The sequence below is a fragment of the Stegodyphus dumicola genome, chromosome 9, assembly GCF_044657685.1.
Source record: "Stegodyphus dumicola isolate Sdum_Otavi_A_Nest chromosome 9, ASM4465768v1".
Taxonomy (NCBI): domain Eukaryota; kingdom Metazoa; phylum Arthropoda; class Arachnida; order Araneae; family Eresidae; genus Stegodyphus; species Stegodyphus dumicola.
The window spans coordinates 22,108,663-22,252,841 of NC_140776.1; the positions used below are offsets into that span (position 1 = coordinate 22,108,663).

The 144,179-nt window shown below is 34.8% G+C and overlaps 1 protein-coding gene across 2 annotated transcripts; it reads right to left on the minus strand.

The window, feature by feature from the left end:
• Positions 1 to 6,970: 6,970 nt before the first annotated feature.
• Flo1 (flotillin-1) lies at positions 6,971 to 70,156 on the minus strand. 2 transcript variants are annotated; one of them, XM_035350340.2, is made up of 13 exons: positions 70,002 to 70,156; positions 62,031 to 62,106; positions 57,660 to 57,750; positions 48,967 to 49,110; positions 44,091 to 44,210; positions 42,047 to 42,142; positions 41,833 to 41,952; positions 41,537 to 41,751; positions 36,440 to 36,485; positions 33,721 to 33,858; positions 26,636 to 26,800; positions 26,336 to 26,387; positions 6,971 to 12,886 (listed from the first exon to the last, which is right to left on the minus strand). In XM_035350340.2, the coding sequence occupies exons 1-12, from the start codon at positions 70,048 to 70,050 to the stop codon at positions 26,370 to 26,372; spliced, it is 1,278 nt and encodes a 425-aa protein (XP_035206231.1). In that variant the 5' UTR covers positions 70,051 to 70,156; the 3' UTR covers positions 6,971 to 12,886; positions 26,336 to 26,369. The 2 variants fall into 2 exon arrangements, with proteins under 2 accessions (XP_035206231.1, XP_035206230.1); XM_035350339.2 differs by lacking the exon at positions 26,336 to 26,387.
• Positions 70,157 to 144,179: the final 74,023 nt, after the last annotated feature.

A 144,179-nucleotide genomic window follows, 5' to 3' on the forward strand; every position in this document is an offset into this window, starting at 1 on the left:
ATTTCCCACAAATTAAACAGTTCCCTATAACTTTCTTTACCAACTGACGGCCTTTAGGAATCCAAAATTTCTGTCTCAGTTTGGCTAAAGTTGCTGCAACCTCCGCATGCAGAACGTTATTATGTTCCCTTTTTACAATTAATTCAGTAAATTTGGAATCTTTAGGAAGAAGAACTGGATGCTTCTCGTCAACTGTATATTCGGTTTCTTCTAATCTTCCCTTAATTCGAAGAATTTTATTTTCATCAAGAAACGGTGCCAAGCTGAATATATCAGAGCTTGGAGAAATTGACTTGTTAGATTGAAGAGCCTTAATTTCAGGTGTAAAGAAATCCATCTGGGATTTACGAACACAAAATATTTATAGTCTATACGTTTGTCCTGAATTTCAGAAGCACTTAGTGTTCCACTATTAGCAGGCAGTTTTCTTGTCTTAGCAACGAAACGTCTAACCCATGCCATAATTCTGAGATATTTCAGCACATTACTGAATTTTGTTATATCCAATAGTTGATCATCTCTTTTCACAACAACGTTATAAACAGATATCTTACTACGGAGTTCTAGTTGCTTATCGTTTCCCACGTCAAACTTCGGTTGAACTGGCCAGTCTATACGTTTGTTTTGCAACCATTCTGGTCCAAACCACCAAAGTGAACAATTTCTTAAATTAGAAACAGTAGTTCCTCGTGATATGAGGTCGGAGGGGTTATCTTTCCCACGGCAATAATGCCAATTATTGCTTTCAGTTAGTTTCTGAATTTCATAAACTCTGTTTTTGATGAAAGATTTAAATTTTTCGGGAGATCCCTGAATCCAAAAATACGTTATTTGAGAATCAGTCCAGTGGAAGGGGATTACTTCGTATTTTAAACATTTTGCGATTTTATCACTCAATCTAGCGGATAAAAGCGCACCCAAAAGCTCCAATCTAGGAAGTGTAAGGGATTTCAGAGGTGCAACTCTACTCTTGGAAGCAACAAAAACTGTTTGAAAAGTTCCATTGTTCAAAACTATTCTCAGATATACCACGCATCCATAAGCTTTCAAACTAGCATCAGAAAAGCTATGGAGTTCTATTTGTTTCACATCTGCATCTAATATTCCTTCTAAATAGTAGCAGGGAATTCTGAGGTGGTTCAGTTCTTCAATTTCTTCGTACCAGGCTTTCCATTTACAACTAAGATCAGGTGGCAGTTCATCGTCCCAATCAATTTTGGCAGACCAGATTTCCTGAATCAGACACTTTATTCTTATAGTGAAAGGGCCATAAAATCCGACAGGATCAAAATACGGCCTGCGGTTTGCAATAGAAAACGTTTTGAGTTGATTGACGAGGAAATGAAATTTGTCAAGTGCTGAGTGTCAAAATAAAAATTATCATTATCCGTATCCCAGTTAATTCCTAACACTTTGATCGGAACAACTTCAGGAGATTCTTGCATCGAAAATTCTTTGCGATGCCAAATATCTTTGAGTTCTTTGGAATTAGTATGCCACTTATGTAGTGACATGCTAGCTTCATTAAAAATGTTCATAATTTCTAAACTTGTTTTCAGGGCTTGTTCTAAATTTTGGTGACCACCAATAATGTCATCAACATACAGGTAGTTGTTTAAGAGTTCTACTGTTTCAGGATATATTTCTGAATATTTTTGAAGGTGATGCTTAATAGTAGCAGCTAGGAGAAAGGGACTAGATTTTACTCCAAACAAAATTCTTGTAAATCTAAAGGTTTTCAAACTTTCATTGTTATCATTAGGATCATCTTTCCAAAAGAATCGTGTAACGTCCCTGTCTTCTTCATTTAACTCTATCTGTAAGAATGCTTGTGTAATGTCCGCTATAAAGGCTATCGAATTTTGTCTAAATTTTATCAATAAATCAAAAATATCAGGATATAGGTTCGGACCAGTATATAAACAGTCATTTAGAGAGAGTGTTTTTGGTTTATGGGCTGAAGCATCATAAACTATTCTTAGTTTGCTTGTTGCTCTATCATTTCTGATGACTGCTCTATGAGGTAAATAAAATAGGGTTTTATCATTTTGATTGTCTTCTTGAACTGGTTCAATAATATGTTTTAACTCGTAATCCTTTAAAACCTCTGTGTATCGAACAAACAGTTATCAATTTTAAATTTGTTACTCAATTTCTTAAGTCTTTCAAGTGCTATATCCCTATTACCTTCCATTAAATGTTTTGAATTCGGTTTCGAAGGTAATTTTACTTGGTATCTGCAGTTCTTATACCTGATATCAGATTCGAAAGATTTCATAATTTCTAAATCAACAGTTTTGTCGTTTTGAGTATCACTTTCCAAACCCAAGTTTTCTAGCTTCCAAAACTGTTGTAACTGATCTGATATCAAGTTTTCATTTACAATTACTTTCATAGTTAATAATTCACTATGCTCATTATTTACTTTACCCTGCAAACACCACTCAAATAAAGATTCAGTGGCTACTACATTTCTTGAAATTCTTTTAATTTTACCAGTAATTATAGAATAGTAGAAATCTACCCCTATGAGAATATCAATTTTGTCACTTTTCCTACAACAATCTGCTAATTGTAAATTTTGTAAAATTTTATTCTTCTTAGCAAAGTTCAAATCTGGAGGAGAGATAACAGTATTGGATATATTTTCGGTTTCAAGAAGCTCAATATATATATTAAGATTAGGATCGTTTACATTTTCTAGTTTTGCTCTAACAACATTAAAGGTTTTTTGTAACGCACTTTTATCACCAAAGGAATAAACAGAAAGTGATTCTTTTCTAACAATCGGAAGTTCCATTTTAGTAGATACATCTTTAGTTATGAAAGATCTCATTGAGCCATTATCAAAAAGAATTCTGACATTTTCAGATTTATCATTATTTCGGATCAATGCAGAAGCCGTTTGTAATAATATTTTATTAGATCTATTTTCATCGGAATTATATGACGAAACAGCGGAAATAGCGCTCGAATCCGACGTTTTCTTTTCAGGTTTTTCATTATCTTTTTTCTGATGGAATGAATAACAAATGGCTTTCGAGTGTTTATTAAAGCAGAAGGCACAGTTTACTTTTTGTTTACAATTTTGAATCCGGTGAAACCGACCTAAACATAAAAAACACCGCGATTCACTTTTTAAGATCTCCTTTTTCTTTTCTACACTTAAAATTTCGCAATCCGCAGATTTATGATTTGTGTTCCCGCAGAACAGACACTGCGATTCGGATGACGCCGCTAATAACTGTAGACGGCTTGCTCGTTATGGCTGGAGAATGTTTATGTTTGAAGGGCAAATGCTTTTCCAATCGCGAATATTTTTCTCTAGAATTATAATTAACAGAAGCCGCGCGTTCTCTACTGAATACTTCGTTCCTCAAAAAGGCTAACAAACATTTTAAATCCCAATTTTCGTCTTTAATTTTTCGGCTATAATCAAGAACGAATTCATTAGGAATTTCAAAATTAAAGGCGTTAAGAGATTTCCGTAGGTATCAGAGTCTATTTTCAATGCTTCAAGATTTCTTATCTGTACTTCAACGTGATTTAGAAGTTTTCTTAATCCGTTTATATCATTAGGATTTCTAACAGGAGAAGTACTTAAGAGTTGTCCTAAATGCGAATTAATTAAGATGTTCTTTTGACCAAATCTGGAACGTAACAGTTCAAGAGCAGCTTCGTAATTATTTTCGATGAGAGCGAAACCAGAAATAGCTTTGGCGGCTGAGCCACCAAGAAAGCTTTTTAAGTAAATTAATTTTTCTATTTTTGATAAATTCGGATTTTTATCAATCGCATTTTCGAACTGACCTATGAATTCTAACCAATCCGAAGAATCGCCATAAAATTTATAGATCGTTAATTTTGGAAGACGAGTGAATTTGTTACTTTCGTTTTGGGATTCTGTAACGGTTTCATTAGAAATGTCTCTATTTGCATTGTCCGAATTTTCCAACTTATTCAACTCTTTCTTTCCTCTAAACTGCCACACTTGAATTTTCTCTTCATATTCCAAAGCGGATGAGATTTCAAGTTCAAATTCGTCTTCTTCGACTTTTAATTCTCGTTCTATTTCAGCGTCTAAATTGCTCAAGGATTTTGATTTTTCGTTTAACTGGTCTAAAATTTCTTCCAATACATTTACATTTATACTACTATCATCTTTATTTAGTTCGGTTTCAATTTTCTTTAATATCTTGGACACTCCGGTCCTCAATACCTTTCGTTTCGATTTCAGGTTAGCAATAAGATCTTCCATATTATATAAAAATAGAAAATACAGGCTTACCTTGGCTGTTTTCGCGTAAAATGATATCCAAAATTAAAAAACACAAACTTCTAAATTGGCCAAAGGTTCCCGGCCGATGCGCCATATTGCGAAAGGTGGTTCTAATTCTAAATGAACTGAAATACTTCAACAATCTACAAAAATAATAATTTTATTTACAAAGCAACTTTGATTGCATCGAAGGTTCACTGCTAACTAACTACGTCGCAAACTAAAAACTAACATTCCTTTTCAGAAGCGAAGCGCCCTCTAACGGCGATATATAAATCATTTGGGGGATTTTCCACACACTCAAAATGGCAGTCGTAAAAACACACAGAAATTTCAGATGATTAAAATTAAGGAACTTCTGCTGACTTTGGCCAAAATTAAGGACTTTTAAGGACCAAAAATAGATTCCAAAAAATTTAGGGACTTTTAAGGACTCTTAAGGACCGTACGAACCCTGTTCCTCCATGACAAGTAAAATGCTTCTGCGCTAACAATATCTATTTAAGTAAAGAGACTACCTTTTTTTGGACGCTTTCACAACTGTGTGCAGTTACCCCTTGGAACAGGAATGGAACTTTGGGCATCAATAGCTGAACATCAGTAAACAAATGAAAAAAAAAGGTGCACTAAAATACTTTCAGTCACTTCAAAAGAATGATTGGCATGTCCTTTAACAACGCCTGAATACAATGAGCAATCCACTAAAATGCATGGAGGTAAGAAGTAAGAAGAGAAGCTCTAACCTGTTTTCCCCGTACACTGCTTTCAAGCACAGGTGATCCCTTCGTGGTGACCAAAACATTCAGTGACTTACCATCTTACCATTAAGATCAATGGGTTTTGACATGATGAAATGCAAATGTTTTATAATTGAATCTTAAATATACATATGAATGCATGTATTTTATCTACAATATTTCAGAGTACTAAAGTATATGAAAAGAATATACTTTTAAAGAACATTTCATTCTCAATGGAGTTAACTGCTATACTTTTCACAGAACAGTTAAATTTGAATGAACCATTTTCAAAAGTTTTCATTAATTACATTAGGTAAAAAATTTTAAGGTAATTCAATTTTATTCGGTTAAGGATTACAAAAATTACGATCAAATTTTATTGTATTAATATTAAAATTATGCTTTTTTTCTCTTTTTTTTCTCCTATTTATAGGGCTTTTTCCTAAAATACTTCCTCAAATATGACAAGATTTTATAGCTTCTGAGGCATCTTTTAAATTGAAAAACTAAAGTGAATTTATAATTAATGATCCATTTCAGAGTTTCTTAAACTGTGGGTTGCGGGATCTTCAGTGTGTGTGTGTGTGGGGGGGGCACCAAAAATTTTAGCAATTTTGATATTTCTTATAAATTTTTACAGAATGTATCTGAAAATTGATAAAGATAAGACAATACAGATAAAAAAAGTTTAGAAGCATTTTTTAAAAAGTTGAAATGTTCATTTTACTTTAAAAATTAAAGTTAATGACCTAAAAACTACAATGGTATATTACAGTACAAGTGAAGAAACTGATAGTTTCACTCGCATGTGTCGGACTTGCACAATGCCACAAAATTTATGGGGTCCCCATCCTAAAAAGTTTAAGAAACCCTGCTTTATTTGGTCCATTTCAAATTAGAGCACCTTTTATTTTAATAGTGAAATACGTTAAGTATTGGTGCTCATTTTCCTGTAATATGTAAATATTTCTGAAAGGGAATTTTTTAAATACTATTTAAAACTTTTAACTGGGTTATTATAAAATGTAAGGGAATAATTCTTTTAATTATATTTCAGATTTTTTTTTTTTTTTTTTTACCCTCAATTTCAATGCTACACATTCCAGAGCTCTTTATTACTTCCTTAAGTATGCATCTCACAGAATGTGCTTTACAGTACCTTTTAACAGATTGCTTTCCAGTACGAAGAATTCTCGCTTAAATAGTTTTATAAATGTATTTGTTCACAGGATTTCAATTTATGTTCACAATTTAATATTAAGGTTATTATATATTTAGATAATATTTATAAATTAAATACATTTAATAATTAGATTTTTTCACTTCATTAAAGGCAGATACATGCTTTTTTTCCAAGCATATGCATAAATACCCATACATATTTTTCTTTTTTGACATGTGCAAATCTAATTCCCGTGCATTCACTATATTTTTAAACTAATTTACAATAATTTAGCATATACCCAAATTTAGCCGAGCCGAGTGCCGAGCGAAGTCTTGACTCTCGAGAAAGGAAGAGGAGGAGTTGGCGCCAAAGCTTTGAAGCAGTGCTTTCACTCAGTGCAGTATAGTGGGAGGTTGGACCCTCCTTTCTTACCTCCATGATTAACATGATGGGGGAAAGCAGGTAGGGTTATAATAATTATTATTCATTCTATATTTTACAACTTTTGTTTTTGCTTTATATATATATATCCCATTTGTTTAACTTGTCATAACAAATTAAATGCTTTAGTACATTGCATATTAAACGTAAGAAATTCAAGCACCTAAAGCATCAGTAGCTAACTAAACTAAGATTTTTGGCAAAATTCACATATGTGTCTTCTATGCATTCAGCATATATTGTTTTACGTACTGACTATGGCAATGCAAATTTATATCACAGAATAAAATATCACTCACTAACACACATTTAAACATACACTTAAAAAAACTCAAGCCTCATTAATACAGTCAAAGTTTTTATTAAATTCAAATGACATCAAATACATACTTTTCTTATGATACTACAGTTTTATATCTATACATTACCTATTGCTACATTACACTTTCCCTTAAACTGACTCTGCTTTTGAATAATTCAAAATACATTTGTACTTTTTGAGTTTCCTTTATACTCTTTATTAATATTTTCATAATACTTCAAAAAAAGCAAACAGCACATAAATGCATTTCAGTTAAGCAAATATATACACTTCATTGTGCCAACCACAAAAGCAATACTTATTTATATAATTTTAGATAGATATACAAAAATACACACTAGTTAATACTCAAAAACACAGTAACAATCTATGAAACAATCATTTATGAATCAAATTTTTCCCATAAAATGCTTAATAGATATTAATTTGAGTAAATAAAGAACAGCATTTAATTTCATGGTATTAAATTTAGTGAATAATTGACATTTAAATATATTTAAAAAATTTGAAATATCAATTATGTTTATTTTATATAAAATAGAATATTTGAATTCATTTAGAGTTATATTCTGCCACTTTATTTGTTCACTTAAAGAAATATTTATGCTTGTTTCTATCAGATTTAATAGGTAAGTTTATCACATATTTCATCATAGTGTAAATCAATAATTAAGTTTATACTAGAAAAGTTAATCAAGTTATAAACTAAAAAAAAAAGTACAAAATAATAATGGAAATCTTTTAATAGTTGAACCCCTAAAATTTCCTACAGTCTTGTATGCAGAAACATTGCAGAAATTTTTGTCAAACACTGACACAATTATTTAAACTACACTAATTATTAGTCAATTTTAACACGTAGTATAATAAAAATATTCTATTTACATTTTACAGCCTTACAGAAGAATATTTATATAAATAAATGTAGTTTAATATGCTACATTTTCTCACAAATAATGGGAAAAAGACAAAATACATAGTTCAAATTTCCCCATTTCATTCACATCAGCTTCAAATAATTTTAATACTTATAACATCTTATTTTTAATGCTATCACTAATTCTTATAAAATTCTTTATAAAGAAAATCTACAATCATTATATTCCAGTTCATTTTAAAATAAAAAGTATATGATAAAGTTCGATATTTTATATTCAATGCTTGAAAAAATTGACATAAGTAGTAAACCAATAAATTTTCAGATTGGAAGTGGGGCGTGACAAAATGACTGGCTACCAGCACCTGAAATGTAAATTTTATACACACACACATGCACAGATATATATATATATATATATATATATATATATATATATATATATAAATTACTTGTTTCTTACTCTGAAACTGCCTATCCTCACAATAAACCTTTTATCTCATTGGGGGGGGATTTATCATAAAAATAGCAATTTTTTATCAGTTCTTATTTATACGCAATCAGTGAAAAATGTTCAGAATTTCAATGAACTCTAAAAATAATGCATTAAAAAGAATACGAAGAAATTATAGTCATTATGGCTCCTAGATTATTTCATGAAATAAAAATTACTCTTAATACAATGAGATTACTAATATGAGGCATATAAAAGCAGCTGAGGATGTAAAAAATGAACAAAAGGAGTATTTTCGTTAAAGTACTTTATACGCATGTGATCTCAGTAATAAAAAAAAAGACAGTACATTTTTATAATAATGGCACAAAAGTTATAAAACTATTTCCTTTACTTGCATAATTAAAAAGATCCAATTTAATATGACCGGAAATATTTTACAATAGTAAATAAGGAAATATTCTACTTATTTACATGAAATATTTACGAGTTATGTTATACTCTTAGCCAGAGGCAAAAAAACAAATACACTTACATCACAAAATTCAAGAATTCAATTAAACTGATTCAAAAGATCATATCTACCGATATTATAGATTTTCTTTCTAAACAAAAGGAAGACAAATCTTCAGACATCTTTTCTTCAGACAAAAGGAAGGAAGGAATAAGCGTAGTAAGCTTACTTTTTTCGGGGATGCAATTTTCTTTGTGTAAAGATAACAGCTATATTAAGAGCCGATAGCATATTTTTAAATAGTAGCTTTTATAACTTTTAAGACTAGATCATTAAAAAATTAGGACTTATAATTTTTTTAAAATTCATTTCCAGCTGATTCCCGAACACAGGAAGATTCACATATAAAGACATCTTACAATGCCATTAACACAAGAATCTTATTAAATAAAGCAAACTAATTAAAAGGCTAAAAATAAATTTATCACAATTTAATCAAAAAAGCAGATTAACAAAAGTATTATAATACACAATATGATTAAATACACTGAACATGGCACAAAGAAAAGAAATATTTGAAAAAAAAGCAGGTCAATTGCTACTCACATGACTAGATTTCAGGCATGGTGCATCAGATAAACTCAAAATGAAAATTCATGGCAAAATAAATTTTGCCTTTTAGTATTTCATCTAACAACAATGACATAAAATAACACAACATAATTTTAATGTAGATCAATTCTATACGAAAAATTATTTTCCAAGATTTAATACTTGTGCAAAATTTCATTATTTTAAAATTAAACATGAAATGCTGGTCATTATAACGTTTAAGGGTCAAATAATTTAAAATTGCCTTTAAATTTTATATGCAAAAATATAAAAAATAAAAGGATGATGAGTGCATACAAGTATTTAGCATGCTTTAGTGTATGAAATTCCTCCATTTCCTCCCATACATTTATATGATTTTAGAAACAAATTAATGATGGTAAGGATTTGCCTTGTATATATTATTACATATACCAAGGAAGAAATTCATATAATAAAATTATAAAAATAGCTCCTTGACAAGTGATTATTTTAAGACAAGATAAAGCACATAAAAAAAAAAAAAAAAAAAGAACAAAATATCACAATACACTGATTAAAATAAACACAAATAGTTTGAATTGAATTATAATGAAAAATAAGCTCGTAACATAGAACATATTTTGCTACTCTTTGATGACATACAAACAAAGATAAGGACATCACATAACACAATCAAGTTTTACTGTTTCAGCAGCTTGAAAACATTGGAATTAATTTTCTTTGTCCCTTTATTTCACAAAACAGGGGGGGAGGGAGTTCAGTTGTCTAAAAGATAATAAAAACTATAAACTATTTACTCACTGTTCTAGATGAAAGTGCTTAAAAACTGTCAATAATGCTAAAATCAAAGTATGATATGACAACTTGCCTTACTTCGTCATTACAGTCCCCATACATCAAATTGCATAGAAAGTTGAATAAAAATGCTACACTTGAAAAATATGGCGGTGCTGTGTTTTTTGTATCAAAGATATATATTGATACTCAAAATCATCAAATACTTAAATCAAATCCTTTGAAACAAATCCTTTAGTAGCCTTTGAAATTAATATCAGAATCTTCTAGGATTACTTTCTGAACCTATCAGATGCTTCATTCAATATTAAAATCTAAATACATCAAATTTGCAATCAAGTTTATCTATATTTGATAAAATATATTATAAAATAGCATATAATATTCAGTTATAGTTATGAAACATTTTCAGTTACTGTATTCTCTCATGCATAAACCCCAGCTTTTTTTCCATAAAAAAATTTAAATCAAGGTGTAACTTATACATAAGCATGATTAGAAATAGGTATATACAAAGAAGCAGCAATGAAGCATTATGTAGTGTATTTAATGATGGAGTATAAAACCCATTGTTGCTGACTACCGATAGAAACGACACTAAGAGGTACTAAACACAGAAACATGTTTCTGTTATGTGATAAAAATTTTCTCTTATTGTATAAGTGCTTTTTTCATTTTAGCTGTTTTCACACCTGCAAACGAAATATTATAGATGCTAAACAGGCTATCTGTGGTTTAACCTTGGAGAATTTTTTTTTTTTTTTTTCTTAAAATTTGAGGAAAAATTAGGGTGACTTATACACATGGAAATACAGTATTTTAATACATTCAATTTTAGATATATATGTGCCATAATACTAGTTTCAAGTAGAAAGTAATTTTCCACCCCCAAAATAGCATAATTACTCCTTTAAATAGCAGATTTGTAAAATGAAGCAAAGAAATAAATATTAAAAAATACAAAAAACCAAAAAGCTTTATATTGTACTGTTTTTAACAATCAGATCTGCATTATCAGATTTATAAAATATTTTTGCTAAATAAAAATTCAAAAACTGAACATGAAACAAAATACTAATTCTACATTATCAAGATACACAACAAATTTCAGAGGTTCAGCTTTAAAAGTTTTGCTTACATTCCATTAGAAGATAAAATACATTAACAAAATTTCAAATTATTAAAAGCATTTTAAAATGTGTTTTGAACTATGAAAACTTAATTATCTGTTAAGTACAAAAGGTAATCAGACATATCCAAATATATCACTACAAGGCAATTTTCAGATTCTGAGTACTAGACTCTCAGTGCCACTAGATTTTTGCATTAAAGAAAGATTTTTAAAATTTTGTGACTATATCAAATATTTATGCTAGATGGATGAATTTTATTCACCGTTCAGACTTCTGCTTCAAGCTATAAAACTAAAAAAATGTGCAATATCACTATAATAATGAACAATTTTTATTGAATAAAATATAAAATTAAGTACCTATAATTTTATTTTCCCATAATCAGATTCCCCAATTTTCAACAAATAGCAGAAAACTCCCACAGAAAACAAGAGCAATAACAGCTTCATATATAAGTCCACATCAGTGAATAACCAAATGAATTTAATAACGGAAGGTCTACATAACATGCTAACAAGCCAAAACAATTTTCTCAAAAAAAAAAAAAAAAAAAAAAAAGGGGGGGTACCCAAATTTAGCTGCCAGGAAAAATTACAAGACACTTTAATAGAAGAATAGACACAAAAATCTTGTCCCATAAATACTCTAAAGCATACTGTTCTTTATAACTACAAATAATCAAACGGAATGATATGCTAACGTTGCTTTAAAGCAGTTCACTTTTGCCTTAATATATGACTTGTAAAAAAAAAGGTATATTATTCTTTTGCATTATTAATTTAAATTTTTTTTTCATAATTCATAAGTACATATAAAACTAATGTACCAAAAACTTAAAGGTAAAAAATTAGACTATCAGAAAACTAAAATTTGCTACTCTTTTCACCTTAACATGAGGAAGAGGGAAGTTGATCACTGTTATAAAATAGACAGTGTTTAAAAAAGTCTATGGTCTTTTTACAAAAACAAAAATATGTCGCACAATAGCTGTTTGACAACGTTTTAAGTACACTTTTAGATGACACAAGATCAATAAAATAATTTACTTAAAAATCCAACAAGAAAGCTTGAATTGTGAAAATTTTAGACCATTACAGAATTGAATGTAACTATGAATGGGTTTTGGAAAATAAACTTTCCAAATCCTTAACTTTCTAACATGCTATTTATTACAAATATTACATTAAAATACATATAATATACAAATATATAAAGGTTCAACATTATATTACAACCAGTAAACAGTGTGCATATATGGAAAGTGAGAAAATATTTCGTAATATTAAAAAATGTTTAAGAAATATATAAAAAATAAGTTGCATGAAAAAGCAAAAATAGTTTTAAAAATGTAGCTCCTTAATATACTTGAGTTTACTATTTATAAGATGCAACAGCAAGTCAAAATTCTTTACAGGAATGGGAAAGAACAAATTTCAAAAATGCTTTTACATGAAAATAAAAGAAAACAACTGATACATTTAACTCTAAGATATTCTCCTTTTGCTTCACTGTCACAAAGCGTTACGAATTAGCACACAGCTTTCAAGCTAGGCTGAGTTCAAAATTTAAATAAAAGTAATTGAATTTTTAGTCACAAGGCATTCACATAGATGCTTGAGCAAGCTTCAATGACTGGAAAAAAAAAAAAAAAAAAAGGCCTTGAGAAAACGTGATATACACAAAGCACACACATACAATATTATATAATAATATATTACTATTATACTATTTACGATCTTAAAATTTAAAAAGATGAAAAAAAAAATGTGTGGCACTCAGATGATCAATATGTATTAATGTTTAACAATGTTTTTATAAGAAAAATTATGCACAGTGAAGTTTGATTATTTTTTCAGTGATTTATGTGCAAAATTTGAATTATGTTGCAAAATAAAACAAAATAATCGATCCACCTTCATTTAATTCTTAATATAATTTATTTACTTCATTTCATTTAATCTTATCCCCAAGTCTCAAAACACAAATGCAACTTTTAAGTGAGATTCGTTATCTACCTTTTATTCTCCCATTCCCATGCAATTCATATTGTAGTGAGGTTCATGCATTTGCTTATTTGATTTGTAAGAGAATCAGGAGTGGGGTTACTACTATGATTCTAGAGTAAAATATATCAATATTTATCTAAATTTGAAGTTTTTGGCTAATTTTATTTTGTAATTTTCTGCTTTTATAGAAAAAGAAAACATTTTCTATGAAAGTACTTATAAATATAATGAAAATAAAATTAGTAACCAATGAACATACTACTGTGTGAATAAGTTTTGTAATATACCATAGGAAGATGTAAAATAAAATTATACATAAATATTGGTGAAGACAATTTAGAAAAAAAAAAGTGCCCTAAAATCAGTAGGGATGGAATTAGCACAATTTAAGTTTCATTAATTCAATATTGGCCTAATTAAGGTGGTTGGTGCATTTTTAAGGTCTCTTAACAAAACGACTGAAGCTGGAATATTAATAGGCAGAGCCTGTAATAGAAAACAGAGCCGCAAAAACCAAAAGCTCTGAAACATTCAAAACCTTTGCTTTAAATTCTTCAGTCTAATTTGCATTCTGATGAGAGCTAACAAAAAGGAAACCTTATAGTAAAGGTCCAAATCATAAAAATTGTTTAACACGTTGACTGCCATGTCACCTGTATTTGGGCGACGGCAAAAACTCTGATCAGGCTGCTTCATCGGAATCTCATTTGAGTAGTTAAGAAGTTAGTAGGTATTTGGAAAGGTATTTCCCAGCTCATAAAAAGACTACTAAATTTTTATAAAAGTAATGTAGAAAAATGATCTATTACAAAAATTATTTACAATTTAATGCTCCGAAAAATTCTATACAAAGTTCTGGTTGGCCATGGCAATTTGTACAAAACATTGTCTTTTTTTACATATTTTAAGCATTTGAGTATCATCATGAAGTCTTTGAGTAATATAATCTACAAGCACGTTTAATGCTTCATCCAGAAGTTTTTCAGATGGTAATAATATGCCGACTTCAATGAACTACAGTATTACACTGACTATATTTTAAAATAAAATACTCTTCATACTTGGCATGGCCTGTTATTACCATGAAACTAACTTGTTTAGTTAGGTGGGTCGAGCCGCACCCCCTACCGATACCCTTCATACTTATTTTACATACAGTCCCCACTTTTTTTGGAGGGGGAGATTTGGTTTATCAATTAAAATTGTTGGAGTGATTTTCTGAAGGTCAGGGGCAATGTTATCAGTTAGCTCTTTGTTTTTTCACTACAGCAGTTCTCTTTCGCTTTCATTTAAAAGTTTTGTTAGCACTGCCTTTCGAGTTCTAGACATCTGTTTAATTTTATTTTATAGTTTATATTTTCTTAATTGTAGATATAATATTAGTTTTTTTTTTTTTTTTCTGATTTTTAATTATTTTGCAAATGGATCAGAGAGGGCTGACCATTTCTGAAGCACTGAAAGTGTGAATTACCTTCAGATAGTGAATCTGATATGGTTTATAGTTTGGTTTATTTATGGCAAAGCACACTAGGGCTATCTGCCTAAGGGAAGGGATGACTTTCTAAGGGAAACTGACTCGTATACACATTACACGTGGGGAAAACCATGAAAACACCCATGCAGCCAGCCCGTTCGTGGGGTTCGAAACTCAGATCGAACTACCAGTGTTCAGCGACTTGACCGCTCGGCCACTGGTGAGCTGAATCTGACACGGATCCCGCTACATGTTCAAAACATGTAGTGTTGGGTTGTGTTTTTTCAAAGATAGTGTCACTTTTTTTTAAAGTAACACCCTGGAAAAAAATAGCCGCAAGTGTAAATATGAAATGCGAATAATGTAAATATCATATACCCAAGTTACTTTCTTTTATTTATGCACGTGTAATCATCATATATAACCAAAAAGAGCTTTTTTGGGGGAAAGTGTAGAGTAGTAGGCCTCCCCGTGGCACACCCTGGGTAATGCTAAATCTGCTCCAGTATTCAGAATCTAGTGTTTTTTAAATCATAGCAAAATCTTTTACTCTATTATGCGCTTCCCAGCAATGCTCGCTTCAGCACTCTTTTCCAAGCTCCATTCATTCAGTGAGCCCACTTCAGGCACACCCACAGAATTAAAACGCTAGGTGCATAACAAACATTAACAAAATTTTACCTGTGTACTCTTCTGGGCCTCATTAGGCTGCCTACCATTCCCCCCCCCCCCGAAATTCCAACTTTAAAAGATAGAGTGCCGGAAAGGGTTAAAAGGCCTGCAGGAAGTGCTGTTGTTAAAATAGTTACCTGAGAAAAATAAACAAACAATATAATCTCCGACATTCTCCTAAACATCGCTTAATGAAAATACGCTGCATGGCTAAAGGCACCAACCCTGTATCAAATCAATTCCGATAAAAGTCCTAATGTTTTAACCTTTAACTGCTGTGAGCGGTCTCTCAGACCGTGCAACATTTTCCATTCAATGCTTCCACCTCTTAGAGTAATTAATAGGTACTGCCACTCTTAGTAGCTTCCTAAATCAGTTGTCCAAGGTCACATACCAAGTTGCATTTGGCTAGCTCTATTTTTTCTTTTATTTAAAAAAAAATTTCCCCCCCCCTCCCTCAGTGGTCTGTGGGACCGATCACAGCAGATACGATCCAAATTTTAGCTGATAAAGTTCACTTTGCGTTGTTGTTACATATTTCACTTTTTTATAAATGTTCTTGAAATGGCTTCAAATGTGTGCAGGAAACGTTCTATATATCTTACCCAAGACCAAATTGAATAAATAGTTCGAAACTGGTCTAATTTACAGTTCTCTGATGAAAATTCTCATGATGAAATTATGAAGAGCGACCACGACACAACTTCAGAGATATCTGCCGATGAAAATGAAAATCCATGCTCTCCTTCTACAAGAGATTTTTTTTATTGGAAAAAATGAATTCAAATGGTCTATTCAAGAAACCAACAAGGGTGTTCGAACTTGTAGCCACAATATTATTCTTCATTCAATCTATTCAACTGCTCGTCGAACCGGACGTTGGCCTATGGCAATATTCTTCAGAAACTTGGATATCTATGCAATAAATGCATTTGTATTATTTCAATCTTATCCCATTGGCTTCGAAAATGAAAAGAAAAGATTTCATTAGCAATTTAGTTGGTACAGTCTCATGTAAAACGGAGGATAACTTCATCATTTTTACCTAAAGATCTCAATAAAGAGCAATAAGAAGAGTTTTTGGAATAAATGATGATGAAGGAAACATTGCGATCAAAGACAAAAAAAAAATTTAGATAAAAAGAAGAATGTACTATATTTGTCCACCGAGCAAAAAAAGGAAAACAGCTTACAAATGTATAGTATCCAAAGAACCAGTGTGTCTACACTGCAGTAGAAAAGTATGTATAAAATGCAGCTCGAATTATAATTTTTAAAATAAAAATAAATTTTTTATATTCTCATTAAAGCATCCTTATCGCAAATATAAAATAAAAAGGTTGAATTTTAAAATTTACTTCTTCCATCCAGATACGTAAGCAAAGGAATTATTATCATAGTGTATATTTTATTTTAATGAACTGATTTAAGTACAAAAATTGCTTTATATCTTCATGAAAAAGTTAAATATATGAAATTAAATAACACTTATTCAAATAAGAAAAATAAAACAATATCTTATTTTGTTTTTAGCAGAAGCAGTCTGAGAGACCGCCGTAGTTATGCGACAATTTAAGTCACAGAAGTTAAAGGTTAAACCTCAAAACATTTTTTTTTTAACCTTTTACTTAACAGTTGCTGTGTTTTTGCTTGCAATAAAATAGCAACCATCAAAAACAGATTGTACTAATTCAGAAGTCAAACAACAACAATCAGCATTATATTTTTTAAATTTTCACAAGACTAGTTTCGATGGTTTTACCGAACAACCATCCTCAGCTGCAAAATCGCAAATGAACAAGATAGAAAATGATGATTAAGACAGATTGTACTGTCATTTGACAATGCATAAGATCTTCACTTACTTTCTATGTTATAAAGGTAATAACTCATTAACATATTAATCATTTAACATGAACATTTTAGCAGCATTTTGATACTTATTTCATATCATAATAGGATAAATAGGTTTATAACAGCTTGCAATAGTTCAGTAGTAAAATTTTCAACTTTTCTTCTAGTCTACACTGAAACATCTAATTAATGTCTTAATACTATTTTGACATTTTTGGTTCAATCCATAAAACCTACAATAAAGATATGCAGAAACTATATAATTTTTTATACCTGAATTTCTTTTTGAGTTGAGCTTTTAAACTTTTTCAAATTAAAGATGTTTTGTGAGTTGGCAACAGTAACAATTATATTTTATTTAAGAAGAGCTGTTAAGTAATTTTAATATTTTCTTTAAAAGAAATGTTAATAGCTTGGATGTGCTAGATTAATCTACCATTTTCAGATCAAATTTTAATTTTTAAAATTGCTAGATTTACTAAAATTTAATTAAAGTACTAATTCATTCATACATTTCTTAGAAGTATTTATTAACTAGTAAATTATTTTTCCTCAATTCTTTTTTGGACATTGTGTATATTATAAAAGTTCTTGCAAGGGGAGGAAACGAAATTTTGGATTATTTTTCGTTGAAGAAATGGTTAATGATATCTTGCAGTTACATTCTACAACAAAAAAAAAAAAAAAAAAAAAAAAAAAAAAAAAAAAAAAAAAAAATCGACGCACCAAGAAGGAATCATCAGATTCCTTTGAAATTACGTATGCATAAATGTTGTGACCAAATATGCAAATGATTAAAAGTTTCTGTCCAATGAATGAATAGTGTGATCTCCAGTGCATCCAGCAGATGTATACAAGCAGATGCTCTTGAACAGTTGTTAAAAATTTTTGTTGCATCGAGATTTAGGATACCTTTAAACGACTGAAAAAATGCCTCACCGCAGGATTCGAGCTCATTACGAGCAACTGTCAGAGTTTGAAAGAGGTCATATCATTGGACTGAAAGAGGAAAGTTGGGTAAATTGGAGAATCGCTTGTCATAAGAGTCAAAGCGATGTGCCGATTAGAAAATGTTGGCAAGAATGGGTGGACAAAGGCAGATTTCAGCATCATGATGGTAGTGGTTGACCTAGGGCCACAACAGATCAGGACAGAGTGATTGTCCAGCTGTCAGAGCGCCCGATTCATTGCTATCAATCATCAGATGTGCGACCCGCACACGAGTGTCCACCATGAACATTTACAGACGGCTGATAGAGTGAAATATACGCTCGTATCGACCATTACGCAACCTGCCACTCACATCTGCACACTGTTGAGCCAGATTACAATGGTGCTTGGCTTAATCAGGTTGGAATGATGCTGACTGGGAACATATAGTATTTAGCGACGAATCCCTCTTCCAAATGTGTCGGGACGATCATCGAAGACGTGTCTGGCAATGCCCAGAGTAGCTACTGCTTTCACTATTGCATTTTGTTCGTTCTTGGAGGCACACAGCACAACTGTACATCGACGACATTCCGAGACCTGTTTTGCTACCGTTCGTTTCGCAGTAGCCTGGCCTTATTTTTCAGCAAGATAATGCCAGTCCACTTACAGCATGTGTTCCTCTGAACTTTTTCTCTTACACCTTGTCAAAACCTTTTTTGCCAGCCAGATCCCTCTCCATCAAGCATGCTTGGGATATGATGGGAAGGCGACTGCATCTACCAGGAAATGTCTATGATCTAGTCTAACAATTGGAGTAAATTTGGCAAGAAATACGGCAGGAGACCATCCAGGTGCTTTATCAGTCTATACCACATCATGTGGCAACTTGCATCCAGGCTAGAGATCGGGCAATACCTTAATTAAGCTCATTACTTTGTAACTACATAACTCTGAAATAAATTATTCAATTGTTCTGAAATTTTAATCATTCTGTACATAATCTTCCTATCCACCAATTTTTGTCTGTTATAGAGTGTATTTTCAACTGCCTGAAGAATTCAGCACTCAGTTGAAGAATTTTAGCTAATTACGGGACCAAACACAAAACATAGATATTAAGTGGAGATAAAAATAGGAGACCCAAACCTCTTCTTCAACTGTCATTGTAATACTTACCAGAAAAGCCAGGAGGGGGGCTGAAATGCCTATTCCATGCCAAGAGACTATAAATACAGTACTTTTCCAATAAGCTTAAGATCAGTTTTTGGTATCTCAAAATAATAAATATGGTATTTTTATATTGATGCAGTTATACAAATTTCATAAAATATTACAAGCTTAATGTTTCAAACAATAAAAATTTACAATATTTCACTGCAAGCTACCAATTTTATAAAACACAGCAAATTTATATATTAAAAATACCATTTGCACACTCCTAAATAAATTAATAACCATGAATTACGAAATTGTTATTTATTGCCATCACTATATTGTAATATTTAATAATTTGTTAATGGCAACATTTAAAATTTAGTAACTTATAATGGGCAACACTTTGAATAGAGATATGAAATTAGAACTATGCTGGTATTGCAGTTCTCTGTTATGATTATAAATAGCATAGTTTCTAATAGTTATTCTAGTTAAATTAGTTTCTAAAAACTAAAAGTGCACCCTCAGTATTTTATACCGTGTCAGGAGTATTTTGCTTTCAAAATGGAAAGTTTAAAACCACCAGAGCCAATGAAATTTGATGGAAATCTTGCTTCAAATTGGCAAAGATTGCTGCAATTATTCGAAATATATGAATTAGCAAGTGGATTACATAATAATGAAGAGAAGGTAAGAGTTAATACTTTTCTTCGTGTAATAGGAATTTGAGGTCTTGAAATATATAATATATAATACATTTCTTGAAATATATAATACATTTCCTATAGAAGAAGGCAAAGAAATTAAGTGAAGTTAAAAGAAAATTTATGGAAAATTGTATTCATAAGAAAAATATTACATATGAAAGACATTTATTCTTTACTTGAAATCAAACCACGTCAGAAACCATAGATGAATATGTAACTGACCTTCGAAATAAAGCTCGAACATGTGAGTTTGCACAATTAACAGGGATAAAATTGTTTGTGATATTAAAGATGATATAGTGAGAGCAAGATTGTTACATGAAACAGAATTAACATTACAAAAAGCTCTTGATATATGCAGATCTGCTGAAATAAGTGCACATCAAATAAAAATCATGAAAGATGAGGAAACTGTTGTAAACTTGGTGAAAAAGAAACTAAGTAAACATAATAAGAATACCTACAAAGAGGTAAATACCGAGAAACAAAAGGCAAAAGTTTGTTCTAAATGTGGAACATCTCATGAGTATCGAAAGTATCTAGCATATGGAAAAATCTGTCATAAGTGTAAAAAGGCAAATCATTTTGTGAATCAGTGTAAAAGCTACATAATAAAAAATGAAGCAATAACACAAAATCAACAAAAACAAACAAAAAATATTAGCAAAAAAAGATAGACAAATTACATTAATAAATCACGACTCTGACGAAGAGTTAGAATTTTAGGTAGGCACATTAAACCTTAATTCAGATAACAAGGAAGAGAAGTGGTTTGTTGACATTAATGTAAATAAAAGTAAACTAAATTTGCAGTTAGATACTCGAGCAATGTGCAATGTTATTTCTAAAAACAAAGTGAAATTGCTATATGTTTCGATACAGAAGTCTGAAATTAAAAGATTAGTTACATTCTCTGAGAATAAAATGGATACTTTAGGGAAAATAGTACTTAACTGCCAATATGGAAAAAATAATTATGTTGTGGAATTCCAAGTTACTGACAAAAAAGTACCTTCTATTTCAAAATTTAAATCATGTCTGCAACTAGGTTTGATTGAAAAAGTAATGTCCATTTACACTGAAGAGTTACTGGAGGAATACAAAGATGTATTTGAAAGCTTGAGTTGTTTGAATGGAGAATATAAAATCTAGTTAAAACAAGATGCAACACCAGTAATTCATCCTCCAAGAACAATACCCATAGCCATATGAGATAAAGTGAAGAAAGAATTACAAAGAATGGAAAATTTAAATGTTATTGAGAGAGTGAGAAAACCAACTGAATGGGTAAATTCAATGGTCACAGTTGTCAAACCTAACCAAATAAGAATATGTTTAGATCCTAGAGATTTAAATAAAGCTATAAAATGAGAACATTATCCATTGATGAAGTTGTCACTAGAATGCCAAACACAAAAATATTTCCTGTTTTAGATGCTAATAGTGCTTTTTGGCAAATCCAGTTTGACAAAGAAAGTAGTTTGTGTACATTCAATACACCTTTAGGCAAATACAAATTTAAAAGATTACCATTTGAAATATGTTCAGCTCCAGAAATTTGCCAAAGAAAATAAAGCCAAATAATAGAAGGTCTAGAAGGCGTTGAATGTATTACAGATGATATCTTAATGTGGGGATCTAATGAAAAGGAGCATGAGCTACGACTTAAAAAGTACTCGAGAAAGCATGAAAAAATAATCTGAAGTTCAATAAGGCTAAATGTAAAATAAAAGTTAATCGTGTGAATTATATAGGGCATGAGTGAAGTGAAAATGGACTAAAACCTGATTTTTGCATTTGCTAACTATGCTGGTATTGTGGTTCTCTGTAATATAATACATTCTATGATTATATAAATAAATAGTTTATAAAAACTAAAAGTGCACCCTCATTATTTTATACTGGCAGTTGAAATTTTATTTAAAAAATAATATATTTACTCCTATTTGTTGAAATAATTCAAAGTATCACAAATAAAAAAATTTTAAAATCCAAAGTACATATAATCAAAAAAATCATGTAGTTAATTCAATTTAACAACCCAGCTCCATAATAAAATATTCTTTATAATACTTCCAGACTCTTAAGATAGGAAAACCTCAATATTTTATAGGTATGTACAATTTGTCCCATATAAAATAAGTTCTTGTACATTGCATCAAAATACACACCACCTCCCATTTCAAAAAGCAAATGAGCATTTATTAACTTCATATAACTGAAAAACATGAAAATCAATCCCAAGATGAGCAAAGAAATTGCAAGTTCCTCGTTGTAATATAGTTTATTCCCTCTAATGTTCTAAACTTTGTATCCCTAGCTGGCAAATTAGATATCAAAATTAAATTCAAATTTACTATTCAAAAATACAGAGAACTGCACTAACAGTTCAAAAACATATTTGAATTAGGAACAAAAAAAAAAAAAAAAAGCTACTTTTGTTGGATTATGGTAAAACATGCTGAGGCTATTTGCTATCAAATTCTATCACCGATAAGAATAAAATTCGATAAAAGAATTAGAAATCTCGTAACAAATTTTGCAGCTATAATACAAAAACTTGATTTCGCGATTCTATTCGGAACTGCATTTTACAATATTAAATGTGGGAAACGTAACACATGAGAAAGATTTTGCAACTAACACTCAACTTTTACAAATAACCAGTATTTTTCATTTATTCAGATCAAATAGTAAGCAACAAAAACAGTTTCTATGTATAGTGATGACAATAAGTTTTAAAGTAGATGAGCAGATTAATTTCTTTTTTGAAAGATCCACTATCAAGATTCTTTACACTTTTAATTTCAAAAATGTTTTTTCATAGTAATCATTTCATTTCATAAGTAATCATAAAAATCTACATTTTTATAATTTAAAAAAAGGAAAGTAACAATGAAACTAATTTTAGACATGAAAAAAAAGCATGGCAAGGGAAGAAACATCAAACTGTGTAATCAAAAGGCATTTTTATCCAACTTTTTGTGGAAAAGTAGGAAATCCTATGAAGAGATCCTACGAGGTTCATACACATTTTTGCATAAGTACTTTTGAGGACCATCAATAAAAAAAATTAAGGACCTATCATCAACTGGAAACAGGATATAAGTTAAGACAATTATCTATGCCAAAACTCAACTTTTGTAATGTCATTCTAGGAATAAATCAGATCTGTACGTAGGGTGTATTCTTTAAATACCCTAATAGTTAACATAAATATAAAACAAATTTGAGAATAAAATAAACTTTAAAATAAAATTTTAATTAAGATTAAAATTTTAAATAATAATAAAATTAAAACTTTTACTGCTAACAGAAATTTTAGATCCTGACATTTTTTCAAAGCTGTGAAAAATTTTTACCACTCTTACATTTATTGTTTCAGTTGAATGAATGTCCAAGCTCAAAATTACAAGCTTCACCTCCGAAGTCTGATTTAATTGATATTCAACATTTGAATCATACAACTGAATTAAACTTTTAATAAAAAAATTAAGGGGAAGGGAAAAAACTCACATAAATGAGCAGCAAAAAATAAAAATAAATAAAATTAAAAAAAAATAACTGAATAAAATTACTTAGTAATCAAATTAATCTTCGGCAAATAATAAAAAAAGGGAAGGGGGAATGGATAATTTCCAAGCTAATACAGTTTAAAAATTTTTGAAACAAAAATAAAAATCAACAGGGTTAGTAGATAGTAAATCTGCTTTTAGTCCATGCATATACTCTTTTAAAATAAGATTATTAATTTATATTACAGCCAGGGGCGTAGCCTAGAGGGGGGCAAGGAAGGCATCTGTCACCGTGCGCAGAATCCAAGGGGCGCCAAACTGATGTTACAACATTTTAGAATTAAATGTTTTCCATTCTTGGCAAGCAGTAGGGGGCGCGAAATCTTCAGTTGTCCCTGGGCACTGAAAACCCTAGCTACGACTCTGATTACAGCCCTGACCAATTAACTGTTGGCACATTTTCTTCAACACATAAATTCTATCCATAACACTTGTATTCTCTTCCATGCCTCAAACTAGGGGTGCAAAACCTTTTTAGCAAAAGGGCCACTCACGGAAATGACTTTGTTGACGAGGGCCAACAGCACATGCAAAAAAAAAAAAGGGGGGCAATGCAATAAGTTGCTTAATTTACAATTCTGTATTATATCAAATTTAAGCTGATTTGGAGACCATTACATATGAATGTAAGCAAGGAGGGCGAAGGGTTTTCCTTCCATGTGCTACTGGGACCAACACATCAATCAGTTTGAAAAAATTCGTAGTTTATGTTTGCACATTATTTAATATATAAATACTTTAATAAAAATGTGCACAAGTTAGCCATTGTGTGATGATTGAGACTGAATTTTATCAACGATTTTTAATGTACTTGGTTAAAAGCTAGTTGTTGATATTCTTAAAAGACATTGCAAGTACTGATTTGTCAGTTTATTTCTTAATTTTGACTTATTTAGATTCATTAGAGAAAACGTATGTTCACATATATAAGTACTACCAAACATGGTAGCACAACTGTTTGCATTATTTTTTAAGCACAAAAATTCAGCAGGTAGAGTTTTATAAAAGAATGTCTAAATCTGGGTTTGCATTAGTCAGAAGTTTGTAAATCAATAAGTTCCATTGGAACATCTGGAGTTTCTTCGACTACAACAGAAAACGGATTCAAAACAGTTTAAATTTAACTAACTCGTAATCTGTAATTAGAGTTTCAAATGAAGTAAGCAGCATCTTTATTTTATCTGATTTAGTTCTTTAAGAGTTTCTTCACACAAGGAAAATTGACAAAATTTTGACAACCAAGTTGCTTTGAGAACAGCTGGAGTTTTATTTTGAAGGCAGATACTGCACTAGCTAGTTGACTGATGAACTGGGTTTTCATATCAATTTTTTTATTTAGGTCATTCAGATAGGCTGTCACATCAACTAAAAATGCTAAGTCACATTTGAAAGACGATTCCTTTAACATTCTAGTTTGCTTGTCTTTTTCTTCAAGGAATAGTATTATTTCATCAATCAGCAAACCCTTTTCAAAGCCTTTAGATGGCTTAGCCACCATACTTCAATATAAGAGATCACTATGTGGCACATCTGTGTTTTCTAGGATTTCCTTAAATTGGCTGTGGTTTAACCACTTGCGCTAAAAAGACGTGCCACGCACGTCGAGATGCTTTGTCTCAATCCACGTGCAAAAATGAAAATAACAAGATGCACACGTCGCCTAACACTGAGATTGTTTATTTCTTGAGTTACAGCTCTGGAGTGCACTCTCAGACACAGAGCGGCGTAAATGAGACACTTTACCGCTTATTATATTATAGCGTACGGCACCGCAAAGTTTAGTCGTAGCGCAAGTGGTTAAACAACGTGAGCAAACAAAATTTATTGTATCTCTTACCACCTTCATTAGGAGGTCAAATCCATCAGCAAGCCACAGGTTGTGCATCCCTACTCAAACAATTCTATGTAATTTTCAAAGTTTAACTACTGTTCTAATTTAGACTCCATCAAACCTTCATTTTTCTCATTTTATACCCATTCTTTTAGACTTATATCACAGACGAAATTCGTTAGCTATTATAAAAGTCAAACTACTTCAAAGCAGATTACGAAAAAATAATTACCAACAAACTAGCAATAGCTGGTGTAAAATACCACTTCTTCCTTTGAAAACTGAAGCAGTGTACTGATTAATATTAAAAAGCACTGCACTTAACAAATAAAGCATCGGCTTTTGGTGGAACATTGCCATTACTTTACTGTTCAGTCACTGGCAATGAACATATTGAGCAGAAATAATACATTCTAATAAGTTTCTTGACCCCCTATTCTTATGGAAAGGAGGAAAAAAAGACATGTAGAATCTTCGGCCTTTTTAAATGAAATATATGATTTTCATGAGAAAATATGCACCGCTTAAGTTGCTAATTGCATACAATACTCCCCACCCCCACTTAATTTATCCAAGCATACTAATAAATGGCCACTGACCAATAAAGTAGATTTACTATTTTTAGTTTCAACTGACTGAAGCTGAAAATATTTTGATGCACAGAGTTTTGTCAATCGTTTTATAATATTAAATTATTTATACTTCGAAAAAGAGAGAAGGGAAAAAATATAAATATATTTATTACATTTGTTTAAATTGAGGGAATAATTTTTAAAAAAAATTTGCATTCAGGGCAAGAGCTGGGTGCACAAAGATTCAAGTGCTCATAACAAAACAGAAAAGAAATAAAATTGTGTGAAATTTTAAAACTTACTGATTTAAGTTAATGACACCATAATATTGAATTTCTAGAATTGATCTGCTTTCTGAAAAATAGATGATATTTTGCTTCAAAATAAATAAAAAAATGAACTTTTGACATCAAAATCAAAAGTTTCTTCATTTAGCACGATTTTTACGAGTTCATTTTGATAGGGAAAAAAATCTTATTTATAAAAAAACGAGGAAAATTAACTTATAGTTTTGCAATTATTATTAATGAAAATTATTAAGGCAAAATAGTGATAAAATATTAACTTATAACAGAAAATAAATACGTGTAAATTAGACTTACATGCGTAATATTCACTCCAGTCAACTGACTTACGACTTGTGGCACTTTGGCAATAATATCCAGTATTTCTCCAGTTAATTTACTCGCTCCTATTTCACTTTTGCCAGATGATACCATAGTAACTTTTCTACACTGAGAGAGAGGTGCTGAAACTTCGGCTGCCACCTAAAATGTTCAAATGAAAACAAAAAAACTTTTTCAAATTTCTAAGAAACAAATTTTAAATTCAAACTGAAACACCTCTAAATAAAAAAAGTTCTACAGGTATGTATATGTCAAAATATTTTGATATATACTGATACAAGCACACAAGATATGATGCTCATGAAAACCTACTTTTTCAGATTAAATCTTTATTAAATTTTAATAAAATTTTTAATTAAATTTCACTAAATTCTGAGTTTAGTACAATGCAATCTCTGAAATTCACAAAAGGATGAGAACATTTTTCTCTGAGAATTTCAAAGAAAAAATTATGTATTCAAAATTAGTTTTCAAAATTATTCAAAATCTACATTAAATATAACAGAAATGTACATAAATTTTACCAGGTACCAATTAAAAATGCAACAACTCACAATGGTATTAAAGCACCATTATTTTTTCCTTTATTTAGTCGACTATGGCAAAGCACTTAGTTAACTTATGGGAAGAATGCACTCACAGTCACATGTGGCCACATGCAGTCATGTAGTCGCATGCAGGCAAATGTGACTACATGCGGCCAGCACACATTCAACATACGGCCTACATAGTTGCTGAAAACCGAACCCAGATTTAACTATTAGTGTTCCACAATCTTACTTGGCCACTGGAAGTCTGTTCTAAATTAAGGTTATGTAGTCTTTCCTACATTCAATTTTAGCTACTTTTTAACAGTGTTGTGATCATGGAATAAAACTCGCTTTCAATACTTTAGATAGGACTAGAACTGCTTCCTTGTTTAACATATTTTCTCACTTGACATAATTCCTTCCTAAAAAGGACTCTTAATCCAATCCATTCTGCAAAAAAAAAAAAAATTGTCATTCTGAATTTAGCTGTTCAAAATGTATGAAAAAGCATCACAATTTGCTGCATTTCACCAAACAAGATATTCCACAATCGTCTGTTGCCTTTTCAGGTTGTGAGGAAGGAGAAACATCAGTTGATAATTCTAACTCTCCTTTGATTAAGAATTTAGAGCTCAATGAAGATGCAGGGTGTTTTGAACTGTTATCTCAGTGCAATCAAATAAACAAATCAGACTTTGTTAGTTTGCCTGTAAACTGGTTCACATATGATTTCAAGGGAAGCGTTATCTACTACAATTATTTATGTTAAAGATTCTTGTGGGAATTTTATCACTTGCAGAGCATTATTAGACAGTGGCAGTCAATGTTGCACATTTATCTGCAAGTTCACTTAAAGCTTGGAATAAAAAAAGAATAAGATTAACATCAACACTAACGAACACTGTCCTGGAAGAGAAAATAAATTGGCAGATACATTATCAAGATTTTAGTTAGATGAAACTGGGGATCAAGTAAAATGCAATATGTTAACATTTGTCATTTTAAAGTATCTTAAAAGTCAGATAAAATAAAGTAGATATAAAGTAAAAATCATAATAAAGTCAGATAAAATATAGTTATCCTAGAAGTCAGATAAAATAAAGAATGTTATATGTTAAGGGGTGTTGGAACCCCAAAATCTTCAAAAAATTGTGATTTCGGATTTTTGCATTTTCAAATTCTGTACACTTTTATCTTTCTAAAAATACCATTCTTTAATCCCTATGAAAATTAGAACTGTAAAAAAATCTAGTTTTAATTTGTCACTTACTGCTTTTATCAATGAGGATTTTTGCATAAAAACACGTTTTTCTCTAAACCTGATTTTTTTATACTCTGTGTACCTTTTCTCAGGAACTACTGCTCACAGGTATCTAAAATTTTTATGGCTTATTTATTAGGTTCCCTAATATTTACTGAAATGAGCTTTTTGTAATAAACTTAGAAATAATTTTTTAAAAATTTTTTTGTGTGAGAAAAGTGCTAAATTTTACGATGCCTAACAAAATATTCTGTAATTTACTCTAAAATTCAAAATGTTTCAAAAGCTCATTTCAGTATAATCAGATAGGTATACTTTAATTACAGAAAAAATTTCAAGCTTCTATCTACAGCAGATTTTGAGAAAAGGTACATCGAAAATGGCCAATTTAACATTGTTGGTATAGGGGTTTCTGATACCCCTTAAGGATTACTGATGATTTTCTAAATGGTGTGAATTAATACCATTATATCATCCTTCAACTAGTGTCTTATCAAATGAGCTTTAACCCATTCAGTACGGGCATGTCATATGTGCATCAGCAGCAAACATTATCTCACGGCCAGGTGTGTCATATTTGAATCACCATTTAATTCACTCTACCAGCCCGCCATACCACATTTGACTTTTTAGATAGAAAGTTTAATTAATATTTTTTGTTGCCGCTAGATGTAGCTGTATGCCTGTTATACGGAAATATATCGAAAGTTAAGTGTGTTTACCTTCATTCCTATGCAATGATTTTTATTTTTGGTAATTTGTTTCGGAATGAGAGTGAGATTTATGGGTAGGTGTTGAGCAATGTAATGTCTCTTTAACTACCTCATTTGATATAAAGAAATGCACGTACTCTCGCTCTCCCTGCATTGAGGTACTTTTTATTTTTATTTTTGAGACACAATCCCTAATTTGTTAGTGTTAAGTAATGTAATGGCTCTTACTGCCTCATTTTATATAAACAAACTCGGCTGGCTTTTAACTGTACTGGAAAAATGGCTGAAGGGAACACCAAACGTTAAATTTAAAAACTGCGTAGAATTTTACTCTGCAGAACAACTTCATCAAAAATGTTATTACATATAACAAAATTACAATGAAATAAGCAATATCCCTTAATACAAATATTAATTATCCTAATAAATTAACCAACTTCCTTTTGCAAAATCTTAAGAACTCAAATGGTATAAGGAGGTTAAGAACTTTGTTTCCTAAAAAAATCACTCAAAACTTTTAAATATCTTAAAGACAGTGAAATGAGCAATCAATAACATAAAAGAATACAAAAAATTCTGAAAAGCAAAGTATAATTAATGATATTTTATCTTATATTTTCAAGAGAAAAAAATTACAATGAAATAAGCTATATCCCTTAATACAAATATTAATTATCCTAATAAAAAATTAACCAACTTTTTGCTGAAGAAAAAAAATCATGCAAAACTTTTCAATATCTTACAAACAGTGAAATAAGCCAAAAAATAACATGAAAGAAACTCAAAAAACAAAAAATTCCATGCAGAATTTTACTCTGCAGAATAACTTTATCAAAAAAAATCAATGAAAAATGTATTATATATATAAAAAAATTATAATGAAATATGCCAATCTCTTAAAAACAGTGACATAAGAAATACGATGAAAAATTGCTGCCAAATCCATATCTCTAAAAGAATGAAACTATTCAAAATGATGCGATTTCATCAAAAATCTATCAACAACAAAAAGACAGGAAAATTGTTGCCAAAATCGCATTTTTAAAGAAGTGAAAAGTGTACTCGGAAGCTTCATTTAAAAATTGTTTAAAAAATACAAAATATTATTTTTCCAAAATTCTTTTAGTAAAAGCAGTCGCAAGGATGAAAGTTTAATGTGGCCAAAAATCAAAGAAAAATAAACTGCACATTTTAAAAAATAAACATTTTTAGAAAAAATCCCGCTGAAAAGGTGTTAAGCTCCCTTTGCTAAATAATTTCCTATTTAATAGATTTATTGAAACACGAAATTTATTTTAAGTTCGTAAAATAGCTAAGTGCCTATGTTTCATGATGATGTGAAAATGGAGTGTATAAAGTAAAATCTCACTTTCCTATAGCCCATTGTGTCTCAAAATGACGCAATTTCATCACAAAACATAAAATTTAAATAATTCCAATTCGAATTTCGAAAAAAATCGCTTCGAGGTGCACTGGCTCTTGTCTAGATGCACCTATGTACCAAACTTCATAGCCGTGGGTCTATTAACTTACGCACAGCACGAACGAAAGACACACACAGACAGACTTTCTTTTATTATATGTAGAGATGAGACTATGTTCTCCATACTCTGGAATACTTTTAATTTAATTATTAATTTTTCTTATTTTTATTTTATTTTATATCAGTTATAGTGGAGTAGATGTTCTATCATTAGAGACTTTATTACTCTGAGTTTTCTCACATTGAGACGAATATTTTGTATTGCTTAGCAAAAGTTTCTTTCTTTTTTTTTTTTTTTTTTTTTTTTTTTTATGGCAAAACAAAACACTATCTGTCTGTAGAATATATACAAATGCTAAATGAGTGAAATTTGCTGAGTAAAATAGCAGCAGATATTATATTCCTGTGACTAATGCAATGTTGGACTTTGCACACCTGTTGCCTGTTGCGAACGGGTTCAAAAATTATAATGGACAGCAATTTGTAAGTAACCTTGAAAAGCTGTGTACAGACCTGAATGTAAAACACATGAAAATGACCATTCATACATCAATTGAATATAAATGGATCATAAACAGAAATGCTATGCAGATAATTTGTTATTTGAGAAAATAACACAACAGCTGAGACTTGAATAGCATCAGTATATTCTTTGCAATCTGCTAAACAAGAAACAGAAAAGTCACTAGCAGACTAGTCTCTGGGCAGAAAGATAATGAAATAACACTCTTTAATAAGTTACTTTTCATGCAGGAAAGGAAAACCCTGTTTTAAAAGATGTTCAAAAGTAAATTTATGCCCAAAGTCAGGGACCTGACTAAGTCCAAAGAGTGATAGTGAACAACAGTGTGTGTATTTAATTATGGCAAAGCACACTAGGGCTATCTGCCTAAGAGGAAGGATGCCTTCGTGGAGGACTTTCTAAGGAAAACTGGCTCGTATACATGTTACACATGGGGAAAACCACGAAAACGTCCATGCAGCCAGCCCGTTCGAGGGATTCGAACCTCGGACAGAACTACCAGTGTTCAGCGACTTTACAGCTCGGCCGCTGGTGGGCCCTCGATAGTGAACATCAGAACGAGTGCAGTACTTTTTTAAAACAATACAGAACAGTCAAGTTCCACAAATGTTGATCACCTCAATTTTTACAATGGAAGGAATATGCCCATGTTGATAGAAATGGAAAGTCAGGCAGAGATATCCCCTAGTAGAAGGCAGGCAAAAGGTAGTAAACAAAGTTGTGGATTTTTTTTTTTTTTTTTTTTTTTAAATTGATCAGCCAGGAAGGAAAGAAAAGTATGCAGAAAAAGTCCATGAATAAATACCAAGGGCAAAGAGAATGCTAAATACTGAAAATAAGAATCAGAATTTTTGTACAAGTTATGCAAGAACAGTGGAAAAAAGGAAGTGCAATAAGAAAAGTGGCCTTGAATGGGCAGATGGGTAGACTCTCAAAAATATTGCAGACTAATAAAGAAAACAAGGAAGACTACAGCTGCTAAGAAGAAAAATTTTCCAGCCAGACAAAAGAGAAAAGCTGATTATGATTTTAAGTTACAGCAACCACACAGAGCAGAAAAACCACAACTGCTGAAAATAAACTCTACAGGTCAGCAGGAAGTTGAAAAAGAAAAAATGAAGAGAAGAAAGAAGGTCTACAACACTGCTGAGGGACACCACAGCACCAGACCTACATGGCCACAGTAGCATAGTTAAAGACCACTCAGTTGCTTTCTGTTTTATATTCTTTCCATTATGAACCTAAGTGCTCAGAACAATTTAATTCCTCCCTTCTTCAAACTACCATTCACATCATCCTCTGTTCTCCATCACCTGATGAATCTTCTGGGACCTATCATCACCTCTCCCCTTTCCATTATAAATTTACTATGGTTCTTTGCAAATATGGACAAGATGTCACCTGCATTGCAATAAAGAACCCGGATATAATCTCCTTCCAGCACAAATCGATTCTTCTTGGCATTCTGCCAGCTATAGATCCCATCAACTTTGGTATAGACTGTTCAGTACATACTTGTTGGATAGTTTTCAAGAAAGCAGCAATTTTTTTTTTTTTTTTTTTTTTTTTTTAAATGGCACCTAGACGGCATAGATGCTATGCTTTTAGTTTTAAGCTTAGCATAATTTCTCATGCCGAACAAACTGGATCCCCAGATAAAGAGACTAAAGTAAGAGGATAAAAATTATGATCTGGCAGACCTGGACTTATTTAGATCAAGATTTGCTAAATCTGTTTAACTCAGATAGTGAAGAAACAAATTTTGATAGCTTTATATGTTGTGCAGTTCGCCATTTGTATTTTTGTTAGCAAAAGTAAAATTTAAAAATTTTCTCTGGTCATTTCATTTAATTTTGCTTTGTTGCCATATTTTTTATTTTGTAATAAGAGTATAATGTATATAGACTTCTTTAGTGGGTAAATATAAGTACATTCACAAAAGTTTTAGTAAATCTTCAACATTTCTCAATATTTTTTATTGTGGTTTTATATTTCTGCCCAATTTTAGTTCTTGCACCAATTTTGAGTGCAGCATTTATAGTTATGTGGCTTTTCTTTCAGAAATTACGGTAGATTAAATTTGATTTACCATAAAATCTATTCAAATTTGTAGTAGCTGAAAGAAACTTATGTTTAAGTTCCACAAGATAGTAAATTTATAGCATTATTTTAACATTCACATAAGTGAGGTAGAATAAATTTAAAGTTATAATTCTCTGTATATATAATCATAAATCCTTGTGATGAAAACGTACTCCTAAGGGCTGTCAGACTGGAGTTTATCTGAGCCAAAGAAGTCAGTTCCATGTGTTGACTAGCTCCACAAGTCCAGATTTTTCAACTCAATGTGTTCTGGAGAAAAACTGGTTTTGGAGATGGATCAGCTTACTCAGTTGTCTCTGCTAGCTCAGATAAACCCATAAGAATCCATGTGACACATTTAGTTCATTGTAATTGAGCTAGCTTAGTTGAAATCAAGACAGGAGTTACAGAACAGGTTAATGATGGAAACAATTTACATATATTCTACATTTTAATCTGATGAACTCACCTTTGGCAGAGTTTCCAAGAACATATCAACCATAGCAGCATCTTTATACTCTTTAAAAGCATCAGCTTTCTTAGCCATTTGTTCAGCTTCAGCCTTTGCTTTAGCTTCAATTGCAAATGCTTCAGCTTCTCCTCTCAGCTAAATAAATAAGCAGAATTTCAGTTTTAATATATATATATATATATATATATATATAGAGAGAGAGAGAGAGAGATAAAGCAGTTAAGATAGAAATAAACACTTTTAATTCATCAAAATTAAAGTTCATGACTAAAGAAACATGACAGTAGTTTAACTAATATTTTATTTATTCAGCAACATATTTGAAGGATAAGTTCCCCGCAATATACTCAGGTTACTACATATTCTCTAATGTACACCAGTATAACAACACTGGCACATTTCATAAAAGCTATAAAATTCAATAATTTTATAATTACACTTAATTAGAAATTGTAGCATAACTGAACAAAAAAAATTAAAACAAACAAATATATACGTATATATATATTTATATGGTAAAATGTACATTCATTTAATTTTGCTATTAATTACAAATAAGAATTTTCTATGCAATCTAATACCTCATCTAAATGTTTTCATTTACATACTTTGATATTTTAAATTATCCTGCAATCAGAAGCAATGATTACAAATTGAAACTTAAGGCCTTAAGATCAGTAATAGGCAACAAGATAATATATAACAACAAGATAATATAATCCATATACCACAAATAATGAAAATGCTGCACGATTTTTTATTGCCTTCTACAGTACAAAACATACTACCCCCTCTAGATGATTTACACGATCTTGCTAATTAACAGCAACAATTGCATACTAAATCTCTTCCTTGAAATTGCAACATATGATATCCCACAAGGAAATAAATTTTTATATATCCTCTATCTGGCACATGTATCAAGTTTCAATGAATTATGAATGTTGCAATATAATGCATATATATATATATATATATATGTACTCCAATAGCACGACATATTTTCAGAAGTAAAAACAGAAGTGACTGCCAATTTTTCAGGTGGGTGAGTTACTTTTGCTAGCTACAAAAAGACATCAAATGAAGTAAATGCTGAAGAGAACAAAAAACCAGACACAGGAATTCACAATGAATACAGTTATTAATTAAAGGCTAACTATAACTTCCATTTATAATTGGCCTTTAAAGAAACTGATTTTAATAGCTTCAACTGAGAAACAATATTATGCATTTTGCTTGATATCACTTGGTCGAAATTTGCAGAGGTCTCAGAGTTCTCAAATAATCATGTTTATGTTCACCTTATTTTCACATTAGCAAATGAAGAAAACTTTTCCATTTAACCTTTGAAATTATAATGCAAAAAACTTTATTTACTTCCTACCAATTTCGATTGCTAGTTTTATTTTCTCCCGCATTTATTATTTATACTTGAATTGGTCTAAGTGTTATTATGACTTAATTTTTTCATGTAGTATAATACATATCAGTTATAAGCATATACCATTTAATATTAATTATTATAAGCTTGAACAACAGTCCTACTACTGCAGTAACCATCTTTCTTGACTGGAGAGAGGAATTAGTCAACTTCTGATTTACCGAGGTACACATAAACTAAATAAAGCCCCACTTAAAAAAAAAAAAAAAAAAAAAAAACACTCAGGTGAGAAAATTATCACAAGAATTAGCAGACACACCAGTGAGAGAGAGCAGACGTTGATATGAAACTTAAGTTGACTTTTCTGGCTTATTCCCTCCTGCCTTTGCCCTTTCCAAAAACTAACTAATTGTAACTACCTAACTGCAGTTCAATTCCCTTCCTATGTCCTGTCCCCCTCCTTACAGCTGATAATAGATATGCTCTTAATTTGGCAATACAGTAATTGAAAAGTTATAGTTCGCAAATAATTTTTGTACTTTCGCTGAAACTAAAATTGCTATTTTTAGAACTCCCTTGGATACTTCAAGTGAAAGCTTAGATTTTACTTTTTCATTGACAAATGGTTATGAATTATTGTAATCAGTACTGACCACAAAATGTCAGAAAAAAAAAAAAACAGAAACATGTTGTTCTTTCCATTCATAAGAAACTTGAAACAATATGTCAAGTAGAGAGTGGATCTAGCATTACATGAAATCTGTGTTTGGCAGTTAGCTCAACCATTTTCCTTATATCCCAAAGTATTATATGGAACTGCCTCACTCCAACTTGACAGAGAAACCAATGCTTGATAGCAGCCAGGACCTCTTCACACTTGCTTCAGAAGGTTCTTAATTGCTGTAGAATTTTACTTCTCATCAGAAAAAAACTTTTCCTTGAGCTTTTCCATATTTCAATTCAAAACCAACTCATGCTTCAAGGTTAATATAGCATCAAGAAATATGTTTACTTGACTACTTCTCTGCTCTTTGTCTATATTTATGCACAGTCAGATTTTCTGCACTTGCACATTTAAAAAAAAAAAAAAAAAAAAAAAAAAAAAATTAACACCATCTTCAATAAGTAAATTATAATACTCAAGCGTTGTTTGTAAAGCTTGACATTTTTAAATACATACATTCCTTATATGGGATGTTAATTATTCAAAGCATTTCTTACCTAAAGCACCATTACACATACTTTGTGAAACTAGACAGTTACAAATTTTTGTACATTATGGGCCACTAAGAGTAACAATCTTGAATATACAGGTTATTAAATGATAAATTTTACCCTTATAGCTTCTGCTTCAGCTTCAGCCTCCATGATCACACGATTTCTGAAAAAACACGCATAATGAGAATTTCAAAAATAAATAATCCAAATAACTACAGTTACATTACATACCACATTCAAAGTGAAAAACTACCAAATTTAACAAATGACTGAGACCAAATTTAAATATGCATACCTTAAAGTACATATATGCTATTTAAAAAATACACTATAATTAATGAAATGAATATATAATAAACATTAGAATTTTTATATTATCATAGCTGCCAATCTTAAAATAGGGAAAACCCAGACATCTAGGAAGTTTTTTAAACTACATGATGAGGCTATTTCAAAACAACTCTAAATAAGATTTAAATTCACTTCATAAAGCATAATTCAGGTTAATGAACTACATGATTCTGACTTAGAATACATTAATATTTTATTAAATATTTTACTTTTTTTTTTTTTTTTTTTTTTTTTTTTTTTTATATAATTTTGTCATTTTCTCATATGTTTATATTGAGGAAACCCTGAGAAGGGAAGAAATGCAGTACTTAACAAAGTACTTTTAAATATAATAAAAATAAAACCTTGATACACCAAATAATGTACTACATGAAATCCAAACATCATCATAAAAAAATCTACAAATGTCTGCAGTAGACTAAGATACTCTTAAGTAAAATTTAATAATATTTAACTGAAAATCACTATGTGATAGAGGAATAAAATTTGCACAATTAAAGTTTCATTAATTCAATCAATTTTATTTATTGCTTGGAAACATTTTACCAGCAAAGGCTAAAAATTTAAAACTGGAGATTTAGTAATCTATTAGGAGATCAGTTGTTGTTAGAAATGGGTTTCTCAATGGAGGTAAAAGTATTCATAAGTCAGCATTATTTCTGCTTATACAGAAGCAGTCGTGAAGGTGGGCCAAGTTTGAAAAAAGTGACAGATCAATTCCCAGAGGAGTTTAAAAGGACAGCACCAAATAATACAGTTATGTTATCTACTGTAGCAAAATTTTGCCATTTTGGTATGTACTGTGTCAACAGAAGGGGAAGTCTGATAACCAGTGACAGTTTTGACAAATGAGAATCATGCACATGTTCTCCAGCAGATGCTGCATTCGCCCTGGCGAAGTTTACAATGAATGGCCTTGAAATTGAATGCCATTGGTGCATCTGTTCGCCGATTGTTTAAGGGCATAGATTGATTTTCATACCAGCATACCTGCCAACCTCTAAAGATAAAAATTCAGAAGATTTCTCCAAAATTCAGAAGAACATGAAGAATTAATATCATGCTTTGATATTAAAAAAATAACAACTTATACAAATAGAAAAAAGAAAATTGTACTTACATTAGTAAATCTCTATTAAGTAGTAACTAAAAAATTTATTAGGAAACATAAAACACAAACTTAATGTTACACAAAAAAATTATTGCAATGAATTTAGAGTGCATTTTTTGGCTTTAGCCAAAAATTCTTTGGAAAATTTCCTGTCATAAAAATTAGTTTCCTCATAACATTTAAGAATTAAAATGTTTTCCAGAGTTTTTGGTGAAATTGAAGAACGAAACATAGTTTTGTTTTTCTTCACAACACTGAAGACTCTCTCGCACTCAGCATTACTGTGTGGAATTACGAGAATAGCACATAAAACTCTTGCTAGTCTATCATATTTTGGTATTCCATCAGCTCTTTTTATTCTTTTTAAGGTACCAACGAGGACACCAAGTCTATCTTCTCCAGAACTGACAAAGTTTTCAAACTGTGCAGCAGAAAATAGGTTCTGTAGTTCATCTAAAGCATCATTATGGCATTCATTTTCTTTAATTGTTAACAAAAATGGAAATTTATCAATAAAAAAACGAATCTTTCCAAAAGATGAATTTTCAATTTGTTTCAAATTTGCCACTTCAGCGTTTAAAAGAACTTCATTTTGCAAAGGAAACTTCCTTACAATGTAATCACAAGCTGAGTAAAAGTACTTTCTAACACGTTGAAAAAATTCTTTGTTCTTATGATCTTTCAAAGAAATTACAAGTTCCCTGGTTTGATTTCCAATTCTAACCACCGTGACTTATTATGAAGTCACACACACACACGTTGCAAAATGCATAGTTATTTCCTTTGAAGGATTCTTTAATTGTTGGAAATTCGACTTTGTAGGCAGGCCGAAAATGTTGAGAATACGGTTTTTTTTTAACTAATTTCGTAACAACGACGTATTAAGAAAATTCGTACCACGTGCAAAAAAAAAAAAAAAAAAAAAAAAAAAAAAAACAGAATGCAACAATCCACGCTCGCTGAGTAATTCCCTTGCTGCTGAAGCGAACGCGAAAAAAATAATCTGGCGCCCACAAAGTAAAGAGTGGGAGAAACAAGTTCAGCGCATTGGATTGGCTGGTTAAGCAGCGAGTTTGGAGAAACCGCAGGTTACTGGATTCGAAGTAATCAGTAGTTGGCGGTAAAACACAACGCAGTTGGCGAAAAATTCTAAAATTTTGACAAAAATCACTAAAAACAATTGAAAAAGGAAAAAAATCGTAAAAAATGGATTACAATCGTAAATACAAACGCATTTTCGTAAAAATTACGAAAAATTCGTAAAAGTTGGCAGGTATGTACCAGATATAAATTGGGCAACGCTTGACAGAGACTGACATGCGAACATTTTTGGCCATCGTGTACAAGGACCCAGATTTCTTCCGATGAAAGGCACATTCACTTGAACGGCTACATCAATCGTCAGTCAACTTGCTTCCTTGGTTTTGAGTGGCTATATGTTCTCGTTCAGAAACCATTACATAGTGCACGTGTAACGTTATGGTGTGCCATCTCAGTACACAGTTTATTAGGCCACTATTTTGTTGAAGATGAAGAAGACAATGCTCTTACCATCACCCAAGAATGCTACAGGGCTTTAGTGATCGAGCCATTTTTCTGGGATTTGAGAAGGTTCTGTCCTGCAAGGAACATTCAGATGAATACACATTGGTATCAACAGGACCGGGCGATCAGCCATACCGCTCGAGAATCTCTACCCACGCTGCTGGAAAACCTTCCAGGACGAATTATTTCACATGGTTGTGACTGACTTCTCACACTGTATCATTTCCCTGACCTTGCATCACCTAATGCCTACTTGCGGGAAGTGTTAAAGGTGAGTGTGTTCATTTGTGAAGATCCACCAAGAACTGTGCTTGCATTATGTGACCAAATCATTTCCTTTTGCAGAAGTCCGCAGTAACCTTTGTTCCAGGATATGTTTGAGAATCGGCATGAATGATATGAACACTGTCTACAACGAAGCAATGCACAATTTGAACACTTACATTACTCAACATGGTAAATCATACACTAATAGTGTGTGTATGTATATATATGTTAATATCTTTCAAGAGAAATAAATTCAGATGACAATAATCTAATTTTGTACAGAATGTACAATGTAATATCACACAGAGTATTTTGTGATGAGATAAGAATATGTTGTTGTATACGTATTTACTTATTTGACAATAAAAGAATTTTGTGCTGAGACACATCAACATGTCAAAGTTTCATTATCATTCGAAGGGTTCCCTAGAAGAATTGGTATCAATTAACAAGTCGCCTGAATAGAGTTGTTTGACGTTTTTGGCTCACTTGCACACTTTGGCATGAAGAAAAGTGAGAGATTGTTTTAAGTTTACCTGTTTTACTGCTTATGAAAAGAAAACAAGGAGACAGGTTATTTGCATTAATATTTACACTTGTTATCTTTTTACTTAAATATCACATTTTCGGTGATAATACAAGGTAAATTAATACTTGCCAAAATTAAAGAATAAAGAAATGCAGACCCAGTGACCCCACTCATCACAAATTCCAATGAGGAGATGCATATTCCCTATGCCAGGGCTAACCAGCTGTATATGGAATCTGAAGCCTCCCAGTTAACTTATTTCCAAGCCATTGCCTTTAAGGATGAAGGACCAATTGACTATCTTGGCAGGGACAGCGAGCTAGGTGCTTCCCATTTCAATTTGAAGCAGATACCAAAACAGTATATTAGGGACTGTACTTTAACCCTTAACTATCTAGACTACAATTTCCAGACTTAAAGGTCATAATGAATAGATGATTTTCTCCCTATGAGAAACTAAAAACAAAGGAATGTAACAGCATCTCACTTTGAGGCCCAACCTCCAAAAAGAGAAATCACAAGGGAAAGAAAAAAAAAAAAAAAAGGAAAAGCAACAAATTAAGCGATGAAATAGAAAGAAGGAAAAATCACTAGAGCTCCAAGATTGTGATCCTGGTCTCATCAACAGGGTGATTTCCTGAAGGGCTAGGATTCCTCCATAGGGTGGTATACAGTTAAACAGCTAAAAAGGAAAAGGTTCACTATAACCCTCACTGGTAATTTGCATTTTTCAGGAGGGGAGGCAAAACAAAATCAATCACTAGAGGACGAATCCATTTCAAGATTCAGAAAAGCTTGTTCTCCACATTTAGGCATTGTAAAAATATGGAAACTTTTTAATTTAAAAAAACTAACACAAAAAAGTTGGGGGGGAGGGGGTAATATGCAAAGTATATGGTAATTTGTTTGAATAGTTTAAAAGTTAATAGCTTAAAGAAAAAATAATTCAGAAAATTACAGAACTACATACAAGGGAACTATTAAATCTAAGTTTTAGAAACTTGAGAAATATTTGATATTTTCAGTTCTTAACAAGATTACTTATTTTTAGGGGTGAAGCCACCTTTCTTTAGATATGTAAGTAACAAAATTAAATATTAGCAATTCTGTGTATAAAATAATGTTTACAAATATAAATATAAAACCTTTTATACATGCAAAATTTATAAGTAGATTACTACAGCAATTAAGATTTTTTCAAATAAAATATTATAATCATACTGCATACCAAAAATTCTCAGGATAAAAGATAAAATGCATTTGTGCATGTATATTAACAAATGAGCTGTTTAAAGTTCAAACTTAAAAAAATATTACCTCTTTAAAAGCATAATAAAAAACAAATTTCAGTAATCAAAAATATAAATCACTGTCTCAAAAAAGAAAGAAAGGAAGCAGGGGTAAAGAGAACCTATTTGCTTCAGCCAGCTTTTCTAATTTATATTTCTCAGCTTCAGCTGGTCGTCTCACAGTTGCTTCAAGTTCTCTCTCTTTACGCAATATTTCTTGTTCCTGAACTTGAATATCTTGTGTTCTTTCAATCACCTGCACTTGCATTTGCTCTTCTTTTATACGCTGTCGGGTTTTAGCTGCTTGCAGGCTGTATGCAAGGTCCGATTCTGCTTTCTGGGAGAAAAAAAAAATACACATATAATCCTGACTAACAGAAATGTTTCAGTTTCAATAAATACACAAATTTTATATTACTTTTGTATTGACTTCCATATCATATGCGGCCTTTTTTAACTCAAAGTCTCTTTGGGCTTTAGCTATTTCTGTATCATTGAGATACCTGGCAGCCATTTTTTCTTCTTCTGCAATAGCTTCCTAAAATGCATAATACAGCAATGTTATAATAAATAAGACAAATATTATACAGTGTTAATACAGAACAACTAAATTTAAGTCAAAGTTACCAAACCTTAATTTGGGAGTCTCGCCGAGCTTCAGCTTCCCCTATTCGAGCGTCTCGCTTAACTTCAGCAGTTCTTGCCATGCCCAAAGCTTTTAGATAACCCTGGAAGTATTTCATTTAGTTAAGATAATATGAAAGGTGATGCAAAATTGAAACTGCTCACAAATAAATTTGCTTTTTTGTGAGGAAAAAGACAAGTATACAAATTTTTTAAAATAAAGTCTAAAAACTAAACTCTCTAGCTCTATATAATTATTTAAGTACAATAGTAGATTTCAAATGTAATCAATACTACAGATGCTGAAAATTTCCTGTTAGAAAGTTGCTCTGATTTTTAGTAATAGCTCTCATTTCATTACATTTTCTTGTCATTATTATTACTAAAACAAATATTAAAATAAAGGAAACTCAAAACGTAACACAGAAATAAAAACAACATATCACTACCACACTTCATTTAAAACAATCTCAAAAGCAGTATTCAAAATTAAGCAACCATCTCCAGTCATGTTTCATAGCACAACAAAAGTTCTTTCATTAACAGATGTGGTTCAAATTCCAATGGGATTTATATAAAGAGCACCTATAATTTCAGCCTACTTTTTTTTTTCTTTTTAATTTTAAATATATTCGCCATATTACACCCACCCTTTCCTTTATGAAGAAACCTGAAACATACATGCGTGATGTTCTTATCTTCTGAAATCATACATTCTGAGATTTTTCCTAGGCTTTCTAACAATGGTATACTGAACTGACAAGTGATAAGGAGAACAATATGTGTGGTGGAGAAATGCTTGAGAGAGTAAATTATTCTGGATGAGTTGTATTCATTGCAGATGTTCACAAGAATGTTATTCTAGGGTTTTGAGATGCAGTAAATATAGCTGTTCTAGTAGTAATAGCCCTGGTTTCAAATGCAGTCATTCAGTTTGCAAAAGAAAATGGAAATTGTGCTGCAGCAAGGATATCTGATGTTAATGAAGGCTCCATACAGAAGTGGGAAAAAATGAAATCGTAGCAATATACTAAAATAAATGTGCTTTATGTAAAAGAATAACAAAAACGACTTATCCTAAAAGAAAGTATTGCAAACTGGGTTTAACGAAATCTGCAATAATTACTAAATGTTGATTTTTTAAGTCAACCAATTTCCAATGAATGACAATTATTTGATTTATTCATTAATTTTTTATTATCAAGAGTTTCCATTTCAACTTTTTCATTTCCAATAGTTTCCATTCAATTTTTTCATGATGCACATTGAGGTTCTTTAAAAATCTTTTTCCTAAATTCAATTTTTAATGCTTCAAGTTACTTCATTCTACTACAATTCTACTAATCTTGCCTCAGGAGATAATATACTCAATAATCCATTTGTAAACAAATTATTTTATTACTTTGCAGCTATTGTGCAAATATAAAGAAATCTATTGCAATTTATTAATATATTTAATTCCATCTTTGATATATATATATATACAAATAGTATATAGAAATATGTATATAGTCCAAAATGAATTTTTTTTTTAATTTTAAAAATTAAAAAGTAAATGTCAGAATTAAATTGAAAATTTTTATTCCTTCTATATGAAGGTTTATCCATTTCTTCTCCAGGTAAGGAATTAAAAATGAGTACTTGTAAAATTAACAAAAATAAAACAGTATTTGTAAATCTTCAAATATGTTATCTTAAAATAAAAATGATCAAAGAGAAACTTCAAAAAAAATTTTATAAAACATCATACAAAAAAATATAACATTTTGTTGTCTTCTCTTTTTTTAAAACTTCAAACAGAACCTGTCAAGGGAAAAGTATTTTGAAGCCTTACACCAAGTTGATTAATGAGTCCTGAATACATGCTTCGTTCCTCTGAATCCTTCGAGACTCAAAACCGCTTTTTAGTATCAAATTTTCACTTTAAAATAACATTTTAGTAGCTTTCAAATGTTCAACACATACAAAACATCAATCTCTCCTAAAAATATTAGATTACTAATAAAAGTAATTTATACAAAACTAATTAAGGAAAATTTATATCATACTAACCTCTTCATCACTAATATCTTTGATAGTATATGAAACCACAGTTATACCCATATTTACTAAATCAGATGAAGCCACTTCAAATACTTGCTTTGAAAACTTCTTTCTATCTTTATATATCTCCTAAAAAATATTAATACTTGTTAGAGATGAAGAGCACATGAAATTAAATTAGTATACCCCATTTAAAAAAAAAAATGTTACTTTTATTAATTTTGTTTTAAAATAGTTTTCTTTGATTATATTATGTAATTTTTTTCCAGGGCAGGGATACTTTAATTGAGCTCCAATTCCAATAGCTCAGTTTTAAAAAAAGTACAAATATTTGCATTTTCATGCTTCACTTTCACAATTATTAGCAATTTTTTTAAACTGTCCCTTCTATTACATCTTTTAAATATAAAATAGCATGTCGAGATCTTTCAGTCTAAAGAAAGGTATGAACCATAGTAAATTGGGTTTTACTTAAAGATTTTAATTAAAAGAGGCTTCAAGAAAGCAATCTTAAGACTTAAATACAGTATCAGGTCCTTTTAAACATCAACATTTTTACCTTAACCTTTTGAGGGAGTTTATCAATTTTGTAAACCTCATAAAAGTGCTAATTTTTTGTGTTCCCACCAAAAGCTGTGACCTTGAGTTTATATTCTTTTGACTCTAAATGATCCTATGATTACTCAATATTTAAGTTATGAAATTAATGTACCTCATTTAAAGGTCTTATATTTGAAGATTCATTGGGGGAGAACTTACAATCTGCAAATATATAATGTACACATACTGAACTTTATATTTACTACATTTTGAGCAAAACTGATAATTAAAGTGTATTATTAATACAATTTTAAAACTGGTATACGAATCATACCAACACCAATACTGAGGATACCTTGCCAACAAATGGCAGTATCAAGCTTTTTCTCTGCTCTGTAGGGTGAAAGTATTTATAATATAAAATTTTACAAGGCAACATGATACAGTTGCTTATGATTATTTCACAAGTTGTTTATGATTAAATATTACGTTCATGGGGCAATAATGCTTTGTAAAATTATTTCAGTTTCTTCTTATCCTTTGCTTAATCCAGTCAAGTTTTTCATTTGTCTCCGTTTAGCTAAAATTTTAACCACATCACCCTTATCACCTAGACAAACTCATCAATTTCAAAACTGTCATCTGATGTCAAAATGTCACACACTCATAAGGGACTTTAGCTCCAAGGGACACCTCAGAATGCAGTGAAAATGAAAAGGTGATTGATGGCTAATTTGATCAAGCTTTCTTCACAGGTGGGTTGCAAGACGATCACTTACAAAAAATGCACTTCAAGTACCTTTTGCCCTGATTTCGGAATGGAACTACTGTTGACTTGAACGCATGCTTTTAGGAGATTGTTAATTTTCAGATGAGAGTCTATGGAATAGGAAAGAAATTTTTCTTCTGGCTAAGGATACAAGCAGTTATCGAAATACTTCTTCACATTTGGTGAAAAGAGGGAGAAATATTGCTAAGGAGAGTTTCAGATGCAAACATTTACCTTTGAAAGGAAAAAAAAAAGGAAATATTTCAGTTTCGTAAGAAAATACCAAAAGAAGATTTTCTGTGAAAAAATCACTGTTAATGAAAAACTTCCTCTGATGGATCCAATCTTGCAGTACCTGATACTTCTGATAAAGAATATTCACCAAAAAATTAAGGAGAGTACATCTGACATGAGTCAGACTCGGAAACACAATGGATATAAAATTATTTAATGGCTTTTCTTCCTGAATGAAATAATATATTACAACCCATATTTATAATAAAAAGGTGCCCTTATCTAGTATATGAAAGGAGTTCTTGATATCATAGCAAGAAGCATGTTCTTTTTAGATATTACCTAAAACTAAGCCTAGTTCAGTTACATGATACATTTTATGCATGCAGTGTTATATTTGTTAAATTTTTTTGATAAAATAATACTGAATTTAAATCCCTTCCACAAGTTCTTTTTTTTTTTTTTTAAATATGTTAAGTATATTCATCTGGGTGGTATAATCCAAGTGCTAAAAATGCAAATTTTAGGCACTTTGAAATGTAAATTTCATTTCTAAAATTTTAATTTTCTACAGAAATTGTAGAACTTCTTGACTCCAAAATTAAATAACTACATTCAAGCACCCATTTCTACAGATACACATCAAAAGTATTCAAAATAGATTAAAAACCAAAAGTTAATGGTTGGCAGCTATATGGAAAAAAATAGTCTCACAGTGACAGTGGTATAAAATACCTACCAGCCCTCAAAACTCCGAATTCCCTTTAGACTTTATTTAAGTCTCAGTTTGGTGTTCTAAATGTTTGTGTTTCAATTAATGCAAAATTTTACCACGATTTAAATTCTTTTATGTACTGCCCTGATAAGGTTAAACTACCTTCAGCAGTATCAAAACTACATTTTTACTGGATCGCTGATACAGAATATCACAAATTGTAAAGAATTATAAGGTGAACATGTTACAACCAAAATAGTTTTCAGTTCAACTTTAACACAATGGCTGGTTAACATTTCGTAGTTACATGACCAAAGCTTGGGATAAAAATTATTCATAACCTATAAAAGAAGTCAAAACCAAAGATTCAGTATTTTAGGTGTCTGCTATTAGTAATATTTTCACAGTAAACAATGTTTGTAGTGAAGAAATCCTAAGCTGTAAGATATGGATTTTGTGGAAGCCATGGGATTGGGTCATCCTATAAAATCTACGAGTTGAATTTCTGAATTGGATAGGGAGCAGAACTAGTGAACGGAGATAAAACTCATTTTCTATACACAACTTCAGCACACGAAATATTTCCCCAAGTTTAAAATTTCATTATGTAATAAGGTTGTGAAATTGTGGCATTCTTTTTTTGATGACCTTGTATATATTTGACTTTGAAAAAACAATTAGAAAACTGGTGTAAGAAAATTGAGAAAACTGGCTTTCAAAACTTATTGATTCAATGTTATTTATTTATTTTCCTTTTCACTAGCCAAATTTCAGTTTAGCAAGGTTTTATAACATACTTTCACAATGGCAAGGTTTTTCCATACTGCATTTTTAGCAATAACAATGAGCAACATAAGCTTCAAATAACCAATGAAAACAGTTAAATCACCCCCTGGCCTACAATAATAATTCATTCTGTTCAAAATTTTAATGTCATGTTATCCCCACATTTAGCTAAATCTCTTCCCTTCAGAATGCCATATATTTTCATAAATATCTTATTTCTCATAACTATATCTAGATACATCTATAAGGCAGTGACCTAAGTGTCATGGGAAAAACATACCAAATACAATACACACACACACACACAAAAAGGGACCTTTTTTTAATAATGGAATCTTAACAGAAATTTACAAAAATTTATTTCCAAAAATATAAATTGCTACTTGAAATGTAGCAATTTTTCAAGCAGCCAAAAATCGGTAATAGCAGTTGTACATTATCTCAGCCTTTAATTGCTGCTATATGAACTAGACTGACTTTTTTCCACGATGTTATGAAACCCTTTTATGCCTGTTTTTGCAAATCCAATGGAGAGTAAAATGCCCCTCCTTTGGAAGAATATAACAGCATAATTTCTACTTAATTGTAAATTGAAAATTGTCATAATGAAAAGATCCGATGTGGACACCACTCGAATTTCTTGTATGGCTGATTAAATTACACACATTTTTTGCTACACTAAACTCTTTCCTCAATTTTCATTAGCGATATACTTTCTAATTCAATCACTTCTGTTCTCACTTCATGACAAGGCAAAAATAGATAAACTCAATCTTTATTAAAAATTATTAAATAAAGAAAAACCTTAAATACCAAACACAGTTAAAAAGTATTTTTTTTCAATTAAAATTAGAATTTCTATGAAAAACAAGCAATTCAACCAACTAGCAAGATGAAAACATTTTTGATGCACAAAATTGAAAGTTAACTTTTGGTCAAACTGGGCAAAAAGACACTGAAGCTGGGATATCAATTGAATTATTCTAATAAGAGTTTCAAATGTAAACAAATGACAGCCTCATTAGCCTCATCACTTAAAACTTGAAATTTATTTATAATTCTAAAACTACTGCATGCAGATTAACTAAAGGCATAAAAACCTTAAATGGAATATAAGAACAACATTTCAATTTTCTTTAAAGCAAAAATTGCACAATTACCAATATATAAGAATAGAAAACAGAGCTCATTGACCTGGAAAACAAAGTGGATTTATATATATGTTTCGTGCAGCCAACTGGAATCAAAAAAGGAGATGACCAACTAGATGTTATAATCCTATATAAAAATTTCAACATTTTAAAACTACTCATTTTTGAGTTATAACAGTCCATGCATATAGATGTCATGAAAAAATTCTCTTAAAAAAAAAAAAAAAAAAAAAAAAAAAAAGAGTTCTTTATTCTTTCTTTATGTACAGATGTCATGCAAAAACATTGTTCAAATGGATCCGAGAATGGCCAAAATAGGCATTTTCTTCGTTCAAAAATTTAACGGAAACATGTTGAAAAATATCTGAAATTTTTTGCAATTACAATATTTCCTTTACTTTGTACCATGAGGTAAATATGATCAATCAATGGTGGAAAAGGAAAAATTTCACGCTTAATTTGAGGTTTGATTTTTAACGTGCAATGATGAACACATGACTTGGGTGAAATGAAAAAAGATCGTATATAAATTATTATAAGAGAATGGAATATGGTAAGGTTTTACTTTGTTATAGTTTGGATTTGCTACATCATTTGAAGATTAATTGTTGATCACCAATCAAACCAAAAAGTAATCCTTTTCTTATATTCAAGAATTTTAAAAAGCATAAGAAAGAGAAGTTATTTTACCTCAACAGACATAGTGCCCATAATTGCTCGCTGATGCCCTTCCAAAGTTTCTCTCGCAATATGCATGACTTCTGATTCTTTCTTCCCAAGAAACTGCTCACATGCAGCTCGTAACATTTCAGCATTTTGTCCCTGTATTTTAACCTAATATGAATTAATAAAAAATAAGCATTAATATCTTGTGACAAATATCTAGCATTACATTCAAAGCAAATTTTCATTAAATAAATTAATAACCATCATCCTTAAAAATAAAGCATTTCAAACATATTGAACAATCTGAAGGATCTCTACATTTACTTAACAGGATGCACAGCAAAGCAGTAATCTTGCTTCAGAAAACATAAACCTTACACAATCCCAAATCATCAGTATAACCTTTTGGCCTAGCTAATAAATAGTACATGAGTACTGCAACTGAGCAAGACCACAATAAAGACATTTTATGCTCATTATCCATATTATATTTTATCCATTCTAAAGTTCAGGACGTAGTTCCATATTTAAACTTTTATTTCACATTAGAATTTTTAATCCTTTAAGTTTCCCATTCCACAAACTTACATGTTAAAAATATTTTGTTTATTCATACAGTTATCAAGTTATGTAAATATTATCAACTCAATTACAACTGGTATTATCTGCGAGCAAATAAACATCACAATTATTTATTCTCAAAATGCTCTTTTCTTCCAGTTTAGTTATCTACTGTACTTTATATAAGAAACAGTACAAATATAAAAATTAAGCTGCAATCCTTCAGAGAGTTTATAAAAAGAAGTCGCATTTAATGAAATATCATGATTTTAATTTGTCTAGCAATAAACATACCCAGTTATAGCATATTATATATTTATCAACATTAGCTAACATTCTTTATTTAGATCTGAATGATATAAGTGTAGAATAATATTATGAAGATAAAGCACAAATGAAAGAGAAATCTTATGTAAAACAGCTTGTAACTGTCAAGAGACAAGATATCTTGCTATTGTAAGATAAATGTCAAATATCTCATAATAAACCAGACAAAAAAAAAAAATCTGTTAACAAAGAGAGAGTCATATTATTATCTCTTAACACAGACTATCACTTTTTTGGTACCTATACTAGTTTTAGTTTCGAAAAACATTACTGAATGTTTCAATGTTAACAAAGATATAAGCTGACAAATGTACTGATACCAATGCCATGTATTTTTATTAATTTTGATAATACTCTTTACAGACTCTATTGAAATCAACAATTTGATTGAAAAATAAAGAGATTTCTCTTAAATTTTTAATTACATGCTTTTAGAGATCATTATACTGTTTATTTTTAAAATAAAAAGTAAAACATTTTCTTCTCAAAATTTGCAATTACGGTCTAAATTCTAAAAATGCAACAATCATTTGAGTTTTATAATTATTACAGAAATTTCAATTATTGTCTGCTTTGTAGATTGAATTCTTGTAAAATAAATAAGTTCTTAGTTATTTTGCTTGTAGCAGCACTGTGTTCCTTTCAATTTCTAAGATTTGGTCTTCACTCGAGGCACAAAAGAATGGCTCTCACTATTTTGAACACGCAGAAAGCTGCTTAAAAAAAGGTTACTCGTACAGAAAAATTTACAAAAGTTACAAAGATTCACATTAGCTGTCTCGGATACTGCTGAAGAATGTGTCAGTTATAAAACTGCAGAATAAAACGTAAATTGTTTAAATGAATTAAAAATATGTCATGAGACAAACGAGGTAAGTCTTAAATCTCATTTACTCAGTATTCAAACCGAAGTTCAAAAAATGAACTGAACACTAATGATTCTTGGCTGCAAATTTAAAAGCTTCCAATATGTCTTCTCTACCAGAATTTTCCTGTTTGTATAAGGAGTGGAGTAACTTCAGAACTACATTTAATAATCTAATATTTAAAAATCCTCAAAAATGTTTTTATTTAAATAATGCACTTCAAGGCAATCAAAATTACTTCAAACCTTGGATAACATGTAGGAGTCATTATTTAAAGCATTAGAAGATCATTACAAAAACAGAAGAATAATGGCAGATACACATGTTCATAACATAAACTATCCCAAACTTTCTCAAGAGTCGCCCAAAGAACTTTGAGAAATGCTAAATCATGTAAAAAAGAATATACAGATATTCAAATTACTATATTTTGATAAACTTCTGGATATATTGTTAATGAATGTTATTTAGAAACTTGATCGAGGGTCTAGAAAACAATTTAAATGCCTCATGTCCAATAAAGTTGCAAAAATTGAGGAAATTTTACGGTTTATTGAAAAATGAAATCAGATGTTAGGATTAATTAGGAAGCTTATTGCAAAAAAAGCCATTTAAGCGTGTAAACAAGTTTGCAGCCTCAGGAAATTCATCCACGATTCATCTCATCAGTCAAAAAGTCTCATAGTTTAGTTCAAATAACCTTTCAAAATCATCTTATGTTATGCACAAAAAGAGCACTCCATACACAAATGGCTCATAATTTCAAGGATATGAATGAGAGATTTTATATCATCTGATTACTTATTCCCATTCCATTAAGCATTTGAATGTTAAATCAAAATCCCTTGCTTACTTTGAAAACTTTCATTTTCAAGACTTATTTCAACATATACATCCTCTAGTTGTTATACTTGACTCAGCCTCTTACTGTAATTTTATAAGCTGTGAATGTGCTAATTTATTGGGATTAAAAAAGCAAAAGATTTTTGCTTCTATTTAAAGAATTCATGGTTCTGTTCTAAACATTAAATAAGAAATAATAGGTGAATTGTCAGATTGAAAGAGAAATTATAAATAGAATTAAGATCTTTTGGTTATAACCAAAAATAACTGATATTAGTCCATCTAAATTAACAAAATTCCCAACATTGTTTTTAAACACCTTAGCAACATTACATTAAGTATATGATAAAGAATAATTAATTCTAGACTTCGTGGCACAGAAATACTGATTTTTCCTGTATGAAGTCAGTTCGGGCATTCCCAGTTTGGCATGATTGGGTATCTGAAAGGGATCCAGGTGATACTTAATAAATAAAATACAATAAATAATATATATTGGTTATAAAACAAATATATATTGGTGATTAATAAAACAAATATATACTGAGCTTTCTTTTTCCTTTCGGTAAATTTTCATTCATTAAGTCCATAAATGCTCCATTATTTCAAACAACTATTTCACATTCTTAATTTTATAGTATCTACACATCATTTCACTAGATTTAAACAGGTTTGCCACTCAAACAGGCGAATAAAATTGCCTGACTTTTCCAGGTGTGTTTTTAAGAAAATTCCAGTCTACTTGCACAGTGCATGTTGGCAGTGCTGAGAGGTAAATTACTTATGGTACCACTTGAAACAAAAACTTGCTAACTACATATGATTATATATATAATCCCCAAAGCATTAATATTATAACTATAATAGGAGTTGTTTTCTCCACTGAAGATTGAGATTAGAACCTGCCCAATCTGAATTTTAAAAATGTCTTTTTTTGCAGACATTTTGCAGCTAAACGAAAGAAATCCATTTAATGATATTTTATATTTATTCAGCAGCATACATAAGCAAAAAATTATGTGCATTAAATTTCGTGATACCATGTCATCACACTGCTAGAATTAGTTTCAGTATTATGCCAGAGAAAACTGCCTGAAATTTGAAAGTATTATTAACTAACTAATGATAAATTTAGAGGAAAGAAGCAATTATGTTATTAATATGTTATTAATAACATTAAAATAAAGTTAATTACTTAAAAATTGAATTGCAATAATCAACAATTTTTGGTGAATATAGTTACATTAAATGGTTAGCTTAAATGGATGATTACTACTTTTTGGTGTTACTGCAAAATGACAAATAAGGCATTCATTAAAAAGGAAAAAAAAAAGGTTAAATGATTTTGCAATTAATTAAATCCTAGTATACACTATGGCCTTGGCAAAATTTTGAAAACTGTCACCAACACCAAAATGACCCGTTTGCTCATCATAATGACGCCAAATCCAGTGTATACCATTACTAGGATTAAACAGATTTTATTTTATAGAATGGGAAGGTATTTTCTTTCATTCAACATGCACTGCACATATGCAAGTCTCTTGAGTCTTGAGGTTACTGGAAACTTGCTTTCTAAAAGACTGATTGGAGCTGCGAAAATTGGCTCTACGCCAGCTGCTTGAATGAGGCTCACGCAAAACATATCTGCCAAGAAAGTGATCGCATTCACCATTGGCACAAAACTTTTTTGGGGGGAATCGCTGTACAAAATTCCTCCCCCCCCCGACTTTTCCAGATTTTGACCAAAATATTTAAATTCTTTTACGTTTTTGGCCAATTTTTGAATTCCCTGATTTATTCAATTTTTTCAGATACTGTGGCAACCTTCTTTAAACTAATAATATAAAATAAGGAAGTTTCCGAAAACCAGATTCGTCCAAGGTCTGATGATTCTGGATCTTGGACTAAGTATTGTATTAATTATGGATATTCTCAATAAGAAATGCTATGTCAGGGAAGTTATTGATGCTGAAAATCATTCTTATGAGCACACTTGACACTATATTCCAAGGACAACAATTGACCATATACTGCCTAAAACATTCAAGTCTTAATAATAAAGCAGATGTTTCTCCATAGCCTACCTATTAACCAGAAGTGTCAATCATTGACTGTGGATACTCAAAGACTAGGCTGACACTCTGCTCTACAATCAGCACCATGAGCTGTGAATGCCAAGTGAAGCAGCCTGGGAGGCAAAATCCGAAGAATGCATCCAAAGCCCCTTTAATAATATGGCATATCATATATCAGCTTTTATTACCAGCAACTATACAAAATTAATTTTATGCGAGTAATGCATGAAATGAGTCGGAAATAAAACTATGTTTGAGATAATGGCTACATTACAGCGGTGTTTCTCAATTGGATTTACTCAAAAGATCGGTATGTTCTCGCGGACCGGTAAGTTTAATAATTTGACGCATTGGCACAATTTTTTCACATAAATCATGAAGACAAAAATAATTGACAAATATTTCATGCGGACAGGCAGTCGAGAAATACCGTGTTACAGTATGTTTTCAAGGAACATCCAAAATTTTATATTGATAGTAATTTAAAAACCTCATTTTCTCATTTCAAATAAGCATCATGTACCTAAGCTTACATCATTAGCCAAGATATATTAACCACCAAGATGAACTATGAACAAACACATGGAGACACTGACAGTGGGAAGTCAAGAAAATGACTGCTTGCAATAGAAAATATCTAGAAAAAAAAAAAAAAAAAAGTTTCCAGCTAGATCTGAAGTAGCAAGGATACAGACACAATAATGCTTGTGATATGTAATTGTGGATGATAATGAACTAACTAACTGGGGGGGGGATAAAGTGAATCTGATTGGTATTGTTAAGCATTAATCATTAGTTTGAAGAATTGATATTTTAGTTAACCTAATTTTTTTAGCCACAATATTCATCATACAATATAATTAACCATACAGCCATACCTGATACTCTCTGTGGATACACTGATCCAGAACTTTATTTGTAATATCAATAATAAATAGTATAACCTACTTTCTAATTTGATGATTCCTTCATAGTTTGACAATTTTCAAGGGCACACATATACAGTCTTTTGCAAAAAAATCAAAGCACCCTGAAGGAAGTGGTTGTTTTTGATGAAACTGAATATGTGTATAGCTCATATACAGATAATAAAATGATTAAAAAATCAAGGTCATAGTACCTGTTCACAGCTCACAATCATCCACTGAGTGTTCAAATTAGTAGTTGGTCAAACTGCCCCTGGCGGCAAAGCATGCTTGAATTTGTCGCAGCAAGGAGTGGTAGAAGTTTCTACTGCCATCCTGCGACACATTCATCAGCTGTCGATCCAGATCTGCAATATTTTGTGGTGCCTGAATCTGGAGGCCCACCATGTCCCAGACATGCTCGATTGGTGACCTGTGAGTATCAACTGCATGAAAGATGGTCCAGAGATATGTGAGCGGTATGTGGCCTGGCATTACCTTGTTGGAAAATGGCCCCAGGATGGTATCAACATAATATTGAGCTGTTAAAAGACGTACGGAAGATGACTAAAGATGACCTGCTGTCATAAGAAATAGCAATCCACACCATCACATCAGGGGTTAAGGCCGATTGGAACAGCTAGCCCCATCCTCTCCAGACACTAACACGGTGGTCATCTGCTTCAAGACTGAAGCGGAATTCATCGCTGAAGACTATACCATGCCAGTTTGATGGCAGCCATGATGATCAGCTGCGACACCACTCCAGATAACTTCGCTGATATTGTGAAGGCAAAGGCAGATGTCTTAAAGGCCTCTGTGAGCATAAGCCTGCCTCAGACAAGCAGTGCGAGATGGTGGACACTATACCTCCCGTTGTAGACATGACTGTAGTGCATTGAATAGTCGACAATAACACCGTTGGCATCATCCTATCTTGCCTCGCATTTGTGATCCTTGGCCTTCCAGAGCCTTCATTTCATCGGCAATTTCCTTGTAGCAACCATTGCTGCCAACATCTTTGCACAGCAGTGTCTGTACACTGCAGCTGGCAGCCTATTGCTTGGTATGACCACCAACTTCATGCAACCCTACAATGCGACCACATTCGAAGTCGTTTAGTTGTCTGTAAGGTCTTCGATATCGTCATAATGGCATCTTTAGTTGCTTCTTGACAGAATTACAATGGCAGCAACAAAAAAAGATTAATTTTCCGCCTCTGTTACTGGTTTTATACTTTGGGTATGCTCTCAATTCCTGTTCATTTGCCTTGAAACTTCGATCATTTGCATGTTCAAACAAGATGTTTTTGCATACCAAATTTCATTATGGTGCAATTTTTTTTTTTTTTTTTTTTTTTGCAAAAGAGTGTATATGTATACATAATAAACCCATGTGTTAAACATTTCAATGTGTCTTATAACATCAATGAAAAAATCTGATGTGGACACCATACGACTTCCCTGTACAAAAAATTATACACTTTTTTTGCATTTCATCTAAAGATATTTCCTCAAATTTCATTACAGATACATTTCTCATTCAATTAATTCAGTTCTCAATTTGCAGCAAGACAGAAATACATAAAAACTAAAAACATCTTCACTAAAAATTGTAAAATATAGAGAAACATAAAACACCAAATACACTTCAAAACAAAAGAATTTTCTAAAGAATTTTTTTATCTTTCTTTTTTACAACCAAATACACTTCAAAACAAAAGAATTTTCTAAAGAATTTTTTTATCTTTCTTTTTTACAATTAAAATTAAGAGTTTCTATACAAAAACAAGCAATTTGGCCAACAGGCAATAAGACAGATTTTTTTGGTACACAAAACTGAGTTTACTTGTAATCCCACTAGGCAAAAAAACACTGGAGTTGGTGCAGAAACAGACTTAATTCATTTGCTAGTAAAGAGTTTTAAATGTAAACAAATGGCGGCTTCATTAGGCTTAGCAGTACTTAACTTTTGGTACTCTTCTGTTATTGTAACCAAATTCAGAAATATACAGATGGATGTATATGTTCATTGTATGCGTGTATATATGTATGTACCTTTGTATTTACATACTCATATACATATCTGCATACATACATTTCTGAATCCAGTCCCGATAACAGAAGAGTACCTAACTGTTGATAATTCTACAACTATCACATGCAGATTAACAAAAGGAATAAAAATCTTAACTGGAACATAAGAACAACATAATTCAAGCAAAAAATGCATAAGAATAAAAAAACTCAGCTCATTGAGACGAGTAACAGACTGAGTACATATATACATCTATATACTTCTGGTGCAGCCAGAAAAGGAGGTGCACAACTGCATGTTATAGTAGTAATGTATACAAAATTTCAACATTCCGAGGCTACTTGTTAGAGTTATGCTATATACATACACATATATAAGTACGTATAAACACCACAAAAAAAAACTCTTCCGAATTCATTTTAAAACAATTTTACAACCTGCTTTGTGAAAGAGAGTCCTTTATTCAATTTGAAAGTACAGATGTCATGCAAAAACATTGTGGAAATGGATTCAAGAGCAATCAAAATTGAAATAGGAGACACAAAATTTTTTGCAATTACGACACTTCCTTTACTTTGTAGCAGGAAGTAAAAAGCTCACACGCAGGACATTTCAACTTATTACCTTAATTCATTAAAGCTGTTTTTTAAAAATGTCTTAATACAATACCTTTCAATAATATATTCTTTTCAATATGAAAATTAAAATATAAAATTAATTTAACTACATTATCTGAAAAGTGTGATATGTGGCCAAGTGGAACACAAGACTAAGGTTGCCTTATGTACCAAACGTGCTTGCCAAATAGCATAATTTACACTTTATGATCTATGGCTACTTTCTCTGCTGGTCAAGTTTTACACTTTTCATAAATAACTTTATAACAAAATTACCAGTTTCTTGCCCAATGAGATGAGACTTTAATTTTTCTTCAGGTCTCAGTGACTTCAAATGTTTTTTAAATATATTAAGGCTGAACATAAAGACTTATTTTCTGAAATAAGTGTTAAGAGAAAAATGTGAGACAGAGCCAATATAATGGTTCAATATAACGAGTCCAAAATAATGTATAATTTTATTTTTCATGAAAAAATGCTTACCTGAGCAATGCCAGTTACAGAAATGGGCACACCTTGTTGAGTGTAGACTTTGGGACTCTCTATTGTCAATGTCATTGTATTTAGTGTAATTCTGAAAAATATTTATGCAGTTATGCAAATGTTGGAAAAATAATCATTCTAAAATTAAACCTCTTACCATAGGCCTACAACGAATTATAGGTAAATCAAATAATTTCATTAATAACCAAAATATAAAATTCACATTTACATAAATAATTTCTTTAATTTAAATATTTTTTAATTTTTTAATAATTGAATATTTTTTAAATTTCATATCTAATATGGACACCACACGATAATTGTCGACACGACTTTCTTGAATGGCCTACTAAATTATACACATCTTTTGCTGCACTTCATTTAAACCTATGTGCTTGGATTTCACTCAATCAAGTCAGTTCTCCTTTCAAAGGAAGGAAAAAATACATTAAAAACTCAAAACATCTTCATTAAATATTATAAAACACAGAACCTAAACACCAAATACAATTAAAAAAAGTTTTAATTTTTTTTTTTTTTTTTTTTTTTTTTTTGTGTGTGTGTGTGTGTGTGTGTGTGTGTGCAATTAAAATTAGAGTTTCTACAGGAAAACAAGCCATTCGGCCAACAAGGAGGAAGACCAAATTTTCGGTGCACAAAAGTAAAAGTTAACAAGTACCATTGGACAAAAAGACACTGAAGTTAGTGCACCAACTGACTTAATTCACTACTCCACCAAGAGTTTCGAATGACAACAAATGGCATACTCATTAGGCCTAACACCACTTAAAACTTTTAAATTGCTGATAATTCTATAATTATTGCATGCAGATCAACTAACTAAATGCATACAAGCCTTAACCGGAACATATGAGCAACATAATCCGACTACTTTTAAAGCAAAAAAATGTAAAATTCACCAATATATAAGAATAAGAATAAAAACACTGAGCTGAAGTGTCAGGTAGCAAGGTAAATATATAATACACTTAGTGACCCAAAAGTATGCTAACATTTGAAAATTCAATAATTCACTGAACAAAGTAAGTACAGAGGTAAAAACCGACATGCTGAAATGGCATGGGATTTTATTGAAAGCAAAAATTGCCCGTAATCTAACTAGATGGGATCGACAATTATACCCAATGGCTTCCCACCCAACGAAGCAAGTCATTTGTGCAATATGGCGCTGCTGTTGCCATGCCGATGAAGACAAACGCATCTGGGTCTCAGCGACACAGGAACCCTTGCATGCAGTTCATGCTACAGTCAAAAGTCGTTAATTCGGACACCCATAATTCGGAATGATCTATAATCCGGACCTCAAAACTAAAAACTTTCTGCGCATGCGCCGCGTTGACACATGCGCATAGGCGTTTACGCGTGCGCGTAAGACCTTTTAGGACTGCGCATATGAGTGTGCACAAGTGCAGAATACGTTTTCGCGTGCGCGTTTTATGTATAATGGACGTATAAGCTAAAATTATCTAATTATCTATTTCAGTTAATGTTGATGATTGCGTTGTTCCTTAATTTTCGAATTGGATCCGGCTTATTATTTTTTGCAGACTGTAAGAGCAATTTTATAAAAGTAAGCTTAAACTTTCGATTATATCAAATAGAATTTCCAATATATATTTGTTAATATGTAAAGGATCTAAAGCGAAAGTATGTTTTGAAATCCGAAATCTGTTTATCAATTTCACGCTGCTCGGCGGGGGGAACGCCGCAGCCGTAATGAATTGGAAGTTGATCTGTCAGCACTATCCTTATCTTCAGGGCAGATGTTTTTATTTTATTTGGCTTATAATTCCTTACCAAATTAGTATTTCATCTCGATGTGCTCCGTCTTTGATATGATTTAAAACAAGTTCCTTGTCTTTGATATGATTTAAAACAAGTTCCTCATCATTATAATTCGCTTCCGATAGCGAAGAAAGTGACAGAGGTTAGTGAAAACGAAAAAATTTCGATTGACAAATTAGTGGGTGTTCTCGACACAGCAGTTATAGGACTTGAACAGCGGAACTTTGTAACTGAACAAGAAATTGTGTCTGTTTAATAGAATTAAAGAGAAAGTATTATCACATGAAACGAAGCAAAACTTAAACAACTTACATTGAAAGAAATGTTTAATAAAGTAAACAAATAAATATTAAGCTTTTTCTTTTAGCAAATTTTGATACCCTTTAGATCATAATTGTTCTTTATTTCATAAATTACGGTTTCATATTTTTAATTTTAGAATTTCTGCATGCCATCTTACGAGATTTAAACTGATGATCTATAATCCGGAAAAATCGATAATCCGGAATCGCCGAAGTCCCGACGAGTCCGGATTAACGACTTTTGACTGTACAGCAGACAGCAACGAACCGTGGAGGCTAGACGTGTAGCAACCAACACCTGCTCCACACATGCTCCAACGTTATGCTAACACAGAAGAGGAGGTTGTACAATTCGTCACAGATGTGTGAAGGAGGTGTCCGTCATTTTGTGGTGCTACTGCATGTCCCACTGCCAGGATTTTGCCTTGGTTTTTCTCAGTCCATTTCTTCCAAACACACATCACTGTTGTACCATTTAACTGGGTTTGCTTGATACAAAAGTCCACCCTCTCGCCTATGATGCGGCTTCATTCGAACTCAGTTGGCATGGTACCCTCTGCTGTAGATAAGGCATACTGACCTCTAATTAAGTGCTTGTAGACAAAGAACGATAAACAGATTACAGTACAAGTTTACAGTCCTCTACATACATGAAACTAGTGGCCAGAACTCGTTCCATGCATGTGCAATGACTTTGTAATTCTGATTATTTGAATGTGCTACTTTAAATTTCTTTTAAGTTTGGTTCAATTTGCATAATTTCTTCATAGTGTTTCAATTTTCACAAACATTAGCATACATTCCAGCTTCTGTATATCACAAGAACTATACCATAATTTTTTTCGCAGGTATCTTGAATTCACCAGGTAACTAAACAAAAACTATCAGATATTTCTCAGATTTCTGACATATCAAAATGTAAAAAATGTTTCAATTCCCATACAACAAAATTGCATATCATTAAATGAAAATTTGTTGTGAAAGTGAAACACTAAAAACAAACAGATGGTAACGATATAGACAAGGAACTAAGTGGTTTGCAGGAATACAAATCACATATCATTCATAAAATTTATTTACAGTCAACACACAGATTTTTACCTCTAGCTTCATTTATCCAAACATTCAAATTTGATAAACTCAACTAGAATATAGCATCTGTGTTCTGCTTACTTTTAACCCTTACATGCAAAAAGGAAGGTAGTCTACTTTACAAAGGTTCTTCATTTTTTCCTACTACTTATATTTTTGTTCACATTCTAATCTTCAGAAAGCTGGCATTTGATAGGAAGTTTTAAATACATTAAAAAATCATCAGTTCCAAAAAATATTTTATAGCAGATAAACCAAAAACATCTGCTATGATCAACAAGAACTACACATTAGAATTTAACAATATTTTTGAGCTAAATTCATAATGGCTTTATTTAATTTCAGCTGCACATTTGGCAAGAAATACAAGAAAATTTAAAGAGCTTATGTTGTGCTGAAAGGTAAAATTAAGAAACTAACAATCTGCCGGGCCACTAGAAAGATGAATTAAAGATTTTACCTATCATGCACTCACAATAATTGTCAAATCTGCAGATGGTAAATGCATGGTAAAGTAATATAATACGGATAGGTGATGATGTAGTCAAAGATACGGAATCATATTTCAGACTTCAGAAATTTTGAATTTCAGATCGCCAGTTTAAACCTAGTAAAATGATATGTAGACATGAAAACTTTGCAACTTCACTTACCGTTCAGGTCAAACAGAAAAATATTTTATGGCAATTCCAACACCACTGCCACATAGCTGGAACCAGAACAGGTACAACTTAGAGACTGCAAAAATTTTAGAGAAGCACTACACAGCAAAAATTTGGGATGCCAGAATCTTTAGAGTTTAGGCACTGAGCAGCAGAATTCAAGACCTGCAAAAATGCATGGAGCAGCAAAATGCATACTGCCTGCCTTACCTCCCCCCAACCCTTGCCAATATCAATGCATAATTACTAGCCATGGTGACAAGTCCCTAGCCAATAGGTATTTGAAAGTAACATGGAGGCATCAGTCTGCACTACACGTACTTTTTCTTGTTATATTCTCTATTCCAAGACTTTGCAAAGGGAGGGGAGATATTTTTTATTATTTTAGGCTGCTAATATGAATATTAAATCAATCCAGATATTCTACATCCAGATTTTGGATTTTTTACTGCAGTGCAAAAATTTATGAAACTTAAATATCAAAATATTAGATAAAAATTTAAAGATACCTCTGAACTCTTTGCATTACAGGCCACACAAATACACGGCCACCAGGCACCATTAGTGGATGAGAGTGACAGCATCCTACAAGGAAAAAGAATATCATGTAATAATAGTATACAGTATAATCTTCTTAATTATCCAACACAAATAGATAATCAGTTAACTCATAATGTAGGTATACAAAGATTAAAATTGTTGGACCCCTTGTATTATCGTGAAGTTGTTGTTTCATTTATAGTAGCCTGAGTAATTGAATGTTATGGAATAGCCTGAGTAGTTGAATGTTATGGAAAAGCCGGAGTGAGTAGTTGAATGTTATGACATAATTGGTTGCATGATTGCAGTAAATTTGTAAGAGCATGTGGTGTGTGTTGGTTAAGAAGTATATTGCTTGTTTTGTGGTTCAGATGGTAAAATGGCTGAATGTGGCAAGATTTATTTGAAGTTTCTGTACAATTTGAAAAGAAAGAGGAAAAGAGCATTACTTCTGTTTGTAAGAAGGAAACGTATGGGACTAATGATGCTATGGAGGATATTTTTTACTCTTATGTTGTGAATTTATATGGCTATGCCAGTGTATTCTAGTTCAGATTATTTTAGGAAGTTTTTGGATGCTGTTAAGGAATTTTGTTCGACTGAAGACATGTTAATTCATAAAATAAGGTTAATGGACATTTCCTTTGTACAGCGCAAGATGAATTTCTATTTTTATGTTATTTCATTGTTTGATTTGAAATAGTTTATTGAGATCATATATTTTTTCGTTGGCTGCTCCTTTGACTTTTTAAGTGAATATAGTTCGATGTGTACAAGGACAAAGTACAGGGAGTGAGCAATGCCTAGTTTATGCAATTCTCTGATTTTTTTAAAAGTGAAAATAGGTCGATGTGCACATGGATACCGAGTTCGTGCAATTCTTTGTCTTATTTTGGCTTTGTGTAAAAAATCGCTGCTACACAAGGCAAAATGAAAAGTCAAAGAATTGCACAAACTCTGTATCCATGTACTGCAGAAAATATCCAATTTTTGCCAAGAGTTACCCATAAATATATTTTTACCAAATTATTAAAACACATCTCTAGAGGAATATCAAACTTAATATAAAAGAGAGTTCTCCATCAATGCAAGAGTATTTTAAGACTGCTGAATACTGGTAGCTAAATCAGGGTTTTAATCCGTACAAGTAAGCAGCACACTCATTTCTGCGATTTTCTTCACGAGCGATGCTAACACGATCAGTTTCCCCTAAAAAAAGTCTTCCCATGAAAGCATACTTCATCTAACGCAATTATCCCTTTGCAAGCTCTGCCACATTGATATAAACAAAGGCAGCAAAAACTGTCCATATCACAAAGTAATTTTACATTTTACAGCTACTATAATGAAATTATTTCATTCAAAAATTTTCTCATACACAATGCATTCTTTAAACAAAAGTACAAGAGAAAGGAAATAATAGGTTTTAATGAAAGTTTCCCACCACTGCAAATATTGTCTGCACAAACAGTTAGTGTATTTTGTCAAACGATTTTTGGCATTTTAAAGAAAGACTTGCTTTAGAACACTGTTGTGAAATTTATAAAAAAATATTGTCATTAAGTATAAGTCTTAAATAGAAGCAGCACACTACTAAATTAGAACCATTATTTATTTCTAGTTCTGTATCAAAATGGCAACTTCAGAATGCTACCAAATCATGTGTATAGCTTCAGGTACTAAAGTTGTATCATACGAGACTGGAAGTTTGGTATCAAAATTTCAAAAACAATGACTATGACAGTCACGAAGCAGAGTGCTTTGGCTGGCCATCTTATGTTGATAAGGCCACTTGCGAGAACTTGTAAAAGATCAGTATGCAACCACTCAAGAGCTTAATGCCATGTCCCTTAGTAACAACAATGCATCGCACAAACTTGACATACAAGTTCAATCACTGGGTAGCTGACTCAAGCATATAAGGACAGACGGGTTCAGGCCTGCACTAATCTGCTTGAATATCAATGCGAGCACAAAAGTCTGGAGTGGATCGTCATTTGTGATGAAAAGCGGATTTACTCCAACAACACAGGCTGAAAACGGAGGTTGGTCTGCACCCAGTGACGATTAAATATTAAACACAGTGAACTATTTCTTTAATTTAGCTTCACCTCCCATCTTAATAAAATATTTTCTGAATGTAACATTTTAGTACTTTCCATAAGTAAGAGAATTTTCCCATTTTGTCAATTACTAATATATAGATATTAATGCAATCCGATACAAACAAAATCTGATGTACAAAAAAATGTGCAACACAACAATCATGTTATGCAAGCATGAACATGCATGAAGCTCATCGGTGAAGATAAGTCTAAAATGGATGTTAAAGATGACTGATGTTCATCCAGAGGCTGCGGCAAAATCAGTGCAACCCATACGACTGCACTTAATGACAGAATTTAGAAACTATAAAGGTTGCCTGTCAGCAGCCAAAAGACAAATGCCTGCTCTGCACCTGCTTAAACCATCAGACTTCCACTATCATACTGCTCCCTGGATGTTGGAAGGCAGATAGCAGGTTTCTGGAAAAAATATTTTAATTAACACATTAACGACTGACGTTGCGTTTTCGCAACATTCGTCAAAACATTTTTCCTTCCACTTCTATAAAATGTTTCTCTTTATCGCTTTTGCATGTTGTAGATAATGCTTCAAAGTTTTTGGAGAAAATTTCTCCTCTCCTTTAAAAACTTTTTATGAAAATAAATGATCATTTTGGCAATTTTTTGCAAGGAATTTTTCTTTTAATTTTGAGTACAACTCATAGCAGGCACAACCAATCTAATGATTTTATGAACATATGACAGTTTTCTAGAAACATTAGACAATAAAATGGCATCAAAATGTACTTATTGTTTTGTCTTTTTACTTCCTTGTACGAAGTAAAAAGGAAGTATTGTAATCGCGAAAAGTTTCAGGCAGCATATTTCAACGAAAATATCCATTTCGACTGCTATCGAATGCAATTTAACGATGTTTTTGAGTTATATCTGTACGTAAGGACAGAATAAGACTCTTTTCCTCCAAAAAAATTATAAAACTGCTTTAAAATTAATTCTGAAGAGAATTTTTCATGCCGTCTGTACAAACATATGCGTACGTACTTATCTCACATAACTAAAAAACAAGTAGCCTCAGAACATTGAAATTTTGTATATAAAACTGCTATAACATGTAGATGTGCACCTCGTATTTTGGTTGCAATCGACCGCACCAGACGTATATAAATATATTTATATATATATATATATCCACTCTGTTACCCGGCTCAGTGATCTCAGTTTCTTTACTCTTATATGTTTGTAAATTGTACATTTTTTGCTTTAAAAATGGTTGAATTATGTTGTTTTTATCTTCCGGTTAAGGATTTTATGCCTTTACTAAATGTGTGCAATACTTTTAGAATTATCAGCAATTTTAAAGTTGTTTAATTGGGCTAAGCCTGTTTTTAATGGCGGCCATTGATGTTTACATTTGAAACAGGAGACTAGTGGATTTGTTGCCAATCTAGAGAAACTTAGCTTCGCAACAACAAAGATAACACATTCATTTATTATTGCCAATTAAATCATGCTTAATTCTTTCTGGAATTTTTTCGAGGAAATAAGCGTTTGAAATTTACTTCGTAATTTTTAATATAGATATTTTGAGTTTTTATGTATTTTTGCCTTCTCGCGAAGTGAGGACTGAATTAATTAAATGAGAAATACTCAATCGTTGCGAAAAACTGTTTCTTTTTCGTTTTGTTTGCTTAATTTCTTTTATACATCATTCTAGCTTTATTATAGTATTTTAATAGAACATGTGGCAACGATTAGATAATTATATTCTTTAAATGATATAAATTTTGTGCATTACGAGTTATAATATGAACGAAATATATACGTTAACTGTTATTTAATTATTGGATTATATAACAGTTAACTTAGTTTCCGTTATATAAATTATATAAGTTAACTGTTATATAATTATTAATACTGTTAAGTGAATCTAGCGCCAGAGTGTCGCTATGGTAAACAAATACTAGAGTGAATTTTAAAGAATGCATTTATTCTATTTTGGTTTATGCGCTGTCGGCGAAGTAGATTTAATTCAATCCAATAAGTTTAAATCAAATGCAAGAAAAAATGCGTATAATTTAATATTCCAATACAACGAAGTCATGTGGTGTACACATCAGATTTTTTGGTGTAAATATGCACTTTTTAAAATATTTCAAAAATACATTAGTTCAAGCCGTGTCTTTATGAACGTACCCAAATTTCATACATAGGCGATATTTTTTACAAATTCCACAAAATGGTTCCAAAACAATGGATTTTCAAGACAATTTTTGTCGTTAAATAGTCAGAATTTGCAAAAATGTTAGATGAAGATGATATTTCCAAACTTTCATTAGACAAAACAGATTTAGTAGTGGTTCTCCCAGATCCAGACATTGACAATGAAGAATGCATAAATGATGACGTGTTAGGTGACAATTTGGCATACTGAAAGATGTATCAGGTTAGATTGAGATTTTTTTGTCCAGAAAACGTATTGAATTGGTAAAAAAAAATTAAAAATCTGAATCAATCTGAATTTTAAAAAAACATTGTTCTCCTATATATGCAGTGATGCTTGTAGAGACAGATTCTACAGAAAAGGCAAAAAAGGAAACAATGTCAGAAAAATTGCATGATCTAGCCTGTAGATACATTTTTACAATAATCAGAACTTATCTTTTGGAACATATCCAAGAAAGTGTAAAATATGCAAATCTAAAAAATTGATAAAAATTTTCTCTTTCTGTTCTTATAATGAAGCTCTTTATAGGCTTTCTGCTTTACTCTGGCTATGTACGTCCTCCTCAAGAAAGACTTCACTGGTCATAAATGAATGTGTTATCTTTGTTGTTGCGAAGCTAAGTTTTTCTAGATTGGCAACAAATCCACTAGTCTCCTGTTTCAAATGTAAACATCAATGGCCGCCATTAAAAAGAGGCTTAGCCGCAATTAAACAACTTTAAAATTGCTGATAATTCTAAAAATATTGCACGCAGATTTACTAAAGGCATAAAACCTTAACCGAAAGATAAAAACAACATAATTTAATCATTTTTAAAGCAAAAAATGTACAATTTACAAACATATAAGAGTAAAAAACTGAGATCACTGAGACGGGTAATAGAGTGTATATATAAATATATTTATATACGTTTGGTGCGGCCGATTGCAACCAAAATACGAGGTGCACATCTATGTGTTATAGCAGTCCTATATACAAAATTTAAACGTTCTTAGGCTACTTGTTTTTGATCTATGCGAGATACGTACATACGCACGTTCGTACAGATGCCACAAAAAATTCTCTTCAGAATTAATTTTAAAGCACTTTTATAATTTTTTTGGAGGAAAACAGTATTTTATTCTGTCCTTACGTACAGATATCACGCAAAAACATCGTTAAATTGCATTCGATATCAGTCAAAATGGATATTTTCGTTGAAATATGCTGTGTGAAACTTTTTGCGATTACAATACTTCCTTTTTACTCTGTACAAAGAAGTAAAAATGAGAAAATTATGCGTTGGCAGTTAGAACTTGCTTGTTTCAAATTTGATATATATTGCCCTGTAAATAAAAATGAAATTGCAGACACTTTATCAAGAATAAATGCAACTATAAACACCACAAATAGCTCTAAAGACACTACATGATGAACTTTGGGCTAATCTTTGGAATATGGTAAAGGTAGTTTGGTGACATTTTGGTAAGGCGATAAAGGTTACTAGCTAGGACTTTAGCAGTTTACATGTATAAAGTCGTCAAAAGTGTGCGCAATGTCATTTTTGTGCAATTCTGGGATGATTTTTTTAAGTGAAAATAGGTCGATGTGTACATGAATGATACTGTGTATGTGCAATTCTTAAACACGCAGCAAGCAATGGGCAATTCTGCACTTTCTCCCAATTTCGCACCTAATCTTCGTCATGATTAAGTACTTTTGTTCCATAAAAGTTCTAGCATAAGCGTAATTCGGCTAGCCGATTGTTGAGAAAAAATAATGAGTTAATTACTATTGTGGACGAGTTTTCAAGATTCCCTTTTGCAATACCTTGACCTGATATGTCATCTGCTACTGTTATTGCTCACTTTAAAAAAATTTTCTCAATTTTTGGGATGCCAGCCTACATACATTCTGATAGAGGATCTTCATTTATGTCTCGTGAATTAAAATGCTTCTTAACTTCACTTGGTATAGCAACAAGTCGCACAACTGCATATAATCCTTAAGGAAATGGCCAAGTAGAGAGGCATAATGGAATCGTATGGAAAACCATTTCACTGGCATTAAAATCAAAGAACATGGCTATCAAACATTAGGAAGGCTTCTGCAACCTGTTTTGCATTCGATTCGGTCACTCTCATGTACAGCAACAAATGCCACACCACATGAACGTATGTTCATCCATGCTAGATCATATAATGGACGTTCTTTACCTACGTGGTTAACACAACTCAGAACAGTATTAATGAAGAACCATACACAAGCTAATAAATAGGAGCCTATTGTGCAGGAAATGGAGCTCATTTAGACTAACCCAGATTATGCTTGCGTTAAACTTCCAGATGGTCATGAAACCAATGTTTCAATATGATATTTAACACCCAGAGAGATGCTCTCATACATGCCCATGATATCGAGTTGGATGAAAACCAACAACTTTCAGATTTTTTTGCTCAACAGAACGAAGGTCTGGCCACTGAAGCTCCTGAACCCATATCGAAAACTGTAAGAAAATCGACAGTGGAGGATCCCCAAAGCAATGATTTACTATGCCCTAGCAGACAAAAAGATTTTGAAAATACTTAAAATAACTTTCATGAGAGTGAATCCTTGCATCCGAAAAGGCACAGAAATCAGCCTTCTTATCTGGCAGACTATGTAACTTATTAATAATCTTTGGGAGGGGTGAATGTGGTATTGTTGGCAGCACTAAAATTATACTACATTGAATGGCAAGATTGTTAATTTAAATATTGTTCTTACAATGTAACAATTGTTTTATGTGCAATTTTAGTTGATTAAAACTTCATTTGAGCTTCTCTAGGAAAGTGATTTATTATATTTATAACACTGGGTAAAAAGAATGCACTAAAAGATGCTGCTTTATTTATGTGTTCAGTCCATGCATAAGAAACAATGTGTATGATAAAGGGGAACTGTCTTCAAAATAATAAAATTTCAAATGCTTATTATAAAAATATTTTTTCCAATACAAACTAAACTAATTAAAAGTTAAAATGCCCTCATTCACAACAGCCACATGCTCCCACATGTAGCTAGCGAGTCATACTCCATTACACAACTAAGTGCAAGACCTCAGGTTTTACATTTAATTTTGCACTGAAATTCGAAAGTATATTTAGATGTATAATTTTCAAGAAAATTTTGAAATGTGTAGTTTTTAAAGGAATATGCATAAAGTGATGAAAACTTTTACCTAATTCCTTGCATTTCGCAAAAATTACCCAGCATGAAATTATATCGTACTTATTTCAAACACTAAAATATGCAACTGGACACAATAAATCCGGCTCCAGATACTCTCATAACTTAAAATTAGTTCAGTTTATCTCGTAATACCACCAAATAGTTCGAGAAAAAGTACATGGCGATTTCGCACAATCTGTGGAACAGAAGGTTAGTAGGAAAAATGTAAGCACACTCGACAGTAAACGTAGAGCAGCTGATATTAAAATTACAATTCATTTTTCACAAAAAATTAAAAAATAACAGCAGCTCTAACAAATACAGTGAAACATGTGGTGAAATGACGTAAGAGCAAACATATCTCACGCATAGAATAAATGTCATATTTCGAAGATCAACTAATTTTATAAAATTATTTTACAAAAAGCGTGACCAAAATATGGAAAAGCTTTCTTCGTTACCTGAAACCACCAACGCCTCGTTCGGCCCACACGTAACAAATCCAGACATGCTAATTTAAATCGAATAGAATTACGTCAAATCTTTCCACAATCAAATCGAGAATGCAAACGCTCTTTCACTTTGCAACACCCTCTTTACAATTAGTGTTGCCACCAAGGAGGTTAGAATAGAAGGAGGGAAGGTTCAACTCAAACGGTGAAGCTTGGCGGCCATGTTACTGTTATCACTGTGACTTGTGCAAGGAAGTCTGTAATTGTAACATTTTTTTTTTTTCCTTTTCTTTTTGAAGCATGTCTGCTTATATTGCATATGGATGCACAAATAGATTTTCGAAAAATATTTCTGGGAGTACTGTTCACTCGTAAGTATTTTTTTTTATGTAATTTCATAAATATGTTAAAAAATGTCACAATGTCATGTTGTTTTCTTTCCAGATGTGACAAAAAAGACTTAATAATAATCGAAACATGTTAAATACAATGCATTTTAATGCTTTTGCTTACAGCTGGTATCTTCGTTCCTTAACATACAATGATATATGCTAGGATTATATGCTCGCTGCATAATTTGAACGCTTAGATAATTCGTTTTATAATTTTCACGAAAAGTAAGAAATCAATTGTTACTATTTTTATGAATTGTAAAGGTGTTAAATAAAGCAACGCTTTACTTTATGTATTAATTATTATTCATTCTTAAGTTTTGTGAACAGTTACGAATATAATTTGTGCATTTGATCAAGATAAACTGTTCTGTTGTTAAAATGTTTTTGCATAAGCTTACAAATTTCTGGGCAGTATAGCGATAAACGTAAGTAAAATATTTACACAATTGAACATGTGAAAAGATATATCCAAAAATTTATATAGGTATATTTCTGTAATTCGGCTTAATTCAAGGTAATTTCTTTGAGATCCATAAATATGAAACGCGCATAAACTGAAATCATTGAATTCACATAAATCTGTTTTATTTTATTAAGATTTATTTTCTTGTTGATATAAGGTTTTTGATTGTGAAAAGAATCTATTTAAAACTTTCATTTAGAAAAAAAGCAACATGTTACCATTTTTTTAAATAATTATCTGCTATTAATTTCAGGTAAAAATGATTCTTTAATAAATTATAATAATATTGCGAATAAATCAGAAATATCACTTCTTAAAGAAACAATTGGAAAGTATACCAGAGAAGTTGCTAATAAAACCTAAACAAATTCTTGAAATTATGCAGAAACATAATTTGTAAAGGCTTTAATGTTATGCACATGCATTTAGATTTCGAAATATTTCTTAATGATTTTCTGTACTTAGTAAATTACAGATATCACCTTTATAACTTTAAAACAAAAAACTAACAATAGCGAAGCATTTCATTATAAATTTAACATATTTTTACTGGAAAATTCATGCATAGAACAGCTTACAAACACGTACGTTTCACTACCGTATTGCAATGTTTTGAAGTAACAAACATGGACGCCGCTTGTTCCGTGGAGTTTCATTCCCCGATAGTGGAGAAAACTGCGAACCCTCCCTCCTTCTATTCTAACCTCCTTGGTTGCCACTAATTAAATATTAATACTGCTCGAGGAGCGATCTAGGAGATGCTATTCTTTTTATGAAAAAGATTATTTAAATGTTGTTATATAATTCAGGAGCAGAAATATTAACATCATCTCTGTTCTGAAAAAATAATGACAATATACATAATAAAATGCTCAGCATAGGACATTAGTTTAGATTTTTCTCACGCATTTATTTTATCCTCATTTGGAAGCTTAACTATTCATGAACTATTCATTGGATAACATATTACGGAAGAAAGAAGCAGCGCGATTTAATCGTTAATTTTGCTTTGATTAGAAGAATTTTTAATTCCTTTGGTCATCTGATGAACCTGTTGCGTATACCATGCAGTATTCTTAGTTTTCTATACCAATAACTTAACTTTAATGTTAAGATTCTCGAATTCGTAATATACGTGAGAATGTTTTGATTGTTAAAAAAAAATAGGCTTTGAATTTTTTAATGTATATGGTGTTATGTAAACTGATGATACATATCCATGTCCTTTAGCGTAAAGATGTTATGTTTCCCAAGTTATCGTATTGTGGATTGCAAATAAATTTTGGAGTTAAGAATTTTCGAGTAGTTATTTCTTGAAACTCGCTGTAACATTGTGGTGACCCGAACAATTTATTGGAGTCGAGTAGGATAGTGTTTCCTGCAATTTGAACTCATAGTAATTAAGTAATTCTAAAACAATTTATTAATTTGAATGAATTAATAAAGAACTGAAAGTCTATGAAGGGAATCATTTAGTTGAAATTTTAATGTTTTAATTGAAGAATTAAACAAAGCAAAACAAAGCAATGTTTAAGTCATAGAAGCGAAATAGACTACGTTGGGAGATTAGTTTCCATTGCTTAAAGAAAAAGATAACGAGATTAAAGAAAAATTAAAGGAGATGAAGAATATGATACAGAATATGCAGATATTGAGATGTATGAAGAAAAAATGTTTTGGGCGAAAGTTAAAGCACAGCTGTTTTTAGAAACCAAGTTATGCAATGAATACTTCTGTTTTGAACAATTGGTCGCCAAATCTTGCTAAAAGTAAACTTAAACTGCAAAAAATCCAACTGAAATAATGTCCGAAGGATTCTCCTTTCCGAGACAATAAGTCAAGATCGGTCAAATTCTGGATTTCTTCTATCCTGTTCTTCACAAAGGGCTTTAACTCTTTATTTATTGGCCTTGGCCCTTTATCCAAAACAGACACGTTTCTGAATCAGTCAAGAAGCAATTACATCAAATTTCAAACAGTTACTTATTTGTTTAGCACAGAAGATAATAAACATCCCAACAATTCGAAACGTCTGATAGGTTTGAGAAGGGTGACTCTATTCTTGGAGCATATGAAACAAGTAATAAGTCTAATTTCCTCGAGTGACCGTTCTCAAACACACTATTAAGCCATATGCTGACATACAAGCATCTGTTAAAGAATGAATATCAAACGAAACATAATCACTTAAATTGAATTCAGAAAGATAATATATAGGAACTGAGACGTTGCTCAATTGTTCAAATTCTCTGCGCCACAAATGCCACTTGGAGTTCAGTGAGGGTAGGAGCTTATCCTCTCAATCCATTCCAACATCGGACAATGAAAGTTCGTCTGAATCCAATTGGGGCAAAGATACGGCCCAATACTTGCAAGACAAAGCGCTTAGTATTAGACCTGTTAGTAAGAACGTTCATCATTTTTTTTTACATAGAAAGAAATCAAGTCCTTGTCTGTGTCCCAGGCCAGTCCTAGAACCTCCAACGGCATAATATATCTAGTGATAGCTTTTCCGTTGTAGGGTTTCCCTTAGTTTGCGTAACAAATTATTTTGAGTTTGGTATCTTTCCTGAACCTCTCATTTCCCCTTCTCATTTCATCGCCAGAATGCAGATTTAAAGTCAATAGAAGAGAGTATAAAACTGACGAAACTAGAACTTTATTCAGAGTGCGATTGCGCTACACTAGCGCACGCTCCTATTTGTCCTCTCTGCTGTTACGCTGAGTTGTTTCTACTCTTATGGCCATTTAATAAGCCTATCACCGGGTAGTTGTAAATCATCCTGGTTAGTCTTAAACTAAATTGTTAGTCCAGCACTACTCTTATCTTTGAATTTATTGCTAAATTAGTCTTATGTTCCCACCACAAGTTGTCTGTGAGCACAAAGTACGTGCATTTGTATTAAGAATTTGGAGGATAATAAACTGTTTCTTTTATCCTTCTGCTGTGTTGGTATTTGTAGCAAATAGTTTATCCAACAGATGGCAGTATCTGCCAAGCTCCTTTGGTAATTTTCAATGCGCATGCGCTACCTGAGTGTAGAAGAAAGTATGTTCTAGAGTAGTGGTGCGCAAACTTTTTTCGACTGCGACCCCTTTTGTAGAGAGAAAATTTTTGGCGACCCCTGGAGATAAATGTTCACAAATACGATGTACAGTCGGTCACAAAAGTATTCGAACACCGATAACCTATCAGAAAATGACAAGATGGCGTTTTTTTTTCTCTTTCTCTCTGTGTGTCGTGTTATTCCATCCTAGGTTTTCTTCTCCCCCCCATCTTGGAAAAAACTGGAAAAAATTGGTTACGATCTCTTTTTGAATGGGGAGATGCCATTTTGAGAAAAAGCTGACGACCCTATCTTGGAGAATGAACATGACCGCTCTACACACCCTCTCTCTCTCTCTCTCTTTGAATTGGGAAGCCATTTTGGGAAAAAGCAGACGACCCTATCTTGGAGAATGGAAATGAAGACCTCTCCCTCTCTCTTTGAAATGGAAAGCCATTTTGGGACCCTCTATTCTTGGGGAGGGAGAAAACTGAAGTCTGCACTTCGCTGTCTCTGAAAAGCGGACCCTCTTCTTCTGATCTTGAAGAACTGGAAATGAAAGCTCTACACGATCTCTCTTTGAATTCAGAAGGTATTTTGGGACCTTCTAATGTTGGAAAACGGAAATGAACGCTCTACGCATTTTCTCTCTCTCTCTCTCTCTTTGAGATGAGTAGCCATTTTGGAGGATTCTCCACCACCATCCTAACCTTGGAAAACTGAAATGAACGCTCTACACCTTCTCTCTCTCTCTCTCTCTCTGAAATGGGTAGCCATTTGAAAACTCCCTAACTTTGGAAAAAATAGAAATGAACGCTCTACACCATCTCTCTTTGAAAATGGGGGGTGTCATTTTGAGACCTCCCTCCCCTAAATTTGAAAAAAAAACTGAAATGAACGCTCTACACTTTCTCTCTTTGGACATGGGTAGCCCTTTGGGGACCCTCTCCTCTTGGTAGGAAAAAAAAAGAACTGAAGTGAAGGCTCTACACAATCTCTCTTGGAATGGGATCCATGTTTCGGGAAACGTGGATCACCTCATGCTGGAAAACTGAAGTGAACCACCAAGATTGGACTCTATATAATATTTTTTTTAATTGACATCATGACCCTCCTCCCATTTATTATTAAAAAAGTTTTTTTTGTTTTGGTTTTTATCCCATTTCCGATGTGATTTCAGAAATGCAATTCCATAACAGTTCAATTTCATTCGAGGTTAAATGATCTAAACAGTCTTTGACCCACCCATCCGTATGATTATTTTCTTCTCCTTCCTGTTGCACCAAATTTTGTAAGTCCATATAATCATTCCATACGGGAAGGGCTGGATCCTCACAAGGCTGTCTTGAAACACTTAGAGTCTCTTTGGGATGAGCGGAGTGATCTAGGATGTCTGGACCCGGCTGCGATTCTACCTCCATGATTTCTGGACCCGTTGGAACTTGTTTACCCGGCTGAAATTCTGCCTCTACGATTTCTGGACCCGTTGGAACTTGTGAACCCGGCTGTGATTCTGCCTCCATGATTTCTGGACCCGTTGGAACTTGTGGACCCGGCTGACATTCTACCTCTACGATGTCGGGACTTTTTGAAGCTTGTGGACCCGTCTGACATTCTACCTCTACGATGTCGGGACAGGTTGGAGGAGGAGGAGAAGAAGAGGATACTGGAAGAGGTTCTGTCTGTGAGGAGTCCGAAAGAGGTTGCCTGTTTGAACAAGTCGGGGAAGAAGAAGAAGAAGCTTCTGGATTCTGAAGCGGATCTTGCACGCCAGGTAGGTTCCGGTAAGTCGACCGTTTTTTAAGAGGTAATTTTTTTTCTTCCTCCTCATCTTCAATTGTGATGACTTCAATTTCATTCCGTTGCCGGGTCGATTTTGTTTCAGGCCATGACGGTTTGGTCCATCTCCTCTTATCATCTAAGGAAGGGATGGGTAAAGGTGGCGGGGGGTTTTCTTCTTCTTTTTCTTGAAACATCATCGGCGATTGGAAAGAAATCTCCTCTTTCAATTGTTTCCAAAGCGAGTACGAGCACCGATCGACGAGAAAGAGACTCTTCTGGATTGTGACGATGAGATATTGCGTTTTCGGGGGAACGACATAGTTTTGAAAAGGTCTTAGAATATATTTCTTATATTTCATCCTGTAGCTGACTTTAAAACTTCTTTCCTTCAGATTGGGGGACGATGATTCGTAATAGGCGAGAGGAGCGGCTGTGGTTTGAACAATATGAACTTCGTCCTCAGCCGTCGTTCTCACTCCAAACGTAAAATATCGTTTCGTGAGAAAAATATTCTTCCACCGAAAACTCGTGCGCGGATCCGTATATCGCCGGTCTGTTTGAATGGGCCGTCTCAAAGCTCGATCCATCCGATTCCAAGAGAAGGGAGATTCCTCTTTCGTTTGTTGCGATTCGAATAAATTTCTGTATATATTCTGAACGAGTAGGTTGGAGGATTCGACATCTTGGTTGAAAGAAACGATCGCTTGATGAGGTGGTAAATGCGGAATAAATGTCGCACAATGACACGCCAAAAAAATTTTCAAGTTGGAGATTTGCTTTAGCGTCTTCAAATCCTCCCCGCTCGATATCCGTTGAGTCGGAAAAACGTCTAATAGCGACATGGCTCCCAATGGAAAAGAAATGATCTCGCCCAGTACTCTCGCCTTTTTATATATATATATAGACACACACAGACACACATAGAGGCTCTATGACATCCGTTTTATTTCTTTTTTTTTGTTTCTCTCTCTCTTCTTTCCAAGAAATCTTATCTCCATGACCTCTTTTTCTTTTCTTAAAAAGATGAATGTGTGTGGGAATGAGGAAGTGAAAGTAATAATTTAATAAACAAAAAATTATCCAACCATGACCTTCTTTTTTTTTCAAAGTCACCCTTTCCAATCCAAGGACGTCCAGAGCTAGAGGAAGCAGGGAGAGAGGAGGAGGAGGGAAGGGAAGGTCACACTCTCTTTCTCTCTATAAATAAAAGGGGAGAGCCCTAAAGTCATATTTTTGTCCAAGTGGATCATGAGGAGGCATCCCCGGCTCACTACGTGTATTCCTTTCAAATATAAATATGTTGATCTTTCCTTTTATATCATCCAAGCAGTCGTTTACCTGAAAGCCTCCGATTTTTCAAAATGTGCGGGTTATCATACCGTGGGGAGTTATCAAAAGATGCGGGACGAATTTTTATCCGACGAAAACGTGTTGATGGCTCGTGACATTCCACCTTTGGATGCACAAATTTTGTTAATGAAACGAGCCAAATATTTTTACACGTCCCACTTTCTAACCGTCTCGCAAATGAATAGGATTACGGATCGTCTTGAGAAGACAAAAGGGATTCTCGTTCATTTTAGTGAATGGTTGCGCAAATGTTTGCACGAACCTCTCTCGATCGAGAAGACTGGGAAGAATACCTATTATATTCTTCTCGAGGACTCTCCTCCTTCGTCTCATCTTAAAGAGGCTACGACTTTTGAAAAAATACCCGAGCAAGAAAAAATAGAATGGTGGAACAACTACCCCATCCCTCTCCCCGAGCATCAAGAGGAGCCTGTTCAGAAGAAAAAGAAAAAACCTTTCCAAAAGCCTATCCTCATCCTCCTCGATAATGATGGGGATGAGGAGAAGCCTGTTCAGATTCCTCTCCGTTTGTCAAAACCCGTCGAGGATGAAAAACCTCTCCCTTCCTCAAAACCCCTTGAGGAAGAGAGACCCCTCGAGAAGGAGAGATCTCTCCCATTGTCAAACCTCCTCGAAGATGAAAAACCTCTCCATTTATCAAGACCGCTCGAGAAGGAGGAACCTATTCCTTTATCAAACCCCCTCGAAGATGAAAACCTCTCCATTTATCAAAACCCCTCGAAAATGAGGGACCTCTCGATTTGTCAAAACCCCTCGAGGATAAGGGAACCAAAACTTCTCTCTCTTTCGAAGAGGAGGGACCTCTCAATTTGTCAAGACCCCTCGAGAATAAGGGAACCGAAAATCCTCTCCCTTTCTCAAGACTTCTCGAGGAGGAGGAGGAGGAGGAGAGACCGCTCCATGTCTCAAGACAGGACCCCCCTCTATCTCTTGAGGATCCGAGGGAAACGATTCCTATTGAAAAACCATCTATCGACGATCCCCAGAAAAGGTTTTTGGAGGAGACTAGACTTCCATGTAGAAAACGAATCTGCCACAATCAACATCATCATCATAATAATAATAATATACCCCCCTGTCAACAACAGAATCCTACAACACTTGCAGATAAATGCATTCAAACCAATCCCTTTATAGTAACCCTTTTGATTGGAGAACCCGTGCATTAGCCTCGAAAAAAAATGAGATTGTAGACTGTTTCTAGAACCAGAATGTTAAGCCAATAGATAGGTCTAGCTCAGAATTTTTCTTTTTAAAAGAAAATAAATAAATAATCCAAAGACTATTCGTAAATATAAATGGTAAAGTCAAGAGTCGGCTGGAAAAAAAATTTCAGAGCTGAGAAAAATTCTCCAACTCAAAAAAAAAAATTTTGTTAATTTTTATCATGTCTTAGACATGATAAAAATTAACGACCCCCTTCCCTTTTCGTCTGGGAATGTTGTCGTACTCTTTTGAAAAACAAATCGTGATTCATTCATGGAATGATTGCCATTAGAGAAAGGATGAGTCATGGTCTATTTTTAGAAAGGGTGAGACATCCTTCCCAGACAAAAAGGGAGGGTCATTATTTTTTATCATGTCTATAGACATGATAAAAATTAACCAAAAGTTTTTTTTTTTTTATTAGATAATTTTTATCTCAGCTCTGAGAAATTTTTTTTTCTCCCAGCCGATTCGAGACTTTACCATTTTATTAAGAATGATTTCTCCCTGATCTATTATTTCAAAATTCCAAGTTTCGCTTCAGAACCATCTGTGCTGTTGAAGAAGTAACGTGATATATGTATTTTTTTTAGTGAGTTCTGTCAAGATTGAATTGTGCAGGATCGACCTTGCGAATTTCTTCTCTGTGTCTTTAAATAATAATGATACCGAACCGCTTTTTGTAGAGCGCAATGGAAAAAACCTTTTTTATGGTTAGGACAATTCATGTGTTCGATCCCATTGTATTTGAGAATCTCTTGCGTCGATCCCGAAATGCAATAAATGGATCTTTGCAACCATTTCTCTAAAAACTGCCGTTTCATTTCTCCTCGCACCCAAATCATGGAAAAAGATTCCGTCAACATCGTTAATACCCATGGAAAATAACTGTACGGAATTTCTCCTTCGTACCACGACAAGCCGTGATAATAATCACTCGCCCACACAGCGGTTCGTTTTTCTTTCTCGGTGAGCATTTGCCATGGAAACGGGGGTTTAAAAACAAATACCCCTCGAGAAGTACCGTCCAATGTGACGTAAGCCAATTCTTTCACAATAAAGGCTCCTTGAGAATCGTAGAAACCTTCAAAGTCGAGCACGAGTTCCATGTTTTTTATTTCTTTTTCTTTCCAAGGTGACCTTTATTATTATTATGATGATGGATGTGTATTGAGATACGCACGATATTATTCAAAAAACAAATATATATACGAATGTGACCTTTCCCAGAATTCATACGACCTGTGACGTGCAACCTTCTCTCTCTATATATAAAAGAGGAGACGGCGAGAGAACGCTATCCATTTTTTCCTTCAGGACACACAGCGAGAGAGAGAGAGAGAGAGAATTTTGTTTTCTTTTTTTCCTCAATTGAAGAAGATGGACATTTTGAGTGCCAAACCTCTCAAAGATTCCTACATTGTTCTGGACATGGAATACTTTCACTGTTATGATCCAAAGACGGGAGATATATGTTTCATCTTGAAAGAACTGGGCTACATCACTTGCGATTTAACCTTATGCGGATCCATGATTTTTCTCCCTCCTGTCCATTACGATGACTTATCGTCCCGCAATCAAGCTGTGGTCAACCAGACTACAAATAACCGACACGGCCTGCAATGGACCGAGGGTCGTCTTTCCTACGAGCATCTTCCTACAATCCTGAAAATACTGACCGAAAATGTGGAGGTGATCTACGTCAATGGATACGATAAAGCCGAATTTTTCAGCAAGCTCTGCCAGCGATCCGTTTACGAGTTTTACATCCCAGGGAAAACCGAGTGGCGGAACAAGTCGAAATGCACGCGACACCAATATTTCCAAAAGATGATTCATTGTGCCGAGAACAAGGTGAGAAATTTTCGATACCATTTGATGGAGGGTAGTTACGTTTTCCGGAAATTACATTGTTACCCCTCCGAAAGCAAAGCTGTCGAAGACGAAGAGGAGGCGGAAGAATCTCCCCAGGAGAACTCGTGCGACGATGAGGAGGAGGAGGAGGAGGATGAACTTTCTAATAATAATAATAATAATAATAATAATAATAATAAATGTCTAAGTTGGGATGCTTTAGAGACCCAAGAATATTGGTCTCAACCCTTATCTCACCTAGACCTGAAAGAGGATCCTCAAGTGTACTCTTTGTGGTCCTCTTCTAAAATTTGGTCTTGGAGAGAACCCTTGAATGTTCATGAATGAAATGGTATGTAAATCCCTAGAGAAAAAAAATAGAAAAAAAAAAGTTCCTTTTTTTTGTAATATGTTGATTTCTTTCCAATCCCATTTCTTTTCTATAACTCCACCCCCAATCGACGAGAAGAAAAAGAATTTTCCAAGTTACACAAGACGAATCTTCCAAGTTACACAAGACGTAGAAAGATTTCACAAGGATTTATAAATCACACTCTCCCACATGATATATGTATAGAGAGAAAAAGACCCTCTGTTCTCTAGCCAATACGTCAAGACTTCCCTAAACTAAGAGAGACCATGAGTACCGAGGAAACCTTAGCAGAGCAAGTGGAAAGACTTTCAAAGAGATTAGAAGAGTTAAGACGTTATAGATTTACAGTTCCGCCGACTAAAGAGGAAACTATCATCGATTTCAACAAACCGCTGTACTTTCATCCCCTACCCCAAAGAATGAGACGAATGGACTCGCCGTTGAACAGTTCCAATGAGAAACAAAATGTCACTTATTTGAATAGTCAATTTCAACACATGAATATTTCATAAGTATTTTTTTGTTTTTTTTTCCTAAAGCGTAGGGAGATCGGATCAGTAGTTTTTCCCTTTTCATCGTCGAAAAAGATTGGGAGGAAAAATCTTTCTCAGCTCTCTCAGAAAAATTTTTCAGCCTTTAAAAAAAAAAACTTTTGGTTAATTTTTATCATGTTTTAGACATGATAAAAATTAACTCTACCCCCCCTTTTTGTCTGGGAATGTTGTCTCACACTTTCTAAAAATAGACCATCACTCCTCCTTTCCTAAAGAATAGAATTCCAAGAATGGGATCTGGTCTATTTTTAGAAACGGTGAGACCCTATTCCCAGAGAAAAGGCGGGTAGAGTTAATTTTTATCATGTCTAAAGTTCAGGGTCCATCCATCTTCTTATGTGAAACGATGACACTGACGAGATCGAGATAAACAAGTCCTGTGAGTTGTTTTGTAATCTTGACGCGATCCAAGAAAGACTTTTTATTTTTTTTTGAAATAGGCGGGGGGTGGGGAGAGAAAATGTTCTCACGACCCTCAAATATCTTTTCATAAATATATTTTTTATCAAAGTGTTTCTTTCATTCCGATCCTTTTAAGAGGTTGGAATGACCCTGACATTTAGATGGGGTCGCGATCCCGACAGATGTCGCGCGAGTATAAAAGTGTGTATCCTCCGCGAGATTTCTTCAGAGAACAGAAGACGTGAACTGAGCAGGTAAGTCCCTTTGGTCCTATGAATATGGTTTAATCATAACTTCATTTAAAAAGACCTTTGAAACTTTGAAACTTCTTAACCCTTTGAAAAGAAAAATGTCTCTTTTAAGACGACGACTCTAAAACGTTTTATTGTTTTTTTTCCTTTCTAGATCTTCCCTGTTATACATATATACCTTTTCGACTCTTTTTTTTTGCTCCTGTTTGTGGGAGACATCACCGTATTCATCGCCATGGCGTGTTCAGAAAACTTTATCGTGCTCGATCTAGAGGGTTTCCAGTCCTACAACCACAAGAAGGGTGAATTTACCTACGTTTTAAAAGAATTGGGCTATGCGACAAAAGATCTTTTGACCGTGGGATCGTTGACGTTTGCTCTTCCTCACCCCTTCCATCAACTGAATGAAAAAAACCAAAAGACGAATGCCTGGCTGACGAGAAACCGCCACGGACTTCGTTGGAACGAGGGTCATATTCCCTACAACCATTTAGGACGCATTCTCCGATCGCTCACTCACAGCTTCTCCACGATTTATGTGGTGGGATGCCAGAAAGCTAAATTCTTTGCTAAAGCCTTGGATTATCAAAAACCCGTGACGGAAATTTATGTGCCAGATGGAATCATTTGGAAGTATCGGGAAAAATGTGCCCGACATCATCAAAGGAGGAAATATTTCCATTGTGCCGAAAACAAAGTGCGCAACTATCGATGGCATATTACGGAAGGAGATTTTCATATCAATAACGTCTATCCAGACGGAACGGAGAAAGAGGAGAGGATCCAGGAGGAAGCAGACAATCCTCTGCAAGCTTTTGATAAGGCCTACGATCAGTTAGAGAAGGATCCGTCCCCGAAAGCGTACGATAACCTCATCCAGAAATGGGATAATCTGTCCTGTTTCCAAGTGATGGAACATCCGGATGAGCATACGCCTTTAAACTTGATGGGCTCTTCTACTTCTTCTTTGTCGTCAACTTCCTCCAATAACTCGAGGAAGACGGAGGGTTGGGGAGACATACCTGAAAATATTACCCATTACGATCCAGCAGCCTGTTGGGACGAACCTTCCAAAGAATCTCATGAGACCCCCAAAATATATTCAGAGGATCCAAAGACAAAATCCACTGAGTGTTGGGACAATGAACGGACGACTCATGCTCCAAAATCCACTAAGACTATGTCCACTGAGTGTTGGGACAATGAACAGACGACTCATGCTCCAAAATCTACTGAGACTATGTCCACTGAATGTTGGGACGATGAAACCGAAAAGACGACAGAGAATTGGGATGACCGTTCTCAAAAGTATTTGAATCGATATATACATAAACTCAGGAGAAAAAGAAAGAAAAGATTTTTAGAAATAAGTAGGGAAAGTTTCTCCGCTTTCCCTATATTTATGGAAATGGACTGAGAAGAGAGAGAGAGAGAGACGAATCAGGAGACCAAAAAAAATGGGTCTTGGAAGGAATGAGTGCAATTGCATTCGATTCCTTCCAAGACCCATTTTTTTTGGGTCCCTCTCTCATCCAATCTTGGAAAAGAACTTTGTCCTATTTTTCTAGGTCCATTCAAAAAGAAATGAATCTATCCATAAATTTTCTTAAAAGAAAAAAAAAACAAAAAAGATCCATTACCTCTTGACGGTCCAAAGTCGAGAATCTTGGAAAAAGTCATCCACTCTCTCCATTCCAGTCAAGCTTCTCTGTAGAAAATCTAGTAGGTGCATCTGCATTCTTGAACACCCGGCAGTTATTATTGGACGCGAAACGTCGAATGCTGAAATAGTTCACAGTGAGCCCATTCTTAAAGAAACGGGGATGTTTTATTCATCCAGTCGAGTGCGGAAAAATTTCTGAGAGCCGGAGAAAAATTTCTCTGGTTGAAAAAAAAAAAAAAAAAAAAAATACCCCCCTTTTAGTCTGAAAATTGATGTCTTTAATTTTTGAAAAATTGAAGACATCAATTTCCAAATTTTCAGACTAAAAAGGGGGGTAATTTATTTTTCAGAAACTTTTCCCAGCCGACTCGATGTGAATAAAACTTTACTGTTTGTTAAGAATGTTATTTAATGGATCGATTTCAACCTATCGAGTTTCGCTTGAGTTCCGGCCGTGCTGTGGGCCCACCTGGATACAAGTTTTGCCCTTTTGGAATAGAATTTCCGTCAAGGTAGGCTACTTTTCCTCTTTTTGCATTTTTCATGTCATTTCATTTGTATTACAATATACTGAATACGGGCGTTCGAACTGATTTCTAGGCTATTTCTATACAAATGGAGCTCGATCCAAGAAAGAAATGATGTCTTTTTTTATTTTGTGGACTGCCAGTATTGGAATATACTGAAAACGGGTGTTTGAGTCGGTTTTCAGTATATTTCAATACAAATGGAGCTCGATCCAAGAAAGAAATAATGTCTTTTTTTTATTTTGTGGACTGCCAATTTGTATTGGAATATACTGAAAACGGGTGTTTGAGTCGGTTTTCAGTATGTTTCAACACAAATAGAGCTCGATCCAAGAAAGAAATAATGTCTTTTTTTTTATTTTGTGGACTGCCAATTTGTATTGGAATATACTGAAAACGGGTGTTTGAGTCGGTTTTCAGTATATTTCAATACAAATAGAGCTCGATCCAAGAAAGAAATGATGTCTTTTTTTTTATTTTGTGGACTGCCAATTTGTATTGGAATATACTGAAAACGGGCGTTTGAGTCGGTTTTCAGTATATTTCAATACAAATAGAGCTCGATCCAAGAAAGAAATGATGTCTTTTTTTTTATTTTGTGGACTGCCAATTTGTATTGGAATATACTGAAAACGGGTGTTTGAGTCGGTTTTCAGTATATTTCAATACAAATAGAGCTCGATCCAAGAAAAAAATTATGTCTTTTTTTATTTTGTGGACAACAAATTTTGTATTGGAATATACTGAAAACGGGTGTTTGAGTCGGTTTTCAGTATATTCCAATACAAGTGGAGCTCGATCCAAGAAAGAAATGATGTCTTTTTTTTTATTTTTTGGACAACCAATTTTGTATTGGAATATACTGAAAACGGGCGTTCACGTCGGTTTTCAGTATATTCCAATACAAGTGGAGCTCGATCCAAGAAAAAAATGATGTCTTTTTTTTATGTTGTGGACAGCCAATTTTGTATTGGAATATACTGAAAACGGGCGTTCACGTCGGTTTTCAGTATATTCCAGTACAAGTGGAGCTCGATCCAAGAAAAAAATGATGTCTTTTTTTTTATGTTGTGGACAGCCCATTTTGTATTGGAATATACTGAAAACGGGCGTTCACGTTGGTTTTCACTATATTCCAATACAAGTGAAGCTCGATCCAAGAAAAAAATGATATGTTTTTTTTTATGTTGTGGACAGCCAATTTTGTATTGGAATATACTGAAAACAGGCGTTGACGTAGGTTTTCAGTATATTTCTATACAAATGGAGCTCGATCCAAGAAAAAAAATGATGTCTTTTTTTATTTTTTGTGGACAACCAATTTTGTATTGGAATATACTGAAAACGGGCATTCACGTTGGTTTTCAGTATATTCCAATACAAGTGGAGATCGATCCAAGAAAAAAATGATGTCTTTTTTTTATGTTGTGGACTGCCAATTTTGTATTGGAATATACTGAAAACGGGCGTTCGAGTCGGTTTTCAGTATATTCCAATACAAATGGAGCTCGATCCAAGAAAAAAATGATGTCTTTTTTTTATGTTGTGGACAGCCCATTTTGTATTGGAATATACTGAAAACGGGCGTTCACGTTGGTTTTCAGTATATTCCAATACAAGTAAAGCTCGATCCAAGAAAAAAATGATGTCTTTTTTTTATGTTGTGGACAGCCAATTTTGTATTGGAATATACTGAAAACGGGCGTTGACGTTGGTTTTCAGTATATTTCTATACAAATGGAGCTCGATCCAAGAAAAAAAAATGATGTCTTTTTTTACTTTTTGTTTGTATTGGAATATACTGAAAACGGGCATTCACGTTGGTTTTCAGTATATTCCAATACAAGTGGAGCTCGATCCAAGAAAAAAATGATGTCTTTTTTTTATGTTGTGGACTGCCAATTTTGTATTGGAATATACTGAAAACGGGCGTTCGAGTCGGTTTTCAGTATATTCCAATACAAATGGAGCTCGATCCAAGAAAAAAATGATGTCTTTTTTTTATGTTGTGGACAGCCAATTTTGTATTGGAATATACTGAAAACGGGCGTTCGAGTCGGTTTTCAGTATATTCTAATACAAATGGAGCTCTATCCAAGAAAAAAATGATGTCTTTTTTATGTTGTGGACAATCAATTTTGTATTGGAATATACTGAAAACGGGCGTTCGAGTCCTTTTTCCGAATATTTCTATACACATTCCACTATATTAAAATGACGTCATGGTTGAGACCAAACAGAGTCGTCCCCGGACAGAGTCGTCTCCGGACAAAGTCGTCCCCGGACAATTTTATACCGAATTTGTATAGAAATATACTTAAAATGGGCTTGGAGGGGGGCGCTTTCTAGTATATTCCTATATACATTCGGTTGCATTCAGAAACAAAAAGAATGTCTTTTTGAATGGACAGGATGACTATGGAAACCGGATCTCTCTCTCCCAAGATTGGATGAGATAGTGCCTCCTATTTGTATTGTAATATACTGAAAACGGGCTTTCGAGTCAATTTCTAGACTATTTCTATACAAATGGAGCTCTATTTACGAAAAAAATGATGTCTTTTTTTTATTGTGTGGACAGCCCTATTTGTATTGCAATATACTGAAAACAGGCGTTCGAGTCGGTTTCTAAACTCTTCCTATACAAATTCCACCATCTATATAGAAATGATGTCATCGTTGAGTCCAAACAAAATCGTCCCCGGACCATCTTGATGACCAGACATATTGCCTTTTCAACAGCCCGTATTATTCTGAACAAAAACGCGTGGAATACTTTTATAGAAAAGAGAAGAATTGAAAGTGAAAGTCAAAGAGCAAAATGGGATCGGCTGGGAAAAATTTCTGAGAGCCGAGTAAAAATTCTGAGTCAGAAAAAAAAGAAAAAATATATAATATATATATTATATAATATATATTATATAATATATATTATAAATACTTTTTGTTAATTTTTATCATGTCTTCTAGACATGATAAAAATTAACTAATCCCTTTTGTCTAGGAATGTTGTCTCACCGTTTCTAAAAATAGACCATGACTCATTCTTTCTAAAGAATAGAATTCCAAGAAAAGAATAGGTTCTGGTCTATTTTTAGAAACGGTGAGACAACATTCTCAGACAAAAAGGGGTACATTGAGTCTGTGCTGTAGACCCTGAACAACCTATCGGTCACCGGTAATATATCTGGAAGGACCCCAAAAAGCTATCCACTGTCGTTGGAATTGTGTTCACTGGAGGCTATTTCTTTTTTTGCAATCTCGCTTTTAGTTTTCTCTGAGATTCTTTAGAAATGGGTGAAGATGGGTAGCGTGAAGCGGGGGACACCTGGATCAGGATTCCCGATTAGGGTAGAGAGGGAGGCGTGTTGCCTTTTCAACAGCCCACAGTGTTCTGAACAGAAACGTGGAATGCTTTTATAGAAAAGAGAAGAGTTGAAAGTGAAAGTCGAAAAACGAAATGAGATCGGCTGGCAAAATATTTTCAGAGCTCAGAAAAAAATTCTGAAATTAAAAAAAAAAAAAAAACTTTTTGTTAATTTTTATCATGTCTTCTAGACATGATAAAAATTAACTCACCCCCCTTTTGTCTGGGTATGTTGTTTCACCGTTTCTAAAAATAGACCAGAACCCAGTCATTTCTTGGATTCTACTCTTTAAAAGGATGAGTCATGGTCTATTTTTAGAAAGTGGGAGACAACATTCCCAGACAAAAGGGGGGGTGAGTTAATTTTTATCATGTCTAAGTTTTTTTTTTTTTTTTTACATCTCAGAATTTTTTTCCTGAGCTCTGAGAAATTTTTCCTAGCCGATCCCATTTCGTTTTTCAACTTTCACTTTCAACTCTTCACTTTTCTATAAAAGCATTCCACCTTTCGGTTCAGAACAGTATCTCTCTCTACCCAAATCTGGAACCCTAGTCACGAGAGAATATGAGACTAGAAAAATAGTTTAGCTTATTGATCTAAAAATGTCCCATGCTAGAACTCAGAATTATAATCAAAGCGGGGCTTTCCAGTATCCACATCCAAGATTTTAGATTTGCCTCTCCCAAGATTGGAGGAGAGAGTGGCCCAAAAAAATGGGTCTTGGAAGGAATCGAATGCATCTTGAAATGCACTCATTCCTTCCAAGACCCATTTTTTTGGTCTCCTGATTCAACTCTCCAGTCTATGGAATAGGGAAAGCGGAGAACGTTTCCCCTTCTTTAAGCGACTGGAGACCATATCGCATCATCATCATCATCATCACCATCATCCTCTTTCTGATACTTTTCAACGAAGGCTTGATGTCTCTGGATGATTTTAGGGAGATGATGGATCCCGAATTGAGTGATGAAAAAGAGAGGACTCTTTTCCTTTCTTGTTCGTTTTGCACAGTCTCTCGGAGGGTGATATACGTTTCCCCGTCCTCCTCAAGTTTCGTCAGAGGTCTCATGAATATTTTACACATCCAAGGGAAGAGCGACTTGTTATGCAGGGATTTCGAAGCGACGAAGGCCGCTTCATTCGAAGTGAGGACAATCTGGTTCGGTTGACCCCATTCTTTGGAGTAGTTGTCCAAATCGCCTAGTCGAAGAAAATGGTGTCGATTAGGAAAAAAGACTTGGAGAACACTCGTCGTATGCGAGACGTTCGTAGGCAAGAGAGTCAAGATATCTTTGGCATACCAGTACAGGAATCCTAGATCCACATACGCGTGCACGTAATAGTCATCGTTATATTCCAGTTTGAGCAGTATGGCTTTTGTTTTTTTTTTTCCGTTCTCAAGGCGAAACACTCGTCTGATATGAACAAGAGCTCGCTGGCGATCCATTTATATAGACTCCTCAGAGAGAGAGAGGGAGAGGGGAGGAGGAACAAGGTTGATGAATTCTAAAATTAAAAAAAAATGATAAAACATGAGTGTTTGTGAAGGTCATAGAGAGATGATTATAAAGTTGTTTTATTTTTTATTTTCTCAAAAGAAAAAACCAAAAGGGTCCCATTCCATACGACATGGCCTTTGAGAAGGTGACGGGGTCATGTGTCTACAAAGTTGATAAACTCTAGAATAAAAAAAAAAAAAAGCTTTCATCACGTAGCTTTCGAGAAGAAAATGACAGGGGTCTGTAGGAGAAGGTCATAGGTAGTATACAAAGGATGGTTGTTTTTTTTTCTTTCGTTCCTCTCAATCCCATGACCTTTGAGAAGGTGACGGGGTGTCCTTTAGGAAAAAAAATAGAAGGTCATAGAGAGAGAGAGATAGACAAAGTTGATATTTTTTTCTATAAGTCAACCGTCACGTCGCCCATCACGTGGTCTTCTCGTATATATAGAGAGGCGAGTGGAAGACAGACTCTATTTCCCAGAGAGAGAGACTGCTGTGCGTATCCATATTTCTACTCAAGATGATGATCCGCGTCTTATATAATGAGTTTGTGAGCATTCGCTGTTATGTGGATGACGGAAGATTGTTTTGGAACGCTACGGACATTTTGCCTCTGATTCATACTTCCAGTAAAAGAACCTGGGACATTCTCTCCGTGTTTTTCGACGAACACCACGTCTTCAGGAAAATAAAAGATCTTGAGAGTCTCGGCAGTTCTCAAGAGGGATATGTCCTCTCCAGCGAAGAAATGTTACATCTGGCCGAAAATAATCCTAAAAATAATCAGCTTCTGGCCTGGGTGTATAGCATTTTAACTCAGCCGCTGGTTCGAGTTGTACCCAATCAACCCGTTTACCGACTGCTCTATCCGGGGGAGAAATTTCCCTTCATCACCCTCTTTAATCTGGGAGTGCGCTACATACCGCCTCATCCAGGCATGACGGATTCTTCTACTTACCCTAAACAATATGCCAGCGCTTATTGCCAGACAGACCCCCGTCAAGAATCAAACGGATCCTCTAGTGGTTTCCTTAAATGTCACTAAAGTTATCACCTTCTAAAAAAAACAACCACCACCACCCAAAAGAAAATTTGCTCCTCCTCCAAATTTTTTTTTATCTTCTCGAAAGAAAAAAAAAGAAACTTTTCCATCTAGCCTCTTTCTTTCAATCCCTCTTAAGAGAGAGGGAGGAGAAAAGAAAGAGAGTTCTGAGGAGGCAAAAGAAATGGGTCTGGAAGGAAACGGGTGCATTGCGAGAAAAAGAGGGTCCTCTTTTCGTTTCTCGAAATGCACCCTTTTCCTTCCAGACCCATTTTTTTTATCACTTCTTCAAACCAATCTTGGAAAGGTGGGGATACAATAAATTGTGCGTAAAGTCCATTCCGATCAAGACTGGATTTTTTTTGAAAAGAAAACATAATGTTATATATAGATAGCTAAATCTTTATCATGATATTCTTTAAGAATTTCTTAGCCATTTGTCAAAGAAGGGGACTATAATTGAAGAATTTATGAATTTGGGAACATGTCACCCATGGCAAATCTAAAATCTTGGAAGTGGATACTGGAAAGCCCCGCTCTGATTATAATTCTGAGTTCTAGCATGGGACATTTTTTAGATCAATAAGCTAAACTATTTTTCTAGTCTCATATTCTCTCGTGACTAGGGTTTCAGATTTGGGTAGAGAGAGACACTGTTCTGAACAGAAACGTGGAATGCTTTTAGCTTTTATAGAAAAGTGAAGAGTTGAAAGTGAAAGTCGAAAACCGAAATGTGATCGGCTAGGAAAAATTTCTCAGAGCTCAGAAAAAATTCTGAGATGAAAAAAAAAAAAAAAAAAAAACTTTTTGTTAATTTTAAGACAAAAGGGGGGGTGAGTTAATTTTTATCATGTCTAGAAGACATGATAAAAATTAATTCACCCCCCCTTTTGTCTGGGAATGTTGTCTCCCACTTTCTAAAAATAGACCATGACTCATCCTTTTAAAGAATAGAATTCCAAGAAAAGACTGGGTTCTGGTCTATTTTTAGAAACGGTGAGAAAACATACCCAGACAAAAGGGGGATGAGTTAATTTTTATCATGTCTAGAAGACATGATAAAAATTAATAAAAAGTTTTTTTTTTTTTAACATCTCAGAATTTTTTTCTGAGCTCTGAAAATATTTTGCCAGCCGATCTCATTTCGTTATCATTTTTTTTTATTTTAGAATTCATCAACCTTGTTCCTCCTCCCCTCTCTCTCTCTCTCCCTCTCTCTCTCTGAGGAGTCTATATAAACGGATCGCCAGCGAGCTCTTGTTCATATCAGACGAGTGTTTCGCCTTGAGAACGGAAAAAAAATACAAACGCCATGCTGCTCAAACTGGAACATAACGATGACTATTACGTGCACGCGTATGTGGATCTAGGATTCCTGTACTGGAATGCCAAAGATATCTTGACTCTCTTGCCTACGAACGTCTCGCATACGACGAGTGTTCTCCAAGTCTTTTTTCCTAATCGACACCATTTTCTTCGACTAGGCGATTTGGACAACTACTCCAAAGAATAGGGTCAACCGAACCAGATTGTCCTCACTTCGAATGAAGCGGCCTTCGTCGCTTCGAAATCCCTGCATAACAAGCCGCTCTTCCCTTGGATGTGTAAAATATTCATGAGACCTCTGACGAAAATTGAGGAGGACGGGGAAACGTATATCACCCTCCGAGAGACTGTGCAAGACGAACAAGAAAGGAAAAAGAGTCCTCTCTTTTTCATCACTCAATTCGGGATCCATCATCACCCCAAAATCACCCAGAGACATCAAGCCTTCGTTGAAAAATATCAGAAAGAGGATGATGGTGATGATGATGATGATGATGATGCGATATGGTCTGCAGTCGCTTAAAGAAGGGGAAACGTTCTCCGTTTTCCCTATTCCATACACTGGAGAGTTGAATCAGGAGACCAAAAAAATGGGTCTTGGAAGGAATGAGTGCATTTCAAGATGCATTCGATTCCTTCCAAGACCCATTTTTTTGGGCCACTCTCTCCTCCAATCTTGGGAGAGGCAAATCTAAAATCTTGGATGTGGATACTGGAAAGCCCTGCTCTGATTATAATTCTGAGTTCTAGCATGGGACATTTTTTAGATCAATAAGCTAAACTATTTTTCTAGTCTCATATTCTCTCGTGACTAGGGTTCCAGATTTGGGTAGAGAGAGATACTGTTCTGAACAGAAAGGTGGAATGCTTTTATAGAAAAGTGAAGAGTTGAAAGTGAAAGTCGAAAAACGAAATGGGATCGGCTAGGAAAAATTTCTCAGAGCTCAGGAAAAAAATTCTGAGATGTAAAAAAAAAAAAAAAAAAAAAAAAACCTTTTGTTAATTTTTATCATGTCTTCTAGACATGATAAAAATTAACTCACCCCCCCCTTTTGTCTTTGAATGTTGTCTCCCACTTTCTAAAAATAGACCATGACTCATCCTTTTAAAGAATAGAATCCAAGAAAAGACTGGGTTCTGGTCTATTTTTAGAAACGGTGAGACAACATACCCAGACAAAAGGGGGGTGAGTTAATTTTTATCATATCTAGAAGACATGATAAAAATTAACAAAAAGTTTTTTTTTTTTTTTTTTTTTTTAGTTTCAGAATTTTTTTCTGAGCTTTGAAAATATTTTGCCAGCCGATCTCATTTCGTTTTTCGACTTTCACTTTCAACTCTTCTCTTTTCTATAAAAGCATTCCACGTTTCTGTTCAGAACACTGTGGGCTGTTGAAAAGGCAACACGCCTCCCTCTCTACCCTAATCGGGAATCCTGATCCAGGTGTCCCCCGCTTCACGCTACCCATCTTCACCCATTTCTAAAGAATCTCAGAGAAAACTAAAAGCGAGATTGCAAAAAAAGAAATAGCCTCCAGTGAACACAATTCCAACGACAGTGGATAGCTTTTTGGGTTCCTTCCATATATATTACCGGTGACCGATAGGTTGTTCAGGGTCTACAGCACAGACTCAATGTACCCCTTTTTGTCTGGGAATAATGTCTCACTGTTTCTAAAAATAGACCAGAACCCATTCTTTTCTTGGAATTCTATTCTTTAGAAAGAATGAGTCATGGTCTATTTTTAGAAACGGTGAGACAACATTCCTAGACAAAAGGGATTAGTTAATTTTTATCATGTCTAGAAGACATGATAAAAATTAACAAAAAGTATTTATAATATATATTATATAATATATATATTATATAATATATATATTATATAATATATATATTATATATTTTTTCTTTTTTTTTCTGACTCAGAATTTTTTCTCGGCTCTCAGAAATTTTTCCCAGCCGATCCCATTTTGCTTTTTGACTTTCACTTTCAATTCTTCTCTTTTCTATAAAAGTATTCCACGTTTTTGTTCAGAATAATACGGGCTTTTGAAAAGGCAATATGTCTGGTCATCAAGATGGTCCGGGGACGACTTTGTTTGGACTCAACGATGACATCATTTCTATATAGATGGTGGAATTTGTATAGGAAGAGTTTAGAAACCGACTCGAACGCTTGTTTTCAGTATATTGCAATACAAATAGGGCTGTCCACACAATAAAAAAAAGACATCATTTTTTTCGTAAATGGAGCTCCATTTGTATAGAAATAGTCTAGAAATTGACTCGAAAGCCCGTTTTCAGTATATTACAATACAAATAGGAGGCACTATCTCATCCAATCTTGGGAGAGAGAGATCCGGTTTCCATAGTCATCCTGTCCATTCAAAAAGACATTCTTTTTGTTTCTGAATGCAACCGAATGTATATAGGAATATACTAGAAAGCGCCCCCCCTCCAAGCCCATTTTAAGTATATTTCTATACAAATTCGGTATAAAATTGTCCGGGGACGACTTTGTCCGGAGACGACTCTGTCCGGGGACGACTCTGTTTGGTCTCAACCATGACGTCATTTTAATATAGTGGAATGTGTATAGAAATATTCGGAAAAAGGACTCGAACGCCCGTTTTCAGTATATTCCAATACAAAATTGATTGTCCACAACATAAAAAAGACATCATTTTTTTCTTGGATAGAGCTCCATTTGTATTAGAATATACTGAAAACCGACTCGAACGCCCGTTTTCAGTATATTCCAATACAAAATTGGCTGTCCACAACATAAAAAATAGACATCATTTTTTTCTTGGATCGAGCTCCATTTGTATTGGAATACACTGAAAACCGACTCGAACGCCCGTTTTCAGTATATTCCAATACAAAATTGGCTGTCCACAACATAAAAAAAAGACATCATTTTTTTTCTTGGATCGAGCTCCATTTGTATTGGAATATACTGAAAACCGACTCGAACGCCCGTTTTCAGTATATTCCAATACAAAATTGGCAGTCCACAACATAAAAAAAAGACATCATTTTTTTCTTGGATCGAGCTCCACTTGTATTGGAATATACTGAAAACCAACGTGAACGCCCGTTTTCAGTATATTCCAATACAAAATTGGCTGTCCACAACATAAAAAATAGACATCATTTTTTTCTTGCATCGAGCTCCATTTGTATTGGAATATACTGAAAACCGACCCGAACGCCCGTTTTCAGTATATTCCAATACAAAATTGGCTGTCCACAACATAAAAAAAAGACATCATTTTTTTTCTTGGATCGAGCTCCATTTGTATTGGAATATACTGAAAACCGACTCGAACGCCCATTTTCAGTATATTCCAATACAAAATTGGTAGTCCACAACATAGAAAAAAGACATCATTTTTTTCTTGGATCGAGCTCCACTTGTATTGGAATATACTGAAAACCAACGTGAACGCCCGTTTTCAGTATATTCCAATACAAAATTGGCTGTCCACAACATAAAAAAAAAGACATCATTTTTTTCTTGGATCGAGCTCCACTTGTATTGGAATATACTGAAAACCAACGTGAATGCCCGTTTTCAGTATATTCCAATACAAAATTGGTTGTCCACAAAAAATAAAAAAAAGACATCATTTTTTTTCTTGGATCCAGCTCCATTTGTATAGAAATATACTGAAAACCTACGTCAACGCCTGTTTTCAGTATATTCCAATACAAAATTGGCTGTCCACAACATAAAAAAAAAGACATCATTTTTTATCTGGATCGAGGTCCACTTGTATTGGAATATACTGAAAACCAACGTGAACGCCCGTTTTCAGTATATTCCAATACAAAATGGGCTGTCCACAACATAAAAAAAAGACATCATTTTTTTCTTGGATCGAGCTCCACTTGTATTGGAATATACTGAAAACCGACGTGAACGCCCGTTTTCAGTATATTCCAATACAAAATTGGCTGTCCACAACATAAAAAAAAAGACATCATTTTTTTCCTGGATCGAGCTCCACTTGTATTGGAATATACTGAAAACCAACGTGAACGCCCGTTTTCAGTATATTCCAATACAAAATGGGCTGTCCACAACATAAAAAAAAGACATAATTTTTTTCTTGGATCGAGCTCCACTTCTATTGGAATATACCGAAAACCGACTCGAACGCCCGTTTTCAGTATATTCCAATACAAAATTGGCAGTCCACAACATAAAAAAAAGACATCATTTTTTTCTTGGATCGAGCTCCACTTGTATTGGAATATACTGAAAACCAACGTGAACGCCCGTTTTCAGTATATTCCAATACAAAATTGGCTGTCCACAACATAAAAAAAAAAGACATCATTTTTTTCTTGGATCGAGCTCCACTTGTATTGGAATATACTGAAAACCAACGTGAATGCCCGTTTTCAGTATATTCCAATACAAAATTGGTTGTCCACAAAAAATAAAAAAAGACATCATTTTTTTTCTTGGATCGAGCTCCATTTGTATAGAAATATACTGAAAACCTACGTCAACGCCTGTTTTCAGTATATTCCAATACAAAATTGGCTGTCCACAACATAAAAAAAAAAGACATCATTTTTTTCCTGGATCGAGCTCCACTTGTATTGGAATATACTGAAAACCGACGTGAACGCCCGTTTTCAGTATATTCCAATACAAAATTGTTTGTCCACAAAATAAAAAAAAAGACATCATTTTTTTCTTGGATCGAGCTCCACTTGTATTGGAATATACTGAAAACCGACTCAAACACCCGTTTTCAGTATATTCCAATACAAAATTGGTTGTCCACAAAATAAAAAACGACATCATTTTTTTCTTGGATCGAGCTCTATTTGTTTTCAAATATACTGAAAACCGACTCAAACACCCGTTTTCAGTATATTCCAATACAAATTGGCAGTCCACAAAATAAAAAAAAGACATCATTTCTTTCTTGGATCGAGCTCTATTTGTATTGAAATATACTGAAAACCGACTCAAACACCCCTTTTCAGTATATTCCAATACAAATTGGCAGTCCACAAAATAAAAAAAAATACATCATTGCTTTCTTGGATCGTGCTCCATTTGTATTGAAATATACTGAAAACCGACTAAAACACCCGTTTTCAGTATATTCCAATACAAATTGGCAGTCCACAATATAAAAAAAAGACATCATTTCTTGGATCGAGCTCCATTTGTATAGAAATAGCCTAGAAATCAGTTCGAACGCCCGTATTCAGTATATTGTAATACAAATGAAATGACATGAAAAATGCAAAAAGAGGAAAAGTAGCCTACCTTGACGGAAATTCTATTCCAAAAGGGCAAAACTTGTATCCAGGTGGGCCCACAGCACGGCCGGAACTCAAGCGAAACTCGATAGGTTGAAATCGATCCATTAAATAACATTCTTAAAAAACACTAAAGTTTTATTCTATTCCAAAAGGGGAAAACTTGTATCCAGGTGGGCCCACAGCACGGCCGGAACTCAAGCGAAACTCGATAGGTTGAAATCGATCCATTAAATAACATTCTTAACAAACAGTAAAGTTTTATTCACATCGAGTCGGCTGGGAAAAGTTTCTGAAAAATAAATTACCCCCCTTTTTAGTCTGAAAATTTGAAAATTGATGTCTTCAATTTTTCAAAAATTGAAGACATCAATTTTCAGACTAAAAGGGGGTATTTTTTTTTTCAAACAGAGAAATTTTTCTCCGGCTCTCAGAAATTTTTCCGCACTCGACTGGATGAATAAAACATCCCCGTTTCTTTAAGAATGGGCTCACTGTTAACTATTTCAGCATTCGACGTTTCGCGTCCAATAATAACTGCCGGGTGGTCAAGAATGCAGATGCACCTGCTAGATTTTCTACAGAGAAGCTTGACTGGAATGGAGAGAGTGGATGACTTTTTCCAAGATTCTCGACTTTGGACCGTCAAGAGGTAATGGATCTTTTTTGTTTTTTTTTCTTTTAAGAAAATTTATGGATAGATTCATTTCTTTTTGAATGGACCTAGAAAAATAGGACAAAGTTCTTTTCCAAGATTGGATGAGAGAGGGACCCAAAAAAATGGGTCTTGGAAGGAATCGAATGCATTTGCACTCATTCCTTCCAAGACCCATTTTTTTTGGTCTCCTGATTCGTCTCTCTCTCTCTCTCTCTTCTCAGTCCATTTCCATAAATATAGGGAAAGCGGAGAACCTTTCCCTACTTATTTCTAAAAATCTTTTCTTTTTTTTCTCCTGAATTTATGTATATATCAATTCAAATACTTTTGAGAACGGTCATCCCAATTCTCTGTCGTCTTTTCGGTTTCATCGTCCAATAAAAAAGGAAGAAGCAATATTTTAACCATGGCGATGGATCCTGTACTTATTCATCTATCTCCCAAAAATTCTGAAGGTAAAGAGTTAGATTTGGAAATATGGATAAACCCCGATGATACGGATGACAAGATTATAGAAATACATCGTCATGATCGCAAAGACAAAACGAAAGAATTTGAACCCTGTTATCAAAATCCTTTTTTAACTCCCGCTATCCTCCAACGTAGAGAAAATGAAAAGAATAAAACGATAGATAAAACATTAGAATTGACCAAAGAAGCCATTCACATGTTGAAAGAAGTCTTTTCGGGAAATGGAGAATTCAGTGCAATGGAATTTGATGCATCGTCCACTGAGGTAAGAGCTGATTTTAGACAGCCGACCAAAGAACCTGAAGTTGAGAAAGCAACAAGTTGTCAAGGTCGTAAACATAAGAAAAGAGTTAATAAAAAGAAATAGTACATTTAAAAAGACCTCCCCATCTTTCCATGAATTTCTTGAACAATGAACAGTTTTCACGAGACACAATCCACATCTTTGCTGGATCTAAAGAGAATCTTGAGAGAAGACATGGCTTAAACTGTTTCCAGGAGAGTTGAAGTGCAGGCTTTTTCAACAGCACAGAGGGATCTGAAGCAACAGTTGAAATGTTGAAATATATAGAACAGAAATTCCATTCTTAAAAAAAACTGGGATGTCTTGTCAATCGAATCGGGTAGAAAAAATTATTGGCTGAAAAAAAAAAAAAAAAAAAACCTTTTTGTTAATTTTTATTATGTCTTTAGACATGATAAAAATTAACTCTACCCTCCTTTTTGTATTGAATGATGTCTCTCACCTTTCCTAAAAATAGATTTCTAAGAATTATCATGTTTTTCTTGGAAGTCTATTGTTTACAAACATGTCTAGACAACATGTTGAAATCATTCAAAACGAAAAGAAGGGTAGAGTTAATTTTTATCATGTCTAAAAGACATGATAAAAATTAACAAAAAGTTTTTTTTTTTTTTTTTTTTTTTTTTTTTTTTTTTTACTGAAGAATTTTTTCTCCTAGTTCTTAAAAATATTTTTCAACGATATCTCGATACCTCTACCTATTTTATTCCCCCCTCTCTTAGTATATAAATGGTTGAAAAGAAATCGGGGTTCATTCTGTTTCGTAAAAAGATAGCGAACACATGGCAACGGATAACTTAGTCATTTCATGTGAAGAAGATCCCTTTGAGGATATTCCAGATACGGAACCCACTTTTTATGGACCATTTTTCACCCGTTTTTAGAGTACCGAAAAAGTCTTCTTCTCCAACTCATTCTTTGGAAATACTGTCTTCTCCTCCCTCGTCATCCACTCATCAGTGCTCTAGAAAGAAGAAGTCCTCACAGACCAAGCTCCACCAAAAAATTGTTGGTGTGTTGGCTGTCACCTCTGATGGATATACTCTTACGAACTGCGTCCGGTTTATAGCCAGAGACCTGAAAACACATACGAAGGAATTTATTCAGCAATTGAATGCGGATCTGGAACGACTTCATATTGAAAAACTGTACGTGGCGAATGAACCCACTCGAGGAAAAATTCATCAAAAGGTACATGTCAAGTTTTTATGGACTGTTATTTACAAACCTCAACATCGTCAGCCACAGCAATGTCCATCTTGTCGATCGAAATCTTGTCATCGATTTATGGCCATGCTAGCGCTCCAACAATTAGTGAAATTTGCTGTTCATAAATGTATTCATTGAGTGGATAGGTAATCAAGGAATTTTTCTCTCTTTTTCCTTTTTTCGGATGATCCAGAGAAACAAATACTCTACTTCATATGGTTTAGTGGTAAAGACCTCATCAGGACAGGTGGTGATGATTCATCGAAAAATGCCATACTGTTTTCAAAATTATTTAATTCAGCTTTTAAAAAATAAACGTATCGAACCACCCTTCGATTTGGAAAAAATATCGGTGCTTCAAGATGAATTTGAAAATCATATTTATCCGACTCTCCATCCCAATTTACAAGACGATTATGATCGGTACAAGGCTAAATTAGCTTATGAAGATGAATGGGATTTCCCGCATGGACAAATGGATAAAAGACGTTTCAAGAAAGACGACAACCCTCGATTCAAATGGTTCAGAGTCGCGTATCAGGAATTTGAAGAAGAGTCCAGCTACCGATTCGCCTACCAACCCTCGGACGTGGCTCAGTATCCCTTAATCAAACTAGAATTTACGGGATTAGATCAATGCATTTATACACAATATTTTTTTATAGTCGAACATCCTAAACATTTACGCCGTAATACCTACTTTGATAATTATTCTCCTTTCCAATCTCAAGCTGCTTATAGAATGGCTCTCGAACGCAATATCGGGAGTATTGATGATCGGATGGTCTATCGGGGTTACTTAATTAAAATCGAAGAGGCTCTAAAGTATCTAACACGTCAACAGGAAATGAAAAAGGACGGAAAGGATCAAGTGTTGCTATATTTTTTAGAAGGAGATAAATGGAATCCACCCGATTCTATTTGTTATTTAGAAAAGTAAAAAAAAATGAATAAGATCCCTTAACCACCCCGCATTTCCCACTTGAAGAATCCATCCTATCTATTCTTTTTTTAAATGTCTAGGGATGTCATCCGACGCATTCTCTCCGCCAAAAAAAAAACGAGTTCCTCCCACCTACCCCAAAAAGAAGAAGAGGAAATTTCCCATGAGTCTTTTCGAGAACACTCCTTCTCCTCTCTCTTCCTATATATAAAAGAAACCGAGAGAAAAGTTGTCTTTTCTTTTTTTTCCATCTCATCCTCAAGAGAAAGAGAGAGAGAGAGAAAACCAAATGCCATGGAGTGGTTACGGCGAGAGTCTTTTTCCCTCGCGATTCATTTCCGTTTCGCCAAGACAATTCCCCTCACGTTTTACTTGGGGTCGGGCACGCTCTATTTTCGAGGGTCGGAACTCGTAACTTGTCTTTCCCAGCAAGGGATTTGGATGAGTCTGAAAAGTCAACGGACTATTCAGCAATGGATCTCTCGAGCCCCTTTTCGCCCTTACCGATCCTTAACGACGGATCTCTGGATCGATACGTCGGACCGCCCCAGCCGGATTCTCCGCTATACCCCTTTTATCACCTTCGATTCCCTGGAAAAACTGCACAACGATTTGGGTCCAGACGCTCTCCTCTTTTCGACCTGGCTTCAGAGTGTGATGAGAGAACCTCTTCAAATCCAAGAAGATTTTCAGACCGGGGAAACTTATTTTAGTCCCGTGGAGAACAAGGTGATGGATTTTCAGTTTCAAAATTTATCGGAACTGTTTCAATGTGCTTTATGTTTTTATTCTTCTTAAAGAGTGGGTGGGGGGGGAAAGAAAACCTAAAAATTGTAGAATAATCATAAAAAATAATTTTGTTTTTCTTTTTTAAAAAAAATATTGAGATAGTCCAATCTTGGGGAGGAGGTGGAAAATTCAAAACTATTATCTAAAACAGATATGGCGGTCAGTCCATTTCGATCCACGGAGGAGGATATGTGTGAGATTCTCTGATCCATAGAGAGTTTCAGGAAAAAAAACTGCGAAAGTTCCCCCCTATCTCCAAAAAATGGGTATCCAGGTTGAATGCACAGTACAAACTGATGGGAAGCCGAAACTCGAGTTCCTTAAATAGAAAAAAATGAGAGCTCCTTCTAGAAACAATTTTAGATGTCTTGTTTGGATAAGTGAGTCGACTGGGAAAAATTTCTCAGCGCTCTGAAAAAAAATTTTGAGTTTAAAAAAAAAAAAAAAAAAAAAACTTTTGGTTAATTTTTATCATGTCTTATAGACATGATAAAAATTAACTCTCTCTTCTTTTTGTCTGGGAATGATGTCTCACCGTTTCGAAAAATAGAACATATCCCATTCTTGAAATTCTATTATTTTAGAAAGGATGATGAGTGATGGTCTATTTTTCGAAACGGTGAGACATCATTCCCAGACAAAAAGAAGAGAGAGTTAATTTTTATCATGTCTATAAGACATGATAAAAATTAACAAAAAGTTTTTTTTTTTTTTTTTTCAATTCAGGAAATTTTTCTCTGAGCTTTGCCAATTTTTTTTCCCAGCCAGCTCCATCCATAAAACAACACCTCTCAAAATCTTTTCTCACTTATCTATTTAAACCACTCGAATTTTTTTGCTTCCAATGAGTCCACGCATCTTGGCCTTTCTTCCACTCTGCTCTGAGAAAGATAAGGTAGATTGTTTTCGGTGGACCGTCCTGTTGACGCTTCCGATCTATATAGAGAGCTATATATAGATAGGGTCCCTCCTAACTCCCTCTATTATGACTATTAGTCTTTTCTTCTTTTTTTTCCAAGAAATATACAAAGAATGATCCACAGTTTTTTTTCCGTTAATGAAAAAACAAATATGCTTCTACCTTCCGACTTCTTTTTAGTACCTCTTTAGGTGTCTCCTCCTTCTGGATCTTTTCCTTCTCCTCTCTTCCTCGCGAGCAGGGAATTGAAAATGCTGTTCAGGATGCAACGCTCGTAAAGACTCCATTTTCTTCCTGGAGAGGGCGTCTACGGCAAACACCGTCTTGTCATGAAATTGGAGTTGGTAGTAAAGAGGTCCGTGAATAATGTACACGGAGCGAGCTCGCAGTCCATAGGGAATCATACGATACCCGTCGGCTTCTGATTCCATTTCCCATCCATAAAGACGGATAGAAGCTTCTCCGGTTTGAAGAATATGAACCCACTCGGGTGAAACGTAAAACAGTTTTAAAAAAGTTCCAGCATCGACGGCGATCACATTTTCCCATCGCAGATAAGCGTGTAAGCGAAAGGTTCCTGCCTCCATCATCGATTGGAAAACAAAATGCTTGAAAACTTCGATGGACGAAAAATAATGCAGGATTTTCCCATCGTAACAGGATAAATAGCACATGGTTTCTTGGACGATTTGTTCCATACGCTCCGGGTCCCGAAACCATTCTTCGAAACGGGAGAGAGGTTCCCATTGATCAGCTACATCGAGATGACAGACGGGCGTGATTTCCACCAGGGTAGGTAGAACTGCAACGGCATCGGTCGACATTTTAGTTTTGCTCGGTTGAGAAGGAAGAACGAGAATGAACCCTGTAAGCAGAAAAACTCGGATCTATATAAATACTAGAGGAAAAAAGGCGGGGGGGGGGAAGGGAAGTTCTTCCTTCCTCCCAAAGAATAAGAAAAGTGGGTGGAAAGAAAAAAATCATTTCACTCTCAGGAAAAAAAAAAGAATTTTTTTTCTTGTCAACATGTTGTCTAGACATGTTTCTAAAAATAGATTTCCAACAAAGGTTCATTCTTTTCTTAGAAATCTATTTTTAGAAAAGAATTGACATATCCTTCAAAACAAATTTCTTTTTTTTCCCTCCCTCCAGCAGCCAACTGGATGGGCAAGCGTTTCGGGTCAGATCAGTCCGTGCTGACATTATTTTTTTTAAATACAATGGAATTAGTATAGGAATGTACTAGAAACTGACCCAAGGTTGAAAAGAAAATATCAAAATCAATACTCACTTCTTGACGATTTCTTTTTTCCAAAAACCTGTTGAAGAATTCTTGATGGGTTATCCAATCTCTAGACCTGTCTGAAGGGAATCCAATCTAAGGTGAGCGCGCATTTACCTGACGCGAAACTCGGAATATCTGCATAAATAACAAAACGTCCATTCTTAAAAACTTATCGTCTAGTCCATTGAGTTGGTTGGAGGGGGAGAAAAAATTTCTGAACAATAAAAAAAAAAAAAAACTTTTTGTTAATTTTTATCATGTCTTATAGACATGATAAAAATTAACTGTCCCCTCTTTTTGTCAAGAAAGGATGTCTCACCGTTTCGAAACCAAAACAAAAACTCATCCTTCTCATGGCAATTATTCCAAGAATGAGTCACGGTTTGTTTTTCGAAACGGTGAGACATCCTTCCCAGACAAAAAGAAGAGAGAGTTAATATTTATCATGTCTAGAAGACATGATAAAAATTAACAAAAAGTTTTTTTTTTTTTTTTATCACTCAGAAATTTTTTCCAAAGCTCTGAGAATTTTTTCCAGCCGACTCAATGATCCAAACAAGACAGATCCAAATTGTTTTTAGAAGGAACTCTCCCTTCTCTATTTAAACCACTCGTGTTTCCAACTTCAGTTCAGTCTGTGCTGTGAATTCGACCTGGATACACACTTCTCCCTCCTGGAAAGAATTTCTGTGAAGGTATGCGAACATTTTTCTCAACTCTTAGAAAAATTTTACCACCTGACTTGATCGACGACAGACATCTCGAACATTCTGTTATCTGCGGAAGTCGTTTCATTTTCGTGCAGTTCATGCTGTGGACTCACCTGAATATCCATTGCTCCCTCCCCTTCTGGAAAGGGTCGTAGCTTTTTTAGATCCTCGTCGCTCTTTTTACGTTTCGTTGGATATCTAAGACGAACTTTTTTACCTTATTCCTTTCAAACTGTAATATTGAGGTTGGAGAGCCGTCATGGAAAATCAGCCATGACCCTGACGAATCTAAACCGACTCCTTGAAAGCAGAGCTATGTCATGTTTTTTTTGATGACAGATTTCCAAGCTCCGAGTGATAAGAAATTTAGAAATTTTGCAGTGTTAACGGAAAGGAGGAGACAGAAACCTGGAGAATGGAAATGAAGCTGAGAAAAAATGCTAAGAGCTAAGAAAAAAAGGCTATTTCCAGGAGGGAGGAGAAGCGCAATTCTAGGTTGAGTGCACAGCACACACGGATCTGAAGTTGGAAACGCGAGGGGTTTAAATAGAGAAGCGAGAGTTTCTTCTAGAAAAAATTTTGGATGTCTTGTTGTTTGGATCATCGAGTCAACTGGGAAAAAAAATTCTCAGAGCTCTGGAAAATATTTTCTAAATGAAAAAAAAAAAAAACTTTTGGTTAATTTTTATCATGTCTTCTAGACATGATAAAAATTAACTGTCCCTCCTTTTTGTCAAGGAAGGTTGTCTCACCGTTTCTAAAAATAGATCATGACTCATTCTTGGAATAATTGCCTTGAAAAAGGGTGAGTGGTGGTCTATTTTTAGAAAGGGTGAGACATCCTTCCCAGACAAAAAAGAAGAGAGAGTTAATTTTTATCATGTCTTAAGACATGATAAAAATTAACCAAAAGTTTTTTTTTTTTTTTTTTTTTCAATTTCATCTAGAGAATTTTTTCTAGCCGACTCGATCGACAAGACATGATATGACCATTGTTTCTTTTTTTTAATAATGGACTTTCACCTATCCCTTTCAACCCTCCGAATTTGGCTTTGGATCCGTGTCCTTGCTTCCACATTCAGAGCTCTTTTCTTCAACATTTCGATGCAGGGGAAGAATCAATTCTCTCACGACGTTTAGATATTCTTTCAGAATGCTAGAAAACTCATTCAAAGAAGAAGTATCTAAGGGTCGAGTTGCCGGTTGAGGAAAATTCACGAGTCTTGGAACCGGATTATGCGAATCCGTCTGTATGCCAAACTGTAAAGGTGAACCACCCGCTTTAGGAGAGCAGATAATAGTAAGATCCATCTTTTTCCAATTTTTGATTTGAATATACTTGTTTCTTCTTACTCGGAACATTTTCCTTTTTCTTCCTCCTCATCCAGGAACTGAATTCCAGGTGGAACGGAAGCATTTGTAATAAACTGTTGTTTCTTGGTTCCACACGCCTGACATTTTCCCGTGACCATCGGCCGTCGATTTTTCGACATGCGATAGTGGACGTCGACCGTATCGGTCTTGGTTCGGCATTTCACACACCAAATGGAATACGAAACAGGTTCCGCGTCGGAATGCTCCATTGCAGTAACACACTCTTTATTATTTTCTTCTCTTTCGATAGAGAGAGAGAGAGATCTTAACCAGAAGTGTAGATATAAAATTTAGGATACGTTTCGGATCCGTCGGCTCTTTTCGCATATCCCACTTCTTCACAGAGGTATTCCGTTTGCTTATCCGCTCTTCGAGGATAAAACTCGTTTCCCCAAGCATCGCGAGCATAACGAATTCGATCGCCGGCCGTTAAACAATATTCGACTCCATCCGCCTTTTTAGGATACATTTCATGCCCCGATTCGTCTTTGGCATAAGGGAATAAAACAGACGTATAAAGCGAATACTCGTCCCCATTTTGAAATTTCGGGTAGTATTCTCGTCCAAAAGACGTTCGGGCATACCGTCGAGGAGCTAAAATGTATTGGTTTCCGTTTAAATCTACCGCGTAATACTCATGACCGTTTTCGTCTCGAGCCAAGATAGGATTTCCTTCTGGTTCCGTGACGTATAATTCGTAATGAGGATGTTGGGGGTCGGTCGGGTATCGTTCTTTCCCCGATGCGTCTACTCGATAAACAGACATGCTTAGTTCTCGTCGCCTGCTCCTTCCTTCCTCCCACTCGAGACCCGTTGAGATTAGGGTATGAGGTTGATATCTATAAAATGGGTTGACCCTTTCAAACTATTCTATTGTTTAAAGACGGGTGGGTTAGGAAAAAAAATTTTAATAAAAGCAAATATCTGAACGGTTCAACACAATGGGTGAATAGAAAAAGGAATAGTTCTCTCTCCAGTCACAGGATGGTTTCTTCTTCTTGAACGGCTCACACTCAACTGAAGCGAAACTCGGAACTCGAAATGTTTAAATAGATCATAGAGTCCATTCCAGAAAGAATCCGGAGATGTCTTGTCCAGCCAAGTTGACTGAAAAAAAAAAACTTTTGGTTAATTTTTATCATGTCTTATAGACATGATAAAAATTAACTGTCCCCTCTTTTTGTCTGGGAAGGATGTCTCACCCATTCGAAAAAAAACAAACCATGACTCATTCTTGGAATTGTTGCTATTAGAAAGGGTGAGTGATGGTCTATTTTTAGAAAGAGTGAGACATCCTTCCCAGACAAAAAGGGGGGTTCATTAATTTTTATCATGTCTAGAAGACATGATAAAAATTAACCAAAAGTTTTTTTTTTTTTTTTCAGAGTTACAGAAATTTTTTCCAGCCGACTCAATCGACAAGACGTCCCCATTTTTTATTTAAGAATGGATTCTTGTTTATTTGTGTAAGCATTCCGAGTTTCGTTTTAGATGAGTCTATGTTGTTGAAGAGGAAACATGGGTACCCTCATTTTTTTTTCCTATCTGATTTCTAAGATGAATTCAGTGAGTTCACCTTGACCTTTTGAAATTTTGTTTGTTTACTTTTAGCCCAGAGGTCGACGGATAAATCATTCTGATTTTTTATATATTTTTTTGTGTCGCTCTCTCTCTTTCTAAAAAACCTATCTCGTTCCAAGTCTTCTCGAAGTGCTATTGGTTCGTTTCGGGACGAGGTCATTTCACACACACCCCTACTCCTCCTCAAAAAGTATATGTATATAAATTAAAGGAAGTGATTTTCTATACATACACTTCACCTTTTTGAGTGGTGTCACGATGAGCCTATCCAGTAGAGAACGTCTTAGGGAAAGAATGCGTGAACAGAAACGACGCTGGCGAAGCAATTCAGCTAATCGAGAGCGAGAACGAATACTTCAAAAGGAACGTTATGCTGTTCTTAAAAAGAACTCCCGACCGCGAAAGAAACATCTTCCTCCCAAGCAGTGGGAAAGCTATACGAATTTGCAGTATAAGGATATGTGGTCCGAAGAAGCCTATCAAAAATGTATTCGACAATGTAATAAAGAGCAATACAATTTCCTGATCTACGTTCTCGTCCGTTTGTACACTTATTACGCGTTACCTGAATCGAAACGTCCCCCTCCTCTGGATATTATCGTGCAAGGATCTGCCGGAACGGGTAAATCTTTCCTGATCCAAGCTTTATACCAAACTCTGATTCGAACGCCTCTTTTTAGCGAAGCGTGCTCGGTTCTCAAACTCGCACTCAGTGCTCAAGGAGCGGTTTACATTACGGGAGATACTTTGCATCATGCCCTGCGTCTTCAAATGAACGGGACTTTTGTTCGACCTCTGACCCAAGAGACTTTAGACTATTACAGACCCCTGTATGCTCCTTTACGGATGGTGATTTTGGATGACGTTTCCACAATCGGATCAAATTTATTTTCGCGCCTCGACCGGCAACTTCGACAATTGTGTCATGTGCCGGATAAGCCGTTTGGGAATGTGCATATGATTAAATTCGGAGATTTGCAGCAGCTCCAACCGATTCGCGACATGCCCATTTTTTATTCTGAAGGGTGGTGGACGCCTCAGTCCACGCTCTACTATGAACTAGTCGAATGTATGCGATTCTCTCTGGATTACGAGGAGAGACTCGATCGTTTAACGAGAAATCACTTTTTAGAACCGGACGATGTGGCATTTTTCCAGTCCCGCGTTCGCAGTTTCGACGAAATTCCTCGCGAAGCTATTATTCTCTGTTTTTCGAGCAAGGATGCAGAGAAATATAATATGAAACGTCTCCAATCCCGAGGGACGTACTGTTCGTGTCTGGCTCGAGACGTGATTTATTCCGAGAGCGAAAAATTGCGGAAGAGGATGATGAAACGGAGTCGACATTTACATCGATCTCAGATGGCGAATCTCGAATCCGTCCTCCATTTACAAAGAGGAGCGCGATATCAATTGACTAAAACGCTCGACAGATCCAAAGGATGGATGAATGGAGCGATTGGAACACTACACCAAATAGACCAGGATGAAGACGGAGTTGTGACGCGTGTCTGGCTGCAATTTTCGAATAGTCTAGCTCCTATCGATCGCGTCTCCATTCGTATCGACACCTGTTCGACGAAAAGACTCGCATTTTATCCCGAACAGTTTCCTTTGATGTTAGCCGAAGCGATCACGGCTCATAAAGCCCAAGGAGCCACCTTTCCGTCAATCGCAATTTACATGCACGGACCTTTTAATCGATTTCAACAATATGTCGCTTTTTCTCGAGTGACTCAACCCCAGGGATTGTATATTCTGGACCAGTTTCGTCCCCGCATGAAATTGGCGAGCAAGCAAAAATACGAGGAGGAACTGGAGCGATTGCAAAACATGTCCCGGATTCCGTATGATATATCGGCTCGAGAAGAGAACCAAGATCCGTACGAGTTTCTCATGAACCTTCTTCAATGTGGGAATCGTCTTTCCTTCCATCTTTCCAATAGAAACATCTCCCAAGAAAAAGAAGTCGTCAAACTAGAAGAAAAACCTTCTTTCCATGTAAAACCTGTTATAAAATGTCAATCTTAAATCTTTTTTTAAAAATTCAATAAAAACAAATATTCTCCATCAAAACCCCTCCATTCTTTCAAAGCTTCACAAAACGCTCAACAATGTCCACACAATGGGAAGAGAAAAATCGATCTCAACGGTCCACACAACATGTTGACTCCTCAAAATATGTCTCTCCCAAGTGACAGGATGCTTTTTCTTCAACTGCTGACACTCATCTAAAGCCAAACTGGGAATGCTTAAATAGATAAGCGAGAGTTTATTCTTAAAAAAAATGGCGCTGTCTTGTCAATGGAGAATCGAGTCGGCTGGGAAAAAATTTTGAGAGCCTGGAAAAAAAATTCTCTAACTCTAAAAAAAAAAAAACACTTTTGGTTAATTTTTATCACATCTTATAGACATGATAAAAATTAACTCTACCCTCCTTTTGTCTGGGAATGTTGTCTCTCCGTTTCTAAAAATAGACCAGAACCCATTCTTGGAATTTTATTCTTTTTAGAAAGGATGAGTGATGGTCTATTTTTAGAAACGGTGAGACAACATTCCCAGACAAAAGGGGAAGGTAGTTAATTTTTATCATGTCTAAAGACATGATAAAAATTAACAAAAAGTTTTTTTTTTTTTTTTAAATAGAGTTAGAAAATTTTTTTTCCTGGCTCTCAAAATATTTTCCCAGCCGACTCGATTCTCCAATTGACGACACAGCGCCATTTTTTTTAAGAATGGATTCTCGTTTATCTATTTAAGCATTTCGAGTGTCACTTCAGATGAATGTCAGCCGTTGAGGAAGAAAAACGCAGATTCCCATTTTCTCATTTCCTTCAGAGAGAGAGAGGCCTAGATTTTCGAGACTCGATGACATTTCAAGCACTTTTTGTTTAAGCTATTCGACTTCATATTTGTCTGACGTTCAAGAGTATGATCTCTCGTGGATGGATCTCTTCCACCTCATTCTCTTTCCAGTCGATTTAGAAGGGGAAGGGGAGATTTTTTTTCCCTCATGGAGGATGTCTCCTGAATACCGTTCAAAGACTCTATGGAGAAATTATATGGTCAGAGTTACGGATTTCCAGGGCAATCTGCTTCTCAGCTAAAAAAGAAGGATCTCTCTTTCCCAGTCTGTCTTCGATTGCCTCGTTAACTGTGAAACCCATCGCTTTTCCGATTTTATGGTTCTCCCAGTATAATCAGACAGTCGGTCACAAAAGTATTCGAACACCGGTACCCTATCAGAAAATGACAAGATGGCGTTTTTTTTTCTCTTTCTCTCTGTGTGTCGTGTTATTCCATCCTAGGTTTTCTTCTCCCCCCCATCTTGGAAAAAACTGGAAAAAATTGGTCACGATCTCTTTTTGAATGGGGAGATGCCATTTTGAGAAAAAGCTGACGACCCTATCTTGGAGAATGAACATGACCGCTCTACACACCCTTTCACTCTCTCTCTTTGAATTGGGAAGCCATTTTGGGAAAAATGCAGACGACCCTATCTTGGAGAATGGAAATGAACGCCTCTCCCTCTCTCTTTGAAATGGGAAGCCATTTTGGGACCCTCTATTCTTGGGGAGGGAGAAAACTGAAGTCTGCATTTCGCTGTCTCTGAATGCGGAAAGCCCTTTTGGAAAAAGCGGACCCTCTTCTTCTGATCTTGGAGAACTGGAAATGAACGCTCTACACGATCTCTCTTTGAATTCAGAAGGTATTTTGGGACCTTCTAATGTTGGAAAACTGAAATGAACACTCTACACCTTCTCTCTCTCTCTTTCTCTGAAATGGGTAGCCATTTGAAAACTCCCTAACTTTGGAAAAAAACAGAAATGAACGCTCTACACTATCTCTCTTTGAAAATGGGGGGTGTCATTTTGAGACCTCCCTCCCCTAAATTTGAAAAAAAAACTGAAATGAACGCTCTACACTTTCTCTCTTTGGACATGGGTAGCCCTTTGGGGACCCTCTCCTCTTGGTAGGAAAAAAAAAGAACTGAAGTGAAGGCTCTACACAATCTCTCTTGGAATGGGATCCATATTTCGGGAAACGTGGATCACCTCATGCTGGAAAACTGAAGTGAACCACCAAGATTGGACTCTATATAATATTTTTTTTTAATTGACATCATGACCCTCCTCCCATTTGTTATTAAAAATTTTTTTTGTTTTGGTTTTTATCCCATTTACGATGTGATTTCAGAAATGCAATTCCATAACAGTTCAATTTCATTCGAGGTTAAATGATCTAAACAGTCTTTGACCCACCCATCCGTATGATTATTTTCTTCTCCTTCCTGTTGCACCAAATTTTGTAAGTCCACATAATCATTCCATACTGGAAGGGCTGGATCCTCACAAGGCTGTCTTGAAACACTTGGAGTCTCTTTGGGATGAGTGGAGGGATCTAGGATCTCTGGACCCGGCTGCGATTCTACCTCCATGATTTCTGGACCCGTTGGAACTTGTTTACCCGGCTGAAATTCTGCCTCCATGATTTCTGGACCTGTTGGAACTTGTGGACCCGGCTGACATTCTACCTCTACGATGTCGGGACTTTTTGAAGCTTGTGGACCCGTCTGACATTCTACCTTTACGATGTCGGGACAGGTTGGAGGAGAAGAAGAAGAAGAAGAAGAGGATACTGGAAGAGGTTCTGTCTGTGAGGAGTCCGAAAGAGGTTGCCTGTTTGAACAAGTCGGGGAAGAAGAAGAAGAAGCTTCTGGATTCTGAAGCGGATCTTGCACGCCAGGTAGGTTCCGGTAAGTCGACCGTTTTTTAAGAGGTAATATTTTTTCTTCCTCCTCATCTTCAATTGTGATGACTTCAATTTCATTCCGTTGCCGGGTCGATTTTGTTTCGGGAAATAACGGTTTGGTCCAGCTCCTCTTATCATCTAAGGAAGGGATGGGTAAAGGTGGCGGAGGGTTTTCTTCTTCTTTTTCTTGAAACATCATCGGCGATTGGAAAGAAATCTCCTCTTTCAATTGTTTCCAAAGCGAGTACGAGCACCGATCGACGAGAAAGAGACTCTTCTGGGTTGTGACGATGAGATATTGCGTTTTCGGGGGAACGACATAGTTTTGAAAAGGTCTTAGAATATATTTTTTATATTTCATCCTGTCGCTGACTTTAAAACTTCTTTCCTTCAGATTGGGGGACGATGATTCGTAATAGGCGAGAGGAGCGGCTGTGGTTTGAACAATATGAACTTCGTCCTCAGCCGTCGTTCTCACTCCAAACGTAAAATATCGTTTCGTGAGAAAAATATTCTTCCACCGAAAATTCGTGCGCGGATCTGTATATCGCCGGTCTGTTTGAATGGGCCGTTCTCAAAGCTCGATCCATCCGATTCCAAGAGAAGGGAGATTCCTCTTTCGTTTGTTGCGATTCGAATAAATTGCTGTATATATTCTGAACGAGCAGGTTGGAGGATTCGACATCTTGGTTGAAAGAAACGATCGCTTGATGAGGTGGTAAATGCGGAATAAATGTCGCACAATGACACGCCAAAAAATTTTCAAGTTGGAGATTTGCTTTAGCGTCTTCAAATCCTCCCCGTTCGAAATCCGTTGAGTTGGAAAAACGTCTAATAGCGACATGGCTCCCAATGGAAAAGAAATGATCTCGCCCAGTACTCTCGCCTTTTTATATATCTATATAGACACACACAGACACACATAGAGGCTCTATGACGTCCGTTTTTTTGTTTCTCTCTCTCTCTTCTTTCCAAGAAATCTTATCTCCATGACCTCTTTTTCTTTTCTTAAAAAGATGAATGTGTGTAGGAATGAGGAAGTGAAAGTAATAATTTAATAAACAAAAAATTATCCAACCATGACCTTCCTTTTTTTTTCAAAGTCACCCTTTCCAATCCAAGGACGTCCAGAGATAGAGGAAGCAGGGAGAGAGGAGGAGGAGGGAAGGGAAGGTCACACTCTCTTTCTCTCTATAAATAAAAGGGGAGAGCCCCAAAGTCGTATTTTTGTCCAAGTGGATCATGAGGAGGCATCCCCAGCTCACTACGTGTATTCCTTTCAAATATAAATATGTTGATCTTTCCTTTTATATCATCCAAGGAGTCGTTTACCTGAAAGCCTCCGATTTTTCAAAATGTGCGGGTTATTATACTGTGGGGAGTTATCAAAAGATGCGGGACGAATTTTTGTCCGACGAAAACGTGTTGATGGCTCGTGACATTCCACCTTTGGATGCACAAATTTTGTTAATGAAACGAGCCAAATATTTTTACACGTCCCACTTTCTAACCGTCTCGCAAATGAATAGGATTATGGATCGTCTTGAGAAGACAAAAGGGATTCTCGTTCATTTTAGTGAATGGTTGCGCAAATGTTTGCACGAACCTCTCTCGATCGAGAAGACTGGGAAGAATACCTATTATATTCTTCTCGAGGACTCTCCTCGTTCGTCTCATCTTAGAGAAGCTACGACTTTTGAAAAAATCCTCGAGCAAGAAAAAATAGAATGGTGGAACAACTACCCCATCCCTCTCCCCGAGCATCAAGAGGAGCCTGTTCAGAAGAAAAAGAAAAAACCTTTCCAAAAACCTATCCTCATCCTCCTCGATAATGATGGGGATGAGGAGAAACCTGTTCAGATTCCTCTCAGTTTGTCAAAACCCGTCGAGGATGAAAAACCTCTCCCTTTCTCAAAACCCCTTGAGGAAGAGAGACCCCTCGAGAAGGAGAGATCTCTCCCATTGTCAAACCTCCTCGAAGATGAAAAACCTCTCCATTTATCAAGACCCCTCGAGAAGGAGGGACCTCTTCCTTTATCAACCCCCCTCGAAGATGAAAAACCCCTCCATTTATCAAGACCCCTCGAAAATGAGGGACCTCTCGATTTGTCAAAACCCCTCGAGGATAAGGGAACCAAAACTTCTCTCTCTTTCGAAGAGGAGGGACCTCTGAATTTGTCAAGACCCCTCGAGAATAAGGGAACCAAAACTTCTCTCTCTTTCGAAGAGGAGGGACCTCTCAATTTGTCAAGACCCCTCAAGAATAAGGGAACCGAAAATCCTCTCCCTTTCTGAAGATTTCTCGAGGAGGAGGAGGAGAGACCGCTTCATGTCTCAAGACAGGACCCTCCTCTATCTCTTGAGGATCCGAGGGAAACGATTCCTATTGAAAAACCATCTATCGACGATCCCCAGAAAAGGTCTTCGGAGGAGATTAGACTTCCATGTAGAAAACGAATCTGCCACAATCATCATCATAATAATAATAATAATAATAATAATAATAATAATAATAATAATAATAATAATAATAATAATATACCCCCTTCTGAACAACAGAATCCTACAACATTTGCAGATAAATGCATTCAAACCAATCCCTTTATAGTAACCCTTTTGATTGGAGAACCCGTGCATTAGCCTCGAAAAATAAAATGAGATTCTAGACTGTTTCTATGACCAGAATGTTAAGCCAATAGATAGGTCTAGCTCAGAATTTTTCTTTTTAAAAGAAAATAAATAAATAATCCAAAGACTATTCGTAAATACAAATGGTAAAGTCTCGAGTCGGCTGGAAAAAATTTTCAGAGCTAAAAAAAATTCTACAACTCAAAAAAAAAAAAAAAAAAAAAACTTTTTGTTAATTTTTATCATGTCTTAGACATGATAAAAATTAACGACCCCCCTTTCCTTTTCTTCTGGTAATGTCTCACTCTTTTGAAAAACAAATCGTGATTCATTCATGGAATGATTGCCATTAGCGAAAGGATGAGTCATGGTCTATTTTTAGAAAGGGTGAGACATCCTTCCCAGACAAAAAGGGAGGGTCATTAATTTTTTATCATGTCTAAGACATGATAAAAATTAACCAAAAGTTTTTTTTTTTTTTTCATTAGAGAATTTTTATCTCAGCTCTGAGAAATTTTTTTTTCTCCCAGCCGATTCGATACTTTACCATTTTATTAAGAATGATTTCTCCCTGATCTATTATTTCAAAATTCCAAGTTTCGCTTCAGAACCATCTGTGCTGTTGAAGAAGTAACATGATATATGTATTTTTTTTAATGAGTTCTGTCAAGATTGAATTGTGCAGGATCGACCTTGCGAATTTCTTCTCTGTGTCTTTAAATAATAATGATACCGAACTGCTTTTTGTAGAGCGCAATGGAAAAAACCTTTTGTATGGTTAGGACAATTCATGTGTTCGATCCCATTGTATTTGAGAATCTCTTGCGTCGATCCCGAAATGCAATAAATGGATCTTTGCAACCATTTCTCTAAAAACTGCCGTTTCATTTCTCCTCGCACCCAAATCATGGAAAAAGGTTCCGTCAACATCGTTAACACCCATGGAAAATAACTGTACGGAATTTCTCCTTCGTACCACGACAAGCCGTGATAATAATCACTCGCCCACACAGCGGTTCGTTTTTCTTTTTCGGTGAGCATTTGCCATGGAAACGGGGGTTTAAAAACAAATACCCCTCGAGAAGTACTGTCCAATGTGACGTAAGCCAATTCTTTCACAATAAAGGCTCCTTGAGAATTGTAGAAACCTTCAAAGTCGAGCACGAGTTCCATGTTTTTTATTTCTTTTTCTTTCCAAGGTGACCTTTATTATTATGATGATGGATGTGTATTGAGATACGCACGATATTATTCAAAAAACAAATATATATACGAATGTGACCTTTCCCATAATTCATACGACCTGTCAGGACACACAGCGAGAGAGAGAGAGAGAATTTTGTTTTCTTTTTTTCCTCAATTGAAGAAGATGGACATTTTGAGTGCCAAACCTCTCAAAGATTCCTACATTGTTCTGGACATGGAATACTTTCACTGTTATGATCCAAAGACGGGAGATATATGTTTCATCTTGAAAGAACTGGGCTACATCACTTGCGATTTAACCTTATGCGGATCCATGATTTTTCTCCCTCCTGTCCATTACGATGACTTATCGTCCCGCAATCAAGCTGTCGTCAACCAGACTACAAATAACCGACACGGCCTGCAATGGACCGAGGGTCGTCTTTCCTACGAGCATCTTCCTACAATCCTGAAAATACTGACCGAAAATGTGGAGATGATCTACGTCAATGGATACGATAAAGCCGAATTTTTCAGCAAGCTCTGCCAGCGATCCGTTTACGAGTTTTACATACCAGGGAAAACCGAGTGGCGGAACAAGTCGAAATGCACGCGACACCAATATTTCCAAAAGATGATTCATTGTGCCGAGAACAAGGTGAGAAATTTTCGATACCATTTGATGGAGGGTAGTTACATTTTCCGGAAATTACATTGTTACCCCTTCGAGAGCAAAGCTGTCGAAGACGAAGAGGAGGCGGAAGAATCTCCCCAGGAGAACTCGTGCGACGATGAGGAGGAGGAGGAGGAGGAGGATGAACTTTCTAATAATAATAATAAATGTCTAAGTTGGGATGCTTTAGAGACCCAAGAATATTGGTCTCAACCCTTATCTCACCTAGACCTGAAAGAGGATCCTCAAGTGTACTCTTTGTGGTCCTCTTCTAAAATTTGGTCTTGGAGAGAACCCTTGAATGTTCATGAATGAAATGGTATGTAAATCCCTAGAGAAAAAAAATAGAAAAAAAAAAGTTCCTTTTTTTTGTAATATGTTGATTTCTTTCCAATCCCATTTCTTTTCTATAACTCCAGCCCAATCGACGAGAAGAAGACGAATATTCCAAGTTACACAAGACGAATCTTCCAAGTTACACAAGACGCAGAAAGATTTCACAAGGATTTATAAATCACACTCTCCCACATGATATATGTATAGAGAGAAAAAGACCCTCTGTTCTCTAGCCAATACGTCAAGACTTCCCTAAACTAAGAGAGACCATGAGTACCGAGGAAACCTTAGCAGAGCAAGTGGAAAGACTTTCAAAGAGATTAGAAGAGTTAAGACGGGATAGATTTACAGTTCCGCCGACTAAAGAGGAAACAATCATCGATTTCAAGAAACCGCTGTACTTTCATCCCCTACCCCAAAGAATGAGACGAGTGGACTCGCCGTTGAACAGTTCCAATGAGAAACAAAATGTCACTTATTTGAATAGCCAATTTCAACACATGAATATTTCATAAGTATTTTTTTCCCTAAAGCGTAGGGAGATCGGATCAGTAGTTTTTCCCTTTTCATCGTCGAAAAAGATTGGGAGGAAAAATCTTTCTCAGCTCTCTCAGAAAAATTTTTCTGCCTTAAAAAAAAAAAAAAAAAACTTTTTGTTAATTTTTATCATGTCTTAGACATGATAAAAATTAACTCTACCCCCCCTTTTGTCTGGGAATGTTGTCTCACACTTTCTAAAAATAGACCATCACTCCTCCTTTCTTAAAGAATAGAATTCCAAGAATGGGATCTGGTCTATTTTTAGAAACGGTGAGACCCTATTCCCAGACAAAAGGCGGGTAGAGTTAATTTTTATCATGTCTAAAGTTCAGGGTCCATCCATCTTCTTATGTGAAACGGTGACCCTGACAAGATCGAGATAAACAAGTCCTGTGAGTTGTTTTGTAATCTTGACGCGATCCAAGAAAGACTTTTTATTATTTTTTTTTGAAATAGGCGGGGGGTGGGGAGAGAAAATGTTCTCACGACCCTCAGATATCTTTTCATAAATATATTTTTTATCAAAGTGTTTCTTTCATTCCGATCCTTTTAAGAGGTGGGAATGACCCTGACATTTAGATGGGGTCGCGATCCCGACAGATGTCGCGCGAGTATAAAAGTGTGTGTCGTCCGCGAGATTTCTTCATAGAACAGAAGAAGACGTGAACTGAGCTGGTAAGTCCCTTTGGTCCTATGAATATGGTTATCTATAAACTCGATTTGATTCTTAGTTTTTTTTAATAATGATAATAATCATAACTTCATTTAAAAAGACCTTTGAAACTTCTTAACCCTTTGAAAAGAAAAATGTCTCTTTCAAGACGACGACGCTAAAACGTTTTATTGTTTTTTTTTTCCTTTCTAGATCTTCCCTGTTATACATATATACCTTTTCGATTCTCTTTTTTGCTCCTGTTTGTGGAAGACATCACCGTATTCATCGCCATGGCGTGTTCAGGAAACTTTATCGTGCTCGATCTAGAGGGTTTCCAGTCCTACAACCACAAGAAGGGTGAATTTACCTACGTTTTAAAAGAATTGGGCTATGCGACAAAAGATTTTTTGACCGTGGGATCGTTGACGTTTACTCCTCCTCACCCCTTCCACCAACTGAGTGAAAAAAACCAAAAGACAAATGCCTGGCTGACAAGAAACCGGCACGGACTTCGTTGGAACGAGGGTCATATTCCCTACAACCATTTAGGACGCATTCTCCAATCGCTCACTCACAGCTTCTCCACGATTTATGTGGTGGGATGCAAGAAAGCTAAATTCTTTGCAAAGTCTTGGATTATCAAAAACCCGTGACGGAAATTTATGTGCCAGATGGAATCATTTGGAAGTATCGGGAAAAATGTGCCCGACATCATCAAAGGATGAAATATTTCCATTGTGCCGAAAACAAAGTGCGCAACTATCGATGGCATATTATGGAAGGAGATTTTTATATCAATAACGTCTATCCAGACGGAACGGAGAAAGAGGAGAGGATTCAGGAGGAAGCAGACAATCCTCTGCAAGCTTTTGATAAGGCCTACGATCAGTTAGAGAAGGATCCGTCCCCAAAAGCGTACGATAACCTCATCCAGAAATGGGATAATCTGTCCTGTTTCCAAGTGATGGAACATCCGGATGAGCATACGCCTTTAAACTTGATGGGCTCTTCTTCTTTGTCGTCAACTTCCTCCAATAACTCGAGGAAGACGGAGGGTTGGGGAGACATACCTGAAAATATTCCCCATTACGATCCAGCAGCCTGTTGGGACGAACCTTCCAAAGAATCTCATGAGACCCCCAAAATATCTTCAGAGGATCCAAAGACAAAATCCACTGAGTGTTGGGACAATGAACGGACAACTCATGCTCTAAAATCCACTAAGACTATGTCCACTGAGTGTTGGGACAATGAACAGACGACTCATGCTCCAAAATCTACTGAGACTATGTCCACTGAATGTTGGGAAGATGAACAGACGACCCATGCTCCAAAATCTACTGAGACTATGTCCACTGAGTGTTGGGACGATGAAACCGAAAAGACGACAGAGAATTGGGATGACCGTTCTCAAAAGTATTTGAATTGATATATACATAAACTCAGGAGAAAAAAAATAAAGAAAAGATTTTTAGAAATAAGTAGAGAAAGGTTCTCCGCTTTCCCTATATTTATGGAAATGGACTGATGAGAGAGAAAGAGAGACGAATCAGGAGACCAAAAAAAATGGGTCTTGGAAGGAATGAGTGCAAATGCATTCTATTCCTTCCAAGACCCATTTTTTTTGGGTCCCTCTCTCATCCAATCTTGGAAAAGAACTTTGTCCTATTTTTCTAGGTCCATTCAAAAAGAAATGAATCTATCCATAAATTTTCTTAAAAGAAAAAAAAAAAACAAAAAAGATCCATTACCTCTTGACGGTCCAAAGTCGAGAATCTTGGAAAAAGTCATCCACTCTCTCCATCCAGTCAAGCTTCTCTGTAGAAAATCTAGTAGGTGCATCTGCATTCTTGAACACCCGGCAGTTATTATTGGACGCGAAACGTCGAATGCTGAAATAGTTAACAGTGAGCCCATTCTTAAAGAAACGAGGATGTTTTATTCATCCAGTCGAGTGCGGAAAAATTTCTGAGAGCCGGAGAAAAATTTCTCTGGCTGAAAAACAAAAAAAAAAAAAAAAAAAAAAAAAAAAAAAAAAAAAAAAAATACCCCCTTTTAGTCTGAAAATTGATGTCTTCAATTTTTCAAAAATTGAAGACATCAATTTTCAAATTTTCAGAGTAAAAGGGGGGGTATTTTTTTTTTTTTTTTTTTTTTTATATCTAACTTTGAACCACAGAAATTTTTTCCGACTCGATGTGAATAAAACTTTACTGTTTGTTAAGAATGTTATTTTGTAGGGTTTATATTTATTTTAACTAACATTTATTTTAAGTTTAAACTATCTTTCCTGTCAATCCTTACTTTCCCCTGGAACTGCCAATGCCAGAATATGTAAATTTGAGTAGAGCGCGCAAGCATTCAAATTATCAGCGGAAGTAGTATGATTTAAATAGAAGGAAACAAGTTCGGTGAGAGAGAGTTATTCTGACTTAGCGAGCGCGGAGGTAGTTATAGAGATTTGAAAAACCCCGCGTTGCGGCCTATGTGCTTGGCGGGAAGTAGTTGCAATTGTTCCAGTGAGCTTCAAGTCTGCTGAATTAGCAGCCGTATTGTAAAACGCGGTGAGTTAGTTATTTGAGAGAGCCTCGTAGTTAGAATATTGTCTTTAATTTCTTTTCAGGTTTTTATTTTTATTTTGACTGCCGAGTTGGCACCGTTTGTAAGCGTCAAGAGAACGCAATTGTAAATTAGTACGTTGAATAAAAAGGGACTTAAACCCTTTATAAGACTCTGTGGTTTATACAAGCTTTCACAGTCACCTCTTGGTTGCGTGCTAGTTAGAGGCGCGCAACGTTATATTGGCGCCCGAACACTTATCGAACTGAAATGGCCGAAAACTGGATGGAAGCCGCTGGACAACACCGAGAAATGACAACGCAGTTAGAAGGATTTGGATACCTGGTCCAGACTTTGAGAGCATCAATCAAGCCAAACGTCTATTTCGACGGAAAAAATTCGGTGTCCGTATTTTTAGAAGGTATAGAAAACCACTTTCAGCTCTATCCTGTGCCCGAAAGACAAAAAGTTGCTATCGCCACATCAGCACTAAGAGGACAGGCCGCGCTATGGTGGAAAAATATAGGCAAATTTCTTCTAGGTGAATTTGGAAGCCCGACGTATACTTTTGAAAATTTCAAAAAATCGTTAGTAAAGGCCTTCCCCATAGTGAAAGATCGCGCACGGCTGGAAGCCGTTGATAGAAACTATATAGCTCGGCTGGAAGCCGAGCTATATAGTTTCTATCAACGGGATACAGCACAATTGACGGACTTTATTTTACGAAAAATCAAGCTAACGGATATGTTGTATGGGAAAAAACCCGATGCGGAGATTATTGAAATAATATTACCAAGATTGTTACCCGCTGTCCAAGACTACTTTGAAATTAGAAACCCAACCACATTGCAGGAACTTTTCGAATTGGCGGTGAAGTTTCAAAATCGCAGAATCGCGGAAAGAGCGAGAGGGGAAACATATTCTCAAAGTACCAGAAGGAAGGAGGAAACAAGAAATGGAAATCGCTCATATGGGGGAAAGAACTATCAAGCTAACGCATCGAAACTTGAAGGGCAAGGCCCAAAAAGAAAATTTGAAAATAAGCATCCGCGTACCCAGAAGACACAGATTGAAAGGAAAGCTTTAAACGACTAGAGGGGCCTGTGAAAGGGAGGGTCCAGACCCCGGAAGTTTTAGAAAAACCCTCAAATAGACATCTAAATACAGTCATCGTAAAAAACTCACAGCTACCAATTATACAAGTCCTGGTTGGCGATGTACCAGTAGAAGCCCTCATCGATACAGGGGCAGAAGGCAATTTCATGAGTGAAAAGTTCTTCAAAAAGAATTTTTATAGGATACGACTCTTTAAAACCAGAAATACGGAAATTATAGCGGCGCAAGGAAAAACATGTCACTGCATCGGGAAAGCAGCATTAAACGTACAGGTAAAAGAGGAAAATCTCAAAGTATTAATTTTTGTGGTGAAACACCTCCAACACTCTCTTATTTTAGGTATGGACTTTTTAAGGGCCGCGAGGGCCAAATTAAATTTTCAAGATAGTTCCGTGGTGCTGGAGATGGACCAGAGGGTGGTGGAACCGGTGGAGACACCTGAATTGGACCTTAGCCATTTGAATGACCAGGAAAGTAAAGCAATACAGCAAGTGGTGAGTAATTTTTCTCATTTGTTTTCAGAAAAGCCGGGAAACTGTCAGATTGTAACTCACAAGATTCAATTAAATGCCGAAAAACCTTGTAGGACTAAACCTTACCGCTATGACAAACAAAAAGACGTAATCATCGAAGAACATATTCAGGAGATGTTAAAGAATAAAATAATAACGCCCATAAATAATGAATACGCGAGTCCAGTCGTACTATGTAGGAAAAAGAACGAGTTTCCTCCTTCGGATAAAAGGGCTTGGAGGTTTGCTATCGATTATAGAAAACTAAATAGCATAACTAAATTCCCAGTTTACCCTTTGCCGGTTATAGACGAGATCATTAGACAGATCAAATCGACGAGATATATGTCTACTTTGGACTTAACGTCTGGCTACTATCAAATAGCTATGAGACCCGAAGATATACATAAAACCGCGTTTATAACAAAATCGGGCACTTATGCATTTTTACGCATGCCTTTTGGGTTGTGTGGGGCCCCGTCAACATTCCAGAGAGCTATGGACATTGTTCTAAAGCCTGTCCTAGGAAAATCAACTTTAATTTATCTAGATGATATAATTATAACGAGTAGTACGTTGGAACAACACATTAGTGATCTCGAACAAGTTTTTAAATTATTAAAAGAGGCCGGTCTTACAATTAACGCCTCAAAATGCAAGTTCGCAACTAAAGAACTTAAATATCTCGGTTATAAAATTTCGCAAAAGGGTATAGAAACGCAAGATTCAAAAATAAAAGCTATTAAGAATTTCCCACCGCCCAACACCGCCAAGAAACTTTCGTCTTTCCTTGGACTATGTTCTTACTATCGATCTTTCATAAAAGATTTCGCTAATATTGTTGAACCACTCTTAGTAATCAAAAGAAAAAAGAGTAAATTTACGTGGACAGCGGAAGCTAACACGGCTTTTGAAAAATTAAAAGAAGCGCTTATTAATGCCCTTGTTTTAAAATTCCCTGAGGGGGACGAAAACCTGGAAATTGCGGCAGATGCATCAGACTATGCGGTGGGTGCGGTTCTTATGCAAAATAACCATCCGCTGGCATTTTTTAGTAAAACATTGAATCAAACACAAAGGAATTATACAGCTACAGAAAGAGAAACATTAGCCGTATTAATGGCTGTACACAAATTTCGAGTTTATTTCGGCAAATCGCCAGTAACTGTCTTTTCGGATGATGCGGCTGTTGGTAGACTTTACTCGGGAAAAAACCTAACGCCCAGGTTAATAAGATGGGCTTTAAAACTCCAAGAATATAATATCACAATAAAATATAAACCGGGTAAGGAAAACAATGTAGCTGACGCACTTTCTCGTATAAAACTGGACGAGGAAGGTAATGAACTTAAATGCGCTGTGTTGACTTCAAAAATTTTAGATTCTAGAGATACGGTTATTACTGAACTGAAAGCTGATCCTGAATTTGGAAATATCTATGCTTATTTGAAAGACCCCGAAGGCTTTGAGCATACAGATATCGATGCGATAAGAAATAGAGCAAAAAACTATGAAATAATAGATAATTTATTATTCTATACGAAAACAACGAACGAAAATCTTGAGTATCAGCCAGTCATCCCAGCCTCGCTTCGATTAAGCATTTTGAGGGAGTTGCACGAAAAAAAAACAGCGGGCCACCTCGGGGTCAGAAAGACTTTAAAAAGGGTACGCGAGGCGGTATATTTCCCGCAATTATACAAAATAGTAACGGCGTATGTCAGGTCCTGCAATCAATGTCAGTTAATAAATGATATTAATTACAGCCCGGCCGGGTACTTAAATAGCATTCGCGCTACATTTCCGAATGAAATTTTAGGCAAAGATCTTTTTGGTCCCTTCCCCAGAGCGAGTTAAATAAAAATCGTTTTCTTTTAGTAATAGTAGATCATTTTTCAAAATGGACAGAAATTGTTCCACTTAAACGCGCGTCAGCCAAAACAGTCGCAGATGCATTCTTATACAGATACATTTTAAAATACGGTGCACCGATAAAAGTCATTAGCGATAACGGAAAACAATTCATTAGTCAAATATTTGAAAACATATGCAATGGACTTGATATACGCCATATCAAAATGGTTCCGTATAGACCACAGGCTAACATAGCAGAAAGAGTTAATAAAAACATTGTAAAAATAATTCGCAGTTACGTTAGCACACATCACAAGCGCTGGGATGGCTACATAAATGAATTAGCTTATGCTTTAAGAACGGCACATCATGATACTACGGGAAAAACTCCAGCAGAATTATTTTTAGGCAGAAAGTTAATTACGCCTTTAGATAAATTATTCTTTGTGCAACAAAGAGAGCAGGAATTCAAACAAAAGGACGTGCAAAAACTAATTGATCAGGCGCTTAAAACCTCGGATACGGCAAGAAATAGGCAGAAAATTTATTACGATAAAAAACGCCGTGAAGCAGATTTTAAAGTTGGTGATAAAGTATTGAAACGGAAATTTTCTTTATCAAGTGCCCCAGACAATTTTATGGCAAAGCTAGCTCCAAAGTTTGAAGGCCCCTATGTAATTCAGGAAATCAAAGGAGTAGTTTTATATCTTAAAAACGAGAGAGGGGAAATCTGTAAAGCAAGTGCCGACCAGGTGAAAAAATACTATAATCCCAATGATTTTGAAATCCTTAAAAGTTTCTTGCAGGACTCAAGTCTAAACGAAATAGAAGGGCCAGAGACTGCAACAACTATTCCACCACCCAAGAAACGGAGAACTGAAGAGAGACCTAGCACTTCTACAACCCGGACGTCGGTATCAAAAAGAAAAAATGATTATCAAACTCCGGCGTTTAAGAAAAACAAAAGTACAGATGAACCGGGTAAAGAAACCGTGGTAAAAAGAAAAACACCACCTACAAAGGATGGCAGGAGGAATTACACATCAAGAAGAACGCGCACACGGCCACAGAGTCAGGTGCCAGCAAGGCCGCCGTTCCGGAAACTGAAACGCCAACAGGAAGCACAGAAGTACGAGGAACAGAAGAAATTCAAGACCGGAGGACGTCAAGACCAGCCGTCCCAGGCAGAAACGCAAAAGCCAACAACCAGACGATTACTCCGTCAAGAGGCCAGCATGTAGAGGACGCAAAAGAAAGATCAACGGGGACGACAATTGGAGATCAACAAGGAGAAGATTGACATCCATGACACCTCTAACTTGGGATCAATTTTGTCAAAAACGGATGACGGAGTTTCAAGCATCGAAAACTCAAAGATAAGTTAAAACCTTCTATAAATATTTTTCTCTTTTGTTCCGAAATGTTATGCATAAGTACGAAGTTCTATGTTTTGACGAAAGTCAATATGTCTCGGTTGAGACTTAGTTTTGTTTTACTTTATTTAGCTAAGGCAAAAGTATTATTTTCTTTAAGTGTAAAAGCTAAAAACAAGCATTTTCTGTTGGTCGAAAGACTAATTCTGTTATGTTAAAGCCAAAATTTGGCCGGAGATAAAAATAACTTCGTATTCTTGTATGTACTAATAAGAATTTTAGTTTCAGTGCCGCCAGCTTGGCGAAGGATGAGTAAAGTAAAAATTTATTTTCTCTTATTCATTTTATGGTAAATTGTAAAAAGCATATGTATTAAACTTTTGTAAATGTATGTAAATACTTGCATGTTATGTAAAAGTAGAATTTAGTCTAGAAGCATAAAATTGTAGATGCTAAAAGTGAATGCTTAAAAGCAATGAAGTCAAAATTTAAGTATTAAACTGTAAAGTCATGCTTTAGAGCGAAAGCCTGCATGTTTAAAAGATGAATGAGGGGGAAGTTAGAATGAATGTGTTTTGTAGGGTTCTCCACCTACATTTGAATTTTTAAGAATATTAAAGTAGCTCATTGAGTTGTAGAATGTCGAGTAAGGTGTGTCTATTTGGTTGTTGAATTCTAACAAATCATGGTGGTTAGGGGAAGTGTTGTAAGGCTAAAACACGAATATTCCCGTTTGACACCACACACGGTGGAGAGCCAGGGTAAAGTTAAATTAATGCTTGAAAAATTGAATGAATGTGAAGTAAGCAATAACTAAGAAAAACGAAACGTTAAAAACAAAAATTTATTGTGTCAAGAAAGTGTAAATTATAATGTATGTAGAAATATACTGATACTTATTCCTTCCAGATGCTGGAAGGAAAGACCAAGATTGATTGATGAAGTCCAGGAAAAGTTGCTGTAAGAAGAAACCTTTGTAAAGAGTAACAGAATTTTAATTGTTACATAAGATTATTTTTGTGTAAACGAGGCTTTCGCCAGTTAGTTCAGAATTAGATAAACTTACAACAAGTCGTTTGTAGGACCTGCTTCCAAGTTTTCCAAATTCTAGCAGCGGCAAATGTAGGGTTTATATTTATTTTAACTAACATTTATTTTAAGTTTAAACTATCTTTCCTGTCAATCCTTACTTTACCCTGGAACTGCCAATGCCAGAATATGTAAATTTGAGTAGAACGCGCAAGCATTCAAATTATCAGCGGAAGTAGTATGATTTAAATAGAAGGAAACAAGTTCGGTGAGAGAGAGTTATTCTGACTTAGCGAGCGCGGAGGTAGTTATAGAGATTTGAAAAACCCCGCGTTGCGGCCTATGTGCTTGGCGGGAAGTAGTTGCAATTGTTCCAGTGAGCTTCAAGTCTGCTGAATTAGCAGCCGTATTGTAAAACGCGGTGAGTTAGTTATTTGAGAGAGCCTCGTAGTTAGAATATTGTCTTTAATTTCTTTTCAGGTTTTTATTTTTATTTTGACTGCCGAGTTGGCACCGTTTGTAAGCGTCAAGAGAACGCAATTGTAAATTAGTACGTTGAATAAAAAGGGACTTAAACCCTTTATAAGACTCTGTGGTTTATACAAGCTTTCACAGTCACCTCTTGGTTGCGTGCTAGTTAGAGGCGCGCAACGTTATAATTTAATGGATCGATTTCAACCTATCGAGTTTCGCTTGAGTTCCGGCCGTGCTGTGGGCCCACCTGGATACAAGTTTTCCCCTTTTGGAATAGAATAAAACTTTACTGTTTTTTAAGAATGTTATTTAATGGATCGATTTCAACCTATCGAGTTTCGCTTGAGTTCCGGCCGTGCTGTGGGCCCACCTGGATACAAGTTTTCCCCTTTTGGAATAGAATTTCCGTCAAGGTAGGCTACTTTTCCTCTTTTTGCATTTTTCATGTCATTTCATTTGTATTACAATATACTGAAAACGGGCGTTCGAACTGATTTCTAGGCTATTTCTATACAAATGGAGCTCGATCCAAGAAAGAAATGATGTCTTTTTTTTATTTTGTGGACTGCCAATTTATATTGGAATATACTGAAAACGGGTGTTTGAGTCGGTTTTCAGTATATTTCAATACAAATAGAGCTCGGTCCAAGAAAGAAATGATGTCTTTTTTTTTATTTCGTGAACTGCCAATTTGTATTGGAATATACTGAAAACGGGTGTTTGAGTCGGTTTTCAGTATATTTCAATACAAATAGAGCTCGGTCCAAGAAAGAAATGATGTCTTTTTTTTTATTTTGTGAACTGCCAATTTGTATTGGAATATACTGAAAACGGGTGTTTGAGTCGGTTTTCAGTATATTTCAATACAAATAGAGCTCGATCCAAGAAAGAAATGATGTCTTTTTTTTTATTTTGTGGACTGCCAATTTGTATTGGAATATACTGAAAACGGGTGTTTGAGTCGGTTTTCAGTATATTTCAATACAAATAGAGCTCGGTCCAAGAAAGAAATGATGTCTTTTTTTTATTTTGTGGACTGCCAATTTGTATTGGAATATACTGAAAACGGGTGTTTGAGTCGGTTTTCAGTATATTTCAATACAAATAGAGCTCGGTCCAAGAAAAAAATGATGTCTTTTTTTTTATGTTGTGGACTGCCAATTTTGTATTGGAATATACTGAAAACGGGCATTCACGTCGGTTTTCAGTATATTTCAATACAAATGGAGCTGGATCCAAGAAAAAAATGATGTCTTTTTTTTATTTTGTGGACTGCCAATTTGTATTGGAATATACTGAAAACGGGTGTTTGAGTCGGTTTTCAGTATATTTCAATACAAATAGAGCTCGATCCAAGAAAAAAATGATGTCTTTTTTTTTATTTTGTGGACTGCCAATTTTGTATTGGAATATACTGAAAACGGGCGTTCACGTCGGTTTTCAGTATATTTCAATACAAATGGAGCTGGATCCAAGAAAAAAATGATGTCTTTTTTTTATGTTGTGGACAGCCAATTTTATATTGGAATATACTGAAAACGGGCGTTCACGTTGGTTTTCAGTATATTCCAATACAAGTGGAGCTCGATCCAAGAAAAAAATGATGTCTTTTTTTTATGTTGTGGACTGCCAATTTTGTATTGGAATATACTGAAAATGGGCGTTCGGGTCGGTTTTCAGTATATTCCAATACAAATGGAGCTCGATGCAAGAAAAAAATGATGTCTATTTTTTATGTTGTGGACAGCCAATTTTGTATTGGAATATACTGAAAACGGGCGTTCACGTCGGTTTTCAGTATATTTCAATACAAATGGAGCTGGATCCAAGAAAAAAATGATGTCTTTTTTTTTTATGTTGTGGACAGCCAATTTTGTATTCGAATATACTGAAAACGGGCGTTCACGTTGGTTTTCAGTATATTACAATACAAGTGGAGCTGGATCCAAGAAAAAAATGATGTCTTTTTTTTATTTTGTGGACAGCCAATTTTGTATTGGAATATACTGAAAACGGGCGTTCACGTTGGTTTTCAGTATATTCCAATACAAATGGAGCTGGATCCAAGAAAAAAATGATGTCTTTTTTTTTATTTTTTGTGGACAGCCAATTTTGTATTGGAATATACTGAAAACGGGCATTCACGTTGTTTTCAGTATATTTCAATACAAGTGGAGCTCGATCCAAGAAAAAAATGATGTCTTTTTTTTTATTTTGTGGACACCCAATTTTGTATTGGAATATACTGAAAACGGGCGTTCACGTTGGTTTTCAGTATATTTCAATACAAATGGAGCTCCATCCAAGAAAAAAATGATGTCTTTTTTTTTTTATTTTGTGGACAGCCGATTTTGTATTGGAATATACTGAAAACGGGCGTTCACGTTTGTTTTCAGTATATTCCAATACAAATGGAGCTCCATCCAAGAAAAAAAATGATGCCTTTTTTTATGTTGTGGACAGCCAATTTTGTATTGGAATATACTGAAAACGGGCGTTCGAGTCGGTTTTCAGTATATTCTAATACAAATGGAGCTCCATCCAAGAAAAAAAAATGATGTCTTTTTTTTATGTTGTGGACAGCCAATTTTGTATTGGAATATACTGAAAACGGGTGTTTGAGTCCTTTTTCTGACTATTTCTATACACATTCCACTATATTAAAATGACGTCATAGTTGAGTCCAAACAGAGTCGTCCCCGGATAGAGTCGTCTCCGGACAAAGTCGTCCCCGGACAATTTTATACCGAATTTGTATAGAGATATACTTAAAATGGGCTTGGAGGGGGGGCGGAGTCCAAACAAAGTCGTCCCCGGACCATCTTGATGACCAGACATATTGCGTTTTCAACAGCCCGTATTATTCTGAACAAAAACGGGGAATACTTTTATAGAAAAGAGAAGAATTGAAAGTGAAAGTCAAAAAGCAAAATGGGATCGGCTGGGAAAAATTTCTGAGAGCCGAGAAAAAATTCTGAGTCAGAAAAAAAAAGAAAAAATATATATTATATAATATATATATTATATAATATATATATTATATAATATATATTATATGATATATATTATATAATATATATTATAAATACTTTTTGTTAATTTTTATCATGTCTTCTAGACATGATAAAAATTAACTCATCCCCCTTTTGTCTGGGTATGTTGTCTCACCGTTTCTAAAAATAGACCAGAACCCAGTCTTTTCTTGGAATTTAAAAGGATGTGTCATGGTCTTTTTTTAGAAAGTGGGAGACAACATTCCCAGACGAAAGGGGGTGAGTTAATTTTTATCATGTCTAGAAGACATGATAAAAATTAACAAAAAGTTTTTTTTTTTTTTTTTTTTTTTTTTACATCTCAGAATTTTTTTGTGAGCTCTGAGAAATTTTTCCTAGCCGATCCCATTTCGTTTTTCGACTTTCACTTTCAACTCTTCACTTTCCCTATCCACTGTCGTTGGAATTGTGTTCACTGGAGGCTATTTCTTTTTTTGCAATCTCGCTTTTAGTTTTCTCTGAGATTCTTTAGAAATGGCTATACAAATTTCACCATCTATATAGAGATGATGTCCAAACAAAGTCGTCCCCGGACCATCTTGATGACCGAATATGTATAGAAATAGTCTGAAAATGGGCTTGAGGGCCGGTTTCTGGACGATTCCTCTACAAATTCGGCCGCATCCAGAAAAACAAAAATACATAGTTTCTTTTTTGGGTGGACAGGAGATGGTAAATTTCTTTTCTCTCTCTCCCAAGATTGGAGGAGAGAGTGGCCCAAAAAAATGGGTCTTGGAAGGAATCGAATGCATTTTGAAATGCATTCGATTCCTTCCAAGACCCATTTTTTTGGTCTCCTGATTCAACTCTCCAGTCTATGAAATAGGGAAAGCGGAGAACGTTTCCCCTTCTTTAAGCGACTGGAGACCATATCGCATCATCATCATCATCATCACCATCATCCTCTTTCTGATACTTTTCAACGAAGGCTTGATGTCTCTGGATGATTTCGGGGAGATGATGGATCCCGAATTGAGTGATGAAAAAGAGAGGACTCTTTTCCTTTCTTGTTCGTCTTGCACAGTCTCTCGGAGGGTGATATACGTTTCCCCGTCCTCCTCAATTTTCGTCAGAGGTCTCATGAATATTTTACACATCCAAGGGAAGAGCGACTTGTTATGCAGGGATTTCGAAGCGACGAAGGCCGCTTCATTCGAAGTGAGGACAATCTGGTTCGGTTGACCCCATTCTTTGGAGTAGTTGTCCAAATCGCCTAGTCGAAGAAATGGTGTCGATTAGGAAAAAAGACTTGGAGAACACTCGTCGTATGCGAGACGTTCGTAGGCAAGAGAGTCAAGATATCTTTGGCATACCAGTACAGGAATCCTAGATCCACATACGCGTGCACGTAATAGTCATCGTTATATTCCAGTTTGAGCAGTATGGCTTTTGTATTTTTTTTCCGTTCTCAAGGCGAAACACTCGTCTGATATGAACAAGAGCTCGCTGGCGATCCATTTATATAGACTCCTCAGAGAGAGAGAGGGAGAGGGGAGGAGGAACAAGGTTGATGAATTCTAAAATTAAAAAAAAATGATAAAACATGAGTGTTTGTGAAGGTCATAGAGAGATGATTATAAAGTTGTTTTATTTTTTATTTTCTCAAAAGAAAAAACCAAAAGGGTCCCATTCCATACGACATGGCCTTTGAGAAGGTGACGGGGTCATGTGTCTACAAAGTTGATAAACTCTAGAATAAAAAAAAAAGCTTTCATCACGTAGCTTTCGAGAAGAAAATGACAGGGGTCTGTAGGAGATGGTCATAGGTAGTATACAAAGGATGGTTGTTTTTTTTTCTTTCGTTCCTCTCAATCCCATGACCTTTGAGAAGGTGACGGGGTGTCCTTTAGGAAAAAAATAGAAGGTCATAGAGAGAGAGAGATAGACAAAGTTGATTTTTTTTTCTATAAGTCAACCGTCACGTCGCCCATCATGTGGTCTTCTCGTATATATAGAGAGGCGAGTGGAAGACAGACTCTCTTTCCCAGAGAGAGAGACTGCTGTGCGTATCCATATTTCTACTCAAGATGATGATCCGCGTCTTATATAATGAGTTTGTGAGCATTCGCTGTTATGTGGATGACGGAAGATTGTTTTGGAACGCTACGGACATTTTGCCTCTGATTCATACTTCCAGTAAAAGAACCTGGGACATTCTCTCCGTGTTTTTCGACGAACACCACGTCTTCAGGAAAATAAAAGATCTTGAGAGTCTCGGCAGTTCTCAAGAGGGATATGTCCTCTCCAGCGAAGAAATGTTACATCTGGCCGAAAATAATCCTAAAAATAATCAGCTTCTGGCCTGGGTGTATAGCATTTTAACTCAGCCGCTGGTTCGAGTTGTACCCAATCAACCCGTTTACCGACTGCTCTATCCGGGGGAGAAATTTCCCTTCATCACCCTCTTTAATCTGGGAGTGCGCTACATACCGCCTCATCCAGGCATGACGGATTCTTCTACTTACCCTAAACAATATGCCAGCGCTTATTGCCAGACAGACCCCCGTCAAGAATCAAACGGATCCTCTGGTGGTCTCTTTAAATGTCACTAAAGTTATCACCTTCTAAAAAAAACAACAACCACCACCCAAAAGAAAATTTGCTCCTCCTCCAAATTTTCTTTTATCTTCTCGAAAGAAAAAAAAGAAACTTTTCCATCTAGCCTCTTTCTTTCAATCCCTCTTAAGAGAGAGGGAGGAGAAAAGAAAGAGAGTTCTGAGGAGGCAAAAGAAATGGGTCTGGAAGGAAACGGGTGCATTGCGAGAAAAAGAGGGTCCTCTTTTCGTTTCTCGAAATGCACCCTTTTCCTTCCAGACCCATTTTTTTTATCACTTCTTCAAACCAATCTTGGAAAGGTGGGGATACAATAAATTGTGCGTAAAGTCCATTCCGATCAAGACTGGATTTTTTTTTGAAAAGAAAACATAATGTTATATATAGATAGCTAAATCTTTATCATGATATTCTTTAAGAATTTCTTAGCCATTTGTCAAAGAAGGGGACTATAATTGAAGAATTTATGAATTTGGGAACATGTCACCCATGGCAAATCTAAAATCTTGGAAGTGGATACTGGAAAGCCCCGCTCTGATTATAATTCTGAGTTCTAGCATGGGACATTTTTTAGATCAATAAGCTAAACTATTTTTCTAGTATCATATTCTCTCGTGACTAGGGTTTCAGATTTGGGTAGAGAGAGACACTGTTCTGAACAGAAACGTGGAATGCTTTTAGCTTTTATAGAAAAGTGAAGAGTTGAAAGTGAAAGTCGAAAAACGAAATGGGATCGGCTAGGAAAAATTTCTCAGAGCTCAGAAAAAATTCTGAGATGAAAAAAAAAAAAAAAAAAAACTTTTTGTTAATTTTAAGACAAAAGGGGGGAGACATGATAAAAATTAACTCACCCCCCCTTTTGTCTGGGAATGTTGTCTCCCACTTTCTAAAAATAGACCATGACTCATCCTTTTAAAGAATAGAATTCCAAGAAAAGACTGGGTTCTGGTCTATTTTTAGAAACGGTGAGAAAACATACCCAGACAAAAGGGGGATGAGTTAATTTTTATCACGTCTAGAAGACATGATAAAAATTAACAAAAAGTTTTTTTTTTTTTTTTAACATCTCAGAATTTTTTTCTGAGCTCTGAAAATATTTTGCCAGCCGATCTCATTTCGTTATCATTTTTTTTTATTTTAGAATTCATCAACCTTGTTCCTCCTCCCCCCTCTCTCTCTCTCTCTCCCTCTCTCTCTCTGAGGAGTCTATATAAACGGATCGCCAGCGAGCTCTTGTTCATATCAGACGAGTGTTTCGCCTTGAGAACGGAAAAAAAATACAAACGCCATGCTGCTCAAACTGGAATATAACGATGACTATTACGTGCACGCGTATGTGGATCTAGGATTCCTGTACTGGAATGCCAAAGATATCTTGACTCTCTTGCCTACGAACGTCTCGCATACGACGAGTGTTCTCCAAGTCTTTTTTCCTAATCGACACCATTTTCTTCGACTAGGCGATTTGGACAACTACTCCAAAGAATGGGGTCAACCGAACCAGATTGTCCTCACTTCGAATGAAGCGGCCTTCGTCGCTTCGAAATCCCTGCATAACAAGTCGCTCTTCCCTTGGATGTGTAAAATATTCATGAGACCTCTGACGAAAATTGAGGAGGACGGGGAAACGTATATCACCCTCCGAGAGACTGTGCAAGACGAACAAGAAAGGAAAAAGAGTCCTCTCTTTTTCATCACTCAATTCGGGATCCATCATCACCCCAAAATCATCCAGAGACATCAAGCCTTCGTTGAAAAGTATCAGAAAGAGGATGATGGTGATGATGATGATGATGATGCGATATGGTCTCCAGTCGCTTAAAGAAGGGGAAACGTTCTCCGCTTTCCCTATTCCATACACTGGAGAGTTGAATCAGGAGACCAAAAAAATGGGTCTTGGAAGGAATGAGTGCATTTCAAGATGCATTCGATTCCTTCCAAGACCCATTTTTTTGGGCCACTCTCTCCTCCAATCTTGGGAGAGGCAAATCTAAAATCTTGGATGTGGATACTGGAAAGCCCTGCTCTGATTATAATTCTGAGTTCTAGCATGGGACATTTTTTAGATCAATAAGCTAAACTATTTTTCTAGTCTCATATTCTCTCGTGACTAGGGTTCCAGATTTGGGTAGAGAGAGATACTGTTCTGAACAGAAAGGTGGAATGCTTTTATAGAAAAGTGAAGAGTTGAAAGTGAAAGTTGAAAAACGAAATGGGATCGGCTAGGAAAAATTTCTCAGAGCTCAGGAAAAAAATTCTGAGATGTAAAAAAAAAAAAACTTTTTGTTAATTTTTATCATGTCTTCTAGACATGATAAAAATTAACTCACCCCCCCTTTTGTCTGGGAATGTTGTCTCCCACTTTCTAAAAATAGACCATGACTCATCCTTTTAAAGAATAGAATCCAAGAAAAGACTGGGTTCTGGTCTATTTTTAGAAACGGTGAGACAACATACCCAGACAAAAGGGGGGTGAGTTAATTTTTATCATATCTAGAAGACATGATAAAAATTAACAAAAAGTTTTTTTTTTTTTTTTTTTTTTTTTTTTTTTTAGTTTCAGAATTTTTTCTGAGCTTTGAAAATATTTTGCCAGCCGATCTCATTTCGTTTTTCGACTTTCACTTTCAACTCTTCTCTTTTCTATAAAAGCATTCCACGTTTCTGTTCAGAACACTGTGGGCTGTTGAAAAGGCAACACGCCTCCCTCTCTACCCTAATCGGGAATCCTGATCCAGGTGTCCCCCGCTTCACGCTACCCATCTTCACCCATTTCTAAAGAATCTCAGAGAAAACTAAAAGCGAGATTGCAAAAAAAGAAATAGCCTCCAGTGAACACAATTCCAACGACAGTGGATAGCTTTTTGGGTTCCTTCCAGATATATTACCGGTGACCGATAGGTTGTTCAGGGTCTACAGCACAGACTCAATGTACCCCTTTTTGTCTGGGAATAATGTCTCACTGTTTCTAAAAATAGACCAGAACCCATTCTTTTCTTGGAATTCTATTCTTTAGAAAGAATGAGTCATGGTCTATTTTTAGAAACGGTGAGACAACATTCCTAGACAAAAGGGATTAGTTAATTTTTATCATGTCTAGAATACATGATAAAAATTAACAAAAAGTATTTATAATATATATTATATAATATATATATTATATAATATATATATTATATATTTTTTCTTTTTTTTTCTGACTCAGAATTTTTTCTCGGCTCTCAGAAATTTTTCCCAGCCGATCCCATTTTGCTTTTTGACTTTCACTTTCAATTCTTCTCTTTTCTATAAAAGTATTCCACGTTTTTGTTCAGAATAATACGGGCTGTTGAAAAGGCAATATGTCTGGTCATCAAGATGGTCCGGGGACGACTTTGTTTGGACTCAACGATGACATCATTTCTATATAGATGGTGGAATTTGTATAGGAAGAGTTTAGAAACCGACTCGAACGCCTGTTTTCAGTATATTGCAATACAAATAGGGCTGTCCACACAATAAAAAAAAGACATCATTTTTTTCGTAAATGGAGCTCCATTTGTATAGAAATAGTCTAGAAATTGACTCGAAAGCCCGTTTTCAGTATATTACAATACAAATAGGAGGCACTATCTCATCCAATCTTGGGAGAGAGAGATCCGGTTTCCATAGTCATCCTGTCCATTCAAAAAGACATTCTTTTTGTTTCTGAATGCAACCGAATGTATATAGGAATATACTAGAAAGCGCCCCCCTCCAAGCCCATTTTAAGTATATTTCTATACAAATTCGGTATAAAATTGTCCGGGGACGACTTTGTCCGGAGACGACTCTGTCCGGGGACGACTCTGTTTGGTCTCAACCATGACGTCATTTTAATATAGTGGAATATGTATAGAAATATTCGGAAAAAGGACTCGAACGCCCGTTTTCAGTATATTCCAATACAAAATTGATTGTCCACAACATAAAAAAGACATCATTTTTTTCTTGGATAGAGCTCCATTTGTATTAGAATATACTGAAAACCGACTCGAACGCCCGTTTTCAGTATATTCCAATACAAAATTGGCTGTCCACAACATAAAAAAAAGACATCATTTTTTTCTTGGATCGAGCTCCATTTGTATTGGAATATACTGAAAACCGACTCGAACGCCCGTTTTCAGTATATTCCAATACCAAATTGGCAGTCCACAACATAAAAAAAGACATCATTTTTTTCTTGGATCGAGCTCCACTTGTATTGGAATATACTGAAAACCAACGTGAACGCCCGTTTTCAGTATATTCCAATACAAAATTGGCTGTCCACAACATAAAAAAAAAGACATCATTTTTTTCTTGGATCGAGCTCCACTTGTATTGGAATATACTGAAAACCAACGTGAATGCCCGTTTTCAGTATATTCCAATACAAAATTGGTTGTCCACAAAAAAGAAAAAAAGACATCATTTTTTTTCTTGGATCGACCTCCATTTGTATAGAAATATACTGAAAACCAACGTCAACGCCTGTTTTCAGTATATTCCAATACAAAATTGGCTGTCCACAACATAAAAAAAAGACATCATTTTTTTCTTGGATCGAGCTCCACTTGTATTGGAATATACTGAAAACCGACGTGAACGCCCGTTTTCAGTATATTCCAATACAAAATTGGCTCTTGATCGAGCTCCACTTGTTTTGGAATATACTGAAAACCGACGTGAACGCCCTTTTTCAGTATATTCCAATACAAAATTGGTTGTCCACAAAATAAAAAAAAAGACATCATTTTTTTCTTGGATCGAGCTCCACTTGTATTGGAATATACTGAAAACCGACTCAAACACCCGTTTTCAGTATATTCCAATACAAAATTGGTTGTCCACAAAATAAAAAAAGACATCATTTTTTTCTTGGATCGAGCTCTATTTGTATTGAAATATACTGAAAACCGACTCAAACACCCGTTTTCAGTATATTCCAATACAAATTGGCAGTCCACAAAATAAAAAAAAAGACATCATTTCTTTCTTGGATCGAGCTCTATTTGTATTGAAATATACTGAAAACCGACTCAAACGCCCGTTTTCAGTATATTCCAATACAAATTGGCAGTCCACAAAATAAAAAAAAATACATCATTTCTTTCTTGGATCGAGCTCTATTTGTATTGAAACATACTGAAAACCGACTCAAACACCCGTTTTCAGTATATTCCAATACAAATTGGCAGTCCACAAAATAAAAAAAAATACATCATTTCTTTCTTGGATCGAGCTCCATTTGTATTGAAATATACTGAAAACCGACTCAAACACCCGTTTTCAGTATATTCCAATACAAATTGGCAATCCACAATATAAAAAAAAAGACATCATTTCTTGGATCGAGCTCCATTTGTATAGAAATAGCCTAGAAATCAGTTCGAACGCCCGTATTCAGTATATTGTAATACAAATGAAATGACATGAAAAATGCAAAAAGAGGAAAAGTAGCCTACCTTGACGGAAATTCTATTCCAAAAGGGGAAAACTTGTATCCAGGTGGGCCCACAGCACGGCCGGAACTCAAGCGAAACTCGATAGGTTGAAATCGATCCATTAAATAACATTCTTAAAAAACAGTAAAGTTTTATTCTATTCCAAAAGGGGAAAACTTGTATCCAGGTGGGCCCACAGCACGGCCGGAACTCAAGCGAAACTCGATAGGTTGAAATCGATCCATTAAATAACATTCTTAACAAACAGTAAAGTTTTATTCACATCGAGTCGGCTGGGAAAAGTTTCTGAAAAATAAATTACCCCCCTTTTTAGTCTCAAAATTTGAAAATTGATGTCTTCAATTTTTCAAAAATTGAAGACATCAATTTTCAGACTAAAAGGGGTGTATTTTGTTTTTTTTTTTTCAACCAGAGAAATTTTTCTCCGGCTCTCAGAAATTTTTCCGCACTCGACTGGATGAATAAAACATCCCCGTTTCTTTAAGAATGGGCTCACTGTTAACTATTTCAGCATTCGACGTTTCGCGTCCAATAATAACTGCCGGGTGTTCAAGAATGCAGATGCACCTGCTAGATTTTCTACAGAGAAGCTTGACTGGATGGAGAGAGTGGATGACTTTTTCCAAGATTCTCGACTTTGGACCGTCAAGAGGTAATGGATCTTTTTTTTTTTTTTTTTTTTCTTTTAAGAAAATTTATGGATAGATTCATTTCTTTTTGAATGGACCTAGAAAAATAGGACAAAGTTCTTTTCCAAGATTGGATGAGAGAGGGACCCAAAAAAAAATGGGTCTTGGAAGGAATCGAATGCATTTGCACTCATTCCTTCCAAGACCCATTTTTTTTGGTCTCCTGATTCGTCTCTCTCTCTCTCTCTTCTCAGTCCATTTCCATAAATATAGGGAAAGCGGAGAACCTTTCCCTACTTATTTCTAAAAATCTTTTCTTTTTTTTCTCCTGAATTTATGTATATATCAATGCAAATACTTTTGAGAACGGTCATCCCAATTCTCTGTCGTCTTTTCGGTTTCATCGTCCCAACACTCAGTGGACATAGTCTCAGTTGATTTTGGAGCATGGGTCGTCCGTTCATTGTCCCAACATTCAGTGGACATAGTCTCAGTAGATTTTGGAGCATGAGTCGTCTGTTTATTGTCCCAACACTCAGTGGACATAGTCTTAGTGGATTTTGGAGCATGAGTCGTCCGTTCATTGTCCCAACACTCAGTGGATTTTGTCTTTGGATCCTCTGAAGATATTTTGGGGGGTCTCATGAGATTCTTTGGAAGGTTCGTCCCAACAGGCTGCTGGATCGTAATGGGTAATATTTTCAGGTATGTCTCCCCAACCCTCCGTCTTCCTCGAGTTATTGGAGGAAGTTGACGACAAAGAAGAAGTAGAAGAGCCCATCAAGTTTAAAGGCGTATGCTCATCCGGATGTTCCATCACTTGGAAACAGGACAGATTATCCCATTTCTGGATGAGGTTATCGTACGCTTTCGGGGACGGATCCTTCTCTAACTGATCGTAGGCCTTATCAAAAGCTTGCAGAGGATTGTCTGCTTCCTCCTGGATCCTCTCCTCTTTCTCCGTTCCGTCTGGATAGACGTGATTGATATGAAAATCTCCTTCCGTAATATGCCATCGATAGTTGCGCACTTTGTTTTCGGCACAATGGAAATATTTCCTCCTTTGATGATGTCGGGCACATTTTTCCCGATACTTCCAAATGATTCCATCTGGCACATAAATTTCCGTCACGGGTTTTTGATAATCCAAGGCTTTAGCAAGGAATTTAGCTTTCTGGCATCCCACCACATAAATCGTGGAGAAGCTGTGAGTGAGCGATTGGAGAATGCGTCCTAAATGGTTGTAGGGAATATGACCCTCGTTCCAACGAAGTCCGTGCCGGTTTCTCGTCAGCCAGGCATTCATCTTTTGGTTTTTTTCATTCAGTTGGTGGAAGGGGTGAGGAGGAGCAAACGTCAACGATCCCACGGTCAAAAAATCTTTTGTCGGATAGCCCAATTCTTTTAAAACGTAGGTAAATTCACCCTTCTTGTGGTTGTAGGACTGGAAACCCTCTAGATCGAGCACGATAAAGTTTTCTGAACACGCCATGGCGATGAATACGGTGATGTCTCCCACAAACAGGAGCAAAAAAAAAAAGAGTCGAAAAGGTATATATGTATAACAGGGAAGATCTAGAAAGGAAAAAAAAAACAATAAAACGTTTTAGAGTCGTCGTCTTGAAAGAGACATTTTTCTTTTCAAAGGGTTAAGAAGTTTCAAAGTTTCAAAGGTCTTTTTAAATGAAGTTATGAAACCATATTCATAGGACCAAAGGGACTTACCAGCTCAGTTCACGTCTTCTTTTGTTCTCTGAAGAAATCTCGCGGAGGATACACACTTTTATACTCGCGCGACATCTGTCGGGATCGCGACCCCATCTAAATGTCAGGGTCATTCCAAGCTCTTAAAAGGATCGGAATGAAAGAAACACTTTGATAAAAAATATATTTACGAAAAGATATTTGAGGGTCGTGAGAACATTTTCTCTCCCCACCCCCCGCCTATTTCAAAAAAAAATAAAAAGTCTTTCTTGGATCGCGTCAAGATTACAAAACAACTCACAGGACTTGTTTATCTCGATCTCGTCAGGGTCATCGTTTCACATAAGAAGATGGATGGACCCTGAACTTTAGACATGATAAAAATTAACTCTACCCGCCTTTTCTCTGGGAATAGGGTCTCACCGTTTCTAAAAATAGACCAGATCCCATTCTTGGAATTCTATTCTTTAGGAAAGGAGGAGAGATGGTCTATTTTTAGAAAGTGTGAGACAACATTCCCAGACAAAAAGGGGGGGGTAGAGTTAATTTTTATCATGTCTAAAACATGATAAAAATTAACCAAAAGTTTTTTTTTTTTTTTTAAAGGCTGAAAAATTTTTCTGAGAGAGCTGAGAAAGATTTTTCCTCCCAATCTTTTTCGACGATGAAAAGGGAAAAACTACTGATCCGATCTCCCTACGCTTTAGGAAAAAAAAAACAAAAAAATACTTATGAAATATTCATGTGTTGAAATTGACTTTTCAAATAAGTGACATTTTGTTTCTCATTGGAACTGTTCAACGGCGAGTCCATTCGTCTCATTCTTTGGGGTAGGGGATGAAAGTACAGCGGTTTGTTGAAATCGATGATAGTTTCCTCTTTATTCAGCGGAACTGTAAATCTATCCCGTCTTAACTCTTCTAATCTCTTTGAAAGTCTTTCCACTTGCTCTGCTAAGGTTTCCTCGGTACTCATGGTCTCTCTTAGTTTAGGGAAGTCTTGACGTATTGGCTAGAGAACAGAGGGTCTTTTTCTCTCTATACATATATCATGTGGGAGAGTGTGATTTATAAATCCTTGTGAAATCTTTCTACGTCTTGTGTAACTTGGAAGATTCGTCTTGTGTAACTTGGAAAATTCTTCTTCTTCTCGTCGATTGGGGGTGGAGTTATGGAAAAGAAATGGGATTGGAAAGAAATCAACATATTACAAAAAAAAGGAACTTTTTTTTATTTTTTTTCTCTAGGGATTTACATACCATTTCATTCATGAACATTCAAGGGTTCTCTCCAAGACCAAATTTTAGAAGAGGACCACAAAGAGTACACTTGAGGATCCTCTTTCAGGTCTAGGTGAGATAAGGGTTGAGACCAATATTCTTGGGTCTCTAAAGCATCCCAACTTAGACATTTATTATTATTATTAGAAAGTTCATCCTCCTCGTCCTCCTCCTCATCGTCGCACGAGTTCTCCTGGGGAGATTCTTCCGCCTCCTCTTCGTCTTCGACAGCTTTGCTTTCGGAGGGGTAACAATGTAATTTCCGGAAAACGTAACTACCCTCCATCAAATGGTATCGAAAATTTCTCACCTTGTTCTCGGCACAATGAATCATCTTTTGGAAATATTAGTGTCGCGTGCATTTCGACTTGTTCCGCCACTCGGTTTTCCCTGGGATGTAAAACTCGTAAACGGATCGCTGGCAGAGCTTGCTGAAAAATTCGGCTTTATCGTATCCATTGACGTAGATCACCTCCACATTTTCGGTCAGTATTTTCAGGATTGTAGGAAGATGCTCGTAGGAAAGACGACCCTCGGTCCATTGCAGGCCGTGTCGGTTATTTGTAGTCTGGTTGACGACAGCTTGATTGCGGACGATAAGTCATTGTAATGGACAGGAGGGAGAAAAATCATGGATCCGCATAAGGTTAAATCGCAAGTGATGTAGCCCAGTTCTTTCAAGATGAAACATATATCTCCCGTCTTTGGATCATAACAGTGAAAGTATTCCATGTCCAGAACAATGTAGGAATCTTTGAGAGGTTTGGCACTCAAAATGTCCATCTTCTTCAATTGAGGAAAAAAAGAAAACAAAATTCTCTCTCTCTCTCGCTGTGTGTCCTGAAGAAAAAATGGATAGCGTTCTCTCGCCGTCTCCTCTTTTATATATAGAGAGAGAAGGTTGCACGTGACAGGTCGTATGAATTATGGGAAAGGTCACATTCGTATATATATTTGTTTTTTTGAATAATATCGTGCGTATCTCAATACACATCCATCATCATAATAATAATAAAGGTCACCTTGGAAAGAAAAAGAAATAAAAAACATGGAACTCGTGCTCGACTTTGAAGGTTTCTACGATTCTCAAGGAGCCTTTATTGTGAAAGAATTGGCTTACGTCACATTGGACGGTACTTCTCGAGGGGTATTTGTTTTTAAACCCCCGTTTCCATGGCAAATGCTCACCGAGAAAGAAAAACGAACCGCTGTGTGGGCGAGTGATTATTATCACGGCTTGTCGTGGTACGAAGGAGAAATTCCGTACAGTTATTTTCCATGGGTATTAACGATGTTGACGGAACCTTTTTCCATGATTTGGGTGCGAGGAGAAATGAAACGGCAGTTTTTAGAGAAATGGTTGCAAAGATCCATTTATTGCATTTCGGGATCGACGCAAGAGATTCTCAAATACAATGGGATCGAACACATGAATTGTCCTAACCATACAAAAGGTTTTTTCCATTGTGCTCTACAAAAATAGGTTCGGTATCATTATTATTTAAAGACACAGAGAAGAAATTCGCAAGGTCGATCCTGCACAATTCAATCTTGACAGAACTCGTTAAAAAATACGTATATCACGTTACTTCTTCAACAGCACAGATGGTTCTGAAGCGAAACTTGGAATTTTGAAATAATAGATCAGGGAGAAATCATTCTTAATAAAATGGTAAATTCTCGAATCGGCTGGGAGAAAAAAAAATTTCTCAGAGCTGAGATAAAAATTATCTAAAAAAAAAAACTTTTGGTTAATTTTTATCATGTCTTTAGACATGATAAAAATTAATGACCCTCCCTTTTTGTCTGGGAAGGATGTCTCACCCTTTCTAAAAATAGACCATGACTCATCCTTTCTCTAATGGCAATCATTCCATGAATGAATCACGATTTGTTTTTCAAAAGAGTAAGACAACATTCCCAGACGAAAAGGGAAGGGGGTCGTTAATTTTTATCATGTCTAAGACATGATAAAAATTAACAAAATTTTTTTTTTTTTTTTTTGAGTTGGAGAATTTTTCTCAGCTCTGAAATTTTTTTTCCAGCCGACTCGAGACTTTACCATTTATATTTACGAATAGTCTTTGGATTATTTATTTATTTTCTTTTAAAAAGAAAAATTCTGAGCTAGACCTGTCTATTGGCTTAACATTCTGGTCATAGAAACAGTCTACAATCTCATTTTTTTTTCGAGGCTAATGCACGGGTTCTCCAATCAAAAGGGTTACTATAAAGGGATTGGTTTGAATGCATTTATCTGCAAATGTTGTAGGATTCTGTTGTTGAGAGGGGGGTATATTATTATTATTATGATGATGATGTTGATTGTGGCAGATTCGTTTTCTACATGGAAGTCTAATCTCCTCCGAAGACCTTTTCTGGGGATCGTCGATAGATGGTTTTTCAATAGGAATCGTTTCCCTCGGATCCTCAAGAGATAGAGGGGGGTCCTGTCTTGAGACATGGAGCGGTCTCTCCTCCTCCTCCTCCTCGAGAAGTCTTGAGAAAGGGAGAGGATTTTCGGTTCCCTTATTCTCGAGGGGTCTTGACAAATTGAGAGGTCCCTCCTCTTCGAAAGAGAGTGAAGTTTTTGTTCCCTTATCCTCGAGGGGTTTTGACAAATCGAGAGGTCCCTCATTTTCGAGGGGTCTTGATAAATGGAGAGGTTTTTCATCTTCGAGGGGGTTTGATAAAGGAAGAGGTCCCTCCTTCTCGAGGGGTCTTGATAAATGGAGAGGTTTTTCATCTTCGAGGAGGTTTGACAATGGGAGAGATCTCTCCTTCTCGAGGGGTCTCTCTTCCTCAAGGGGTTTTGAGGAAGGGAGAGGTTTTTCATCCTCGACGGGTTTTGACAAACTGAGAGGAATCTGAACAGGTTTCTCCTCATCCCCATCATTATCGAGGAGGATGAGGATAGGTTTTTGGAAAGGTTTTTTCTTTTTCTTCTGAACAGGCTCCTCTTGATGCTCGGGGAGAGGGATGGGGTAGTTGTTCCACCATTCTATTTTTTCTTGCTCGAGGATTTTTTCAAAAGTCGTAGCTTCTCTAAGATGAGACGAACGAGGAGAGTCCTCGAGAAGAATATAATAGGTATTCTTCCCAGTCTTCTCGATCGAGAGAGGTTCGTGCAAACATTTGCGCAACCATTCACTAAAAT

Coding starts and splice junctions, on each gene's coding strand:
- Flo1 (XM_035350339.2), bottom strand. CDS start 70,050: ATGTCTGGATTTGTTACGTGTGGGCCGAACGAGGCGTTGGTGGTTTCA. Junction 57,751..62,030: donor GTAATGCAAAGAGTTCAGAG/GTATCTTTAAAT, acceptor AATATTTTTCAG/AATTACACTAAATACAATGA. Junction 49,111..57,659: donor CTGTAACTGGCATTGCTCAG/GTAAGCATTTTT, acceptor AATTCATATTAG/GTTAAAATACAGGGACAAAA.